The sequence below is a fragment of the Rhopilema esculentum genome, chromosome 15 (assembly GCF_057945365.1).
Source record: "Rhopilema esculentum isolate cy_ngs chromosome 15, ASM5794536v1, whole genome shotgun sequence".
NCBI lineage: Eukaryota > Metazoa > Cnidaria > Scyphozoa > Rhizostomeae > Rhizostomatidae > Rhopilema > Rhopilema esculentum.
The window spans coordinates 2,697,068-2,827,788 of NC_142829.1; the positions used below are offsets into that span (position 1 = coordinate 2,697,068).

At 33.8% G+C, this 130,721-nt stretch overlaps 8 protein-coding genes across 11 annotated transcripts; 3 read left to right on the forward strand and 5 right to left on the reverse strand.

Moving 5' to 3' along the window:
• Positions 1–7,538: 7,538 nt before the first annotated feature.
• On the forward strand, positions 7,539–10,206 carry LOC148958432 (uncharacterized). The gene is made up of 2 exons (XM_089112763.1): positions 7,539–8,560; positions 8,799–10,206. Exons 1-2 carry the CDS (start codon positions 8,247–8,249, stop codon positions 9,331–9,333), a joined length of 849 nt encoding a protein of 282 aa, XP_088968889.1. The 5' UTR covers positions 7,539–8,246; the 3' UTR covers positions 9,334–10,206.
• Positions 10,207–44,560: 34,354 nt separating this feature from the next.
• LOC148958433 (52 kDa repressor of the inhibitor of the protein kinase-like) lies at positions 44,561–45,700 on the forward strand. Its single transcript, XM_089112837.1, has one exon. The coding sequence runs from the start codon at positions 44,561–44,563 to the stop codon at positions 45,698–45,700; it is 1,140 nt and encodes a 379-aa protein (XP_088968963.1).
• Positions 45,701–58,100: 12,400 nt separating this feature from the next.
• On the reverse strand, positions 58,101–61,200 carry LOC135685488 (uncharacterized). Its single transcript, XM_065201451.2, has 2 exons — positions 61,059–61,200; positions 58,101–60,436 (listed from the first exon to the last, which is right to left on the reverse strand). The coding sequence occupies exon 2, from the start codon at positions 60,415–60,417 to the stop codon at positions 59,323–59,325; it is 1,095 nt and encodes a 364-aa protein (XP_065057523.2). The 5' UTR covers positions 60,418–60,436; positions 61,059–61,200; the 3' UTR covers positions 58,101–59,322.
• A 2,443-nt stretch (positions 61,201–63,643) lies between these two features.
• LOC135685462 (uncharacterized) lies at positions 63,644–67,067 on the reverse strand. Its single transcript, XM_065201411.2, has 2 exons — positions 66,747–67,067; positions 63,644–66,193 (listed from the first exon to the last, which is right to left on the reverse strand). Exon 2 carries the CDS (start codon positions 66,166–66,168, stop codon positions 65,047–65,049), a length of 1,122 nt encoding a protein of 373 aa, XP_065057483.2. The 5' UTR covers positions 66,169–66,193; positions 66,747–67,067; the 3' UTR covers positions 63,644–65,046.
• A 9,758-nt stretch (positions 67,068–76,825) lies between these two features.
• LOC148958434 (uncharacterized) lies at positions 76,826–82,630 on the reverse strand. Of its 3 annotated transcripts, none has more exons than XM_089112723.1 (2): positions 79,499–82,630; positions 76,826–78,846 (listed from the first exon to the last, which is right to left on the reverse strand). In XM_089112723.1, exon 1 carries the CDS (start codon positions 81,959–81,961, stop codon positions 80,885–80,887), a length of 1,077 nt encoding a protein of 358 aa, XP_088968849.1. In that variant the 5' UTR covers positions 81,962–82,630; the 3' UTR covers positions 76,826–78,846; positions 79,499–80,884. The 3 variants fall into 3 exon arrangements, with proteins under 3 accessions (XP_088968849.1, XP_088968848.1, XP_088968847.1); XM_089112722.1 differs by having other exon boundaries at positions 79,380–82,624; XM_089112721.1 differs by having other exon boundaries at positions 79,499–82,622.
• Positions 82,631–82,947: 317 nt separating this feature from the next.
• LOC148958435 (uncharacterized) lies at positions 82,948–105,588 on the reverse strand. Of its 2 annotated transcripts, none has more exons than XM_089112718.1 (2): positions 105,423–105,588; positions 82,948–87,042 (listed from the first exon to the last, which is right to left on the reverse strand). In XM_089112718.1, exon 2 carries the CDS (start codon positions 87,015–87,017, stop codon positions 85,923–85,925), a length of 1,095 nt encoding a protein of 364 aa, XP_088968844.1. In that variant the 5' UTR covers positions 87,018–87,042; positions 105,423–105,588; the 3' UTR covers positions 82,948–85,922. The 2 variants fall into 2 exon arrangements, with proteins under 2 accessions (XP_088968844.1, XP_088968845.1); XM_089112719.1 differs by lacking the exon at positions 105,423–105,588 and adding an exon at positions 87,637–87,841.
• On the forward strand, positions 89,568–110,347 carry LOC135685463 (uncharacterized). Its single transcript, XM_065201413.2, has 2 exons — positions 89,568–89,633; positions 107,677–110,347. The coding sequence occupies exon 2, from the start codon at positions 107,706–107,708 to the stop codon at positions 108,810–108,812; it is 1,107 nt and encodes a 368-aa protein (XP_065057485.2). The 5' UTR covers positions 89,568–89,633; positions 107,677–107,705; the 3' UTR covers positions 108,813–110,347.
• Positions 97,370–100,339, reverse strand: LOC148958436 (uncharacterized). Its single transcript, XM_089112724.1, has 2 exons — positions 99,803–100,339; positions 97,370–99,390 (listed from the first exon to the last, which is right to left on the reverse strand). The coding sequence occupies exon 2, from the start codon at positions 99,369–99,371 to the stop codon at positions 98,277–98,279; it is 1,095 nt and encodes a 364-aa protein (XP_088968850.1). The 5' UTR covers positions 99,372–99,390; positions 99,803–100,339; the 3' UTR covers positions 97,370–98,276.
• Positions 110,348–130,721: the final 20,374 nt, after the last annotated feature.

Here is a 130,721-nt window from a genome sequence, read left to right on the forward strand (position 1 = left end):
TACTAGAAGAAGAATTGATCTTCTTATCCATAATGATATAATGTTTGTAAAAACGCTAATTTGAACTAGAATCTCTTATACCTATACAATACTGAAAGTGATGTAAAGTCCATGTTTTACAAAGGTCTTTTGCTCACTTTACTATAAATCGGTCTTTTGATGCGCCGTCATGAATTACCCATGTTTTGGACAATCAAATAAAAAATAATTTATGGTAATTTAGCAATGGTAATTTATGGACAACGGTTGTCGCTGTCAGCTTTATAGGTGTGTTTAACGTCCTAGGCACCTTAGATCTCAAGGTAAACGACTCTTATATTCAATTGAGGCATGGAATAAAAAGAAATATATGCGTGAATTGTACGTGAAAGAGGATTGGCTGTAGAATCGCCTTGCGTCGCGGTATCTTAACTAGTTACAAAAATTGCAGTCTGAATTCCCAGTGATTCCGGACTTATGTTCAAAGCCTCAATTTATAAAAACATTAATTTCAATGTATACATAAATGTTTCTATGGTGAAAGATGATTAAAAGGTCAAATTGGTGTACTATGTCATGATGTTGATGAAGATTGGAGAATCGATATCATCCATATTGGTATAAATTAGATTAATACTTGCATGAAAACAAACACATAGCTTATCATTTTAGTATACAATGGGAAGCCACAATATTTTGTCTACTGATGACTGCATGTTGTTGATGCTAAAGAAGTATCAAACAAGAAATGTTGGAAAGATGATTGCGTTAAGCATAGATATACCCATTGCTATTTTCACGTTAGTTGGCAACGGCATTATGTTAGTTGTATTTGTCAGTCGTCGACAGCTTCACACAGAGGCAAACATGCTTCTTGTCGTGTTATGTCTATCTGATTTCTTGGTTGGTTTGCTAATTCACCCTTTGTTCTTTACTGTTCTCCTGAAAGCTGAATTTTTTGAGCCATATCTGATCTACAAGACGTTCTTGTATAAATTATCATTATTCGATGGATGTTCCATCGCATGTCTTATCTGCATTGCCATTGCCTTGAAGCGGTACGTATCCATCTCCTGTCCCTTTTGGTATGAGCAAAGTGTGACCTGCAAGCTTAATAAATATTGCGAAGGAGACAGAATACCTCAATTTGGGTCCAGGGCTCCGGGACACATGGTGAGAAGGTCTTACCGTATTTGGCAATTTCCGGGATCTCTTCTCATTACGCCCTCCCGTCGTCAGTATTGATTACAGTTAGGAGCACGAGGCATGGAGAGAGGTTCTCTCTCTTGAGCATAAATAATCACATATAATCATATATGTATATCTTCTTGTTAGAAAACATGTTTCTCTCTGTGTTACACACCTATGTCCCGCCCAAGTTACAACAATATATTCGCGGTGGTCTTATTAGATATGGTTTTGCTCATGCTATCAATGATATTTTTCCTTGATATTTTTTTTTATATTCTCATAACAATTTGCAACAACAACAATTACAATACAAAAGCCTAGGGAGCATGGAAATGCATAACAGCCCTAAGACTTACACTTAACATAGAGACACAAATATTACAATAATAAGCTACAAAAGTGATTGGAGTGGTGTCGCCCATCGTTCCAATAGCGTTGCAGATATGACAAATACTCACAAAAAGTTATTTTTAAAAGAAGATATCAAGTCTACCTATGTTCCTTGCTAATCAAACAAATTTGCGCCCAGACATGATGAGCGACACCACTCCAATCGTAAAAGGAATAAAATCTACACAAAAGAGAAAATATTTTACACGAGAGAGGTTTTCACGAGAAAGTTGATAACTTACTGGAACCGTTCTGAGGCCTGAATTTTTTTTAATGTTGCATCAAGAATGTTTGTATTTGAATCAAAAGGTAACTTTTCATGGCCAAAAAGGTATATTTGCAATAGTTTGGAGGGTTAGATAGGCCATGAGGACGCAATATTGTATTAACGCTGTCGAGAAGATTACGTCTGTGAATGTCATAGGCACTACAGAGCAGCAAAAAGTGCTCCGTATCCTCAATACCATCATTTATCAGGCACAAGGGATTAAAAGTATCCCTAAAATTATGTTTAAATATGTGGTAATTTAACTTACTTAGTCCAACGCGTAGCTGCGTTAAAACAGATAAAAGTTTTGGATCATGAATTCCGTAGACCGATTTAGAGGGTGGACGAATAAGTCCTAGAAGTTGTTTCTTGAAAACATTCACTGAGCGGAATTCACGAATTTCAGGGTCAAGTTTTTCCCATTTCCTTGATATGAACACCTTTCTCTATATTTCTGTCATTATGGAGGACATTAGCTTTCTAATAGTACTTCGTACTTTAGTACTTAGTAATAGTACTTTCTAATATATCGTACAATATCAAAACAAAAGAGAATTATAATAGTAGTTGGTGCGATACATAACAGAATAAGTCACTGGGACATTAGCAGCAAACTTTCCAATATGGAGGGACTTCCTAGATCTGCTAATAATCATAATGTAGCCGTCCTTTTCAATCAACATCAGCGAGGAAGCAACAGAATATGGACAATTGCCTTTATTCTTGTTTTCATCTACATGAGCTTTCTGCCGTCCAACATTTACCTCAGCTTCTTTCTTGCAAATCGAGAATGCCTCAACACATTTGTGGAGAAATACGGCCATGTCTGGCTAGTCGTGGTTGCTCTTATTTACAAAGCGGTAAATCCAATTCTTTATTACTTCAAACGATCAGATATAAGAAACGCTGCTAGATATACTCTAAAACGAAACAGAAGTAACCTAGTTGGTTCGAGATCCGAGGCAAAATAAACATGTAGATGTATTTGGAGTGGACGAGCTGTAAACCTTTCTGAAACGACAATTATTGGTGTAAATAGCAGAAAAAGACACACGACACAACTGTAGATAATTCAATTCCTTAACTTTACACTTTGATCTTTCTTTAGTGATTTGCAACTGCAGATCTTCATCATCTTGGGATCATACATTGTCGAACCTTATTATGGCAGAATCTCTGTCAAAAATCATAACAACACCATGAACTTGTCGTTTCTTTGTATTTTATTTCATTTGCTTTTGAAAGCATCTTCTAATCGTTTTTACCCCATATAATGCAGATAGTTTTTGTGAATCTACTACGCTAGTAATACGATATTTGAGAAAGGGAATGGAAATAATGACATTTAACGTTGATATTTGAAAGGGTGTTTTTTGGATTGATTTCCATGTACTGACAGCTCCAAAAAGTAAGCTGTGGAAAGTTGAACGTATAATCTGTTATGTAGACTGTATAAGCTGTAGTGAAGAGTAACTTATGATACGACCATGAATGGGGTTTCTTGGCGCAGCAACGAGCGTTTGAACCAACTCTTTGACGATCCGTGATAGTTAGTACTACCGTTCTCAGTTCAATCCTAGGAGCTAGCATTTGGTTTTTTGGCTTTATTGTAATCCTGCGACATTCTATGACGTAGATTAAGCCCAAGTAACCATTCATAATTAATTAAACTCTAGCAAATTTATATTTCGGAGCAGTTACTATGAAAGAAACGCAGCATTGCAGGAGAATAAATAATGTGTTGCTGTAGGTCATACAGTATCATACGACTAAAAAGTTTGACGCCTTCGTTGTATTTTTATCAAAGTATAGGTCAAATTTTCAATTTACCAATAATTTTTCCTAGATTCTGTAACAGTTAGTTTCTGTGTGTATGAGTTAGTAGCAAGTTGCGTAATTATAAAGCTACAAAAGAACATGACATCATTTCTTGTGTAAAGGTGTCTGATTAAATAGGTGTCGAAGTTTCGACTGCTTTACTAAACAAGAACTGTATTTATAATGCCAGCAAACTTTTCTTGCTTCTTTTCACTGACTTTTCATCTCAATTAACCATTTTAATTTTTCTATATTCTTGCGTATTTCAGAGACTAACAATACATATTTGGTTGCGAAAGCTTTAGCGAAAAAGATAGAACAAGCTGCTAGTCAAGACAATCTAATATATTTTATCAATAATGTAGACATTCGTTTTAATGTGCTCCGAAAATCATTTGAAGCTGCTATGGATAGTTGATTACATATAAAATAGCTGATATATTTGTTTTTTTCTTTATTTATATGTTGCTTCATAAGAATAGTATCCAAAACCAATGATACAGTATACTTTGATATGTCGATGACAAATTGACAATCGCTTTTAATCTTCTTCTTTTCTCCATAAGTTTCTTGCCAGTCAAACTTATGCCTAGTCCTCTTCTTTGCAAGTTAATTTTCGCATGTTGCTCTTTAGAACTCATGTCAAAAAAAGATTTTCTAATGTATAGCTAAAACATGATGGAGAATTGACTCTAAAGTTTTCTGCTTCACAATCGAATTCTGAATATTTCCTTTGATTGAATCTACGTACGTGTCATGTGTAGAAAAGGAACTAAGGTTAGATCAATTTCTTGTTAACACTGCTCTGTTGATTTGATGTAAGGAAAATGCATCTTATTACTTTAACCCAGGTCAAATAACATGGGCTGAAATTGTTAAAAATTCAACCAGAGTTTCTGTTTGTTTGTAAAGGATAGGGCAGAAGTAATATAGAGTGTAATCTAGTTATTGGACAACATTGATTTGAGAGTCAAGCTTTTAAAAAAAATAATGGGAACGTTGAATTCACTAAACACAAAAATGGTTTTCTTTAAATGTTTGGGATCTGTTTCTTTAAAAATTCTGTAAGGGCTGACAGATTTGAGTTTTGGGGAAAGTATGGCGAGAGTGACATTACAATTGAATGTTTATCGCAATGTTTACTTCTTAAATAATCTGTCATTTACAATGTGTGCTTCCTTTTCTTCCATTCATCTGTAATAAAATATTGAAACAAAATTAATAAGCTGCATAGCTTCTAGAAGAAGCTAACACGCGCTTCCTTCAATTTCTAGGACCAGCATCTGGTGCTACCAATTTAGAAATTTACAAAATCATCATATTTAGCGACAAAGGATCCATGTTAGTTTCTTATAGAGGGATACCTGTGGCTATCAATCAAAAAGACCTGTTCTCTTTCAAGTTAATGCATTTTTTAAAAGGTAAAATTCATCCAATGATCGCTTCCTTGAAAGAAATTAGAGTAATTTAGAAGAGAGAACACAACTCTCCAGAGAATTACTCCCGGCTGCTAATCTCCTTCTAAGGCAACAAATCCCCCAATATAGATTGCTTTCAAATTTTCCAACTCCAGGAAGAAGGTTCTCGAAAATTATATTATGAACTTTTGAAAACAAAGTCCAACATCGTTCAAAAATCTGCTTAAATAGTCTACTTTAAGAAACAGCTTAAAAAATCTACTCTCCAAATGTTGTGCCAAAAAAAGCTTTGCATGCAATTTAACCACCCTATGGCAGCAAGACCTGATTGAAATTTGCTAGCGGTTCTTTTATGCATGTAATTACTCTTTCGGTTTACCAAACTTTAATAAACATTTGTTAAGTAAGTTTACTACAATTCACCATAACCTGTAAAATGGCTAATTTGTAAAAGCTTCCATCCTTGTGTTTCTTTTGAGATTGAAAATCGCTGAATCAATATCATTCTTTTTACATTTAAAATGCCAGGTTTGAATTTAAAAGTGATCGCCTTTAAGATTAAGTAAAAATATGCAAATAATTCATGTTCTGAATCATTTCCTTTGAGCTTTAATGCCGATCTTGTGAGATAAAATTATGAAAAAGCAATTATTTCTTCTTCAATTTTTCTTTCCTATCAAAACAAAAAATCTTTGCCTTTTTGTTTTTACTGCAGGTTTAAGAAAAAACACATTCAGATCAGATTAATTTTAAAGTGCCAAAAAAAATAATTCATAGAAAAGGTTTGGGTATTGAATTCAATAATGAGACGTGTCACGATCTAGGGTCCTAGTTACCGAAAAAATGCAAGAATAGCGACAAGTTCCTCCAAACAGCAAGATGTAATTGTTAGACACTTTTGCAAGTAAACATTCAGTCAGAAAACCTTTCAAAAGTGCAATTACGGTGACTGTAGCCTTTTTTGCACATTGGATGATAAGATACCTTACAGAAAGTATCAAGTCCTTGATTTGTGTCCACGGTTAGGATTACGTGGAACCCAATCCCTATTCATCGGTAAAATTAATTACTTTTATTAGTGTCTTGCCATCACGTGACAAGAAAGGCACCACCTCGTCAAATACAGTAGGAAATCTCGTAGAAAACTTTCAATCTGAATCAAAAGCAAATGCGGTTTGACGAGAAATTCTTTTTGCTTTTTTGAAGTTTACAAAAGAAGAAACAATCTCTGTCAAAGCTTTTAATGGCAAGAGCCCAGTCACTTGGTTTTTGCCATTAAAAGGTTTTTGCCGTGTTTTGTCTAATACATATAATACATATCTAAATAGTATTTTACCTCGTATTTTGCTTACGATTTGATAGAAAGCTTTCCACATAAAGATTTTTGAGACAATTTTGGTGTTTTGTAGATCCAGATAGAATATAGTATGTAATCAACTGGGTATATGCAAACATTAAAGCATTTATGAAAGGCAAAAACTTGATGATCTAAATGTTTCCGTTTTTACCATGAAATTAACAAGGAATAGAGGTAATACAATTTATCTTATTTCTATCACGTGACTTGTCATCAGTCCTGTTGTATGTACGCAGTGAACTGTTGAAGATAACTATAATTAGAGCGATGAAACAAAGAAACTTGAATAAAGTATCAGTGATATTAAGCAGACTCCTAGGTAACATTGTACCAGCGAGTAACATATCCTTTGTAGGGCAACGATACTATATTATATGAAAAGAGGAAGGTTGTGAAAGGAAACCCATCGCTTACGTCACACATCAGAATTCCACCCGATAATTTCTCCTTTGTAGCGGAAATGCGCTCCCAGTAACCAACAATGACATAAATCTTTTAAAAAAGGTATTCATGGATTTGTTTTCTATGGAGAAGATTTAATTTACAGACGTTTTGTTGTCCAGTTTTGTCAAAAGTTGAACGAAAAGAGACAAAAACTAGCCGAATTCGCAAATTGAAAGAAAAGGATTCTTGTTGAAAAAAACGGATTCTTGCGTTCTCTCTTGCATCGTGGCCAGGCCTACTTGTATAAAAAAGGAATGTTAAGTCTTGGTAAAAAGGTCAGATTAACTTTCTCCAGTATTTTTGAAAAAAACCGTTAGAAAAGTGCAATTGCTTAGTTTGCAAGTTCCACCAAGTTTGTGTACTATAAACCAACCAATCTGCAATTCCAAACATCATTGAAACTTCTTAAGATATCTCCAATGTATAAGTAAAAAATTCTGAACAGTTCGAATGCAGTTTTTCTAAAAGCACAAATTGATTTAGCCATCTGGTCTCTTAACTCAAACTTCGAATATAAACCAGAGTGCATAACATCTTTATGAACCTTCTTTTGATGGTTCCAGCATGCTTGATACCATGTATTTACGATGATGAACGAAAGGCCCGGTCATGAGGATCGTTTTACTTCACGCTCTTTTAGGAATCGAAGGTAGACTATGATATTGTGGGGGGGATGGGGAGGGAAGACATTGCTTTGAACATGCATAGAATGAAATAGTTGGAATGACAAATCTTGCGTAAATGTTAAAATATATGGATGAAGTGAGGTATAATCGCGACCTAATGTTCATATGAATCAAACAAACGTCAATTCTATTGATTGTATGTTCATTTCTCGTCTAATCTTCTTTGCTGCGTCACTGTTAGTTATTATCCACAAAATTAATTCTAGTGTGCCTTATTTATGCTTTTTTCGGCATAACTTGAGATAGATGCACCTTCACATTGGCAATGGTCAAATTACTAACGGTATAAAGTTCAAACAGTCGGTGTGTTCTGTGCAATCAAATTAAAGCGGTTTCAGTAATTTTTCATTAATAATGAATGCACAAGATGGTTATTAAGGTTTGCTGCCAGCTCATAAGATTTGTTGCTTGATAATAAATCTGCTGATCTCTGTTAAATGAATGAATCAGATCACACATTTTCTCACACAAATTAAATGCTGTCTCTTTTTCTGAAAATTCGGTCTGATAAAACAAAGATGTCGCAAGAAGACCAAAAAGGCTTGGGAAGTAAACATTGAAAGATAGGGAGAAGATAAAAGTCGACTGCGTAACACCGTTTTAAGTGTGGAGAATTTTGGACGTCAATTTTGGTTCATACCGTAGCTTTGGTCTTTGCTTACCCAGAAGGAAAACATAAAGGTTTCAAAATAGACATGCAGGACACCTTGCTGTGGCCTCGAAGCATAATCAGTGCAGCCAATATGATATTAAATCTATTTCTTGTCTATGCTTTGCGGAAGGTCAACAAGTTCCACCTCAATTCGCATCGCTTTCTTCTTTTTCTAAGCTTGTCAGATGTATACATTGGAGTCTGTGGCCTAGCAATCACTGTGATGCAGCTCTGCAGCGCAACAAAAACAGCTATTCAGATACAATCTGCAATTCAGAGTGTATTCATTATAAGTTCTGCGTGCTACATAGTCGTTATTGGACTTGACAGGTTTATTAGGATGAAATACCTGAACAGGTGAGTTTCTAACGTAAATTTACTGCCATTTATAGGCATGAATTGTTTATTACCATTTTAAACATGTAACTTATCATTGAGTTCCTTAAAAACACATTGCATCCACGTATTCTCCTTAAACTAGAAGGATCGCATCTTTTAGTCTGCTCAGAAAGAGCGGAAATGCAAATGATGGAAATATCTCCAAATGTATTAGTCAGAAGCATAGTCTTACCTTCTTATGATTATCATATTTCAGGTACCAACTTATAATGACGCGGAGGAGGGCTACCATTCTTATTGTGCTTTCCCCGATTGTTGGCTTACAGGAAGCTGTCGTAAAGGTGTTTTCATGGAGGTTCGCAACCGTCTACGCTATACTAATGCTCTTCCTACACTTTCTTTATGCAGTCATGATCACTATAATGTTTCTGCTCTACATTTGTGCCTACATTTCAGTTAGAGCAAGGGTCGAGAGTCTAAATCTAAACAGTGGGCGTGACCCTGCTTCAAGGAAAAGATCGGATTCCGAATTCGCCAAAGGAATGATGCTTGTTCTCGCCTCTGTCTTTATTTGTTACGTTCCCCACATGACCTTAAGCATCGTGTACTTTATCAGTTACATCGCAAGATCTACGAAAGGGCCTGTTATTCTTAACTTGATAAAGTATTCTGGCATGGCAGTTCTTTTTAATTCGACGTCTAATGCAATTATTCTTACTTTTTTCAATAAGGATATAAGGGCATGCATTGCACGTTTCTGTAAACTAAAAGGCTGGCAAAATGTTGCATAGGTTATTTATATATATAAATTTATATGTATAAAGATAAATATATAAAAATGTGGCACCGTAGTATTATCATGTTTCTTACTCTTATGAATCATGAATATATGCCTGTTAATTTTAAAAAGTAATTATTCTTTCTGATATAAAATAAATTATTGAAGATTTGTACTTTCTATCGCAGAATGCTTTTACAGATAAACTATCACGTTTAGGCCTTAACAGGGCCGTGAATCCCGGGGGAGGGGACGGGGGGGACTGGACCACCCCAAAAATCTGGAGCTAAACGATTTTTTTGAAAATTATCGTCATTTGCTTTTAAAGAAAGGAGTCCCTGGGAGCTGGATTAGAACCTAACAAAGTTTTGCTGAGTTATTGCAACATACCTCAGCCACTATGTCATGGTGTCAAGCGCAAGTTGACTATTGTAGATAGCTGTTATTTATGTTTGCAGAGTGGTGGCGAGTTGGCAACGATGCCCATGGAAAAGATTAGCCACAAATATCCTATCCACCGGTCTCCCCTTGAATAAATTTCAAAAAGCATGTAAGAAAAGAATCGTTTAAGTCACCATAAATTTCGACAAACCCATATTACACATATTTTCATACACGCCTTTTTATAAAAATTCTAACTCAAAACTTAGGTCCCAAAGTTCCTAATTTCTGAACCACTATATTAGTCAAATTGCGGTACCAAGACCCCCATAATAGCTCTTTATTTTAAACTGCACAGGAACAAGGAACAAGGCCAAAAGACAAAGAGGGCAAGGAGTAAAATTAATTTGCGTAATTTACGCTAATTCTAAATCTGTGTACCAGTATCACGTCAACAAAGAAGTACTTTTGCATTTAATATAGAGAGAAGCAATGACTAAACTCTTTAATATTAGAATGCAATATATATGAAATATGTGAAAAATATGAAATATATGAAATATATAAAATGTATGAAATATATGAAATATATGGAATATATGAAATATATGAAAATATGAAAATATGAAATATATGAAATATATGAAATATATGATATATATGAAATATATAAAATGTATGAAATATATGAAATATATGAAATGTATGAAATGTATGAAATGTATGAAATATATGAAATATATGAAAAATATGATATATATAAAATATATAAAATGTATGAAATATATGGAATATATGAAATATATGAAATATATGAATTATTTGAAATATATGAAATATATGAAATATATAAAAAATATGATATATATGAAATATATAAAATGTATGAAATATATGGAATATATGAAATATATGAAATATATGAATTATTTGAAATATATGAAATATATGAAATATAAAAAATAGCACAACCCGTGTTTCAAACGCATTGAATTACAAAGAACTAGCGACTCCCCACACTCTGGGTGAAAGCTTGATCATGTTAGAGACTTGAACCCAACACCCATTGATGTGTTGTCCGCGACTACTGAACCACATCTGTTGAAAATGCAAAACTTTTTAATAATGTGTTTTCAAAATCTGAAGCTATATTACCAAAATTTCCAAATTAAAACCTATTTAAAATATTTGAGAAAAAATCATCATATCTACGGATAAAAAGTAAATATTTATGCTATAAACTGGATTTTTGAAAGATTTCTACATAAACAACATCGAACCTGAAGAATCTTCAAATCATTATTGAATGGTGCAAGCAAAGTTGACAAAAACCATTAAAACTTGGTTCTAGATGAAGCATGATATAAACATTTTAATTAATAGTCATCTTGCGATTCAAAAACAGCGAGTAATGTTCGTAACTATTCCAAGAGTATTCAGGAGATAAATTACAAAAAACGACAGCACGACTTCAGAGCTGTATAGAGGTACTGCCTCTCTTAGCAATCCCTTAACTCAATTAATCAACTTTAACAAAATTCAACTGAGGAGAAAACGATCACTGCAGTCCTCGATCCCGAGATGCTGGTGTACATCGGACTTGCCATTTCTATTGACATATCCAATTTGGTACTCAACTTCTTCGTCGCATATTCATTGAAGAAACTCAACAAGCTCAAAGTGATCTCTTATTGGTTTATCTTCTGGCTGAGTATATCAGATCTTTTTCTGGGTATATCAGGGCTTTTTTTACCACGTTGCAGTCGTATCGGACATGAAGTTCAGAATTCAAAGCATGGCACGCAAAATTCTGTTTTTCTTTATAGGCAGCTCTGGGTTTCTAACAACAACCATTGCAGTGGATCGGTGCTTCCATATGAAGTTGCTGAACAAATATTCGATATTGATGACAAAGCGAACATGTTACTGTGTATTGTTTTTCAACATGGTCCTCTCGTTTTCTTCTAGAGCTTTAGATTCTGTCCTTCCTATTTCATGTTTTTCAATTTACTTAGGTGCAACCCTGCTCTCTCTGGTGCTTTACATATGGACTTATGTCACAGTGAAAAACAGAGTTTTCAAAGTTGATGCCCGATCAGAACTTAAACTGAGTGACCGTGATCCACGTTCCTGTTCTGCGCAATCAAATCGTACAAATACAGTTTTGAAAGAAAATGCAAGGATTAACGAAAATGAGGCAACTAAAGCTTTTGTTATACCTTGCAAGGAGAAATTGAATCTTGCACCTCCGCATAAAAACATCAATAAAGAGAAAGAGATTTTTTGCAGGGAAGCCAAAAAGGAAGACGATAACGAAGCATGCAATGTCATTCGCTCTTTAGCCGATAAAGTGGTCAATAAAAACACCAATAGGAGAAAGAAGAGTGACGGCGAAAAAGAAGACCAGAAAACGAACTTGGAAAAGCCATTTTTTGCATCGTGTTTTCTTTCATTGCTTTCTACATACCAACAAGTATTTTATACTTGTGGAACAGTTTGTTGCCTACTGAACTATCATCATCAACAATGCAGTATGTAAGATTGTTGTTACACTGTAACTCTCCATGTAATGCTATCATCCTGCTGAGCTTTACCAGGGATTTGAGGTCGCTACTTCCTCGACTGTAGTATCGCAATATTTGCCACCTTTTCTTTCATTTGCTTCCACATAAATGAAATGTTTGATAGTTTAACCTTAGTAAGATGACGCAGTTAGTAGAGAAATGTTTAACTATATCTATAGCTAGAGAGAAGTGTAAACATGTCTTGTAAGTGGCATAATGTTTTTCACTTAGTAACTGGTTTCTATGGCTGGATGTGGCAAGACTCCTTTTTAATTAAGTCATACGATATCTTTAAAACAATATTACATTGGTTGATGTGCAAATAAACAACATATATGATCATTTAAAGCAATGTATATAAAACATAATTGCATATAAAGATATTACATTGCAATTCACATTTCAACTTAGTCGACACCTGATCTGCTGTGATGTTGTAAAAAAGGTTTTAAAGAATATGACATAAAGCGACACTAGATTGAGGATGATCGAAGTGGTCAATATATGAAAGATTTTTGCAGTTTATGTTGGCACTTTTAGTTTACCAAAATCTAGGAATCTCCAAGAATTTGTTACTTGAGTCCAAGATCTAGAGTTTTATATAGGTTGGGTTGAGCGACTTGTATCGATGCACCAACGGCCAATTGTCGATTCCTTGTCGCTTCCTATCATGAGAAAATGCAGCATTAAGATCTGACTTGATGATGGGTGTCTTTTGAGAGAGCTATTTTAATGAATTAATGGTCTTCATTTGTTGATGCTTCTTCCCGAGTAGGAAATCAAGTTGAATAAAAAATAGGGCAGTCATGGCACTGCTGAAATAAGCTTCAAGGTCAAAAAACAAGCATGGCATTAAAAAGGGATAAAGCGTGCGAAAGAAGTTAGTTTCAATAATAATCTCGCCAAATGCCGTTACTAAGCCAAAAAGAGGAGAAATTTTTCAACGACTATAATTATGATATAATCGCAATTTCAACTGCGATTAACAGGCAGCTGTTGCGTTTACAGCGTGCACAGCTCTTGATTTATGGCATTAAGCACTATATCGATATTCTAAGCTATTAAACAAGATTTATCGAACCGTGACGAATAATGCTCCCATACCGTATAGAAATTGGATTTTTGCAACCATGGGTTCTATAGGGGATAGTTTCACTATTCCCTACTTGATGCTATTAAAACCATGATAGATTACTGTAAGTTAGATTATGTAGTCTGCTTGCAGCCTCAATTTGTCTCAATTTGTTCAAGCCAACTGCTTTTAACATTTTGCAAGTTCTCGAAAATAGGGAAACCAGTCAAGTCAGAACGCAAACTACTGTTTTGTGGACACACAGTGGCTTTCTGTTTGGAGGAGGTTCACTAGAGGTTCATCATATTTCTTGAAATGTTTTATTGAAATCAACTGAACAAGCAATTGGCCTGTATTCGCAAGAACATGTAAAAATCCAAAGAGCAGTTGGTTTTTGGTAATTAATAGAATATATGAAAAAGGTGCATTTGCTGTTTCTTCCGTACGTTTTTTATCGATAAGTGTCATCAGGACAATTGCGGGCTATGCAAACGCTTTGAACAGCGGTAGCAAAGCCAAACACAAAGCAAATATGCGTTGTTTTTCAATACTAAAGCTAAAGCTTAATGCAAATATCTATATATTCAATTTCTATTTGTAGGGGAAAAGTTCCATTAGAAACATCATACTTATAGAATTCGGTAGTTTTTTAATTAAACATTCAAAAATCATTGCATACCTGCTTTTGGAGGAAGGAAAATACCACATCTTTAATATAAAAACAAATAAGAAAATTCGCTTCTCTTGTAAAAGAGACTACTCTTTTCGGCTTTCAATTAAACACAAGTATGCTAACTTCTTCATCAAATTGATTATATCAAAAAAGCGTCTTGTTAAACTCATGTCAAGAAAAAGCGAATTGGGTGTAGGAAAAATTGGATACAAGCATTAGTATTTACCTCTGTAGAATTGCTCTGAAAGTTCTGGAACTACCAAACAAGATTATGTCTTGCAGTTAACCGGTGAGTGGCTTTTTAGATACAACCAAGCAAAACAGATCAATCTCCAAACCAAAGATGGCGCTGTACACCGGTCTCGCAATTATGATTGACATCTCAAATGTGGTTGTCAACTTCTGTCTTGCATTTGTACTGAAGAAGCTCGACAAACTCAGAATCGCCTCTTATTGGTTTATTTTCTGGCTGAGTTTGTCAGATTTTTCTGTGGGCATGACAGGGTTATACTACGACATTAGAATTCCTGTAAAGACTGTACATGAAAGAAATTACTCAGAATATAAAGCTATGTTTTTCTTCCTTCAAATGTCTGGTTTTCTTACAACAACCATAGCGGTAGATAGATGCTTTCATATGAAGATGCTGAACAAGTATTCGATTTTTATGACAAGAAGAAAATGTTACAGTATACTGCTTTTCAACATCCTACTTTCTGCTAGCTTCAGTGCGATGTTTCTTCTCTATCCGCCATTTTTCGTCTCAATCTATCTAGGTGCAGTTCTTCTTTCTTTGATACTTTACATATGGACATATACTATTGTGAAAAACAGAGTTTTTAAAGCTGATGCAAAATCAGAACATAATTGGGAAAATGGTCAGAATTATCGGTCTTCGCGTTGCTGTATAGAGAAGTTTAATCCTAACAATGTAACTGCGAAGGAAAATTTTATTGGTTCCAATCAAGCAGCCAAACTTCAAGATACTCAAAGCAATGACGATGAGTGTAAAGTTACACCTTTGCAAAGTGACAACCTTGAAAGAAAATCTACTGCTAGCACGGAGGCGAAAAAGTCAGAAGATAACGAAACAGACATTGTAAATCATTCTACAGCAAATAAAGTTATGAGTAAAATCACCTGCCCTGGAGAAAGAAATAGAGACGAACGAAGAAGACCAGAAAATGAGCTTGGAAAAGCCATTATTTGCCTTCTCTGTGGTTACAGTGTCTTTTATATACCAATGTGTATTATAAATTTGTATAATTATTGGTCGCCTGGTGCATTTTCATTGTCAACATTGGTACATTTGAGACTGCTACTAAATTGCAACTGTTCGTTTAATGCTATCATATTGCTAAGCTTTAGTACAGAGTTGAGAAACTATTTGAAAACACAGCTCACTCAATCGATTACCTATGTTGATAATTTGATATTTCCTTAAACCCTTAAACCCTACTTAAAGACACTATATCCCGGCTCTTTTTTTCCCATTGGTTAGACTATACAATCTACCTATTGTTATGGAACCAATCGGCTAACCCTCCATGTTTTCTCGATTGTAAGCACGCTTATTACCAACTCTGAATGGTTGTCGGACGGGATATAGTGCCTCTGGAATTATTAGCCTGCATTTTGTATTTGTCTTTAATTTAAAGATGTTCAAAATAGTATGTTATTGAGCATATTTGGTTATCTTTAACTGAAAGATCAAAGCAAACTTTGGCAACATGTGCTGGGTTGACTTTTAAAAGTATTGCATCATAACTACACACAAAGTCAATGTTATTGCTTGCACATCGATTAATACCATGTGGTAGAAAACACTTGTGCCACTGATTGGGACAAACCAATCTCTAATAAAAAGACGAATAAAACTTCGAGAAAATGGAGTCAAGAGAAGATTGAGAACGAAACTCCAGTTTATTTGATGCAAATATGGAATATGATAGTTTTGATTAAGTGCTTCAAGCAGGCACAAGACAAAGATTTTGCCTCTGCCCTAAGGCGCATGCCCATTTAATGCACTTTCTCATTGGTTCAAACAAATGGATAGAACAATAGTCGAGAACAATAGTAACTAAGACTCGTCTCCCGAACAAGTATCTGAAAGCTTTTAACTGAGAAAATACTTTAACATTATATTTTCAAAGGGAGTACTTGAAAATAATTCGATATCGATCTTGTGTTATATTATTGGGTCTTAAAAATAATTAGCAAGTTTTGTGATTCAAGTCTTGCGTGATCGTGTCCTCTTTTGATTCAATTCCTTTTTGATTATCAGACGTGAAAAATTGAAATTTGTTTAATGAACGCACATAAGACCGAAAAAGAAAATCCAATACTACTATTTTTTAGGAAATCTGCTCATGAAACAAAAAACTTCTACTATTTACAATCTTACTTCATTTTCGAATTTTTCAAAAAAATTTTTTCCTGTTATTTCTTTGACCAATGATAACATGATGAGCCAAAATAATTTTGCTGAACGTCACTTGTCTCATTCCACTAGCAGTGGCGGATCCAGCCAAAAGTCTGACTACCGCCGAAATGAGATAGAGGATCGACTACACCCTTTATACCACACCCATTTCCTGGTCACACCCTGTTTTCTAAAATGATTATTATTTACTGTAATTTCGTATGTAGACCATTTTCAAGACATGAGCCGTGCTTTAGTGAAGGTGCAAGTATCCTAACAACAACCTTCAGAAGCAACAAATAATCTTATTCAATATTCTGAGGATGGATATTCTAAAAATATTTAACGCATTTAGCCGAGGAACACCATAGAATAAGAAAAAAAGATACATTTGGCAGAGTTTTGAAATGTCGCCTAAAACTCGCATTAAAGGCATTTGACATGCATAAGTACAGCGAATCCAAAAATAACTCGATCAGAGCACGCGCGTTTGAAAGGAATTTGAAACTACTCACGTGAAACCACCCTAGCGTCTCGCCGATTGGCAGAAAGGCGGAAATTGTTCACATGTTTTTCTCTGAGCGTAATTCAATTGGTCAACACATGAGGGTCAAGTGGCTGTAAGCGCTGTGTCGAATGCCTTTAAGTCGCACAATTACTTATGAAAATCAGACCTGTTGGAAATTATAAGTTTAAAGACTCATTGATAACAATGGGCCTTTGCGAGCGTGGCGACGATCCAAACAATGGCAGTAAACTTCTACGGATTAACCAAAATTGATTTCAGACTGTCTAAAAATGCATTATGGGATGCTTGCGAAGCGCAATGGCTCATTGTTAGCAATGACTCTTTAAAAAGCCAGATAAAATTTGCAATTTTTGAGAGCAACTTTTGTTAAACAAAGAATAATATTCTTGGCGAGCTTTGTGGGCCTGACTTTTAGTCCTGGTGTCTTTTTAAATTTTAGAATATTTGAGTCTTAATATTCTTATAAAATATATTCCTACCAATATTTATGTATTGTACGAAGTAATGGTTATTTCTGTCTCTGTGTCAAGATTAAAAAGGATTAAAAGTATTTCTGTCTCTGTGGCAATTCCAGGCATGTTTCTAGGAAGGAATGCTTGGTTTGCAGCGATATCAAATATTTTCAATTTTTAACTTTGGTTTATTTAATGTAGTAGGATAAACATGAAAATGATCCTTGTTTTTATAATTTTTTTAATAATCTGACTACCTCTCGCGCGGTAATGGCGGTAGTCTGTTTTCGCCACTGACTAGGAAGTTATGCTAACTTGACAAAATCAAACTCTTAAAATGGTCCCGTTCTTTTTACAATTGGCAAAAACAAAGAAATACAAATATATGAAAATGTTTAGTTAGAGAGAGATTTGATTGTCAGAGATAGCCTTACTTGTTGTATCTGCTGTTCAAATAAATTGGTGGAAAGTAATACGAAGCAGTGATTAGTGCTGTGTATATGTAGCCTGTGCTCCAGACCACAGGCTATGTATATGTGGTATGATTGTCGTGAATATCCACTGATTGTCGCAATTGTTGTTAGTGTTATAGTTTTGAATTCATAATACTCTTCTTGATTACTTCTTGGTTGGAAAACGGAAGAGCAACCACCTAGATTTACCAAAAGGCATTCCTTGCTACTGAATGATCTCTGATTTAACCCAACTATTGTATTTATTAAGATATTTTAAATTCATATAGTTCTATTTTTGCAAATGGAGTCTTCTTCGGTTCAAATTGTGTAAAGGTGGTTATTTTACGCAATATGTGTAAAGGTGGTTATTTATGAACTTTTAATAAGGCCTTTTAATGCTTAAGCACATGAAAAAATATATTTATCTTGTCCCTTTAAGCAGGAATTTTAATTAACCATACCTTTTAAAGTGCAAACCTGCCTTTGGTTACTGTTGACCATCATTCTAGTTTGTAGATAATTGACGTAGTAAGGCATGTTGCACGTCGGTAAATAATGAGCAAAAACTTATACAATTTTATAACGACGTTGTACACGAAATAAAGATAAGTACGACGTTTCAAGCTTAAACGTTTAAGAGTTGTGCTCTAAACGTCGAACTTATTTTTCATTTGTGTACGAAGTCGTTATTAAATTGTATCTATTTTTGCTCATTATTCTAGTTTTTAATTTATTCAATGCAAACGTTGATATAATGTTAATACAACGCCTATCAAAAATTGATATTATCTTTCTTTAATAGCAAAAATTGATATTATCACTCGTCATTTGATATTATTTATCATACGCAGAACCGTACGAAAAATTGTGAGGCCTTGGGTCCAGAATATAATAGTACCCCCGTGTGGATACCCATAACACCATCGTTAACATTTTTTGTAGAAAAAGAATAAAAACGAGTGGACTGTATTAACATTATATATTGAGACTAAATAAGTAAACTGTTTTCAACACGAAATTTCAACAACTATATTATATATTAATGCCCAGTTGTATGCTTCTTTTATTTCTTTGAAGAAGCAAGGAACCCTTCTCTAAGAGAATGCTCTTGGCGTCAGATCAACATTTTTAGCCACTAGACAACCCGAATAGGGTTGTTCTTCAGAAGTAATGTTTGTACCTTGCCTTTCTTTCAATTTCGCTTTTTTATCGTAACAACTAACTGGCCCTGTAATACTACAGCGATGTGTGCAAGCTGAGAAGAAGCTTACTTTCTCTACCTTTGTTAGTGAATAGAAGATGCCAACAAATTGCAGGCAGCATTCATTTGCTGGGATAGCAATCAAATTCAGAAAATGAGTGGCACGTTAGGGGTTAGGGTGCACCCCTAATAAATTTCCTGGAAAAATTAGACAAATAGAAATATGGTTGTCCTGAAGTAATAAAGTAATGTAATAATGCTTTCAGATGGGCCAGAAGTAAAATTGACATGTTCAAGATTGAATTTTGATCCTTTATCTTATAAATCTATCGCAATTTTACCACTCCAAAAAAGTTTGGGGTCGATTTAAATGCCAAGTGTGCATTGTGGTTAATGCGTCACAGTAAGTATGCGATCCCAAGCAAAGTTTAAACACGTCGCTTCTCACGAAATTTGCAAAATAATAGAAAGTTCCTTTATTGTAAAAAGAGCCTGCAAATTTCATTAAAAAGTGTTTGATATAATATAATCTGTTTGGATAAAAAGAAAATGGCAAATATTTAAAGGGCCATCTTTAATTTTGAGGATATTTGCTCATAAGATTTTAAAAAGTGACCACAAGTAATTCATTCGAATAAATTTCAAGATAAAACAACGATTTCGCCTTCTACTATGAAAGTTTTGTTTGAACAATTTCTCAAACAAAAAAAACAGAAAAGCAGGCATTCTTGGGTGGAAAAATAAACAAATTTTCAATAGAGAAAATTCATTTTAATCAATCAAATTAGGTCGAAGCTATTGCAAGTATGCTATAAATTACCACGTTTTAATATAAGCTGCGGCATGCACTTTAGCTGTTATTTGCAAGGGGGAAAGAATCATTCAAGACGTCTTTGGAAGTACCTTACTCTTCCTTGAAAAGCTTGATGGCAAATTACAAGACGGAACAACGGCTATTCCTTGTCCTTGCAATTTCAATTGACGTTTCTAATATGCTGCTCAACACATTGCTGGCATATTCGTTAAAAAAGCTTGGGAAACTGAGAATAGTCTCTTACTGGTTAATCTTTTGGCTGAGTGTTTCAGATTTCATTGTTGGTATGACAGGCCTGGTTTGTCGCATTGCAACGTTAGTTATCACCGCCCCTGAGATTTTATCAGCCGTATGTTTAACCCAATATGTTTTTATGCAATTCTCTGTTTCTCTCACAATGTTTGTTGCCATAGACCGATGCATCCATATGAAGTTACTGAACAAGTATACGATTTTCATGACTAGGCGAAAGAGTAACGTTGCATTGGTTTGTACTGCCGTTTTGTCAGTTTGCTTTTTGGTACTTTATTACAATATTCCACTGGTGGCAAGCATATCCTTTTACATAGCTGGAGTTCCAGCTTTCTTTATCGCCTATATTTTAGCATATTTTTCAGTACGAAAAGGAGCTTTTATAGATAGAACAGTTTCAGTATCGAGAGAAAGACGAGCTGAAGTTGCGCCAAGGATCTCGACTTGCATTAAAGATAGTAGTGGCAATATCGAACATGAAGGTGATGGAAAGCAAGTTAATGAATCGAATGTTATTCTTGTCAACAATTTCAGAATAGAACAAGATTGCAAAGATACTCTCCAGCAGTTGGATATAGCTCCAGCAACAGACAGCTCAGGCCACGCTGTACGCATTATAAAAAGTCAGGATTTCCGAAAATTTGCTTCTTTCGAGCATAGCAAACCAATAAGAAGACAGAGACCAGAAAAAGAATTTGGCAAAGCAGTGTTTTGCATTCTTGCCTCCTTCTCTATTTGCTACATCCCAATTAATGTGGCAAAGTTTGTTGACGGTCTGTCGAAAGGAAGTTCCTTATCTCCATCCATCATGCAATATATTACCTTGCTGCCATTCTGTAACTCCTTCTTCAACGCCATAATTTTGATGAGCTTCAGTAGAGAGATTAGAAAATTTGTAAAAGCACTGGCAAGTAGATGCATCAATAATGCTGTTACAGGCATGTCCTGCACTGTTTGCAGTATAAGCAAAACATGAAAATGTATTCGGCAATTAATACGTAATTTGATGACTTTGCTTGACAAAGAATTTGCATCGAATCTCGTATGCATCTTGGCAAGGTACTTTACATGCTCGTTTACAACAATCCAAACCGTTGTTTGGCTATTTCGGCTTACAAGAAGATTGGAATTCGACAAGATTTTGAATGATTGATTGTCCGTTCCTATACGTTTGAAAAAACTACTTTTTAATCTGTACACTGAGTTGTTGATATAAATCAACTTCTCTACTTACTATTCATTGAGTTTTCTTTAAAATGTTGTTCATTTTTTATTATTTTTGTTGAACACTAGTGGGGGAGGGGAGGGGGGGGGGGGACTTTGTTGATGTGTTATAAAATAGTGATATTTTTTCACCTATTAAAATTCTCCATACAAGTGGGTATTAAAAGGCCTTGTCATTATTCGCAATGTTTGTTTTCATGAAAATCAATGTAATTAAAAGGTGCTGGCTGTAAAATGTGATTGCTCATTATATACGATAATCACTGCAGGAGGCAAATGATAATTACAGTAAGCAAAAGCAAATCAAACAATTGTCTCTTTCAGTTTGTTTTATACATAAAGGCACAAAATAAAAGTAACATAAAAGATACTCGTTCTTGCTATGGACAAAAAAGTCAGTTTTGTATGAGACGCCATTGGTTTTTTTAAAGTTTATCATCGAATTCCGAAAAATAACTGTTTCTTGACATTCTTTCTTGCAAACTCCCCTGCAATTTTTTCGATTTCAATTCCATCAATTTTCTCTTTGTGCATCCTTGGTTCACGACACTGGCTGAACGTATCCAAGATTTGAGTCTTCTCATTGCACTGAATTTTCTTTCTGCAGAGGCTGAGGACAGAGGGATGGTCATGTACAGGCGAATCAGATTGGCAAGTGCTGGCATGCATTCTTTTCTCGCCGGTTGTGCATTCATATTTTCGGCAACTGTTCTCACTTAAGTTACCATCTGATCTTATTAGGGAATTGTCCACGAAATTGCAAGTTTTAACAATCTTTGCGTAGTACAAAAACTAAAACTGGCTTTGAAAAAAGCAAACGTTTTAAGTCATACTCAAGCATTTCGGCTGATGTAAAATTTTATTCTCAAAAGGGCCCGGTTTATCTAAAACTACCATTGATCGGTAATATTTCCTTGCGATTTGTAAGTCAGATCAAACAGGCCATTGCAAAATCTTGCTTTGGTGTCAATCCGCGTATTGTTTACAATACTTAAAAGGCCCTTCTATCCATTCAAAAGGATCGCGGTCCTACCACCCAAAAGTCATCAGTTATCTATAAGTTTGCGTGCCAGTGTGATTCTGGCTACGTGTGATGCAAAACCCAAAGATTAGGGGATAGAATATAACAGCATGTCTAGAAATCTAATCTCGGAGTCTAGAACCTAGCAGACAACTGCCGGTATATCCAGGGCCACCAAATATCCAACTAAAGTTTTGTGTTTGGTGATCCTGGAGGTACTGAAAGCCCCTGTGAGCAGAGTGGCCGAGAGGGGAGACAAGGGGGGCAAAGTGCCTCAAGGCCCTGAGGTCTAGGGGGCCTCATAAAGTAATGAATTCCATTTTTTCAGATTGAAAGTTATAAAACGTTGCAAAAGTATGCCTATAAGTAGTAAAAGATTCTATTCGATTGCAAGAAATGACTGCAAGAAATATTCTGAAATGGATTTGAAGATAATCTAAAGGGTGTGGTTGCAAAAAATTCTGCTTGCTCCGCTCGCAGGGGGCCTCGTCTTTCGGTTTTGCCTAAAGGTCTCCGAAACCTTTCGGCGGCCCTGCCTGTAAGATCTGCTCTTACAAACTAATATTCTATATATATATATACGTGCTAATCTGTTTGAATAAGTGAGGGCATCTCATTGTTCGAAAATTGACTTCTAGAGTAAAATCAAAGAGAGTAACCTCAGTTACTCAGGTAAAGAAAATAACAACGCGAAAATCGAAGAGATGATTGACTGACGAGAACATACTCTTTGATAAATAAAAACAACTGCGTCAAAATTGGTCAAAATGCCAAACCCAAAAATTTATTTATTTTAGTCCACGCCCTATTTTGTCGGAAAATTGGTGACTGGCACTCCGGTAAGTGAAAGTGTTTAGCAACGGCTCTGCTAAAAATACAACTAAAACATTCGATTGTGCTATCGGGCAGCATTTGCTGGAAAACCCAGATTGTGCAAAAAAACAATAATGGCGAGATGTTTCGGATTACTGGGAGAGTCCAATCTTCCTTCCACCTAGCAGTTTTGGAATCTATTGACATAAGCACGAAAAAACCGCTATTGTGTAGACAGAAGGAGATCGTTTTAACCCTAGGTCTCCTGATTGGGTAACCTCAACAGTCACGTGCTTGCGTTTCGGATTGGCCTATTTCGATCCACAACTTGGTTGATGTTCTGACTTTTTTTACTCTGAAGAGTGTCCGAAGAAAAGCTTATGACTCAAAATTTTCGCTTTTTTAAAAGTCATTATTATACATTCTCGAAAGAAGATAGGCTTTATCCAAATTTTTGCAAGAAATAATGCATCTAAACTAGCAAAGCGAGTGGTTTTTGCATTAATAATGAAGATCTACTCTCGATTAGTTTGTGTTTGCAAAGTAAAAAAGTAAGTGGGTTTATATTTTCTATCGTGTTCTTCCGGATCCTTATTCTGACGTATTATAATCTGAGGAGTGTAAGACGAAAAAGCTCTTAGTATTTTGTGAAATGTTTGCTTTTTTCAAAGAAATTTTCAAGTTCTGCACCGCCAGTAAATTGTTCACTCATTTTTCTCTGTAGCCCAGAGGAATTGGCATATGGATATGCTTAAGTAATCAAGTAATGTAATAATGGCTTCAGATTGGTCAGAAGTAAAATGAATATGTCCAAGATTGAATTTGTATTATCTTTTTTACAAATCTTTTACGATCCAAATATTGAAATAAGATTGGGGCCCCACTAAATGCCAACTGTTCATTGTCGTTAATGCGGTACAGTAAGAACGCGATTCCAAGCAAAGTTTTAAAATGTCACTTTCGTGAAATTTGCAAAAAAAAGGAGAGTTAATTAATTGTAAAAAAACCTGCATATACTTTGTGTTAATAAAGGGAACTTCAAACAAATAGCTAAAATGCTTCGCTTTTACAAGTCGAAAGCAAATATTTTAATTGCTATCCTTAAGTTTGTGGAAATTTGCTCAAAAAAGTCTAAAAGGTGATCACCAGTAATTGATGTGAATATATTTCAAAGCAAATCATCAATTTCGCTTTCTTCTGTGAAAGATCTGTTTGAATGATTTTTCAAGCAAAATACAGAAAAGTGGGTATTCTTGGATTGAAAAATAATCACATTCTTCAATAGAGAGAAATCGTTCAGACCAGTTAAAACAGATGAAAGCCATCGCCTGTACGCTTTCACCTAATACGTTTTGACCTAAGCTGCGGCATGCACTTAAGCTGTTATTTGCAAAGAGAAAAGGATCTTTGAAGACGCATTTGGAAGCATTTCACTCTACTTTGAAAGGCTTGATGGCAACTTTCAAGCCGCAGCTACTATTCCATACACTTGCAATTACAACTCATATTTCTAATATGCTGCTCAACACATTGCTGGCATATTCGTTAAAAAAGCTTGGGAAACTGAGAATAGTCTCTTACTGGTTAATCTTTTGGCTGAGTGTTTCAGATTTTCTTCTTGGTATGACAGGCCTGGTTTGTCGCATTGCAACGTTAGTTATCACCGCCCCTGAGATTTTATCAGCCGTATGTTTAACCCAATATGTTTTTATGCAATTCTCTGTTTCTCTCACAATGTTTGTTGCCATAGACCGATGCATCCATATGAAGTTACTGAACAAGTATACGATTTTCATGACTAGGCGAAAGAGTAACGTTGCATTGGTTTGTACTGCCGTTTTGTCAGTTTGCTTTTTAGTACTTTATTACAATATTCCACTGGTGGCAAGCATATCCTTTTACATAGCTGGAGTTCCAGTTATCTTTATCGCCTATATTTTAGCATATTTTTCAGTACGAAAAGGAGCTTTTAAAGATAGAACAGTTTCAGTATCGAGAGAAAGACGAGCTGAAGTTGCGACAAGGATGTCGACTTGCATTAAAGATAGTAGTGGCAATATTGAAAATGAAGGTGATGAAAAGCAGGCTGGTGAATCAAATGTTATTCTTGTCAACAATACCAGAATAGGACAAGATTGCAAAGATACTCTCCAGCAGTTGGATATAGCTCCAGCAACAGACAGCTCAGGCCACGCTGTAAGCATTGTAAAAAGTCAGGATTTCCGAAAAATTGCCTCTTTCGAGCATAGCAAACCAATTACAAGACAGAGGCCAGAAAAAGAATTTGGCAAAGCAATGTTTTGTATTCTTGCCTCCTTCTCTATTTGCTACTTCCCAATTAATTTGGCAAAGTTTGTTGACGGTCTGTCGAAAGGAAGTTCATTATCTCCATCCATCATGCAATATATTACCTTGCTGCCATTCTGTAACTCCTTCTTCAACGCCATAATTTTGATGAGCTTCTGTAAAGAGATTAGAACATTTGTGAAAGCACTGGCAAGTAGATGCATCAATAACACAGGCATGTTCTGCACTGTTTGCTGTTTAAGCAAAGCATAAATATGTATTTGGCCACTAATGTGTAGTTGGGTTGCTTCGCTCGTCACAAATTTTGTATGGAATCTCGTCTACATATGGTATTGGTACTTTAAATGCTTTTTCATAAAAATTGGAATTATAACTTAATAAGGAGATTGGAATTCGACAAGATTTTGGAATGAACAGTAGTGAATTCGAAATAATTAGTTTTAAATCTCTACACTAAGTTATTGATATAAATCTATTTATTTTCTTGCTCTTTGTTGAGCTCATCTTAAACTGTTGCACCTTTCTTATTATTTGGTCCTTAAAAGGCACATTAGCAGATGGTTATTAAGGCGATGAAAAAGCGACCTCAACAGTTATGTGCACGCGTTTCTGATTGCCCTATTCCACTATTGGGTATATATATTTCCTAGCTTGGTGTTTTGACCTATGTTCTGACGTTTTATACTCTGAAGAGTGTCTGACGAAAAGTTTAGGCATGACTCAAAATGTTCGCTTTATTAAAAGTCATTATTATACATTCTTGGAAAAGGATTGGCTTCATCCAAATTTTTGCAAGAAATAATGCATCTAAAATAGCAACGCGAGTGGTTTTTGCATTGATAATGAAGATCTACTCTCAATCACAGATCTGCTGCCCATTAATTGAATCAAGGATAAATTGAGGGGGCGGGGTGATTTATAATTAGGTTGATATGGAAAAAGTTCATGTTCATGGATGATCAATAAAATGGATACTTAGCAGTAAAAGCTTGGGGTGATGCAGCCCCTGCAGCTCACCCACCCACCCCATATTGTCTTTGCATATTAATATGCTTTTTTTCTTATGCGACCTAGAATGTGTAGCTGGTCAGCTGGAGTGGGTCATTGTCCAGGGGGGGGGGGGGGGGGGTGCCAAGATCGGACGGTTCTTAAGGCACCCACAAGATTCAATCCACCCCTGCTCATACATCAAAATAACACCATCGTAAATACTTTTTTAAATAACACAGCAAGCGAGCAGTTTACGATAGCAAAGTAACAAAGTAAATGGGTTTATATTTTCTATCGTGTTCTTCCGGATCCTTATTCTGACGTTTCATTCTGACGAGAAGTGTCAGACGAAAAAGCTTTTAGTATTTTGTGAAATGTTTGCTTTTTCAATGAAATTTTGAAGTTCGGTACCGCCAAAAACTTCTGTTCTCTGCTGCCCAGTGTATTAGAGGAACTGACATATTAGATAAGACGTTGCAATGCATTTTTGCAGTCCAAGCTTCTTTACAACTTGCGAGGGGAGGGGGAGGTGATTTACAATTTGACTGCTTTTCAAAATTTCTTGGATTATAAATAAATTGGATACTTTGTAAAAAGTTTGGGATGCTGGAATAGGTAATAGTGTATAGGGGGCACCAAGATTGGTGGGTGCTCAGAGGAGGTGCGGGGAATCCATCTGCTTAAAATATAAAATTAACTGTAAAATATGCATTTATCACGACTGCAATCTCGGTGTTCCAACTACTTTGGCGGCCATTGTTGGAAATAGATTTTCCCAGTTGTGGATCGAAATAGGCCAGTCAGAAACGCAAGCACATGGCTGTTGAGGCATGACAATTTTTTGTGTGATTCATGAAAAATTCTGGTGTCGGTTTTGCACTAAAATATTTGATTCTGCTATAGGGCAGCATGCATTTACTGGGAAACCCAGATTGTGCACAAAAATGGCGACATGTGTCGGATTATTGTTGTTCCATTGCTGCACGAAAAGCTTAAGTATGACTCAAAATGTTGGCTTTTAAGAAGCTTACAGTTTCTCTACTAGTGATAGCAAATAAAAGAATGCAGCAACTTGGAAGCAGCATTCAGTTTCTATGCTTGCGATCAAATTGAGCCATAAGCGGCCCATTAGGTGTCGGGGGCACATTTGATAATTTCTCTAATTCCCTAATATATGAGAAGAATTGACATATAATTATCCTGATGTGATAAAGTAATCAATGGTTGTGTCAATGGGGAAATATAGAGGGTGGTAATCAGGGACGAAAACAAGTTGCTAATTTTGGGGGGGCGTGGAAGGATGAAAATTCCAATCTAAGTAAGAAATTTTTCATTTGACCAGTAAATCTACTGTACCTACTAAATTGATATTTGTAAATAGCCCGAACACCATAGTTCTATTTTCTTTATAATTACCAAAACTTTACTCAATAATTAGCCTAAAGCATAAAAGCCTAAATCTCTAAATTTTGATCAACATGAAACAGACATTTTAACTTACAGTAAGAAGTAAAGCAACATTTAAGCAAAACCAGTATTAGATATACTTAATGATTAGAAGTATTCTTTTAGATCAATTAATCAATTGGCGCAGATCAATCTCATCTAAAATGCATTTTTTCACGATATAGAAGCACCAAGAACTTGAGCCTTTAATTTTTGTTCTTGATCGAAGAAAACTACTAACAATTTTCAGAGGGCCAAATGCCTTTTCATTCATTACAATTGAAATGATGATTTGAGAACAAACTTGTACATATGCCTGATCCGAAAGATGAAACACTCTTCTTTGATCAAATACTTCTACTGCAATTTTGCAATGTGTTCTTGCTTCACAGCAGTTTTGTCATAGGAATTTATGATAAGGAGTTAAGGGCGTTAACAAATAACAGGGGGAGTTTAGCATAAACTCGTTCTTATAAGAAGCGTTGAGAATTTTTAGTACTGAAAGATTATTAATCTTTTATTGAATTAACTACTCGTAGTTTCTTAAAAAACTCCCACTCTAATACTTTCTGATCAATACGAGAATTATTATTCCAAACTGTAAAGTTTCAAGTTTCTTATCCGGAAATTCACCTTGCCTGTTCGTAATTTGATTCAACTCCCGTCAGAAAGAAAGCAAACAGGGCAATTGTGCAATTTGGATCCAGTGGAGACGGGTCAGCTTCAGCCTATGAATTTTAATGTTTAGAATTTTTACATTTAAAATAAAAAACTTCTTAAAATATAAAATTCACAAGTTTGGTCCTAAGAAAAAATTCCAAGTCAACCGTTATGTTTTCCAACTGTAACTGGATTTTCCAAACTTTGGGGGGGCGTCACGCCCCCCACGCCCCCCTATTATTTACGTGTCTGGTGGTAATTCCCTCTCCTCCAAACTTTTTCAAAGCGTAGTCTACATATTGCTTCAAGAAATGGATTAGAAACCGCTAGGTTTTAAAAGAACATATTTATAAAGGAAAATCAACCTGGAACAATGCACTGAAACGAGGAAAAATTGGTGTGGTATAATTGGCCACGCCCATTACCCTCTGAAAGTGATGTCAAAGTGACTTGAAAGGGCGTAGAAGTAAAGTATTTACATTGACTACAAATATTTTTGTCGTAAAAAAATTTTGGACAAATATTTTGACGAAATTTTCTTCGACTAAATTCAAGAGGAAACGAAATTTTGTCACGATGAAATTTTTTATAGTTAATGTAAATATTTTACTTCTTCCCCATCTGAAGATGAAATTTGTGAGAATTCGCATAGAAAAACTATTACTTGAGGTCAAGAATCAAACATCTGTAATTTTTTTGATCCATTAAATGTAAATTACCTCATTTTCCTGGTTCACATCATCTTCATAATTGTCTTTATCGTAGGCATCATCATGATCATCATCATTATCGGTTCTTGAACTAACTTTGTTTTCCAAGGCATATTTTAAGATGTTTTAAGTAGTGGGGCAAAACATGAAAAGGCCCACATTTTCCATAGCAGAATCAAAATTAGTAAAATATTGTCTGCCACTCTGGAATAAGCATCAAACTCTAAACAAAAAAGTGTTTGCAATGAGAACCCAAACATTTGCAGGTTGATGCTGTGATAGATTTTGAAATAAATGTTCCTTTCAATAAATTGATAATGTAATGAATGACTTGTGAAGTATGGCTAAGTTCCCATCGCTTATGTTACCACATAAAAGACCAAAGGGTTTTGAAGCATAAATACAGTTCTAGTTAACTAAAGTTAAACATATCATATTGCCTCTGTCTTTCAGTGATAAGATGTCCTAAGAAACTTTTTCATGTAGTCACAATTGTGAATAGTTCAACGTCTGCCTGCGAGTTTCTGCACTCTTTTCGTTTCAAAAATGTCACTACAGCTTTCCTTTAGTCAAAGGATGTGGTGCCTTTCCCATTCAAAGGGATCTGTAGGATGCTATTTATCGTGGCTTGGTTGCGATTGTAGTGAAAGACAACATGCTCAGTGGCCAGGCTGTGAGGAGTAGCTGCTAGGAACGAAGCTAGGAGTGTCTTTAAAAGGCTATCACTAGCTCGAACCCTTTTCCAAAGTCTACTAGAGCATCATCAACCTTGTTCAAATGGTGTTCTACGTCATATGCTACTCTGCGCTGCGATGTGTCGCTGATCATTTTCTCAAAAGAGAGACCACAGACAGTGCTCAAGTGAAGCAATGGTTTTTGCTTCGTGTATCAAGTGATTTTCTGGGTTCTTGATAAAAAGTCATAAAATCTTTCAAATTGGCCCAATGACTGGTGGGGAAATTTTTCCTCAGTGGTAGGGTAAGAAGAGGGCCTCAGTGGTAGGGTAAATGCCCCACCAGTACATATGTTAAAATATGCCCTGTCGTTGTCACCATCGTTTAATAAAGATAGTTTCAACGGCGTAGTGAGGAGGCGGACACCACCCCTAATGGCCAAAAATCTTTTTGGTTTGGATGAGAAAGGGCGATATCCTACGTCTATAAAAGCCCCAATTCTCCCTGCTCAACTCACCTTTGCCCAATCCACTCCGCCTCCCCCCGCCCCGAATCTTACCACCCTGGCTACGCTACTGTTCTAACTGTGTTCTCTCACCGCTTTCAAAGGATTCCACCTCTACCATTCATACTCAACTGTACTATTTCTTTTATTTGTTTAAGGTATTTGCACTTTTCAACCCGAATTTGAACTTTACAGGAAGCACCATTTCTAGCCAACTTTTCCTGTTGGAACGGCCATATGCTTTTCAAATCTTACATTATACATTTACACTTATACTCCTAATTACACTCTTTGAATGCTAAAAACATCTCTTTTGACCCCACCCTCGCATAAACTGAGGAAATATATCGCTTTAAGTTGGTGCTCCTGACATGCGGTTCTGTATGAAAAGCTGCCTAAAAAGCTGAACCAAATTCCGAACGGGTACCCAAGCCCCCAAGTCTTTCCAAAGCCGGTACCTATGAGATGGGATTGAATACAAAGCAACCTGTATGATTTTGCCTCTTAAAATTTTTCTAATATGTTGCTATCTCTGTGGCAAATATCCACGACAAAATTTTCCAACGACAAAAGTCTGAAAAGTTGTCCGACTTGTTTTTCCGACGAATGTTTTTCCGGCGAAGGTTCATCTGACGAAATTTCTTATTGTAAATGTATGTCCTAAATTGGATTCGTCCGAAATTGATTATCTTTTAATAACTCTATCACGATATAACCATTCAAGAAAGATTAGGACCCCTCTAAATGGAAAGTGTACATTGTCGTTAGTGCGGCACAGTTAATACGCGATTCCAAACAAAGTTTCAACATGTTGCTTCTGACGAAGTTTACAAAATAATGGAGAGTTCCTTAATTGTGAAAAGCGCTTGAAAATTTTATTAAAACGTGTTGAAAATAATTTACTCTGTTTTGATAAAGAGAGCTTCGAAAAATGGCTAAAATGCTTTAATTTTACGAGATTTATACAAATATTTATAGTGCTATCCACAATTTTGTGATGTAATTTTAAAAGTAATCAAAATGTAATTGATTCGAATATGATCTAAGACAAAACATCAGCGTCGCTTTCTACCGACAGAGATTTGTTTGACTGATTTCTTAACAAAACTACAGAAGAGTGGGCATTTTTAGTTTGAAAAATAAACACATTCTTCAATAGAAAGAAATCATTTTGATCAGTTAAAACAGGTTGAAGCTCCCTTAAGCTTTCGCATGTGTGCTTTCACTGAATTGGTTTGAGATTAGCTGTTGCATGCACTTTAGCTGTTATTTGCAAAGAGAAAAGGATCATTGAAGACGTCTTTGGAAGTACCTTACTCTTTCTTGAAAAGCTTGATGGAAAATTACAAGACGGAACAACGGCTATACCTTGTCCTTGCAATTGCAATTGACATTTCTAATATTCTACTCAACACGTTGCTGATATATTCGTTAAAAAAGCTTGGGAAACTGAGAATAGTCTCTTACTGGTTAATCTTTTGGCTGAGTGTTTCAGATTTTCTTGTTGGTTTGACAGGACTGGTTTGGCGAATTTCAACGTTATTAATCACAAACCCTGAGATTTTATCAAACATACATTTGCCCACATACATATTTGTGACATTTTCTGCTTTTCTAACAATTGTTGTTGCTATAGACCGATGCATCCATATGAAGTTAATGAACAGGTATACGATTTTCATGACTAGGCTAAAATGTAACATTGCATTGGTCTGTACTGCTGTTTTGTCAGCTTGCTTTACGGTGCTATATATTCTTTTTCCATTAGCAAGCCTATCATTTTACATAGCTGGATTTCCATTTGTCTTTATCGTCTATATTTTGGCATATTTTTCTGTACGAAAAGGGTCTTTTAAAGATAGAACAGATTCAGTGTCGAGAAAGAACCAAGCTGAAGCAAATATCTCAACTTCATTGGAAGATAGTAGAGGCAATATTGAAAATGAAGTTGATCAAAAGCAGGCTGCTGAATCGAATGTTATTCTTGTCAACAATACCAGAATAGGACAAGATTGCAAAGATACTCTCCAGCAGTTGGATATAGCTCCAGCAACAAACAGCTCAGGCCACGCTGTAAGCATTGTAACAAGTCAGGATTTCCGAAAAATTGCTTCTTTCGAGCATAGCAAACCAATAAGAAGACAGAGACCAGAAAAAGAATTTGGCAAAGCAGTGTTTTGCATTCTTGCCTCCTACTCTGTTTTCTACATCCCAGTTAATGTGGTAGATTTTGTGGCCGTTCTGTCGAAAGAAGGTTCATTATCTCCATACATCATGAAATATATTGGCATGCTGCCATTATGCAACTCCTTCTTCAACGCCATAATTTTGATAAGCTTCAGTAAAGAGATTAGAACATTTGTAAAAGCACTGGCAAGTAGATGCATCAATAACACAGGCATGTTCTGCACTGTTTGCAGTTTAAGCAAAGCATAAAGATGTACTTGGCCACTAATAGGTGGTTTGATTTCTTTGCTCGACAGGACATTTGCATTGAATCTCATACTCATCTAGTATCAGTAATTTGAATGCTCCTTCATGAAAATCTGAGCCTTTGTCGCGTTGATTCGGATAATAAGAAGATCGAAACTCGACAAGATTTGGAACGAACAATTGTATATTTGGCATGAGTATTGTTTAATCTGTACACTAAGTTGTTAATATAAATCTACTTCTTTACTTACTTATGTTGGTTCTCCTTTCTTGTTATTTTCTCCTTACAAACGGAAATTAGTTGATCTTCATTAAGGCTATGAAAAATACAACAAAGTATTATCTTCTCTTTGGCTTTGTTGCCTTTAAAATAAAACTTTAAATCCCTAAAACAATCTGTGTGTTGAAACACGAGATCAGATAAATACTAGAAAATCACGATCCACCTAGCTACTTTTTCTGCGCAGCATCACGTTCAAGTTTTGATGGCTTTCTTTATGTTGCAAATTTTCGAAAAACTGTGAATATACTGAGAGCCAGTTTTTAGTTCCGCAAAAATTTGAACACATAAAAAACTGGAAATATAGCTTACAATACCACTTTTTGTCTGACACTCTTCAGAGTATAAACTTCGGATAATAACCGAAAGTAAGCTGATTATATATATCTAATGATGCCACGTGAGAAAAAGAGAGACGCTTTGGTTTGGGCATCTAAACATGGAAAATCACATGAAGAAATCTAGTTGACAATAAAAAGCCCTTCAACTGATTAAGTTTTAATAAAACATCAGGAAGCATTCAGTGAAGAGCTCTCTCTTCTATCAAACTACGCAAAAATGAAATAAAGTATACATTTGAAAAAACCTTTTTATTGTTTGATTTGAGAATAGCCAGTGTTTTGGTTGGGTATAATCTAAAACGTTGGAAAATATATTCCTTATTTATAAAAGCAAATTTATTTTATCTAGAATTACAGATCATTAATTCAAAGTCTGTTCCTTAGTCAGGACCAAAAAGTAGAGGTGATCAGACCGCAGAAAATTTTACTGAAACGCTGAACATATTGCTTCATCGACATCTCTCCCAAGTTTCCTTTGATGGCATTAAACAAATTCAATTCGGGATTATAAAAGTTGCCTTGAGTGCGGACACTCATTGCGAAAGGGTCATTTAGTAATAACAGGTACATCTAACTGTGCTTTATTTTACTTTCATTTTGTTAAAAATTATGAATAAACTACTAATGTTCAAAAATTTATTATACGAACAAATGGTGGTTATGATAATCAAAGCAAAAATGAAAGCCAATATAGAGAAATACATTGCAATAATTTATACGAGATAGCCGTTTTAGTACATGGATTTTGCTATCAATAATTTACCTCTGTTTTATAAAACCGCTCTTGATAATTATAATTTTGTTTACTTTTATAAGAACTTTTCTATATGACGAGACAAATTCGCTCTAAAAAGACTCCCATGAAGTTACTTCCAGAAGTGCATTCGATTCCTAAATCGCTTAAATATCATTTTCGAAAATGCAGTTCATAGTTTCCTTTCACCCTTTCATTAAAGCACAGTGTATCACTTTAGAAACCAGCGTAATCACTCATCCACAAAAAGCCAGAGTTTAATTTCTTGTGAAATAATCATCGCTCATCATCCCTCATCATCAATGATAACTGCTCACCATTGATCATTATTAATAATCACCACTCCTCATCGCTCTGCATCGCTTATCATTGCTCATTATCGTACATCATCGTTCACCATTGATCAAAATCATTCATCATCCCTCATCATCAATGATAACTGCTCACCATTGATCATTATTAATCATCACCACTCCTCATCGCTCCGCATGGCTTATCATTGCTCATTATCGTACATCATCGTTCACAATTGATCAAAATCATTCATCATCCCTCATCATCACCCGTCATCACCCATTATCAATGATAAATGCTTATCATCACCCATCATCAATTATGATCGATCATCAGTTATCATAATTAATCACGATTAATCATCATTCTAATCCCTCATCATCGCCTATCATCGCTCATCATCGATTACCATCGATCATCATTGTTCATAATCAATCATCATCGAGATCATTCCCTTGTACCATACAGTCATTCAGTCCTAAAAGCACAACAGTTTGCGTGAAATCAAATTTCGAATTCTTCTGGAAATGTAAACTGTGTTAATGAAATTGCACCTTCAAAAGCAAGGCCTTTTTAAAAATAATGGGAGAAATTACAAAAATACTTAATTGTTCTAGAGTTAATGCCAATATTTATAACGGAGACCACTTTTTTGAAGAAATTTGATCAAAAGATAAATAGAAATCACAGTTCAAAAGAGTGAAACAGTCTCATCGCAAGCTACCGAAAGAAAGATCCATTCAACTGATTTATTTAAAAGCAATAATAATGAGACATGTTAAACAAATAAAAAGTTAATTAGCTAAAGCTTTTCTATTCAGTTAGAAAATCATGCAGTTCCTGAATGTAAGATTCTTTATGTTTCTTAATCTAAGAGTTTATTGATTACGTATTTTAAAACAATTTCTTCCTGTGATTAGATGATCTCTGATCACTGTGTAAACAAATTCACTAATTACTGACTTCGTGAAGCATGTGAGCTGTGATTGCAAAACAGACTTTCGAATTCTAAACGCTTGTGAACTGGCTTCATTGAGTTTCGCAATGGAAGAATTGAGAGCTTGCAGCACGCTGTGCATTGTGATAGCAATCATGCTTGATACTTCAAATATAGTACTTAATTTCTTCCTCGTGTATGCATTGAAGAAACTCAAGAAGCTTAAAGTCGTCTCATATTTGTTAATATTCTGGCTGAGTGTGTCGGATCTTCTTGTTGGTACAACAGGTTTATTATTTCACACAGCAATGATATTCAAAACAGCATATAGTACTCAAGAGGTAATCGATTATGTCATGGGACTCTTTCTAACATTTTCTGGCTGCCTTACGGTAACCATTGCTGTTGATCGATGCATTCATATGAAGTTGCTCAACAGGTATTCGCTGTTTATGACTAGACGGAAAGGCATTGCCGTATTAGTCGTTAATGCTGTCCTTGCGGTTTTCATTCTATGTTTGTATCGGTTCTATCCATTGATTAGTATCTCGATTTATATATCAGGGTTTCCTGTTATCTTTATTGCCTATATATGGACGTATATCACTGTAAGTAAAGGTGCAATGAAAGAAACTTCCGAATTAATATCAAAGAAGAAGGGTGTTGAATTGGGTCTAAACATTTCAGCTCGCTGCACCACTGCACACTTGGAAAGAAGTGATAGTAAAACAAAGAACGATTTTGATTCACGGCCTTTTGTTATTTCCGTTAAAATCCCAAGAACTGTACAAGATGACGTAACAGCTTTACAGCAGCAGGAAACTCAAAACAAAAGTTCAGCAAACGCTTCTGGCTCTGTGCAAAGTGAAGATAACTGCAAAATAATCTCTTCTCAAAACAGCAAACCTACGAAAAGAAAGAGACCAGAAAAGGGATTTGGGAAGGCAATCTTTTGCATTCTTGTCTCCTTCTCTTTTTTCTACATTCCATCTAACATTGCAACTTTAATTAACATTAAATCTCAAGGGAATTCATTTGACATATCATTACTGTACTATCTCGGGTTGTTCCCGTTATGTTACTCGTCATTAAACGTGATAATTTTCCTTAGCTTTAGCAGTGAGTTGAAAGCATATGTAAAAGCACTAGCATGTAGAGAAACACGTAACCTGGTGTCGATTTTGCCGTAGCTAAAGTTTCTGCCAATTGCAGTGACTTACCTAATCACAGGTTCAATTTTGTTTTAAGAGAATGTCTTGATAGATTATGTAAAGCACATTACATGTTGTCTCCGAGATCACATAGGTAGTAATATACAACAACTCAAGCCTCGTTCGATTGATACTGCTAACAAGATTAATCAAACAGGACATTTTTTATTGGGTCATCTCTGAAAATTCATTATATTTCATAACGATTCAATTATGGACTTGAACATCCAGTGTAAAGTGGGAATTAAATAACTTTTGAGTGTAGGAAGGCATCGTTAGACCAAATGCTACAAATTATTTGCCACCGAAAAGAAGGTGGGAAAAAAGGAATAATTGACCCCTTCAAATTTGATTGCCACGGCGCCCGTGTTCTTTTTGCCTCTTTTTGATTTTATCCCCAGCTTGATTTCATAACTTTATATGCAAATTATCTTATACCAAGATAAAATAATAGAACTATCAGAATTAATAGAATTAGAGTTCCATTATTTTATCGTGTTTTTACAAATAAAAGTTAAATTTAAAAGAGCGAAATTTTTAATGGCATAATTTATTGTTTATGCTTTACTGTAATTACAGATATATCTTGTCACAAAAATTCTAACTTAGTCTAATAGATGCTACACTTTGATATTTTATGATTTTCATGATTTTCAGCATACTTCTTTAATCGTCTGCATCTACGATAGATTTAAAGGAAAGTTAATGCGATTTATAGTAACCTGTTCTATACTACTACATTGTGAGCAAGAAAGATAAATTCTTGATTCTAACTTGTTTTCGTTTGCTGCATTTTGCTACCTTAGCTGGCCTATCCAAAGCATTTTGACCTTACAATTAGTTCGATTACTTCAAAATAAAGCATCTTTAATACAAATTGTGTATAGTAGAATATAACATGCACTTGCTTAAGCAATTAAGCTACGATGTTCAAAAGAGAAAGAGTATGAAATAAAAATTTCCTGGTCACGATTCAATGTGAGAAGGTCAAGAGGAGGTTTTTTGCCAAATTCATGTTAGCTGGTTACTTCAATGTCACATTTGAGCTGTTAGATTTCCCTATAGAGGAAAATTGATCAAGTTAAACCTATCACTATAACAATTGTAAATTACTCCTTTAAGGTATAAGGGATATTGTGGAAATGTCCGTTTAACGCTATTTATTTAGCCAAAGATTAAATTCATCAACTTTATTCTCTTGTAGAATAAGATTCTTTCGGGTTTTGCATTTTCATCAACAATTTTAAAAAAACTTATATTGTTGTCTTTGATCAACTGTCCGGCAACTGTTCGGCACTCACATTAAACAGATTTTCTTCACTTTCTTTTGGCTGGTATTCAAAACATATGATTACAGTAAAGAGCTGAATCTTGATGATGTGAATCTAAATCTAGAAAATTCCACAAAAGTCTATAACAAACATCATTGTTTGCTCTCAAAAAAATTTCATTTTTACAAGTGTAAAAATTCACCATTCACAGCACTTTTGAGAAAATTTTGGCTGATGCAATATTTTAGCAATTCCATGTTCTTTGAAGCATGAACGAACAATGTATGGGCCAACAGATTGGTTTGAATTCAGCAAAGGAGTGAGACAAGACTGTATTCTCCATACCTTTTTAATTTATATGGTGAAATTATTATGAGAAACGCAGGGCTATATGAAAACAACATCGGAAAAAAGTTTATGGTAGACTCATTAATAAGTTAAGGTATGCAGATGACACGACCCTGATTGCCGAAACCAAAGAAGATCTGGAAGAACTTATCAGAAATGTTAAGAAAGCTAGCAAGGAAAAAGGGCTACTACTAAATTGAAAAAAAACAAAAGTAATGACGACGGCAGAAATAACCAACTTTGAAGTAGATGGGGAATCCATCGAGGTAGTACAGGAATTCAATGTTCTTGGCTGTACATTAACCAGAACCTCTGATCACACAAACGAAATTAGAAGGAGGCTAATGCTGGGTAGGAAGGCTGTGACCAATTTGACAGCGATAATGAAAGACAAAAACATCACACAAAATACCAAGATAAGAATAATCGAAGCATTGGTATTTCCTGTTGTTACATATGGAAGTGAGACATGGGTAATGAGAAAAGCAGAAATGAAAAAGATTGAAGCCTTCGAACTTTGGGTATAGAGAAGACTCCTAAGGGTGCCGTGGACATCTAGAAGAACGAATGAATGGGTATAAGGCCAAATAAAAACAGAAAGATCATTATTCAACACCATCAGAAAGAGGCAATTAACCTATTATGGCCACATAAATAGAGCAGACAGCAGTTTAGAAAAACTGATAATGCAAGGAAAAATTAAAGGGAAAAGAGGTAGAGGAAGACCTGCAACAAAGTGGTTTGACAACATTAAGACGATGACAACAAGAAATTTTTATCAGCTCAACAAAGACACCAAAAATAGAGCTGAATGGAGACGTCAGGTTCATAACATCACCAGGGGTCGAACGACCTGCAGGACAACTATATACATACATACATCTTCTTTGAAATTTTGGCAATGCTCCTTAAAAAAATCATCTTAGCTGAAAAGTTTTGAAAACCTTGAAATGGTAGGGATGCTTTGTAGCTTCATTTCAAGGATTACAGTCACGACGAGGTCTTATCTCAACATTTAGGATCTTTGAATTGAAAATGTTTCAACTAAAATGGCACCACTAAGATGGAATTAAGATGTCGTCATAAAAAACTGAAAACGTGCTACCTTCACTAAAATAAAGGCCAATACTGATTATATTTTATTTGTAACATTGTAGCGTTTTTTTTAAATGATTCTTAAACAAATCGTTTCCTGTTTTACAAAACCTACCGCAACATTTTTGATTAAATGCTAGATAGGCTTCAGAGTATCGAGAAGTTTTATAAAAGGATTTGACCAGAATCTTTTAGTGTTGGCAATGTTTTCAAGTCTTGTCTATTTACGTTTTTAAGAAATTTTGACGCCCAATGGCTTCAGAGGGTGTTCAAGTCTTGTCTTTTTAGATTTTTAAAATAGTTTGATGTCTAATGGCTTCAGGGGGTGATCAAATTTCGATGACTGCGTTGTTTACAACACGCCGTCGCCATTAGTTCATTGAATAGATTGATTATTTTTCGAACCTTAAATAACTTGATAGCCAAATGATGAAATGACTTTGATTAACAATGATAACCGGAAATGACTTTTTGTCATTTAAGTAAGAGACACATCGCCGGGGTTAAAAACCTCTAGAAACGTTCGTGCTTACCATCTTTGCTTTAAGTTATTAAAATTGTATATAAAATCAAAAGAAAGAATAGAATATACGCCACATAAAATTATGAAATAGTAACTAGAAAACTTGATTGGACTCCAAAATGCCCAATTTGTTATTTTCTAATGGCAAATGCTGTCCTTGATTTGTATTTTGAACAATAATAAACTTGGTCTAACTCCTAATCTAATGGTTTTCTGTAATTATTTTCCGTGAAATTTATTATTTGTGTTGTAGCTTAATGAAATCGTAAAATGAAAGCATATAATTGATAAAAATCCCAAAGTTCCAGAAAGGTGGAAGCAATCTATTTCTAACAATTTGACGATTTTCAGATTTTTATTTGTAAAGTAACGTGCATTTATAGCTATAATGAATCTTATATTCGGTTTGGTAAGCAGGAGACTGCCCAGTCTTTAAAGACAAATTAAGAGAGAACATGGCTATGCAATCTAGAACCGCCATTTTAAAGACCAAGAAAGACACAGCTCTACATTAAATATTTCATAAAGCACAGTAAAACCGGAGGGGTACAACATTAAACTTTAATTGATGATGTTTAAAAATTCATAGAAAAGTCATGTTGGGATATAATCTGAAATTCAGTGCAAATATTTGCTGCATTCGCTATAAAAATTGACTGATATATGATCAAATATCGGAGAAATTTCTTTGCAAAGATTTAGAAATATTTATACTTTTAATTCCTATTCTGGATAAAAACACTGTTGAAAAACATATAATTAAATGTTTTTCCGCTTTGCTTGTAATCAGGCTGCTGGAAAAGCTGTTTTTTGTTGTAAAATGGCCTAATGAAATGCTTGTATAAAATCGCAAAATCCTTGCTCTATGTTACGATATAATTTATTGTTTTTTTAAGATTAAGCAATGTCAGAAGCATATAAATTTCCACAACTGTGAAAAATCTAAAAAGCTGAGCTTTTTGAGCAATTTTCCAATTATAAAAGCAAATGATTTTTGTTAAAGAAATTCAACGCATTTCAAAATCAATCTTTAAGAAAGGTTGTAATGATTTGGTTTCCTTCAAATCATATCAGCCAATTGCAAGCGAGGATAATTCAAAATGGTGTGGTAGTAGCCGATGAATATAAGAAACAAAGTCTTAGTAGTTTATCATTAACTAAAACTCACCCACTTGACTAGATATTCAATGATACTTCCTCTTTTTAGACCATTCTTTTTAGATTTCAAGGTGTTCATACAATACCATTGCAAAAGATTAACTCATTAAATTCACACTGTTTTTATAACAAGGTAAAAATTTGTGTTCTACGACAGGCATCTTTCTATTTGTTTTTGAAGCATTCTTTCAAAAAAAAATTTCTTCAACCGAATCAATTAATCAAGAAAATAAAAAAGATTGCAAAGTTAACAATAAATCTCAAACTTTTCTATGCTGTTTTTTTACTCTTTTTATCATAAGCAAATAAGCAAATGATACTTGGTTCTAAGTTGCAATCAGTCAAGTCGTCATTGGCGAAGAAACCATCGAAGGCTTAATATGCATTTCAAGACACGAAAACTTCTTTTACCAATTAAAGGCAAGAATTATCTCTGAACCTGCAGGAATAATATAATAAAGAAAACTTCGGTTTAAATAATTTGGGTAGATAAAAAAAGACAGCTGCAAAAATCAGGCAGCTATTGATGAATGCATTAAGTAAAAAACGTAGAGCCATTCACAGCGAAATAAGAATGCAGATTCTGTGGTAAAATATTCTGAGAACCATCTCACTCTTATTTGCTAACGGTTATTGTTTGGCAACCTGGAACAAGTATGAAATAAGTTCAAGTTCGAATTGAAGTTCAAGTTTGTTGAAGTTCTTAAAATGCTTTATCAAATGTCATATGACACTTGCCGAATTCCCATGGAGTGGCAGGAGCTGAAGTGGCATAAGTATTTAAAAATGGAGCAAAACTGCAGCCTATTATTATCTCTCCTGATCCTTTGCATGCATTAGAAGCAAAATCATTAAATATCTCTTGACATTATGGAACATGCATCTAAAAACAATATATTTTATGACAGAGTATATTACGTCAGAAGTAGGGACGAAAAGATCAAGAAAGAAAATAAACAGCCAGTTGCGGAAACATATTTCATCAAACTTTCATCAAAAACAAAAGTTTCGAATCATTTCTTGTATTTCGGCAGATTTTATTCGTTGCGATTTGAAAGGAGGATTTCCTAATTATCAACGTAGTGATATTATATTCTCGCTAGTCCTTGAGGATGCAGTCGAACAGAAGACACTGATAAGAAATATTTGAGTTTACAATAAGCTGTTTTTGTTAAGCTTTCGCAGAGCCTACATTGAACTACGTATTTGCGATATTTAATGGGAATCTTGAAGAATATTTTTATAAATAGCAAACAATTGAAAAATGTAATGATGTCACTATGACGTCACTATTGATTTGATTGTCATGAAAATTTCAAGTTATCATTGTAGTACAAGGAAATAACTATGTCTTAGTCTTAGGCCCCAACTATTGAGTGAACAGGCGATTTTATGGGGGCCAATTGGCTCCACAATATTGACTTCACGATGCTTAAAAGAGCTTTGCCCAGATAAGGCGAAAAATAATGTTAGCAAAAGGAAAATATTCTCGTTAGGTATCAAAGCCCTTGCTTTCCCTGAGCTGACAGATTGATGGCAAGATAGAAGATCCAATCGAAATACTACCTTTGATTGAAGATATAAATGAAAATAATGTTTGCAAAAGAAAAGTGGCAATAGTATTAAACAAAAGAAGCAGCTGATATAATTGTTTACACATCTTTACAATAAAATTTGAAGAAGTCTCAACTGCATTTACGTGAAAGCAATTATCAGAAAGCAATAGCAGCACGTTTTCCTGGAGAGAAAAGGTATCCGTTGGTAGCATTTGCAAGAAAAATTCAAAGTAAGTAAATAATGCTTGGAAAAGAAATTGGGTTGGACACGAACTTGTGAAATTTTGTCATTTTCGATTGCAGAACCATAGAAACACTTTTCTACACTTGTTCCTTTCGTTTTGTTAAGGTAAATTTACTCAAACCATTCCAATTTTCATGTTTCCTTTTAAGATTCAATTTTTCATTGATACATTTAGTCAATGGGATTTTGTTGCACCTAAAACTTGTTGCTTGCAATGCATTTCGCTCTAATATATTGCTTGCAATTCATGAATAACATTACAGACTGTATTCAATGCTATGTTTTCTCGGGCAACATTTGCTTCAATCTGGAAAATTTTGAACTATAATTTGTGTCATACAGTGGAAGCGCTAGCTATTATAGAATGGGAGGGTAATGGGCGCGCCCAGTGGGACCACGCCCCTTTTGCCTCCTTTCCGTAATTTATACCAAATTAACTTTCCTTAGAAAATTTGATCTACCCCTCCCTACCCAGCGATTTTAATTCATTTTTAGAAGAAATGTGTAGACCATATTTTCAGAAAAGTAAGGGGGGGGGGGTAATCACTCCCATACAACCCCTTGGCGCCGTCACTGGTGTAATATAACGACTTCTAATTTGAATCAGGTTATTCTAACCCGTTCAAACTTCGTTTATAGGAAAAGTGAAAGAATTCAAATGGCAGGCGAAAAGCAAGAAATACTTCAAGATGTTCTTGGCATTGCAATAGATATTTCAAACTTGGTGCTCAACTTTTCCCTTGCATATGCTTTGAAGAAGTTCAACAAACTAAGAATCGTATCTTATTTGTTCATTTTCTGGTTGAGTGTATCAGATTTCCTTGTTGGTGCGACTGGATTACTTTATCATATTGGATGCCTTTTACAGATTAACAGCAAGATTGTTTTTCTTCTTCATGTACCAGTGGTGCTCTTTTTGCATTGTTCTAGTTGTCTCACATTCACAATCGCAATAGACCGATGCATTCATATGAAGTTACTTAACAGATATGGCAGTTTCATGACAATTCGAAAGAGCCACGTGATTCTTGTTTTGAAAGCAATTAATGCAGCTGCCTCGCTTGTTTTCAAACACTTTTTTAAAGAAATATTTTTATCAATTTTCTTAATTTTTTTTCTCTTTTTATGCATCATATACATCTTGACGTATTTTTCTATAAAAGAAAATGTCAAAAATATCAGAGTTCGTTCTGGCCCTAAGAACACCAGTGGTGGCGCCAGAGGGGGGGCAGGGGGGGCTACAGCCCCCCCGTCGGAGGAGGCTAGCCCCTCCGTCGGAAGATAAATTATGCTTGAATTTTTTTTGTCGGAGCGAATTTTTTAAGTTTTGGCGGAAATAGAAATTTCTAAAAGGACTGTTATCAGAATTCAGGAAGCTCATCCCAAAACAACTCATCGACACATCAATTTCATGGTAAATAATAATCTGTTATAAGAAGTTTGAATTGGTTGTTTAGATGTTCAGTACCAGGTGTTTTCCGCATGCTGTTAAATTTGATCTTATGTTATGGATAGTGCAGTTCGTCCAAATCTTGCTTGCTATAACCAACCTACAACATCGGAATATTTTTGTGCGATAGCGATATGGCAACAAATGTTACCCGTTTCAGTGTTAGATGTAGTATATGTAATGACGTATTTAACAATGATTACGCTGCCCGCCAGAAGAAGCAGAAGCCTGCATTCTTTTCTGAGCAGCAGCACCGTTCATGTACGATGGGTAAAGGTCCAAGAGGATCACAAGGTTCATGTGATGGAAATTGGAAAAGTTTCTGACACGAGATGGTCTTGCCAGGCGAAGCAATTCAATGTTTTCTGGGAGCGGTTGGATATCTTGGTGGAAGTCCTGCAGGATGTGATTGACACAGATACGAACCCCGGTCGCAGAACAGAAGCTACTGGTTATCTTCTGCAGATTGACAGGAAATTTGTGAGATACCTGTTTGCCATCCGACACGTCTTGAACAAAGCCAAATTTGCGTCTGACATGTTGCAGAAACCCTCCAATGATTTGAGTCAAGCCATTGATCTCATTGCAACATTGAAAGATGAACTGGATGACTGTCAAAGCAGGGATAAGATTCAAGAGTTCTGGGATACTGCCGAAGAAGCAGCGGATCGCTTGGAATTGCCGGAAGAAAAAAGACCACCAAGAAAGAGGGCAACGCCTGCTTCTCTTCGAGAGTTTGTTGTGGAAGCATCTTCAGAGCCTCAAGTAGCAAGCGGGTTTGATGGCTACGTACAAAATGTCAAAGAAATACTAAACAGAACAACTGCAGAACTTTGCAAGCGGTTTGACGAAAAAAACATAAAGATCATGAAAGGCATAACTGCATTGGCCCCCAAGTCGAAAAGCTACTTGGACCCAACAACTCTTGTCAATTTTGCTGAGCTTTTTCAGTCTGAAATTGGTGCACTACGCAGTGAAATTGCCACATTTAAATATATGCTCTCAAGAAAAGAAGAAAAACACCGCCCAAGCACACTTCTGCAACTAGAGGCACACTTGGAAAAGCTAAATGAAGCTTTCTTTGAGCTGCACCGGCTTGTATCCATCGCATGCACTTTGCCAGTCTCTTCAGCCGAATGTGAACGCAGCTTCAGCTCTATGCGCCTCATCAAGAGTGATCTGCGCTCACTTATGAAGGACGAGCGTCTAGACAGTCTGATGATGCTAGGTATTCATCGTGCCCGTGGAAGTGCTCTTGACTTGGACTCAGTAGTAGACAGATTTAAGGCTAAGTTCCCGAAGAGTAGAATTGCTCTGTGAAACAATTTTGATTCTTGGACTTGAATTTTCGATATGTAGAAGTGCGTATTCCACCGCTTAGGTCTGTTCCTATAAAGTTACGTTGTGTTCCAGTTTTCCTTAAGTTCAGTTGGTTGCTTTTTATTTAAATTCATACTTTCCAAAGATAGGCCCTACTTGAATTGGCAACGTTTGATGAGTTGTAAAGATTTAGAGTAGTTTTAAGCTTATCTAGAGGCAGCTTTCAAAAAAAATTTCCAGGGACGCCGGAGAAGGGGGGCGCGGGGGGGCAAGCGCCCCTCCTGCCCTTTGCTAGGAGGGGCAAGGGAGGGGGCAAACGTGCCCTTAGTAATATGTCAAAAAACGTAGTAAAAAACACGATTACACCATTTTGATAGCATTTTTAGCCAATCTAATGGGTGTAGCCACCAAAATTTTCCCGGGGGAGTACCCCCGGACCCCCCGAATTTTCGGCTCGCAACGCTCGCCTTCGGTCTCCAGTACCCTTACAATTCCTTGTCGCCCCCTAGCCCTATCGTTCTCTAAAAAAATTAGCCCCTCCGTCGGAAGTGCTAGCCCCTTTGTCGGAGGAAACCTAGCGCCACCACTGAAGAACACCGTTACTGACTTCTCTTCACAAAATGAACATCGCTGTGCCGATCATGTAAATGATCAAAATAATCGAATCAACATTGGAAATATCACGTGCACCAACAACGTCAATCAGGTGAATACAACAGGCATCAGAGAAGCATGTTTTGGAGGGCAAGAAGAGAAGCAGCATAGAACTGTAGAAAGGAGAGAAATGTCACCAAACAACTGCCATAGGTTTGTAGCGAAAGAAAGTGGTGCAGATGAAGATTACCATTTAAGCAAAAATGGTGATGCTCAAAAAGTCGCTTCTACTAGAAAAAGAGGTAAAAGACCGGAAAATGAATTTGGAAAAGCAATGATCTTTATTCTAACTGGATTCGCTGTTTCCTTTGTGCCAGTTAACATAATTCTTTTGATTTATATCTTGTCTCCAAACCTGGTAGCCTTTTCATACCTAAAATACATTGGTTTGCTTCCAAACTGTAACTCATCTTTCAATGCTGTGATTTTCATATACTTTAGCAGCGAGTTAAAATGTTATTTTCAAACTCTTTTATTACAAAGACGATGAACCACTATTAGGCTCTCTACTGGCATTTTGGTCAAGAGATGACATATCATTCTACCTGTCCTTCCTGTCCACAATTGTCCTAACTTTCCGTTGCCTCTCATAAACTATCCTGAACATTATATTCATCACCTAAGTCACTCACCAAATTATTAAGCAAAGGAGAGGGAGATAAAGGTAACTGAACCAGATGGCCAACCAATGTACTTGAACTATTAGGCTCCAAAGCTTCTAAAAAGTTAACGAGAGGAAAGGAAAACATCAGATTATTTACATGTTAGATGAATGGGCTGGTGTTGATGAATATTTATTTTACCGTTGTATTTTTTATGTCTTGCTACACGGAATCAGTTAAGAAATTGCTACCATGTGAAGTAATGTATAATTCTATATATTATTGATTGTTTGATTGTTAAATGATTAAGACTATGATAATTAATGAAATTTAAGTAATAATTACCTGTTTTAGATCATATTACAAGGCATGTTTTAAAGATGCAAAAGATTGTAAACTGACTATATGGTCCTTTTACCACTAAAGTTGCGTTCACAATCGACGTTGAGAAATGTTGATAGGATTTTCGCAGATGGGAAAATTGGTATCATTAAAAGCCGTCATTCATTCCTGTGTAAAATTCTCAAAACTAATATTTATTTCTGCACTTTACTATATCAGAAAACAAAATTATTGAGGATAAATGATATTGATAATAAAATGAATTCAACTCAATGTACTCCGATGTATATCTTTTTTGTGATTAAAAAGGTACAGCTTTGGATCCGCTGAAATCTGATCATGGGCCCTTTCTTGTCTACGAAATAGACATTACCACTGCATTGCATTGTCTCGCTCGTTTCTTATATTACTACCATGGGCTTCAAGATAATTGTGGTCAAAGTTTTCTTTATGCAATTTTTTTAAACGGCTTACTTTTATGGAGTTTTGGTGTAACGATTCAAGAATATCTAAGCCCCCTTTCGGAATTTGACTAGAAGAATTAGCAGTGATAGAAATACTCCTTGATTTCTCACAGCACAAGAAATGTTTTCATACATGTGTTGTTTTGTTATGCTCATACAAAAATTTTTCCCAAAAAAGGCAAATAGGTATGGACCACCCATGCTTTGTCCTCTTTATTCCTTTTGCAAACAGTCTCTGTATAAAACCCAAGTCTATGGTTTTCAATTTGTATCTTATGTTTTTCAATTGAAGGGAACTGCTTTGCATAACATCTTGCTTGATATCACAATGACACTACAAGTAGGATCAGGTTTAGAAACATTGATCTCTGTAAAGGAAGCATGAAATTTTAAAAACATTTCTACTGGGCCTTGTCAAAAAAGCCTCACACTTAAAATTTTTGATTTTTTTTTAGTGCAGGAGAACTATACCTTAAAAAAGAAAATGAAAAATTACTGTTTACTATGAGGGTGGATGGGACCTATTCGAGGGGGAGAGACATCTATGATGACATCTGTTGTCAACGCTCAATTTGTCAACGTATACGGCAGGGCTTTACTTTGGTAATTGAAGTGTACAAATCTGTCTTGATATTTTAAGTTTTTTTCTGTTATATTTCGTAAGTTTACAAAAAGGATGGAACCAGCTAGCAACAAGTGTGACTTTAAAGAACCAGCAAGAGACCAGTGTCTAGAAAGTCGGCTTATGTCAAAATTTTGTTGTAGACATTCTTTGGATTGAAACATTTGAGACGATCAGGCAAGTAGAAAAAGTAGAAAAGATTGCGTCTATCACAGAAACTGTTCAATGTAAGGTTGACAAGTATTGGGATTTCTGTAAGGTCTGTTCAATATTCTGCTGCACTTGTGATGACAAGAGCATGGAAATAACATCACGTGCAAAGTTGTAGGCGGAGTTAGGCTGAGAATCGCTAAATCTTTAGAGATGGAGTTGACGCCTCACCTTGTTTTATAAATTTCTAAATAATTCTGCACCTTTTTTTACTAGTGAACCAATTCCATCAGTTCATCAGTTTCTAAATTCTCTTTTTAGGCAGGACGCAATTGTGCAAATGGGCGCAAGGACTACATGATTTCAGTCTACTTTCTATCCTCATTGCTTAACAGAATGGAATAAGCTTGATCCACAAAATCATACTAGAACCACCTGTTACTGTTTTTAAATTAAAACTGCTATTCATAATACATCCTCCTATTGCGATCTGTTTTTGGCATCTACGAACCATTAGGAATATCTTATATTACACAACTTAGGGTTGGCCTTAGCAAATTGAACCCTCAAAAATACAGACACAATTATAGGGATACAATTAACCCAATGTGCTCAACAAGTGATGGTATCGAGGATACTGAGCACTGTTTGTTGCACTGGCCCTCTTTTGACGAAGAACAAAGTGATCTTCTGACATCAATTGATCGTTTGTATGGATAGGAATGAGTTTTTCTGGTTGTCTGACAGGAAAGAAAGGCTTCCATATTACTGCCTAAATTGAAACCAGAAAACGAGACTACTTGGCGGATCCCTTGATAAAATATTATCAGAGTGGAAGATTTTTCTATCTCAGTTCAAAAATGTTTCCAACTATGAAGATAAGTTTAAAGCCAAAAAGTCAATTATGATGCGATGTTTTAAGCGCTTACACGACCATAGACAATGATCAAACTTCTTATTGACCAACATTATGATGGAAATATGATGCGAATATGATGCGAATATGATCGTGTATCCTGACCTTAAAAATATGACGAAATCTGAAATTTGATTGTTCAAGCACCTTTGAAATATCAATTAGGCTTTCTCTCAAAATACAGACTTAGAGTGACATGCATATAATTATCGAAAAACCTTTTGATATAAAATAGATTAATTTGTAACCTCATTTACTTTTAAAATTTAATTCGTGCTTTCGTACATAATCTTACTTTCGAAGGAATAATTTGAGAATCACAATTGTAGTCAATAAAGTATTGTCTCTTGCCAGCTGTCTGCTTTCAAGCAGCTGAAAACTAGTATTTTGACATGTTATTTGAAATTCATTAAATTTTATACTTACATTTTTCCACTGAAATCTTTCGTATCTGCCATCTTCCTATATTAGCATAGTAAAAAGCTCCTAACTGAAATGGGCTTTTTAGGAGTTTTTTACTTTACGTTCAAATCATAATTCCTAAACATAATTCTAATTCACCGAAACATCAACTTGATATTCCTGAACATAAAAGCAATTGCTGAAGACTCCTAAAAAGCTGGAAGGGAAAGTTCAAAGAGAAAATGAATGCGAAAATTTGTCTGATTATGTATGGAATGAGATTATTGTGCAAATTAAGGGAATCCAGAAAGAGGTAAGTTTTACTACAGTTGAACAGTAGAGATGTCGTCTACTTGACTTTAAAAGATTAAGCTTGGAGGAATCTTGTGTTCTGTGTTTTCGATTTGGTCCTCAAGGAATTTCGAAGAGAGTGAAAAATAAGACCAGATGGTCGTTGAAAGGCATTTAGGTTAGTCTCAATAACTCTTTTTGTAAATATTTATTTCAAATGCACGTTTCAAGCCAAGCTTAGGTATCGTATCTTGAGCACAGTAAACTGCTGAGGTTTTTTGCGATACAAATCACACACTTCTGTCAAGCCAACTAAATTTTGAAGCTGCATGATCTGTCATAACTAGATCATAATTTAGTGCATTGCATATTTTTTGCGTTCATTTTGATTATGGTTTCGTGTTGCTTGTTGTTATGGGCTCTTTTCGCGCGTCGACAGTCGCTGCTGATATCTACTGAAACTACGTGATGAAATAAAATAATCCACTTGTTGCCAGTTCCTGCAGCCGAGATGCCTAGCAATCACATCGAAATCATTTACTTCATATTTGGAATTACTATTGACATCTTGAATATGGTACTAAATGTTTTTCTTGCATATGCACTGAAGAAGCTCAACAAACTCAAAATCGTTTCCAATTGGTTTATTTTCTGCTTATGTGTCTCAGATTTTTGTGTCGGTCTAGCAGGGTTTTCCTACCATATACAACTTCTATTGAAAGTGGATATTGGCTTTGTGGCAGCAGTAATTGCCATGAACTTCTTATTACAATACTCTTGGTCTATTATAATAACTATTGCAGTCGATCGGTGCATTCACATGAAATTGCTCATGAGGTATTCAGAATTGATGACAATGAAAAGAAGTTATATTGTACTGATATCTGATTTTGTACTTGTCATGACTGTTCTATTTATCGGCTGATCCTTTCCATATATCCTTTTATTATTTTACCTTGCATTTTTCATATTTTTCTTGGCTATCTACCTCTGGACATATTTTTCGATAAGGAACAGAGTAACAGGTAGTAGCCTTCACTCTGAAGCCAAGGAAGCGGAATTTCCATCAGAGCAGGAGCCTTCTTTGGGTTGTGCGTCCTACGTAGCTACATCTTTTAGACAACCCAGATTGTGCAAAACTCTATAATGACGACATGTTTCGGATAATTGGCAGAGCCCGGTCGTCCTTCCATCTAGCAGTTTTGGAGTCAATCTACATAAAAACGAAAAAGCCGCCATTTTGTAGACAAAAGGAGTTCGTTTTCTCTCTTGGACTTTATTGGTAATTTTTCTTTAGGCTCGCGGCACTGATTGGTCAACTATACCGGTCTTGTGCTTGCGTTTTTCTGATTTGCCTATTTCGATCCACAACTGGGTATATATTTTCCATCGTGTTCTTTCGGAACCCTATTCTGACGTTTTATGCTCTGAGGAGTGTCAGACGAAAAAGCTTCTAGTATATCGTAAAATGTTTGCTTTATTCAAAGCCATTTTCAAATTCTGTACCTTTCAAATTCAAATTCTGTAAAAAATTGTTCATAATTTGGAACATTTATCTTTAATTTTCAATACTTTGGTTGATGGGAGGGTGACATTCATTGTTTCTGAATTGATAATAAATTCTAGATAGGTAACACACTTAGAAGGAACAAAATTAGATTTTTTAGGATGAATAACAAAACCTAAGAAATCCAATAATTTGATTGTTTCAACAGTAGCTTTAGTACAAGCATCATATGATTCATCAATTATTATGATATCATCAATATATGCTGAGACAATGAACCCTTGCTTTCTCAAGAACGCTAAAGCAGGTTCTAATAATTTTGTAAACTTCCTTGGACCAGAACATAATCCATTTGGTAACGCTAAGAACTTAAACAGTTTGTCTTGATACTTGAACTTCAGATACTTTTGATAGGATTCAGATATGGCTACTGAATAATAAGCATCCTTTATATCTACAGTACACATAAAACAATTTTGTCTAACTAATTTGATAAACTTGTCAAAGGTGTCCATTTTAAAGTGCATATATGGCATAGACTCTTTCAATTTCCGCAAATTAAGAATAAGTCTAAAAGAATCACCATCTTTTGGGACAAGGAAAATTGGGGAGAAAAAATCATCTCCTTCATGATCACATTCTGTTATAACATGTTTATCCTGTAATGTTTTAATCTCTGCTAGAATAAACTCATTTTCTTCAGCTGAAAATGGCACAGCATAATTTTTTCTCAAAATTGAGAGGCAATTAGAACTCAAGCTGTAAACCAGCTACAGTTTATAAAGTTTCAAAATCACTAGTGACAGTATACCAACGTTCCAGATAATTTTTAAGTGCACCTGCTCTAAATGTGTCAATCTTGTACAAAAGATATTTTGTCAGTTTAGGGAGAAATGAAATAAAATTATTTACATTTATCCCTTGTAGGGCTTCTGCTTCCGCCGATATGGATGAGACTTCTGGCCTTTCTCTAAAAAAGACTGCTGAGTAGGGCCATTATAAAAAGAGTGCTGTGTTCGCCTATTAAAAACTGGTATCTGCCTATCATGTTGTCTTTACCTAGTAGACTAAGGCACCGGTTGAGTAGCAGCAGAGGCAAGACGCTTAGACTCCCTTTCTTGCTTCAGTCGTTTTTCAATGTCGTCTCCAAACAAATGGTTTGAGACTTCACGAGTAGGGTCACATAGTCCCTGTACATCCTCGTTAAGAATAGGTCTTATATTAAGCCTTCGTGAATTTGAGATATTGACACTGGCATTAGAGAGAACAGATAGTGCATCAAAGGCTTTCAAAACAATAGCCTTTGTGTCAATAAGGCTATGATTCTTTTCTGCAAGAAGTAAATCATCAACCAAAATTGAAATGATGTGGGAGGATTTAGCAACAGAATGGTGAACATCATATAATTTCCTCTCCCTAGCCAAAACAGAATCCTTAAATGAAGGCATTTTCATTATCAACTTTGGCATAGCTGGAACAGAAATACTCTCAAGGTTAAGAGGGTGCTTGTGTCTCTTAAAAACCTGAGCAACTGCTTTTCTGCTGGGATTTTTCCATTGTTCCTCAATTTTTGAGGCCAGTTTATCAGAGGAAAGACCCTTGCCTTTCTTGTCTAAAACTGCTTCGGATAACTCATTATCAACAAAGTCCAAGACTTCTTCTTCCATATTAAGATCTGGGACAGATGCCTCAGAATTTACTGTGGAAGGCACATAAAACAACGAGTCAATATCCACTCGCTTTGAACGTTTGGATGATATAGCATCCTGATTTTCAACGGAAGAAAAACCTTCCGGATAACATTTGGTGTGAGACACAGAATCGTGCTCAAATGAATTATGGGTCTGACATACAGACATTTCATCATAAGACCTCTTGCGACGAGTTCGTGAATGCTGGTCAGGTCTTACAGCTGTGCCGGAAGAACTCCGCCCTTTATCCCTGCTTATATAATAATTAACGAACTCTTTAAAAAGTCCAGTCAATTCGTTCAAATCTCTTCGTACATTCAATAAATCTAACGACGAATGCGTATGAAGAAAACCTGGTTGTGTTTCGGAAGAAGACCCAGGATCGACTTCGACTCCTGAACCTTGCACGTGTGGGGTCAGAGGTCGAAGGTCACTAGTAAACTCAAACTCAAACTCAAAATATTTTTTCAACATTAAATTGATTAATTACAATATACCGGTTAACATAATTGTACTAAATATACAATATCCAAGTTAATTTGGCTAAATAACAATGAATGGTCAACCGCAATATTTTATAGAACAGCAATGAGAATTAAACACTAGTAGCATTTTGGTTATCCATAACTAAAAAACAAATTGTAACTAGTGTAAATATCAACGCTAGATTAGCTTGAAAATAAGAATAGGAATACGATAAATTCAAAAAGAGAAAAGTAAAATACCGACTTGTTCAAACACGTTGCTCCACTGGCTTCTTATCAGCTCGAAACACCAACAGGTTGAAGGTCGAACGCCGCGCGTAGCTCGTATAAATACCGAAAAGAGTTTGGGTTCTAGTTATGGAAAATAATTATGAAAGTTTTCATACAAACATGATGAGGATTGTTGTTTGTTATATCTCCCAATCCTCGTATATATTTTCAGCTTCCAATATTTGAAAATGTCGATCAATAATTTAAAGCAGTTAGAAGCAATTTTCGTGCTTATAATTATTAGTTATCCTTCATAAATAACTGAGTATAATCCAAAAGAGAGAGAAATATGCCGTGCTAAAAAAATAATATGTTGAATAAGCTTTGACGATGTTGAAAAGACTTGGCGATGACGCAGAACTGGGGACGTATAACTTAAGAAGTACTTTGGTGGCAGCAGTGAATAGGCATTCAAATTTAGCTGGGGATCAGAAAAAAGGGCTTATGAAATCTGTGTATGTCGGAAAAAAATCCAGATGTATTTGGGAAGAAACTGTTTGTGTTCTCACTTTGTAAAAGTAAAACATAATACTTTATTTCAAAGCGGTCATAAAAATTATCCATTTATGCATTATTGAGATGGTCTTTATGGCTCAAAGAACCTCAGTATTTTGCATTTGAGATCCTCATGAGTCACCTCCTTTTGTGGCGCTTTTTAACTTAAATCAAATTGAGTTTAGCTTGAAAAGTGTTTTCAAATAACGTCTTAACTCAGTGCTGAATCTGATAAAAATGACTGCATTGAAAAAGGAGTTGCAATAAGCTAGTAAACGAACATACTGCAACACTGTTCCATGATACATTTTTCCAGAAAACTGTCTATAGACCAATAAGCCGACCGCAGGTATATAGGAAACAGTGTATACGGTAAGGATAAAAACCATAGCTTTTCCAAATTCTGTCTCTGGCCTTCTCCTTCTGCCTCCCCTAGCATCCAAAGATTGGCCATTTTTCACTATGCAGCGAATTTTGTCGGAGCTCTTTTGACTGCTATCTCTTCGATCTTCCTTCCTGTCTCTATCTTTTTTCTTCGCCAATCTCGCTTTATCTACTTCGTCTTGAATTACTTCCGCCTTGCCAACAGTACTTTGACAGTTTTCTTTGCTGTTGACTTCCATACATGAGTTAACCATAATGTTACAATTATCATTGTTATCAGCTTGAGAAGGCTGTAGATCCTGCTCTGGTGGAAATCCCGCTTCTTTGACTTCAGAGTGAACTCCACTACCTGTTACTCTGTTCCTTATCGAAAAATATGTCCAGAGGTAGATAGCAAAGAAAAATACGAAAAATGCAAGGTAAAATAATAAAAGTATATATGGAAAGGACCAGCCGATAAATAAAACAATCGTGACAAGTACCAAATCAGATATCAGTACAATATAACTTCTTTTCATTGTCATCAATTCTGAATACCTCATGAGCAATTTCATGTGAATGCACCGATCGACTGCAATGGTTATTATAATAGACCAAGAGTATTGTAATAAGAAGTTCCTGGCAATTTCTGCTGCTACAAAGCCAATATCCACTTTCAATAGAAGTTGTATATGGTAGGAAAACCCTGCTAGACCGACAAAAAAATCTGAGACACATAAGCAGAAAATAAACCAATTGGAAACGATTTTGAGTTTGTTGAGCTTCTTCAGTGAATATGCAAGAAGAAAATTTAGTACCATATTCAAGATGTCAATAGTAATTCCAAATATGAAGTAAATGATTTCGATGTGATTGCTAGGCATCTCGGCTGCAGGAACTGGCAACAAGTGGATTATTTTATTTCATCACGTAGTTTCAGTAGATATCAGCAGCGACTGTCGACGCGCGAAAAGAGCCCATAACAACAAGCAACACGAAACCATAATCAAAATGAACGCAAAAAATATGCAATGCACTAAATTATGATCTAGTTATAACAGATCATGCAGCTTCAAAATTTAGTTGGCTTGACAGAAGTGTGTGATTTGTATCGCAAAAAACCTCAGCAGTTTACTGTACTCAAGATACGATACCTAAGCTTGGCTTGAAACGGCTCTCAATCGTACGGCAACGCCTTTTCTCTTTATTGAATTTCTCTATTTGTCTTGCAATTTGGAACTCCTAAATTTTCTTAATTTCTCAAATGCAGTTTTATTGTAAGTTTTTATTGATCGTTAATTGCCAATATTTTTCGAAGGATAAAATTAAAAAACGACCGTCAATTTTTCAATTTCCGTGCATTTGAAATAAATATTTACAAATTGAGTTATTGAGACTAACCTAAATACCTTTCAACGACCATCTGGCCTTATTTTTTACTCTCTTCGCAATTCCTTGAGGACCAAATCGAAAACACAGAACACAAGATTCCTCCAAGCTTAATCTTTTAAAGTCAAATAGAAGACGTCTCTACTGTTCAAATGTAGTAAAACTTTCCTCTTTCTGTTTAATATTCCTCTTTAATATTCAGAGGAATTTTAAAATATTCCTCTTTCTGGATTCCTTTTATTTGCACAATAATCTCATTCCATACATAATCAGTGAAATTTTCGCATTCATTTTCTCTTGAATTTTCCCTTCAAGCTTTTTAGGAGTCTTCAGCGATTGCTTTTATGTTCAGGAATATCAAGTTGATGTTTCGGTGAATTAGAATTATATTTAGGAATTATAATTTGAGCGTAAAGTAAAAAGCTCCTAAAAACCCATTTAATTTAGGAGCTTTTTACTATGCTAATATAGGAAGATGGCAGATACGAAAGATTTCAGTGGAAAAATTTGGAAAAATTTTTGAACTGAGATAGAAAATTTCCACTCTGGTCATAATTTATCAAGGGATCCGCCAAGTAGTCTTGTTTTTTCAGTTTTCAATTTAGGCAGTACTATGGAAGCCTTTCTTTCCTGTCAGACAACCAGAAAACCTCATTCCAATCTATACAAACGATCAATTGATGCCAGAAGATCACTTCGTTCCTCGTCAAAAGAGGGGCAGTGCAACAAACAGTGCTCAGTATCCTCAATGCCATCACTTGTTGAGCACATTGGGTTAATTGTATCCCTATAATTGTGTCTGTATTTGTGAGGGTTCAATTTGCTAATGCCAACCCTAAGTTATGTAATATAAGATATTCCTAATGGTTCGTAGATGCCAAAAACAGATCGCAATAGGAGGATGTATTATGAATAGCAGTTTTAATTTAAAAACAGTAACAGGTGGTTCTAGTATGATTTTGTGGATCAAGCTTATTCCATCCTGATAAGCAATTTTGATAGAAAGTAGACTGAAATCATGTAGTTCCTGCGCCCATTTGCACGATTGCGTCCTGCCTACAAAGAGAATATAGAAACTGGTAAACTGATGGGATTGGTTCACTAGTATCAAAAGGTGCGGAATTATTTAGAAAATTTATTTAGAAAGGTGAGGCGTCAACTCCATCTCTAAAGATTTAGCGATTCTCAGCCTAACTCCGCGTATAACTTTTCACGTGATGTTATTTCCATGCTCTTGTCATCACAAGTGCAGCAGAATATTGAACAGACCTTACAGAAATTCCAATACTTGTCAACCTTACATTAAACAGTTTCTATGATAGATGCAATCTTTTCTCCTTTTTTTTTACTTTCCTGATCGTCTCAACATGTTTCAATCCAAAGAATGTCTACAACAAAAAGCTTTGACATAAGCCGACTTTCTAGACACTGGTCTCTTGCCGGTTCTTTAAAGTCACACTTGTTGCTAGCTGGTTCCATGCTTTTTGTAAACTTACGAAATATAACAGAAAAAAACTTAAAATATCAAGACAGATTTGTACACTTCCATTACCAAAGTAAAGCCCTTCCGTATACGTTGAGAATTTGAGCGTTGACAATAGATCATCATTATTTTACATTTCATGAGTCTCCCCCTCGAATAGTTTCCACCCCCCCCCCTCATAGTAAACAGTAATTTTTCATTTTCTTTTTTAAGGTATAGTTTTCCTAAAGTCAAGAAAAACACAAAATCAAAAAATTTTAAGTATGAGGCTTTTTTGACAAGGCCCAGTGCCCAGTGTTTTTGAAATTTCATGCTTCCTCTACAGAATTCAATGTTTCTAAACCTGATCCTACTTGTAGTGTCATTGTGATATCAAGCAAGATGTAATGTAAAGCAGTTCCCTTCAAGTGAAAAACATAAGATATAAATTGAAAACCATAGACTTTGGCTTTATACAGAGACTGTTTGCAAAAGGAATAAAGAGGACAAAGCATGGGCGGTCCATACCTATATGCCTTTTTTGGGAAAAATTTTTGTATGAGCATAACAAAACAACACATGTATGAAAACATTTCTTGTGCTGTGAGAAATCAAGGAGTATTTCTGTCACTGCTAATTCTTCTAGTCAAATTCCGAAAGGGGGTTTAGATATTCTTGAATCGTTAAACCAAAACTTCATAAAAGTAAGCCGTTTAAAAAATCATTGCATAAAAAAAACTTTGACCACAATAATCTTGAAGCCCATGGAAGTAATATAAGAAACGAGCGGGTAATGCAATGCAATGGTAATGTCTATTTCGTATGTCATTTATCCTCAATAATTTTGTTTTCTGATATAGTAAAGTGCAGAAATAAATTTTAGCTTTTAAAATTTCACACAGGAATGAATGACTGTTTTTAATGATACCAATGTTCCCATCTCCGAAAATCCTATCAACTTTTCTCAACGTTGATTGTGAACGCAACTTTAGTGGTAAAAGGACCATATAGTCAGTTTACAATATTTTTCATCTTTAAAACATGGCTTGTAATATGATCTTAAACAAATAATTATTACTTAAATTTCATTACTTATCATAGTCTTAATCATCTAACAATCAATAATATTAAAATAGAATTATACATTACTTCACATGGTAGCAATTTCTTAACTGACTCCGTGAAGTGAGACATAAAGGACAGAACAGTAAAATAAATATTCATCAACTCCAGCCCATTCATCTTACACGTAAATAATCTGATGTTTTCCTTTTCTCTCGTTAACTTTAGAGAAACTTTGGAGACTAATAGTTCAAGTATACTGGTCATCTGGTTCATTTACCTTTATCTCCCTCTCCTTTGCTTAATAATTTGGTGAGTGACTTGGGTGATGAATGAAAATGTTCAGGATAGTTAATGAGAGGTAACGGAAGGTTAGGACAATTGTGGACAGGAAGGTTAGGTAGAATGATATGTCATCTCTTGACCAAAATGCCAGTAGAGAGCCTAATAGTGGTTCATCGTCTTTGTAATAAAAGAGTTTGAAAATAACGTTTTAACTCGCTGCTAAAGTATATGAAAATCACAGCATTAAAAGATGAGTTACAGTTTGGAAGCAAACCAATGTATTTTAGGTATGAAAAGGCTACCAGGTTCGGAGACAAGATATTAATCAAAAAAATTATGTTAACTGACACAATGGAAACAGCGAATCCAGTTAGAATAAAGATCATTGCTTTTCCAAATTCATTTTCCGGTCTTTTACCTCTTTTTCTAGTAGAAGCGACTTTTTGAGCATCACGATTTTTGCTTAAATGGTCATCTTCACCTGCACCACTTTCTTTCGCTACAAACCTATGGCAGTTGTTTGGTGACATTTCTCTCCTTTCTACAGTTCTATGCTGCTTCTCTTCTTGCCCTCCAAAACATGCTTCTCTGATGCCTGTTGTATTCACCTGATTGACGTTGTTGGTGCACGTGATATTTCCAATGTTGATTTGATTATTTTGATCATTTACAAGGTCGGCACAGCGATGTTCATTTTGTGAAGAGAAGTCAGCAACGGTGTTCTTAGGGCCAGAATGAACTCTGATATTTTTGACATTTTCTTTTATAGAAAAATACGTCAAGATGTATATGATGCATAAAAAGAGAAAAAAAATTAAGAAGATTGAAAAATATATTTTTTTGAAGAAGTATCTGAAAACAAGCGAGGCAGCTGCATTAATTGGATTCAAAACAAGAATCACTCGGCTCTTTCGAATTGTCATGAAACTGCCGTATCTGTTAAGTAACTTCATATGAATGCATCGGTCTATTGCGATTGTGATTGTGAGAAAACCAGAACAATGCAAAAAAAGCACCACTGGTACATTAAGGGGAAAAACAATCTTGCTGTTAATCTGTAAAAGGCATCCAATATGATAAAGTAATCCAGTTGCACCAACAAGGAAATCTGATACACTCAACCAGAAAATGAACAAATAAGATACGATTCCTAGTTTGTTGAGCTTCTTCAAAGCATATGCAAGGGAAAAGTTGAGCACCAAGTTTGAAATATCTATTGCAATGCCAAGAACATCTCGAAGTATTTCTTGCTTTTCGCTTGCCATTTGAATTCTTTTACTATTCCTATAAACGGAGTTTGAACGGGTTAGAATAACCTGATTCACGTTAGAACTCGTTATATTACACCAGTGACGGCGCCAAGGGTTGTATGGGGGTGATTACCCCCCCTTACTTTTCTGAAAATATGGTCTACACATTTCTTCTAAAAATTAATTAAAATTGCTGGGTAGGGAGGGGTAGATCAAATTTCCTAAGGAAAGTTAATTTGGTATAAATTACGGAAAGGAGGCCAAAGGGGCATGGTCCCACTGGGCGCGGTCATTACCCTCCCATTCTATAATAGCTAGCGCTTCAATTGTATGACACAAATTATAATTCAAAATTTTCCAGATTGAAGCAAACGATGCCCGAGAAAACATAGCATTAAATACAGTCGGTGATGTTACTGATGAAAAACCTGAATAATGTATATTAGAGAGAAAGGCATTGCAAGCAACAAGTCTTTCAAGCATCAATGAAAATCTTAGAAGGAAAAATGAAAATTGGAATGGTTTGAGTAAATTTACCTTAACAAAAGGAAAGGAACAAGTGTAGAAAAGTGTCTCTATGGTTCTGCAATCGAAAATGACAAAAGTTTACAAGTTTGTGTCCAACCCAATTTCTTTTCCTATCATAATATACTTACTTTGAATTTTTCCTTGCAAATGCTACCAACGGATACCTTTTCTCTCCAGGAAAACGTGCTGCTATTGCTTTATGATAATTGTTTTCACTTAAATGCAGTTGAAACCTCTTCAAATTTTATTGTAAAGATATGTAAACAATTATATCAGCTGCTTCTTTTGTTTAATACTATTGCCACTTTTCTTTAGCAAACATTGTTTTTATTTAAATTCTAAATCAAAGGTAGTATTTCGATTGGATCTTCTATCTTGCCATCAATCTGTCAGCTCAAAGAAAGCAAGGGCTTTGATACCTAGCGAGAATATTTTCCTTTTGCTAACATCTTTTTTCGCCTTATCTGGGCAAAGCTCTTTTAAGCATCGTAAAGTCAAGATTGTGGAGCTAATTAGCCCCCATAAAATCGCCTGTTCACTCAATAGTTGAGGCCTAAGACTAAGACATTGTTATTTCCTTGTACTACATTGATAACTTGAAATTTTCATGACAATCAAATCAATATTGACGTCATAGTGACATCATTACATTTTTCAATTGTTTGCTATTTATAAAAATTTTCTTCAAGATTACCATTAAATATCGCAAATACGTAGTTCAATGTAGGCTCTGCGAAAGCTTAACAAAAACAGCTCATTGTAAACTCAAATATTTCTTATCTGTGTCTTCTGTTCGACTGCATCCTCAAGGACTAGCGAGAATATAATATCACTACGTTGATAATTAGGAAACCCTCCTTTGAAATCGCAACGAGTAAAATCTGCCGAAATACAAGAAATGATTCGAAACTTTCGTTTTTGATGAAAGTTTGATGAAATATGTTTCCGCAACTGGTTGTTTATTTTCTTTCTTGATCTTTTCGTCCCTACTTCTGACGTAATATACTCTGTCATAAAATATATTGTTTTTAGATGCATGTTCCATAATGTCAAGAGATATTTAATGATTTTGCTTCTAATGCATGCAAAGGATCAGGAGAGATAATAATAGGCTGCAGGTTTGCTCCATTTTTCAATACTTATGCCACTTCGGCTCCTGCCACTTCATGAGAATTCGGCAAGTGTCATATGACATTTGATAAAGCATTTTAAGAATTGATGTATTTACTACTGCAACGTGTAGAAAGCAAAGGCTGCATAAACTGAGTTATAGACATGCAGACATTTGATAATCATTGGCAGTTAAAAACTCTTTCTGTTGATACTTTTTCAATGTCCTCAACTTATAACTTTCTTTTTAATCAATATATTGGACATACTTTGTTACTGGTAAATCATTCTATCAAATTTGGTTTTTTAGAATTAGATTTAACCTATCCTTAAACTATCAGATAATCAGAATCAGAATCATGCTGAATACTTGGTTAAAAATCTTATGTCACAGTCATTTTTAGCACGTAGTAGAAAGATAATGAAATTAGATCTAGCACCTAAATTTAATTGTAAATTACTTATCTGCTTTTTGCAATAAAGGTCTGGTTGGTAAACTATGGTAAAACTCTTAGAAAAATTGTAGGCTATAGGCTTAGTAAAAGTGTCGTTTTAGATTATTCTTTTTACAAACGTTCTTGAGCCAAAATAAATAAAATCGCATAATACCGACAAAAACAATTCAAAATGTCATTTGTTAATTAAAAATGTTTCTGAACAGTTCTCGTAAGGCATTTATAAAAAACTTGATTCTATAAAATGGACATTTGTCTAAACCTACAACCTTACTTTTACAAGAAGTTTCTCGTGTTCGAAAAAGAGGCAAATTTAGCATAAACAACAAATTCAAAAAATGTTTTACTAACAAAAATACAGCTTTTCACCTACTTTTGCAATGGCTTTAGCAAACACAATTTCATCTAAAAAGACGTTTCTCTTAGCCTATACCCCTATTTTTTCACCAGGTTTCTTAAGGGATAAAAACAAGGTTTAAAACTGATCGAATCATTTCAAAATAGCATTTTATTGATATAAATAAGGCTCCATAGCAGTTTTTACAATGTTACTTGCAGAAAATGCTTCATCCAAATCCAACAATGAACATTTTTCATAATCTTAGGGCCTCTTTACGGACAAATAAAAAACCCGAAGATAAAACGTTAAAAGGTTAGTTTGAGTTTGAAATTAATTAAACAAGGCTTGGCCAAGGTATGGCACAGATTTTATTTTTAGATACAGCATGGTAACATTGAGCATTTAATTATTTGTATATCTGACCCCACTTCTGTTTTCTTTGTGATTATAAACAAAATGTCATGTTATTGCATTCCCTTAAACTGAAAATGTCATCAGATGGCATTTGCTGCAAGAATATTAAAATATGCATGTTATAAAATAAGAATAGTGATTGTCAGCAAAATGCAAAGATAGTTTTTTGAAAAGACTTCGGTAAAAAATAAGTAAATAGATAATTAATAAATAAGTGAAAAAACAAATAATTGATAAAAACAAATAATATATAAATAAATAAATAAACAAATAAATAAAAAATATAAAAATTAATAAATAAATACATAAAAGAATAAATAAATAAACAAATTAATAAATAAATACATAAAAGAATAAATAAATAAACAAATAAATAAATGAGTAAAAAGTAACTTTGGTATTCAAACCTTAGCTTTTTGCTATTTTAGGACAGATTTAATGTATAAGCAAAATACAATTACAACTGTTTGGAATGCCGCTTTATTCAAGGCATTGCTTCAAATGCGCATGCGCAATTAATGTCAATGTCGTTATTTTTAAACCACATAATATACTCTGTGGGAGGAACATTCTTGGCACTAATGGAAATTAGCCAGTCTGAAATAAAAAGTCTAAGAAAATTTAGAGAAAAGGTTGCCATGAGAAAAGTGATAACTAAGTTGTGGTTTATAAATGCAACTGCTACATATAACAGTTTGGATTAAATGTTGTGGAGCGCCTTTGATTGTTAATTTTGCCTTCGCACTAATGCGCATGCTTACATAATGCATCTTTCATTGGTTCAGACGAATGGATAGAATGATTGCCATAACCAGTAGGAATTTAGACTTGCCCCCTCAACAAGATAATTTCTATCTAGTAGACAAGACAGAACGCGGGATTAGGCTCGAACAAAATTAAACGGTCATTTTTGAGCCATAAGTACAAACTGGTGTTCATAATCTTCCATTACGTCATTTTGTTGTCTGAAGTAGTGATTTGCAGAAATGAATGTAATTTTTGGAATTTTCAGCAGGACTTAATGTCAACGTTTCGATGATACACATTCTTCTTCTCTCCCCTCCCTCCCCCCTCTCCCTTCTCCGAAGAAAATGCTACCAACCCCATTGTGACAGCTACCTTCCAAATAAGTTTTTACGTCAGTTGTGAACGCCAGAAAAATGGTAAGCGAACCATGATGTCAGTTTAATAATTTTAAATCTAATAAATATTATTTCGCGTAATACTACTTTGAATTTCATGAATATTCTGTCTTCATATTGAAAAAGTAATAAACAATACTTCGTGAAGGCAATTTTTCATAGGACTCCATCACTCTATGACCGAACCCGTCACTAATAAGCCACCAATGAGTCAATAAGTAAATAGCCATTAATTCCAATCTTTTATTCCAAAAATCATCAATATCAATATCATCAATATCAAATGCAATATGAACAGATGCATTTGTTTCCTCACTTTGACTCTTAAAGAACTTTGGCGAGTAATAGTCTTTGTAAGTCAAAATAAGTGACAATTGTAGCACATTGCTTTTCTCATCAATTATCTAGGGACGCTATCCGTTCTTCATAACTTGAGAAGTGGCTTGGGAGTTAAATAAATCCACTCTTGCGTGAAATTCTCCAAATTAAGCAACTATGTGAGATGCTAGTGAATGTTAAGTATGGTAATAAAACATACAAAGCCATCAAACGTTTTATTGTTTTGAGTCTTATGGAGGTTAAGGAAATTAAGAAACGGGACGTGAGCTGAGATTTTAAAAGAGGTACATATGCCCGTATAACCCACAATAAAGATTTATTGCCTTTTAATTATACGAGACTGGAAAAAACGCTTCAAATCACTGCTGAAGCTTACAAATATCACAGCGTTTAAGGATGCGTAACAATTTGGCAGCAGATTAATGTATCTAATCGACGAAAAGTCTACCAAATTTGGATACAGCATTTGAAGCAAACGAATGACATTAACTGGCAAAAAGGCAACAGTGAAGCCTGCTAAAACAAAGATCATCGCTTTTCCAAATTCGTTTTCAGGCCTTTTCATTCTGTTCCTAGTAATAGTGACTTTTTGAGTGTCACGATTGCTGTTCAAATGCGATTTTTCAACTGCATCTCTTTTCTTAATTCCAGCCTTGTGGCAATTATTTTCTGCTTTTTCTCTACTTTCCTTGTTTGATACTGTACAAATTTCAAAATCTTGTTTTCTTGCAGAGCATTTCTTCTCTTTCTCTTCCTGCTTTGCAAGACGTGTTTCTTGGATAGGTAAAACATTCAATTGATTGACGTTATTTGTGCACGTGACATTTGCAATGTTGTCGTGATCGTTTACAAGATCAGCACAGCGATGTTCATTTTGTGGAGACAAGTCAGTGCTCTTCAGTCCAGAATGAAGCTCAATCTTTTTGACATTCTTTCTGATTGAGAGGTACGTCGAAATGTATACAATGCACAAAAAGAAAAACAAAACTAAGAAAATTGATAAAAATATTTCTTTAAAAAAGTGTTTGAAAACAAGCGAGGCAGCTGCATTAATTGCATTCAAAACAAGAATCACGTGGCTCTTTCGAATTGTCATGAAACTGCCGTATCTGTTAAGTAACTTCATATGAATGCATCGGTCTATTGCGATTGTGATTGTGAGAAAACCAGAACAATGCAAAAAAAGCACCACTGGTACATGAAGAAGAAAAACAATCTTGCTGTTAATCTGTAAAAGGCATCCAATATGATAAAGTAATCCAGTCGCACCAACAAGGAAATCTGAAACACTCAACCAGAAAATGAACAAATAAGATACGATTCTTAGTTTGTTGAGCTTCTTCAAAGCATATGCAAGGGAAAAGTTGAGCACCAAGTTTGAAATATCTATTCCAACTCCGAGAATATTGTACAGAATTTCTTGCTTTCCTCCTGCCATTTCCGTGCAAACTTCTTTGTGCAAACTGCTAGGAACGAACGGGTAGATAAAAGCTTGTTTCTCATTTTATTTCACTACACTGCCTACAATTGCAGTCAAAACCTTCCAAATTCAATCACTTTCCTCTCAGAAAACATATTATGGAATAAAAAGTGTAAAATTGTTTATGAATTACTGATTCTATAAGGAACAAAGAATAGCGTGCACCTCATGTATATGAATTTTGCCTGTCCTAATTTATTCTTTATGTATGTCCTAATTCTTGCAAACCTGACACTAAAAGGCTTCTTTGTGCTCATTAAGTAAAACACAATATATATAAATAAAAGTATAAAAGAGTCCTTTAACGTTTCCGAATAGAGGAATAATAAACATGTTCTGTTTTTAAGTTCTAATACTTATCAATGGTTTACTGTCTGATTTTAAATGCATAAAGCATTAGCTTTTGATGGTGTGTATTAGACTGCAAGTGAAACGTCTTAGGCACATCCCATCTAAAACAAACATATCGTTCAAACAGAAAATCTTGAAAGAAAAATTATATACTACGATAATTTGTACTTTCTACGTAACTTTACCTCAATAAATCGTAACAAACATGCGTAGATCAGTGTCTCTGTGATTCTGCATTCGGAAATGATAAAAGTTTACAAGTTAGGATCTTTGCCCATTTCTTTTCAAGCACTGTTTACTTTCTTGAATGTTTTTTGCAAATGCTGCCAACGGATACCTTTTCTGTCCAGGAAAACGTGCTGCTATTGCTTTCTGGTATTTGTTTTCACGGAAATGCAGTTGAAACCTCTTCAAACTTTATTGTAAAGATGTGTAAACATTCATACCAGCTGTCTTGTTATGTTGTTTTGCGTTTGCCACTTTTCGCTTGCAAACATTATTTTCATTGATATTTTTAATCAACGGTTCTGTTGTGATTGGATCTTTTACGTTTCCATCAATCTGACAGCTCAGAAAATCATTTATCTTGCACTGCATGTTTTCAAATCCTTTTTTATGTCTCTAAGCAAAAAATTGCCCTGATTTGAAAGAGCCTAAATAAAAGCATAGATTCTTTTTTAACTTCAATTGCTTGACCTAGTTATTCACTTTGAAGTTTTTTCTTTGCCTAGCATCCCTTTGTGATTCTTCATTACGGTTATAGTATATCCAATTGGCTGTAGCAAAGGAATGATACTTGCACACTTCCAAGCAAGTACCTATCGAAAAACCTTGATTAAGGGACTTGTGACCAACAATTTTCTAAAAAAATCGTTACTCGTGATAAAATTATCAAAAAAACGTGTATGAGAACTGAAAGCGACAATTCACTTAAATTTTTATTTTAGGATAATTAACACATTTTTCTTGAAATATGATTACTCAGTACTATAATACTAATATTAAGTGTAAATTGGATATGCTATTAACGTATTTTCAAATATTTTGCTTGCAAAAACGTCTTTGCAACTTCCGGTTTCACAAGAAGCTAAGCTATTTTCTTGATAATAAGAGACTTTTCAAGATTTTTTAAAGTTTTTGATCGTTAATAGAGAACTTTTTGAATCTGGATTGGCATTTTAACAAACATGGCCTAGACGTATAACGTTCTAATCATTGATGCTGTATCGTTGCAGAAACGAGTAAGGTCGACGTCTTGAAATGTAGCAATGTGACATGGCTCATGGGCTGGCTCATTCGAAAAAAAATACCCGCATGTTCATTTCTCTAATTATTTGATCTCACTGCTATCAGGGCATCAAACGTTATTATACATACTTAAATAGAGCTAACTCCTACTTGTACCTATCAAGTCAAATTAGCAGGTATCATATTCAAGCAACATTTATTTCTCGAGAAATCCAGCACACGATCTCATTTTAATGCCTGCACAGACATGGACCTGTACTTTAATTAAAACCAAAAGGAAGAAATCCACAAATAAGTAAATTCTACGCTTATATGTGCTCAAATCCAGTCATCACGTTGCTCTACATTGCTTTGTTTCTTCTGTTCACGGCTATATATTTCTGCATGTGATTAACTTTAAAGCATCTTGATATTTACGCAAAGACTCCCTTCCATCAGCTTATCTATCGAACATAGAAGAATCTCTAAAAACGAGTTTGACGCAATAATGAGGTCTAGAAATTATTGTAAATCGTATTTTATGTCAATATGAAGATGTAATTAAACTCCTAAAGAAAAATTTACTTTGACAGAATCTTAGCTTAGAAAAAAGATTGAGATTTCAAATTGATAACGTGATTATTTTGTAAATATTTGACGTTTCTTGTTCGGAGTTTTGCTTTTCGGAAAAAAATCTCTTTGCAGAAATTGAACAAATGCAAAACATCGCAGTTTATAAGCAATACTGTATTTGGAAATCAAAGCTACAGGTTAAAATTTAAATATACTGATAAATAATCGGGCCTTTCTTTAATTAAGAGGCAAACATAAAAACTTATAAATTCAAAATATGACAGAGCTTGCCCATTCAAGATTTGCATTTAAAGAGGTATTACTGGTCAGCTGTTAATATTGAAAACACATCGAGAAAGAAAAGACAGAGAGTCAAGAGGAATAGAAAGTCGTTCAAAAAAGATCCTCCTCTTGTTATTCGGTAAACGTAAGTCCTGTGAAATATATAAATCTTACAAACCGAATCACGGAGAGCAAAACTTGTATAGTGCGTGTCAAAGGAGTTAGATAATAAAATTTAAATATACTGATTCACGAATCGAGAAATCGTGACAACTCTGCAATAAACATAAATCACCTACAGCCTGCTTGCTATATATGAGTAAAATATACTTTGATATAAAAGAGATAGGTTGACAACATTTCCAACAAACTTTCCAATTCAAATAAAATTTAAGTTGCATTTGAGCCTGATCCTTTTGAAAACTGCCATGCAACTAAATCCACAAGCAGTGACATCTTGGATGTCTCAGACCTAAACACTTCAAAAAGATATTCACAAATTGTCTTCAAAAATTATGAAAGTTTTCATACAAATATGATGAGGATTGTTGTTTCTTATATCTCCCAATCCACGTATATATTTTCAGCTTCCAATATTTGAAAATGTCGATCAATAATTTAAAGCAGTTAGAAGCAATTTTCTTGCTTATAATTATTAGTTATCCTTCATAAATAACTGAGTATAATCCAAAAGAGAGAGAAATATGCTGTGCTAAAGAAATAATATGTTGAATAAGCTTTGACGATGTTACAAAGACTTGACGATGACGCAGAACTGGGGACGTATAACTTAAGAAGTACTTTGGTGGTAGCAGTGAATAGGAATTCAAATTTAGCTGGGGATCAGAAAAAAGGGCTTATGAAATCTGTGTATGTCGGAAAAAAATCCAGATGTATTTGGGAAGAAACTGTTTGTGTTCTCACTTTGTAAAAGTAAAACATAATACTTTATTTCAAAGCGGTCATAAACATTATCCATAAATGCATTATTGAGATGGTCTTTATGGCCCAAAGAACCTCAGTATTTTGCATTTCAGATCCTCATAAGAGTCACCTCCTTTTGTGGCGCTTTTTAACTTAAATCAAATTGAGTTTAGCTTGAAAAGTGTTTTTAAATAACGTCTTAACTCAGTGCTGAAGCTGATGAAAATGACTGCATTGAAAAAGGAGTTGCAATAAGCTAGTAAACGAACATACTGCAGCACTGTTTCATGATACATTTTTCCAGAAAACTGTCTATAGGCCAATAAGCCGACCGCAGGTATATAGGAAACAGTGTATGCGGTAAGGATAAAAACCATAGCTTTTCCAAATTCTGTCTCTGGCCTTCTCCTTCTGCCTCCCCTAGCATCCAAAGATTGGCCATTTTTCACTATGCAGCGAATTTTGTCGGAGCTCTTTTCACTGTTATCTCTTCGATCTTCCTTTTTGTCTCCATCTTTTTTCTTCGCCAATCTCGCTTTATCTACTTCGTCTTGAATTACTTCCGCGTTGCCAGCAGTGTTTTGACAGTTTTCTTTGCTGTTGACTTCCATACATGAATTAACCATAATGTTACAATTACCATTGTTATCAGCTTGAGAAGGCTTTGGCTCCTGCTCTGGTGGAAATTCCGCTTCCTTGACTTCAGAGTGAACTCCACTACCCGTTACTCTGTTCTTTATCGAAAAATATGTCCAGAGGTAGATAGCAAAGAAAAATACGAAAAATGCAAGGTAAAATAATAAAAGGATATATGGAAAGGACCAGCCGATAAATAAAACAATCGTGACAAGTACAAAATCAGATATCAGTACAATATAACTTCTTTTCATTGTCATCAATTCTGAATACCTCATGAGCAATTTCATGTGAATGCACCGATCGACTGCAATAGTTATTATAATAGACCAAGAGTATTGTAATAAGAAGTTCATGGCAATTTTTGCTGCTACAAAGCCAATATCCACTTTCAATAGAAGTTGTATATGGTAGGAAAACCCTGCTAGACCGACAAAAAAATCTGAGACACATAAGCAGAAAATAAACCAATAGGAAACGATTTTGAGTTTGTCGAGCTTCTTCAGTGAATATGCAAGAAGAAAATTTAGTACCATATTCAAGATGTCAATAGTAATTCCAAATATGAAGTAAATGATTTCGATGTGATTGCTAGGCATCTCGGCTGCAGGAACTGGCAACAAGTGGATTATTTTATGTCATCACGTAGTTTCAGTAGATATCAGCAGCGACTGTAGACCCGCTCATAACAACAATCAACGCGAACAAAACTCAAAATGAACGCAAAAAATATGCAATGTACTAAATCATGACCAAGTTCTGACAGATCATGCAGCTTCAACATTTAGTTGGCTTGACAGAAGTGTGTAATTTGTATCGCAAAAAACCTCAGCAGTTTACTGTACTCAAGATACGATACCTAAGCTTGGCTTGAAACGGCTCTCAAACGTACGTCATCGCCTTTTCTCTTTATTGAATTTCTGTATTTGTCTTGCAATCTGGAACTCCTAAATTTTCTTAATTTCTCGAATGCAGTTTTATTGTATGCTTTTATTGATCACAAATTACTCGCTAATTGCCAATATTTTTCAAAGGATTAAAGTAAAAAATGACCCTCGATTTTTCAATTTCCGTGCATTTGAAATAAATATTTACAAATGGAGGTATAGAGTTCTAATGTGATGACGTCACAAAAATCTATTTTTAGAATTTTTGAATTTTGACTCCATAACCTGAAAGATCATCATGAAATACCTCTAAATGTGGAAAATCAGGCAAGTGTATTACGAAATGGCAGAGATATGGCCACATGTTTACTGGTTCTCTCCCCATCAAACCTCTGTATTTTGGTCTCTGTTCATAACTTTATGAACAGAGCGAAAATAACAGTGATTCGTTAGCAAACTTCAAATCTTTCATTAGCCATATCTCAACCGATTTTAGACATATCTGGCCAATTTTGCATATTTGGAAGTATTTAATGGTGATCTTTTACGCTATGTGGTTAAAATTCAAAAATTCTAAAAATAGGTTTTTGATGACGTCACACTTTAGAACTCTATTGAGACTAACCTAAATACCTTTCAACGACCATCTGGCCTTATTTTTTACTCTCTTCACAATTCCTTGAGGACCAAATCGAAAACACAGAACACAAGATTCCTCCAAGCTTAATCTTTTAAAGTCAAATAGAAGACGTCTCTACTGTTCAAGTGTAGTAAAATATTCCTCTTTCTGGCTTTCCTTAATTTTCACAATAATCTCATTCCATACATAATCAGATAGATTTTCGCATTCATTTTCTCTTTGAATTTTCCCTTCGAGCTTTTTAGGAGTCTTCAGCGATTGCTTTTATGTTTAGGAATATCAAGTTGATGTTTCGGTGAATTAGAATTATATTTAGGAAATATGATTTGAACGTAAAGTAAAAAAACTCCTAAAAAGCCCATTTAATTTAGGAGCTTTTTACTATGCTGATATAGGAAGATGGCAGATACGAAAGATTTCAATGGAAAAATATAAGGTTAAAATTTCATTTATTTCAAAAAACATGTCAAAATACTAGTTTTCAGCTGCTTGAAAGCAGACAGCTGGCAAGAGACAATACTCTATTGACTACAATTGTGATTCTCAAATTATTCCTTCGAAAGTAAGATTATGTACGAAAGCACGAATTAAATTTTAAAAGTAAATGAGGTTACAAATTAATCTATTTTATATCAAAATGTTTTTCGATAATTATATGCATGTCACTCTAAATCTGTATTTTGAGAGAAAGCCTAATTGATATTTCAAAGGTGCTTGAACAATCAAATTTCAGATTTCGTCATATTTTTAAGGTCAGGATGCACGATCATATTCGCATCATATTTCCATCATATTTTTGGTCAATAAGAAGTTTTATCATTGTCTATGGTCGTGTAAGCGCTTAAAACTTCGCATCATAATTGACTTTCTGGCTTTAAACTTATCTTCATAGTTGGAAAAATTTTTGAACTGAGATAGAAAAATCTTCCACTCTGATAATATTTTATCAAGGGATCCGCCAAGTAGTCTCGTTTTCTGGTTTCAATTTAGGCAGTAATATGGAAGCCTTTCTTTCCTGTCAGACAACCAGAAAAACTCATTCCAATCTATACAAAGGATCAATTGATGTCAGAAGATCACTTCGTTCCTCGTCAAAAGAGGGGCAGTGCAACAAACAGTGCTCAGTATCCTCAATACCATCACTTGTTTAGCACATTGGGTTAATTGTATCCCTATAATTGTTTCTGTATTTTTGAGGGTTCAATTTGCTAATGCCAACCCTAAGTTGTGTAATATAAGATATTCCTAATGGTTCGTAGATGCCAAAAACAGATCTCGCTGGAGGATGTATTATGGAAGGCAGTTTTGATTTAAAAACAGTAACAGATGGTGCAAGTATGATTTCTGGATCAAGCTTATTCCATTCTGTTAAGCAATGAGGATAGAAAGTAGACTGAAATCATGTAGTCCTTGCGCCCATTTGCACAATTGCGTCCTGCCTAAAAAGAGAATTTAGAAACTGATGAACTGATGGAATTGGTTCACTAGTAAAAAAAGGTGCAGAATTATTTGCTAAGGCCAACCCTAAGTTGTGTAATATAAGATATTCCTAATGGTTCGTAGATGCCAAAAACAGATCGCAATAGGAGGATGTATTATGAATAGCAGTTTTAATTTAAAAACAGTAACAGGTGGTTCTAGTATGATTTTGTGGATCAAGCTTATTCCATCCTGAAAAGCAATTTTGATAGAAAGTAGACTGAAATCATGTAGTTCTTGTATCCATTTGCACAATTGCATCCTGCCTACGAAGAGAGTATAGAAACTGGTAAACTGATGGGATTGGTTCACTAGTTTAAAAAGTTGCAGAATTATTTAGAAATTTATAAAACAAGGTGAGGCGTCAACTCCATCTCTAAAGATTTAGCGATTCTCAGCCTAACTCCGCCTACAACTTTGCACGTGATGTTATTTCCATGCTCTTGTCATCACAAGTGCAGCAGAATATTGAACAGACCTTACAGAAATCCCAATACTAGTCAACCTTACATTAAACAGTTTCTGTTATAGACGCAATCTTTTCTACTTTTTCTACTTGCCTGATGGTCTCAAATGTTTCAATCCAAAGAGGGTCTACAACAAAAAGCTTTGACATAAGCCGACTTTCTAGACACTGGTCTCATGCTGGTTCTTTAAAGTCACACTTGTTGCTAGCTGGTTCCATGCTTTTTGTAAACTTACGAAATATAACAGAAAAAAACTTGAAATATTAAGACAGATTTGTACACTTCAATTACCAAAGTAAAGCCCTGCCGTATACGTTGACAAATTGAGCGTTGACAACAGATGTCATCATAGATGTCTCTCCCCCTCGAATAGGTCCCATCCACCCTCATAGTAAACAGTAATTTTTCATTTTCTTTTTTAAGGTATAGTTCTCCTGCATTCAAAAAAATCAAAAATTTTAAGTGTGAGGCTTTTTTGACAAGGCCCAGTAGAAATGTTTTTAAAATTTCATGCTTCCTCTACAGAGCTCAATGTTTCTAAACCTGATCCTACTTATAGTGTCATTGTGATATCAAGCAAGATGTTATGTAAAGCAGTTCCCTTCAAGTGAAAAACATAAGATACAAATTGAAAACCATAGACTTTGGCTTTATACAGAGACTGTTTGCCAAAGGAATAATGAGGACCAAGCATGGGTGGTCCATACCTATATGCCTTTTTTGGGAAGATTTGTTGTTGTATGAGCATAACAATACAATACATGTATGAAAAAATTTCTTGTGCTGTGAGAAATCAAGGAGTATTTCTGTCACTGCTAATTCTTCTAGTCAAATTCCGAAAGGGGGTTTAGATATTCTTGAATCGTTACACCAAAACTTCATAAAAGTAAGCCATTTAAAAAATTTGCATAAAGAAAACTTTGACCACAATTATCTTGAAGCCCATGGTAGTAATATAAGAAACTAGCGGGACAATGCAATGCAATGGTAATGTCTATTTCGTAGACAAGAAAGGGCCCATTATCAGATTTCAGCGGATCCAAAGCTGTCCGTTTTCAACCAGAAATAGATATACATCGGAGTACATTGAGTTGAATTCATTATTATCATCAATTTCATTTATCCTATCCTCCATAATTTTGTTTTTTGATATAGTAAAGTGCAGAAATAAATATTAGTTTTGAGAAATTTACACAGGAATGAATGCAGTGGCGGACTGGCTACCCTTTGACCCACAGGGAAAAGCAAGCAAAAGGGCGCCAATATGTGTTAAAGTTGCTTATCTTTGGGGCTTGTAAAACGGGCCCGGAAAAATGTTGTCATACTTCATCCTTAATATTCTTTGCAATTGAAAATACCCTATTTAGAATGTCGGAACAATTGGCATTGGCATGAAGAAGACTCTCTGTCAAATTGACTGTATTTGAAACGTGTACACGGCTGGTCAAATTTGTAGGTATCAAGTGACGTATTGTCTCTCAATTTCATGTATCAAATGAAGATATCAAATGATAGATTTTGAAAGTTGGACTAATACTCAAAGCCCGTTTTCAGTTAGCGAGACACTCCCTTACAAGATTTTATAAAGAAAGCAGCTTCTCTGGCCTAGGAGACGAGATTATTTTCAATTAAACTCGATCTCAAAATCTTTAAAAATTTGACGAGATATATGACTTTGTTCTCATCAAACGGTAACCTAAAAATTTTTGAAAGTTTTGGAGCATATCATTGAGAAATGTAAAGGGGTGCCACATCACATGCTAGCCTAATGACTATGTTGCTCCATGCTCCTGCCTCCACGCTACAGTTACATATCATTTACAAAAGATATGATTCCAGTTCATCAGCGTGCGGAATAATGATTAGGTATTGAACATGTGCTCAAAACCGTAGAATTGTCTGAAAGATTTCTGATAACATATCTTGGACAAACAGGCACCGCGGAGCGTTGAGAATAGTGGGGGGCTTCTAAAAAAGTGGGGAGGGGGATAAAACCGGATAAAAAGAGGCTTTTGTGGGACGGCTAAAGCCCCCTCAGCCCCCACCCCCCCCCTGCTCCGCGGTGCCTGACAAATGGAATTTTAGAGATCTTGCTGCCATTATTTTTGTGCCAATTGACGATTTTGCAGATTGATAGGCTCCCTCTCTATGAGAAACTGTGCCTAGAAATGGTAAAAGGAAAACAATTCTTTAGGAAAAGGCACAGTTCCTTTCCGGGACAAAAATTGAAAGAAAAAATGGAAAACCTTTAATAGCTAGTTGTAAATTTCAAAACAGCAGGTTTAACTTTCCATTAATTTTCCTAGAAGGTTCTTACATGAGGGTATCAATCCTCAACAAATTCTATACAAATCTTTTTGAAAAATGGTCAAGATTTTTGACTTCAGTTAGTGATAATTTCTTTTGATGCAAAACTCCTGGTTTTAACGTACAAAAAACAGGATGCCTCTGAGTTATTAGTTGAATTGCAAAACATAATAGCTTGTCACGGACAGGAAGGATTGTCCTCTTTCATTCATAGAGTAGTTTTCACAGTCAAGGAATAGTTGATGGCCCAAAGAAAAAAGGACTATTATTTAAGAGAGACAACACAATGAAAATGCACATATTACGGCAATATTTGAAAAATCCCCTTCTCCCTAAACAACTATTTCAACAAACTTTAACAAATAGCCATAATAAGCGTAATTGCCATAACGTTTGTGTAAATCCCCCCTCCCCATCTCTGATTACATGATATGTGAACGTTCCCATACCCAATAGCCAACACATCCAGTAACAGCCATTCTGATTAGAAAGAACACAGGGAAGTGCTCAGCTATTTTTTTTTCCAAAGTGCGAGCCCTCAGTTATTGAATATCAGGCACTAGGATTAATTTGCATCAGCCATAAGTATAGCCATAAGTCAAAAAACTAATATGGTTAGTCAGATATCATTGGTTTCAAAAAATTATTAGTCATCAGTCAATTGGCAAATAGTCTGCTAGTTAGCTAGTGAAAATCCCTACTACCCCCTCAACAGAAATCAAATTAATTCAAATATTGTGCCTTTGCTTGAAAAAATTGCTAGCTAACCAAAATTACAAGACGTTTTATACTCTGAGGAGTTTCAGACAAAAAAGCTTCTAGAATGTTTGAAATATTTTCTGTTTTCAAAGTCATTTCCAAAGCAAAATATGTTCTTTACAAGGTTTTCAGAAAACCTGGCAGAATTTGCAGATTGGGAAACTTTGCAATCAATCTTAATATTGCTCAACTTAAAGGTGAAGCTAAACTTTTTATGCAAACGTACTTTGGACAATTGATGATTGTAATCAATTTTAGTTCTCTGCGAAGATTAGTTGCCTTTCGAAAGTTTTCTTGTTTTTGCAAAAAATAACTTGGTGCAGAGGGCGCACCGGGAAACTTCCCGGTGTCCCGGTGGGCCAGTCCGCTTCTGAATGACTTACTGCTTTTAATGATACCAATTTTCCCATCTCCGAAAATCCTATCAACATTTCTCAACGTCGATTGTGAACGCAACTTTAGTGGTAAAAGGACCATATAGTCAGTTTACAATCTTTTGCATCTTTAAAACATGCCTTGTAATATGATCTTAAACAAATAATTATTACTTAAATTTCATTAATTATCATAGTCTTAATCATTTAACAATCAAACAATCAATAATATATAGAATTATACATTACTTCACATGGTAGCAATTTCTTAACTGACTCCGTGAAGTGAGACATAAAGGACAAAACAGTAAAATAAATATTCATCAACACCAGCCCATTCATCTAACATGTAAATAATCTGATGTTTTCCTTTCCTCTCATTAACTTTTTAGAAACTTTGGAGACTAATAGTTAAAGTACACTGGTCATCTGGTTCATTTACCTTTATCTCCCTCTCCTTTGCTTAATAATTTGGTGAGTGACTTAGGTGATGAATATAATGTTCAGGATAGTTTATGAGAGGCAACGGAAAGTTAGGACAATTGTGGACAGGAAGGACAGGTAGAATGATATGTCATCTCTTGACCAAAATGCCAGTAGAGAGCCTAATAGTGGTTCATCGTCTTTGTAATAAAAGAGTTTGAAAATAACATTTTAACTCGCTGCTAAAGTATATGAAAATCACAGCATTAAAAGATGAGTTACAGTTTGGAAGCAAACCAATATAACTTATGTATGAAAAGGCTACCAGGTTTGGAGACAAGATATAAATCAAAAGAATTATATTAACTGGCACAAAGGAAACAGCGAATCCAGTTAGAATAAAGATCATTGCTTTTCCAAATTCATTTTCCGGTCTTTTACCTCTTTTTCTAGAAGAAGCGACTTTTTGAGCATCACCATTTTTGCTTAAATGGTCATCTTCATCTGCACCACTTTTCTTCACTACAAACCTATGGCAGTTGGTTGGTGACATTTCTCTCCTTTCTACAGTTCTATGCTGCTTCTCTTCTTGCCCTCGAAAACAAGCTTCTCTGATGCCTGTTGTATTCACCTGATTGACGTTGTTGGTGCACGTGATATTTCCAGTGTTGATTTGATTATTTTGATCATTTACAAGGTCGGCACAGCGATGTTCATTTTGTGAAGAGAAGTCAGCAACGGTGTTCTTAGGGCCAGAATGAATTCTGATATTTTTGACATTTTCTTTTATAGAAAAATACGTCAAGATGTATATAATGCATAAAAAGAGAAAACAAATTAAGAAAATTGATAAATATATTTTTTGGAAAAAGTATCCGAAAAAAAGCGAGGCAGCTGCATTAATTGCATTCAAAACAAGAATCACATGGCTCTTTCGAATTGTCATGAAACTGCCGTATCTGTTAAGTAGCCTCATATGAATGCATCGGTCTATTGCGATTGTGATTGTGAGGTAACCAGAACAATGCAAAAAGAGCACCACTGGTACATGAAGATAATAAGCAATCTTGCTATTAATCGGTAAAAGGCATCCAATATGATAAAGTAATCCAGTTGCACCAACAAGGAAATCTGATACACTCAACCAGAAAATGAACAAATAAGATACGATTCTTAGTTTGTTGAGCTTCCTCAAAGCATATGCAAGGGAAAAGTTGAGCACCAAGTTTGAAATATCTATTGCAATGCCAAGAACATCTCGAAGTATTTCTTGCTTTTCGCTTGCCATTTGAATTCTTTTACTATTCCTATGAACGGAGTTTGAACGGGTTAGAATATCCTGATTCACATTAGAACTCGTTATATTACACCAGTGACGGCGCCAAGGGTTGTATGGGGGTGATTACCCCCCCTTACTTTTCTGAAAATATGGTCTACACATTTCTTCTAAAAATTAATTAAAATCACTGGGTAGGGAGGGGTAGATCAAATTTCCTTAGGAAAGTTAATTTGGTATAAATTACGGAAAGGAGGCCAAAGGGGCATGGTCCCACTGGGCGCGCCCATTACCCTCCCATTCTATAATAGCTAGCGCTTCCATTGTATGACACAAATTAAGATTCAAAATTTTCCAGATAGAAGCAAACGATGCCCGAGAAAACATATCATTAAATACAGTCGGTGATGTTACTCGTGAAAAACCTTAATAATGTATATTAGAGCGAAATGCACTGCAAGCAACAAGTCTTAGGCGCAACAAAATCCCATTGACTAAATGTATCAATGAAAAATTGAATCTTAAAAGGAAACATGAAAATTGGAATGGTTTGAGTAAATCTACCTTAACAAAACGAAAGGAACAAGTGTAGAAAAGTGTCTCTATGGTTCTGCAATCGAAAATGACAAAAGTTTACAAGGTTGTGTCCAACCCAACTTCTTTTCCTATCAAAATATACTTACTTTGAATTTTTCTTGCAAATGCTACCAACGGATACCTTTTCTCTCCAGGAAAACGTGCTGCTATTGCTTTTTGGTATTTGTTTTCACGGAAATGCAGTTGAAACCTCTTCAAACTTTATTGTAAAGATGTGTAAACATTAATACCAGCTGTCTTGTTATGTTGTTTTGCGTTTGCCAGTTTTCGCTTGCAAACATTATTTTCATTGATATTTTAATCAACGGTTCTGTTGTGATTGGATCTTTTACGTTTCCATCAATCTGACAGCTCAGAAATTAATTTATCTTGCACTGCATGTTTTCAAATCCTTTTTTATGTCTCTAAGCAAAAAACTGCCCTGATTTGAAAGAGCCTAAATAAAAGCATAGATTCTTTTTTAACTTCAATTGCTTGACCTAGTTATTCACTTTGAAGTTTTTTCTTTGCCTAGCATCCCTTTGTGATTCTTCATTACGGTTAAAGCATATTCAATTGGCTGTAGCAAAGGAATATTACTTGAAAACTTCCAAGCAAGCTCTGCAATAAACATAAATCTCCTACAGCCTGCTTGCTATATATGAGTAAAATTTACTTTGATATAATAGATTTTGGTTAAACAAATTGCCTACAAATTTTTCAATTCAAATGAATTTTCAGATGCATTTGAGCCTGATCCTTTTGAAAACTGCATGCAACTAGAATCACAAGCAGTGACGTCTTGGATGTCTCAGACCTAAACACTTCAAAAAATATCCAAAACGGGTTTTATGAAATTTTTTATAAAACCATGATAAGGATCGTTGTTTGTTATTCCACGTATTTATTTTCAGTTTCCAATATGTTGAAAATGTCAATCAATAATTTGAAGCAGTTAGAAGCAATTTTCGTATCTATAATTATCAGTTATCCTTCATGAATAACAAAGTATAGTTCCAAACAAAGAGAATTATGCCGTGCTAATGAAATATTACGTTTAATAACCTCCACCTATTACAAAAATTTGACGATGACACATAAATGGTGATGTATAACTTAAGAAGTATTTTTCTGACAGCAGTGAATGAAAATTCAATTTTTGCTGCGGATTTTAATCTTATGAAATCTGTGTATGTCGCAAAAGAAATCCCGATGTAATTAGAAAGAATCTGTTTGGGTTCTCACTATTGAATTTTTCAACCATTGGAGGTCTCGAGGTCTCCGATAAGTTAAAAACAATTAATCGATCAAAATATCTAAACCAATTTGTAAAATGTTGTTCAGCTGATGCTATATCAAAACATAATGATTTATTTTAAAGCGGTCATAAACACTAACCCTTTTATGCCTTATTGAGATAGTCCTTTAGGCCAAAAGAACCTCAACATCTGAGACCCTAAGAGTCACCTACTTTTGTGGGTTTTTTATTTAAATCAAATAGAACATAGCGTGAAAAGTATTTTGAAATAACGTTTTAACTCGGTGCTGAAGCTGATGAAAATGACTGCATTGAAGGAGGAGTTGCAATAGGCTAGTAGTTCAAGAAACGGCGACACTGCTAAAGGAGAAATTCTTCCAGAGAGCTGTTCATAGGCCAATAAGCCGACTACAGGTATATACGAAACAGTGTATGCGGCAAGGATAAAAACCATAGCTTTTCCAAATTCTGTCTCTGGCCTTCTCCTTCTGCCTCCCCTAGCATCCAAAGATTGGCCATTTTTCACTATGCAGCGAATTTTGTCGGAGCTCTTTTCACTGCTATCTCTTCGATATTCCTTCCTGTCTCCATCTTTTTTCTTCGCCAATCTCGCTTTATCTACTTCGTCTTGAATTACTTCCGCGTTGCCAGCAGTGTTTTGACAGTTTTCTTTGCTGTTGACTTCAATACATGTATTAACCATAATGTTACAATTATCAATATTATCAGCTTGAGAAGGCTTTGGCTCCTGCTCTGGTGGAAATTCCGCTCCCTTGACTTCAGAGTGAATTCCACTACCAGTTACTCTGTTCTTTATCGAAAAATATGTCCAAAGGTAGATAGCAATGAAAAATACGAAAAATGCAAAATAAAACAATAAAAGGATATATGGAAAGGACCAGCCGATAAATAAAACAGTCGTGACAAGTACAAAATCAGATATCAGTACAACATAACTTCTTTTCATTGTCATCAATTCTGAATACCTCATGAGCAATTTCATGTGAATGCACCGATCGACTGCAATAGTTATTATAATAGACCAAGAGAATTGTAATAAGAAGTTCCTGGCAATTTCTGCTGCTACAAAGCCAATATCAACTTTCAATAGAAGTTGTATATGGTAGGAAAACCCTGCTAGACCGACACAAAAATCTGAGACACATAAGCAGAAAATAAACCAATAGGAAACGATTTTGAGTTTGTTGAGCTTCTTCAGTGCATATGCAAGAAAAACATTTAGTACCATATTCAAGATGTCAATAGTAATTCCAAATATGAAGTAAATGATTTCGATGTGATTGCTAGGCATCTCGGCTGCAGGAACTGGCAACAAGTGGATTATTTTATGTCATCACGTAGTTTCAGTAGATATCAGCAGCGACTGTAGACCCGCTCATAACAACAAGCAACACGAAACCATAATCAAAATGAACGCAAAAAATATGCAATGCACTAAATTATGATCTAGTTATGACAGATCATGCAGCTTCAAAATTTAGTTGGCTTGACAGAAGTGTGTGATTTGTATCGCAAAAAACCTCAGCAGTTTACTGTACTCAAGATACGATACCTAAGCTTGGCTTGAAACGGCTCTCAAACGTACGGCATCGCCTTTTCTCTTTATTGAATTTCTCTATTTGTCTTGCAATCTGGAACTCCTAAATTTTCTTAATTTCTCGAATGCAATTTTATTGTATGCTTTTATTGATCACAAATTACTCGCTAATTGCCAATATTTTTCGAAGGATAAAATTAAAAAACGACCTTCAATTTCCGTGCATTTGAAATAAATATTTACAAATGGAGGTATTGAGACTAACCTAAATACCTTTCAACGACCATCTGGCCTTATTTTTTATTCTCTTTGCAATTCCTTGAGGACACAGAACACAAGATTCCTCCAAGCTTAATCTTTTAAAGTCAAATAGAAGACGTCTCTACTGTTCAAGTGTAGTAAAATATTCCTCTTTCTGGGATTCCTTAATTTTCACAATAATCTCATTCCATACATAATCAGATAGATTTTCGCATTCATTTTCTCTTTGAATTTTCCCTTCGAGCTTTTTAGGAGTCTTCAGCGATTGCTTTTATGTTTAGGAATATCAAGTTGATGTTTCGGTGAATTAGAATTATATTTAGGAATTATGATTTGAACGTAAAGTAAAAAACTCCTAAAAAGCCCATTTAATTTAGGAGCTTTTTACTATGCTAATATAGGAAGATGGCAGATACGAAAGATTTCAGTGGAAAAATATAAGGTTAAAATTTCATTACTTTCAAATAACATGTCAAAATACTAGTTTACAGCTGCTTGAAAGCAGACAGCTGGCAAGAGACAATACTTTATTGACTACAATTGTGATTCTCAAATTATTCCTTCGAAAGTAAGATTATGTACGAGAGCACGAATTAAATTTTAAAAGTAATTGAGGTTACAAATTAATCTATTTTATATCAAAATGTTTTTCGATAATTATATGCATGTCACTCTAAGTCTGTATTTTGAGAGAAAGTCTAATTGATATTTCAAAGGTGCTTGAACAATCAAATTTCAGATTTCGTCATATTTTTAAGGTCAGGATACACGATCATATTCGCATTATATTTCCATCATATTTTTGGTCAATAAGAAGTTTTATCATTGTCTATGGTCGTGTAAGCGCTTAAAACTTCGCATCATAATTGACTTTTTGGCTTTAAACTTATCTTCATAGTTGGAAAAATTTTTGAACTGAGATAGAAAAATCTTCCACTCTGATAATTATTTATCAAGGGATCCGCCAAGTAGTCTCGTTTTCTGTTTTCAATTTAGGCAGTACTATGGAAGCCTTTTATTCCTATCAGACAATGTTACACCCAGAAAACCTCATTCCAATCTATACAAACGATCGATTTATGTCAGAAGATCACTTCGTTCCTCGTCAAAAGAGGGGCAGTGCAGCAAACAGTGCTCAGTATCCTTAATACCATCACTTGTTTAGCACATTGGGTTAATTGTATCCCTATAATTGTGTCTGTATTTTTGAGGGTTCAATTTGCTAAGGCCAACCCTAAGTTGTGTAATATAAGATATTCCTAATCGTTCGCAGATGCCAAAAACAGATCTCGCAGGAGGATGTATTATGGAAGGCAGTTTTGATTTAAAAACAGTAACAGATGGTGCAAGTATGATTTTGTGGATCAAGCTTATCCCATTCTGTTAAGCAATGAGGATAGAAAGTAGACTGAAATCATGTAGTCCTTGCGCCCATTCGCACAATTGCGTCCTGCCTACAAAGAGAAGATAGAAACTGGTAAACTGATGGGATTGGTTCACTAATATAAAAAGGTGCAGAATTATTTAGAAAATTTATAAAACAAGGTGAGGGGTCAACTCTATCTCTAAAGATTTAGCGATTCTCAGCCTAACTCCGCGTATAACTTTTCACGTGATGTTATTTCCATGCTCTTGTCATCACAAGTGCAGCAGAATATTGAACAGACCTTACAGAAAATTCTAAAACTTGTCAACCTTACATTAAACAGTTTCTGTTATAGACGCAATCTTTTCTACTTTTTCTACTTGCCTGATCGTCTCAACATGTTTACAACAAAATTTGTTACATAAGCCGACTTTCTAGACACTGGTCTCATGCTGGTTCTTTAAAGTCACACTTGTTGCTAGCTGGTTCCATGCTTTTTGTAAACTTACGAAATTTAACCAAAAAAACTTAAAATATCAAGACAGATTTGTACACTTCAATTACCAAAGTAAAACCCTGCCGTATACGTTGACAAATTGAGCGTTGACAACAGATGTCATCATAGATGTCTCTCCCCCTCGAATAGGTCCCATCCACCCTCATAGTAAACAGTAATTTTTCATTTTCTTTTTTAAGGTATAATTCTCCTGCACTAAAAAAAAAATCAAAAATTTTAAGTGTGAGGCTTTTTTGACAAGGCCCAGTAGAAATGTTTTTAAAATTTCATGCTTCCTTTACAGAGATCAATGTTTCTAAACCTGATCCTACTTGTAGTGTCATTGTGATATCAAGCAAGATGTTATGCAAAGCAGTTCCCTTCAATTGAAAAACATAAGATATAAATTGAAAACCATAGACTAGGGTTTTATACAGAGACTGTTTGCAAATTGAATGAAGAGGACAAAGCATGGGTCGTCCATACCTATATGCCTTTTTTGGGAAAAAATTTGTATGAGCATAACAAAACAACACATGTATGAAAACATTTCTTGTGCTGTGAGAAATCAAGGAGTATTTCTGTCACTGCTAATTCTTTTAGTCAAATTCCGAAAGGGGGTTTAGATATTCTTGAATCGTTACACCAAAACTTCATAAAAGTAAGCCGTTTAAAAAAATTGCATAAAGAAAACTTTGACCACAATTATCTTGAAGCCCATGGTAGTAATTTAAGAAACGAGCGAGACAATGCAATGCAATGGTAATGTCTATTTCGTAGACAAGAAAGGGCCCATGATCAGATTTCAGCGGATCCAAAGCTGTAACTTTTTAATCACAAAAAAGATATACATCGGAGTACATTGAGTTGAATTCATTTTATTATCAATATCATTTATCCTCAATAATTTTGTTTTCTGATATAGTAAAGTGCAGAAATAAATATTAGTTTTGAGAATTTTACACAGGAATGAATGACGGCTTTTAATGATACCAATTTTCCCATCTGCGAAAATCCTATCAACATTTCTCAACGTCGATTGTGAACGCAACTTTAGTGGTAAAAGGACCATATAGTCAGTTTACAATCTTTTGCATCTTTAAAACATGGCTTGTAATATGATCTAAAACAGGTAATTATTACTTAAATTTCATTAATTATCATAGTCTTAATCATTTAACAATCAAACAATCAATAATATATAGAATTATACATTATTTCACATGGTAGCAATTTCTTAACTGAAGTGAGAGTGAAGTGAGACATAAAGGACAGAACAGTAAAATAAATATTCATCAACTCCAGCCCATTCATCTAACATGTAAAGAATCTGATGTTTTCCTTTCCTCTCGTTAACTTTTTAGAAACTTTGGAGCCTAATAGTTCAAGTACATTGGTTGGCCATCTGGTTCATTTACCTTTATCTCCCTCTCCTTTGCTTAATAATTTGGTGAGTGACTTAGGTGATGAATATAATGTTCAGGATAGTTTATGAGAGGCAACGGAAAGTTAGGACAATTGTGGACAGGAAGGACAGGTAGAATGATATGTCATCTCTTGACCAAAATGCCAGTAGAGAGCCTATTAGTGGTTCATCGTCTTTGTAATAAAAGAGTTTGAAAATAACATTTTAACTCGCTGCTAAAGTATATGAAAATCACAGCATTAAAAGATGAGTTACAGTTTGGAAGCAAACCAATATAACTTATGTATGAAAAGGCTACCAGGTTTGGAGACAAGATATAAATCAAAAGAATTATGTTAACTGGCACAAAGGAAACAGCGAATCCAGTTAGAATAAAGATCATTGCTTTTCCAAATTCATTTTCCGGTCTTTTACCTCTTTTTCTAGAAGAAGCGACCTTTTGAGCATCACCATTTTTGCTTAAATGGTCATCTTCATCTGCACCACTTTTCTTCACTACAAACCTATGGCAGTTGGTTGGTGACATTTCTCTCCTTTCCACAGATCTATGCTGCTTCTCTTCTTGCCCTCGAAAACAAGCTTCTCTGATGCCTGTTGTATTCACCTGATTGACGTTGTTGGTGCACGTGATATTTCCAGTGTTGATTTGATTATTTTGATCATTTACAAGGTCGGCACAGCGATGTTCATTTTGTGAAGAGAAGTCAGCAACGGTGTTCTTAGGGCCAGAATGAACTCTGATATTTTTGACATTTTCTTTTATAGAAAAATACGTCAAGATGTATATAATGCATAAAAAGAGAAAACAAATTAAGAAAATTGATAAATATATTTTTTGGAAAAAGTATCCGAAAAAAAGCGAGGCAGCTGCATTAATTGCATTCAAAACAAGAATCACGTGGCTCTTTCGAATTGTCATGAAACTGCCGTATCTGTTAAGTAACTTCATATGAATGCATCGGTCTATTGCGATTGTGATTGTGAGGTAACCAGAACAATGCAAAAAGAGCGCCACTGGTACATGAAGAAGATAAGCAATCTTGCTATTAATCGGTAAAATGCATCCAATATGATAAAGTAATCCAGTTGCACCAACAAGGAAATCTGATACACTTAACCAGAAAATGAACAAATAAGATACGATTCTTAGTTTGTTGAGCTTCTTCAAAGCATATACAAGGGAAAAGTTGAGCACCAAGTTTGAAATATCTATTCCAACTCCGAGAATATTGTACAGAATTTCTTGCTTTCCTCCTGCCATTTCCGTGCAAACTTTTTTGTGCAAACTGCTAGGAACGAACGGGTAGATAAAAGCTTGTTTCTCATTTTATCTCACTACACTGACTACATTTGCAGTCAAAACCTTCCAAATTCAATCACTTTACTCTCAGAAAACATATTGTGGAATAAAAAGTGTAAAGTTTATGAATTACCTTCAATATCTTATTCTAGAAGAAACAAAGAATTGTGTATGTACAAGAAAAAAATCAAACTAATTTACTAAAATGCCTAACGTGCACCTTATTGACATGAATTTTACCATGCCTGTCCTAATTTATTCTTCATAAATGTCCTAATTCTTGTAAACCTGACACTAAAAGGCTTCATTGTGTTTATCAAGTAAATACAAGTATAAAAGAGTGCTTACATACTTTCGAATAGAGGAATAATAAACATGTTCTGTTTTTAAGTTCTAATACTTATCAATGGTTTACTATCTGATTTTAAATGCATAAAGCATTAGCTTTCGATGGTGTATATCAGACTGCAAGTGAAACATTTCAGGCACATCCCATCTAAAACAAACATATCGTTTAAACAGAAAATTTTAAAAGAAAAATTTTATACTACGATAATTTGCACTGTTTAAGTTACTTTACCTCAACAAATCGCAACAAACATGTGTAGATCAGTGTCTCTGTGATTCTGCACTCGGAATGACAAAAGTTTACAAGTTAGGATCTTTGCCCATTTCTTTTCAAGCACTGTTTACTTTCTTGAATGTTTCTTGCAAACGCTGCCAACGGATACCTTTTCTCTCCAGGAAAACGTGCTGCTATTGCTTTCTGGTATTTGTTGTCACGGAAATGCAGTTGAAACCTCTTCAAACTTTATTATAAAGATGTGTAAACATTAATACCAGCTGTCTTGTTATGTTGTTTCGCGTTTGCCACTTTTCGCTTGCAAACATTATTTTCATTGATATTTTTAATCAACGGTTCTGTTGTGATTGGATCTTTTACGTTTCCATCAATCTGACAGCTCAGAAATTAATTTATCTTGCACTGCATGTTTTCAAATCCTTTTTTATGTCTCTAAGCAAAAAACTGCCCTGATTTGAAAGAGCCTAAATAAAAGCATAGATTCTTTTTTAACTTCAATTGCTTGACCTAGTTATTCACTTTGAAGTTTTTTCTTTGCCTAGCATCCCTTTGTGATTCTTCATTACGGTTATAGTATATTCAATTGGCTGTAGCAAAGGAAGGACACTTGCACACTTCCAAGCAATTACCTATAGAATAAAACTTGATTGAGGCACTTGTGACCAACAATTTTCTAAAAAAATCGATACTCGTGATAAAATTATCAAAAAAACGTTTATGTGAACTGAAAGCGACAATTCACTTAAATTTTTATTTTAGGATAATTAACACATTTTTCTTGAAATATGATTACTCAGTACCATAATACTAATATTAAGTGTAAATTGGATATGCTATTAACGTATTTCCGAATATTTTGTTTGCAAAAAAGTCTTTGCAACTTCCGGTTTCACAAGAAGCTAAGCTATTTTCTTGATAATAAGAGACTTTTCAAGATTTTTTAAAGTTTTTGATCGTTAATAGAGAACTTTTTGAATCTGGATTGGCATTTTAACAAACATGGCCTAGACGTATAACGTTCTAATCATTGATGCTGTATCGTTGCAGAAACGAGTATGGTCGACGTCTTGAAATGTAGCAATGTGACATGGCTCATGAGCTGGCTCATTCGAAAAAAAATACCCGCATGTTCATTTCTCTAATTATTTGATCTCACTGCTATCAGGGCATCAAACGTTATTATACATACTTAAATAGAGCTAACTCCTACTTGTACCTATCAAGTCAAATTAGCAGGTATCATATTCAAGCAACATTTATTTCTCGAGAAATCCAGCACACGATCTCGTTTTAATGCCTGCACAGACATGGACCTGTACTTTAATTAAAACCAAAAGAAACAAAATCCACAAATAAGTAAATTCTACGCTTATATGGGCTCAAATCCAGTCATCACGTTGCTCTACATTGCTTTGTTTCTTCTGTTCACGGCTATATAATTCTGCATGTGATTAACTTTAAAGCATCTTGATATTTACGCAAAGACTCCCTTCCATCAGCTTATCTATCGAACATAGAAGAATCTCTAAAAACGAGTTTGACGCAATAATGAGGTCTAGAAATTATTGTAAATCGTATTTTATGTCAATATGAAGATGTAATTAAACTCCTAAAGAAAAATTTACTTTGACAGAATCTTAGCTTAGAAAAAAGATTGAGATTTCAAATTGATAACGTGATTATTTTGTAAATATTTGACGTTTCTTGTTCGGAGTTTTGCTTTTCGGAAAAAAATCTCTTTGCAGAAATTGAACAAATGCAAAACATCGCAGTTTATAAGCAATACTGTATTTGGAAATCAAAGCTACAGGTTAAAATTTAAATATACTGATAAATAATCGGGCCTTTCTTTAATTAAGAGGCAAACATAAAAACGTATAAATTCAAAATATGACAGAGCTTGCCTCGAGCATCGCATCGAGAAAGAAAAGACAAAGAGTCAAGAGGAATAGAAAGTCGTTCAAAAAAGATCCTCCTCTTGTTATTCGGTAAACGTAAGTCCTGTGAAATATATAAATCTTACAAACCGAATCACGGAGAGCAAAACTTGTATAGTGCGTGTCAAAGGAGTTAGATAATAAAATTTAAATATACTGATTCACGAATCGAGAAATCGTGACAACTCTGCAATAAACATAAATCACCTACAGCCTGCTTGCTATATATGAGTAAAATATACTTTGATATAAAAGAGATAGGTTGACAACATTTCCAACAAACTTTCCAATTCAAATAAAATTTAAGTTGCATTTGAGCCTGATCCTTTTGAAAACTGCCATGCAACTAAATCCACAAGCAGTGACATCTTGGATGTCTCAGACCTAAACACTTCAAAAAGATATTCACAAATTGTTTTCAAAAATTATAAAAGTTTTCATACAAATATGATGAGGATTGTTGTTTCTTATATCTCCCAATCCACGTATATATTTTCAGCTTCCAATATTTGAAAATGTCGATCAATAATTTAAAGCAGTTAGAAGCAATTTTCTTGCTTATAATTATTAGTTATCCTTCATAAATAACTGAGTATAATCCAAAAGAGAGAGAAATATGCTGTGCTAAAGAAATAATATGTTGAATAAGCTTTGACGATGTTACAAAGACTTGACGATGACGCAGAACTGGGGACGTATAACTTAAGAAGTACTTTGGTGGTAGCAGTGAATAGGAATTCAAATTTAGCTGGGGATCAGAAAAAAGGGCTTATGAAATCTGTGTATGTCGGAAAAAAGTCCAGATGTATTTGGGAAGAAACTGTTTGTGTTGTCACTTTGTAAAAGTAAAACATAATACTTTATTTCAAAGCGGTCATAAACATTATCCATAAATGCATTATTGAGATGGTCTTTATGGCCCAAAGAACCTCAGTATTTTGCATTTCAGATCCTCATAAGAGTCACCTCCTTTTGTGGCGCTTTTTAACTTAAATCAAATTGAGTTTAGCTTGAAAAGTGTTTTTAAATAACGTCTTAACTCAGTGCTGAAGCTGATGAAAATGACTGCATTGAAAAAGGAGTTGCAATAAGCTAGTAAACGAACATACTGCAGCACTGTTTCATGATACATTTTTCCAGAAAACTGTCTATAGGCCAATAAGCCGACCGCAGGTATATAGGAAACAGTGTATGCGGTAAGGATAAAAACCATAGCTTTTCCAAATTCTGTCTCTGGCCTTCTCCTTCTGCCTCCCCTAGCATCCAAAGATTGGCCATTTTTCACTATGCAGCGAATTTTGTCGGAGCTCTTTTCACTGTTATCTCTTCGATCTTCCTTTTTGTCTCCATCTTTTTTCTTCGCCAATCTCGCTTTATCTACTTCGTCTTGAATTACTTCCGCGTTGCCAGCAGTGTTTTGACAGTTTTCTTTGCTGTTGACTTCCATACATGAATTAACCATAATGTTACAATTACCATTGTTATCAGCTTGAGAAGGCTTTGGCTCCTGCTCTGGTGGAAATTCCGCTTCCTTGACTTCAGAGTGAACTCCACTACCCGTTACTCTGTTCTTTATCGAAAAATATGTCCAGAGGTAGATAGCAAAGAAAAATACGAAAAATGCAAGGTAAAATAATAAAAGGATATATGGAAAGGACCAGCCGATAAATAAAACAATCGTGACAAGTACAAAATCAGATATCAGTACAATATAACTTCTTTTCATTGTCATCAATTCTGAATACCTCATGAGCAATTTCATGTGAATGCACCGATCGACTGCAATAGTTATTATAATAGACCAAGAGTATTGTAATAAGAAGTTCATGGCAATTTTTGCTGCTACAAAGCCAATATCCACTTTCAATAGAAGTTGTATATGGTAGGAAAACCCTGCTAGACCGACAAAAAAATCTGAGACACATAAGCAGAAAATAAACCAATAGGAAACGATTTTGAGTTTGTCGAGCTTCTTCAGTGAATATGCAAGAAGAAAATTTAGTACCATATTCAAGATGTCAATAGTAATTCCAAATATGAAGTAAATGATTTCGATGTGATTGCTAGGCATCTCGGCTGCAGGAACTGGCAACAAGTGGATTATTTTATTTCATCACGTAGTTTCAGTAGATATCAGCAGCGACTGTAGACCCGCTTATAACAACAATCAACGCGAACAAAACTCAAAATGAACGCAAAAAATATGCAATGTACTAAATCATGACCAAGTTCTGACAGATCATGCAGCTTCAACATTTAGTTGGTTTGACAGAAGTGTGTAATTTGTATCGCAAAAAACCTCAGCAGTTTACTGTACTCAAGATACGGTACCTAAGCTTGGCTTGAAACGGCTCTCAAACGTACGTCATCGCCTTTTCTCTTTATTGAATTTCTGTATTTGTCTTGCAATCTGGAACTCCTAAATTTTCTTAATTTCTCGAATGCAGTTTTATTGTATGCTTTTATTGATCACAAATTACTCGCTAATTGCCAATATTTTTCAAAGGATTAAAGTAAAAAATGACCCTCGATTTTTCAATTTCCGTGCATTTGAAATAAATATTTACAAATGGAGGTATAGAGTTCTAATGTGATGACGTCACAAAAATCTATTTTTAGAATTTTTGAATTTTGACTCCATAACCTGAAGGATCATCATGAAATACCTCTAAATGTGCAAAATCAGGCAATTGTATTACGAAATGGCAGAGATATGGCCACATGTTTACTGGTTCTCTCCCCATCAAACCTCTGTATTTTGGTCTCTGTTCATAACTTTATGAACAGAGCGAAAATAACAGTGATTCGTTAGCAAACTTCAAATCTTTCATTAGCCATATCTCAACCGATTTTAGACATATCTGGCAATTTTGCATATTTGGAAGTATTTAATGGTGATCTTTTACGCTATGTGGTTAAAATTCAAAAATTCTAAAAATAGGTTTTTGATGACGTCACACTTTAGAACTCTATTGAGACTAACCTAAATACCTTTCAACGACCATCTGGCCTTATTTTTTACTCTCTTCACAATTCCTTGAGGACCAAATCGAAAACACAGAACACAAGATTCCTCCAAGCTTAATCTTTTAAAGTCAAATAGAAGACGTCTCTACTGTTCAAGTGTAGTAAAATATTCCTCTTTCTGGGTTTCCTTAATTTTCACAATAATCTCATTCCATACATAATCAGATAGATTTTCGCATTCATTTTCTCTTTGAATTTTCCCTTCGAGCTTTTTAGGAGTCTTCAGCGATTGCTTTTATGTTTAGGAATATCAAGTTGATGTTTCGGTGAATTAGAATTATATTTAGGAAATATGATTTGAACGTAAAGTAAAAAAACTCCTAAAAAGCCCATTTAATTTAGGAGCTTTTTACTATGCTGATATAGGAAGATGGCAGATACGAAAGATTTCAATGGAAAAATATAAGGTTAAAATTTCATTTATTTCAAAAAACATGTCAAAATACTAGTTTTCAGCTGCTTGAAAGCAGACAGCTGGCAAGAGACAATACTCTATTGACTACAATTGTGATTCTCAAATTATTCCTTCGAAAGTAAGATTATGTACGAAAGCACGAATTAAATTTTAAAAGTAAATGAGGTTACAAATTAATCTATTTTATATCAAAATGTTTTTCGATAATTATATGCATGTCACTCTAAATCTGTATTTTGAGAGAAAGCCTAATTGATATTTCAAAGGTGCTTGAACAATCAAATTTCAGATTTCGTCATATTTTTAAGGTCAGGATGCACGATCATATTCGCATCATATTTCCATCATATTTTTGGTCAATAAGAAGTTTTATCATTGTCTATGGTCGTGTAAGCGCTTAAAACTTCGCATCATAATTGACTTTCTGGCTTTAAACTTATCTTCATAGTTGGAAAAATTTCTGAACTGAGATAGAAAAATCTTCCACTCTGATAATATTTTATCAAGGGATCCGCCAAGTAGTCTCGTTTTCTGGTTTCAATTTAGGCAGTAATATGGAAGCCTTTCTTTCCTGTCAGACAACCAGAAAAACTCATTCCAATCTATACAAAGGATCAATTGATGTCAGAAGATCACTTTGTTCCTCGTCAAAAGAGGGGCAGTGCAACAAACAGTGCTCAGTATCCTCAATACCATCACTTGTTTAGCACATTGGGTTAATTGTATCCCTATAATTGTTTCTGTATTTTTGAGGGTTCAATTTGCTAATGCCAACCCTAAGTTGTGTAATATAAGATATTCCTAATGGTTCGTAGATGCCAAAAACAGATCGCAATAGGAGGATGTATTATGAATAGCAGTTTTAATTTAAAAACAGTAACAGGTGGTTCTAGTATGATTTTGTGGATCAAGCTTATTCCATCCTGAAAAGCAATTTTGATAGAAAGTAGACTGAAATCATGTAGTCCTTGCGCCCATTTGCACAATTGCGTCCTGCCTAAAAAGAGAACTTAGAAACTGATGAACTGATGGAATTGGTTCACTAGTAAAAAAAGGTGCAGAATTATTTAGAAATTTATAAAACAAGGTGAGGCGTCAACTCCATCTCTAGAGATTTAGCGATTCTCAGCCTAACTCCGCCTACAACTTTGCACGTGATGTTATTTCCATGCTCTTGTCATCACAAGTGCAGCAGAATATTGAACAGACCTTACAGAAATCCCAATACTAGTCAACCTTACATTAACCATTTACTGTGATAGACGCAATCTTTTCTACTTTTTTTTTACTTTCCTGATCGTCTCAACATGTTTCAATCCAAAGAATGTCTACAACAAGAAGCTTTGACATAAGCCGACTTTCTAGACACTGGTCTCTTGCTGGTTCTTTAAAGTCACACTTGTTGCTAGCTGGTTCCATGCTTTTTGTAAACAAACGAAATTTAACCAAAAAAAACTTAAAATATCAAGACAGATTTGTACACTTCAATTACCAAAGTAAAGCCCTGCCGTATACGTTGACAAATTGAGCGTTGACAACAGATGTCATCATAGATGTCTCTCCCCCTCGAATAGGTCCCATCCACCCTCATAGTAAACAGTAATTTTTCATTTTCTTTTTTAAGGTAAAGTTCTCCTGCATTCAAAAAAAAATCAAAAATTTTAAGTGTGAGGCTTTTTTGACAAGGCCCAGTAGAAATGTTTTTAAAATTTCATGCTTCCTCTACAGAGCTCAATGTTTCTAAACCTGATCCTACTTGTAGTGTCATTGTGATATCAAGCAAGATGTAATGTAAAGCAGTTCCCTTCAAGTGAAAAACATAAGATACAAATTGAAAACCATAGACTTTGGCTTTATACAGAGACTGTTTGCCAAAGGAATAATGAGGACCAAGCATGGGTGGTCCATACCTATATGCCTTTTTTGGGAAGATTTGTTGTTGTATGAGCATAACAATACAATACATGTATGAAAAAATTTCTTGTGCTGTGAGAAATCAAGGAGTATTTCTGTCACTGCTAGTTCTTCTAATCAAATTCCGAAAGGGGGTTTAGATATTCTTGAATCGTTACACCAAAACTTCATAAAAGTAAGCCATTTAAAAAATTTGCATAAAGAAAACTTTGACCACAATTATCTTGAAGCCCATGGTAGTAATATAAGAAACTAGCGGGACAATGCAATGCAATGGTAATGTCTATTTCGTAGACAAGAAAGGGCCCATGATCAGATTTCAGCGGATCCAAAGCTGTCCGTTTTCAACCAGAAATAGATATGCATCGGAGTACATTGAGTTGAATTCATTATTATCATCAATTTCATTTATCCTATCCTCCATAATTTTGTTTTCTGATATAATAAAGTGCAGAAATAAATATTAGTTTTGAGAAATTTACACAGGAATGAATGCAGTGGCGGACTGGCTACCCTTTGACCCATCGGGAAAAGCAAGCAAAAGGGCGCCAATATGTGTTAAAGTTGCTTATCTTTGGGGCTTGTAAAACGGGCCCGGAAAAATGTTGTCATACTTCATCCTTAAAATTCTTTGCAATTGAAAACACCCTATTTAGAATGTCGGAACAATTGGCATTGGCATGAAGAAGACTCTCTGTCAAATTGACTGTATTTGAAACGTGTACACGGCTGGTCAAATTTGTAGGTATCAAGTGACGTATTGTCCCTCAATTTCATGTATCAAATGAAGATATCAAATGATAGATTTTGAAAGTTGGACTAATACTCAAAGCCCGTTTTCAGTTAGCGAGACACTCTCTTACAAGATTTTATAAAGAAAGCAGCTTCTCTGGCCTAGGAGACGAGATTATTTTCAATTAAACTCGATCTCAAAATCTTTAAAAATTTGACGAGATATATGACTTCGTTCTCATCAAACGGTAACCTAAAAATTTTTGAAAGTTTTGGAGGATATCATTGAGAAATGTAAAGGGGTGCCACATCACATGCTAGCCTAATGACTATGTTGCTCCATGCTCCTGCCTCCACGCTACAGTTACATATCATTTACAAAAGATATGATTCCAGTTCATCAGCGTGCGGAATAATGATTAGGTATTGAACATGTGCTCAAAACCGTAGAATTGTCTGAAAGATATCTGATAACATATCTTGGACAAACAGGCACCGCGGAGCGTTGAGAAAAGTGGGGGGTCTAAAAAAGTGGGGAGGGGGATAAAACCGGATAAAAAGAGGCTTTTGTGGGACGGCTAAAGCCCCCTCAGCCCCCACTCCCCCCCCTGCTCCGCGGTGCCTGACAAATGGAATTTTAGAGATCTTGCTGCCATTATTTTTGTGCAAATTGACGATTTTGCAGATTGATAGGCTCCCTCTCTATGAGAAATTGTGCCTAGAAATGGTAAAAGGAAAACAATTCTTTAGGAAAAGGCACAGTTCCTTTCCGGGACAAAAATTGAAAGAAAAAATGGAAAACCTTTAATAGCTAGTTGTAAATTTCAAAACAGCAGGTTTAACTTTCCATTAATTTTCCTAGAAGGTTCTTACATGAGGGTATCAATCCTCAACAAATTCTATACAAATCTTTTTGAAAAATGGTCAAGATTTTTGACTTCAGTTAGTGATAATTTCTTTTGATGCAAAACTCCTGATTTTAACGTACAAAAAACAGGATGCCTCTGAGTTATTAGTTGAATTGCAAAACATAATAGCTTGTCACGGACAGGAAGGATTGTCCTCTTTCATTCATAGAGTAGTTTTCACAGTCAAGGAATAGTTGATGGCCCAAAGAAAAAAGGACTATTATTTAAGAGAGACAACACAATGAAAATGCACATATTACGGCAATATTTGAAAAATCCCCTTCTCCCTAAACAACTATTTCAACAAACTTTAACAAATAGCCATAATAAGCGTAATTGCCATAACGTTTGTGTAAATCCCCCCTCCCCATCTCTGATTACATGATATGTGAACGTTCCCATACCCAATAGCCAACACATCCAGTAACAGCCATTCTGATTAGAAAGAACACAGGGAAGTGCTCAGCTATTTTTTTTTCCAAAGTGCGAGCCCTCAGTTATTGAATATCAGGCACTAGGATTAATTTGCATCAGCCATAAGTATAGCCATAAGTCAAAAAACTAATATGGCTAGTCAGAAGTCATTGGTTTCACAAAATTATTAGTCATCAGTCAATTGGCAAATAGTCTGCTAGTTAGCTAGTGAAAATCCCTACTACCCCCTCAACAGAAATCAAATTAATTCAAATATTGTGCCTTTGCTTGAAAAAATTGCTAGCTAACCAAAATTACAAGACGTTTTATACTCTGAGGAGTTTCAGACAAAAAAGCTTCTAGAATGTTTAAAATATTTTCTGTTTTCAAAGTCATTTCCAAAGCAAAATATGTTCTTTACAAGGTTTTCAGAAAACCTGGCAGAATTTGCAGATTGGGAAACTTTGCAATCAATCTTAATATTGCTCAACTTAAAGGTGAAGCTAAACTTTTTATGCAAACGTACTTTGGACAATTGATGATTGTAATCAATTTTAGTTCTCTGCGAAGATTAGTTGCCTTTCGAAAGTTTTCTTGTTTTTGCAAAAAATAACTTGGTGCAGAGGGCGCACCGGGAAACTTCCCGGTGTCCCGGTGGGCCAGTCCGCTTCTGAATGACTTACTGCTTTTAATGATACCAATTTTCCCATCTCCGAAAATCCTATCAACATTTCTCAACGTCGATTGTGAACGCAACTTTAGTGGTAAAAGGACCATATAGTCAGTTTACAATCTTTTGCATCTTTAAAACATGCCTTGTAATATGATCTTAAACAAATAATTATTACTTAAATTTCATTAATTATCATAGTCTTAATCATTTAACAATCAAACAATCAATAATATATAGAATTATACATTACTTCACATGGTAGCAATTTCTTAACTGACTCCGTGAAGTGAGACATAAAGGACAAAACAGTAAAATAAATATTCATCAACACCAGCCCATTCATCTAACATGTAAATAATCTGATGTTTTCCTTTCCTCTCATTAACTTTTTAGAAACTTTGGAGACTAATAGTTAAAGTACACTGGTCATCTGGTTCATTTACCTTTATCTCCCTCTCCTTTGCTTAATAATTTGGTGAGTGACTTAGGTGATGAATATAATGTTCAGGATAGTTTATGAGAGGCAACGGAAAGTTAGGACAATTGTGGACAGGAAGGACAGGTAGAATGATATGTCATCTCTTGACCAAAATGCCAGTAGAGAGCCTAATAGTGGTTCATCGTCTTTGTAATAAAAGAGTTTGAAAATAACATTTTAACTCGCTGCTAAAGTATATGAAAATCACAGCATTAAAAGATGAGTTACAGTTTGGAAGCAAACCAATATAACTTATGTATGAAAAGGCTACCAGGTTTGGAGACAAGATATAAATCAAAAGAATTATATTAACTGGCACAAAGGAAACAGCGAATCCAGTTAGAATAAAGATCATTGCTTTTCCAAATTCATTTTCCGGTCTTTTACCTCTTTTTCTAGAAGAAGCGACTTTTTGAGCATCACCATTTTTGCTTAAATGGTCATCTTCATCTGCACCACTTTTCTTCACTACAAACCTATGGCAGTTGGTTGGTGACATTTCTCTCCTTTCTACAGTTCTATGCTGCTTCTCTTCTTGCCCTCGAAAACAAGCTTCTCTGATGCCTGTTGTATTCACCTGATTGACGTTGTTGGTGCACGTGATATTTCCAGTGTTGATTTGATTATTTTGATCATTTACAAGGTCGGCACAGCGATGTTCATTTTGTGAAGAGAAGTCAGCAACGGTGTTCTTAGGGCCAGAATGAACTCTGATATTTTTGACATTTTCTTTTATAGAAAAATACGTCAAGATGTATATAATGCATAAAAAGAGAAAAAAAATTAAGAAAATTGATAAATATATTTTTTGGAAAAAGTATCCGAAAAAAAGCGAGGCAGCTGCACTAATTGCATTCAAAACAAGAATCACATGGCTCTTTCGAATTGTCATGAAACTGCCGTATCTGTTAAGTAGCCTCATATGAATGCATCGGTCTATTGCGATTGTGATTGTGAGGAAACCAGAACAATGCAAAAAGAGCGCCACTGGTACATGAAGAAGATAAGCAATCTTGCTATTAATCTGTAAAAGGCATCCAATATGAAAAAGTAATCCAGTTGCACCAACAAGGAAATCTGATACACTCAACCAGAAAATGAACAAATAAGATACGATTCTTAGTTTGTTGAGCTTCTTCAAAGCATATGCAAGGGAAAAGTTGAGCACCAAGTTTGAAATATCTATTCCAATGCCAAGAACATCTTGAAGTATTTCTTGCTTTTCCCTTGCCATTTGAATTCTTTTACTATTCCTATAAATGGAGTTTGAACGGGTTAGAATAACCTGATTCACGTTAGAACTCGTTATATTACACAAATTATGATTCAAAATTTTCCAGATTGAAGCAAACGTTGCCCGAGAAAACATAGCATTAAATACAGTCGGTGATGTTACTCGTGAAAAACCTTAATAATGTATATTAGAGCGAAATGCACTGCAAGCAACAAGTCTTAGGCGCAACAAAATCCCATTGACTAAATGTATCAATGAAAAATTGAATCTTAGAAGGAAACATGAAAATTGGAATGGTTTGAGTAAATCTACCTTAACAAAACGAAAGGAACAAGTGTAGAAAAGTGTCTCTATGGTTCTGCAATCGAAAATGACAAAAGTTTACAAGATTGTGTCCAACCCAATTTCTTTTCCTATCAAAATATACTTACTTTGAATTTTTCTTGCAAATGCTACCAACGGATACCTTTCCTCTTTAGGAAAACGTGCTGCTATTGCTTTCTGATAATAGCTTTCACGTCAATGCAGTTGAGACCTCTTCAAATTTTATTGTGAAAATATGCAAACATTTATATCAGCTGCTCCTTTTATTGATTGCTATTGCCACATTTCTTTTGCAAACATTGTTTTAATTTATATCTTCAATCAAAGGTAGTATTTCGATTGCATCTTCTATCTTGCCATCAATCTGTCAGCTCAAAGAAAGCAAGGGCTTTGATACCTAGCGAGAATATTTTCCTTTTGCTAACATCTTTTTTTGCCTTATCTGGGCAAAGCTCTTTTAAGCATCGTAAAGTCAAGATTGTGGAGCCAATTGGCCCCCATAAAATCGCATGTTCACTTAATAGTTGGGGCCTAAGACTTAGACATAGTTATTTTCTTGTACTACAATGATAACTTGAAATTTTCATGACAATCAAATCAATATTGACGTCATAGTGACATCATTACATTTTTCAATTGTTTGCTGTTTATAAAATTTTTCTTCAAGATTCCCATTAAATATCGCAAATACGTAGTTCAATGTAGGCTCTGCGAAAGCTTAACAAAAACATCTTATTGTAAACTACGAATATTTCTTATCTGTTTCTTCTGTTCGACTGCATCCTCAAGGACTAGCGAGAATATAATATCACTACGTTGATAATTAGGAAACCCTCCTTTCAAATCGCAACGAATAAAATCTGCCGAAATACAAGAAATGATTCGAAACTTTCGTTTTTGATGAAAGTTTGATGAAATATGTTTCCGCAACTGGGTGTTTATTTTCTTTCTTGATCTTTTCGTCCCTACTTCTGACGTAATATACTCTGTCATAAAATATATTGTTTTTAGATGCATGTTCCATAATGTCAAGAGATATTCAATGATTTTGCTTCTAATGCATGCAAAGGATCAGGAGCGATAATAATTGGCTGCAGTTTTGCTCCATTTTTCAATACTTATGCCATTTCGGCTCCTGCCACTTCATGAGAATTCGGCAAGTGTCATATGACATTTGATAAAGCATTTTAAGAAGTGGTGTATTTACTACTGCAACGTGTAGAAGGCAGAGGCTGCATAAACTGAGTTATAGACATGCAGACATTTGATAATCATTGGCAGTTAAAAACTCTTTCTGTTGATACTTTTTCAATGTCCTCAACTTATAACTTTCTTTTTAATCAATATATTGGACATACTTTGTTACTGGTAAATCATTCTATCAAATTTGGTTTTTTAGAATTAGATTTAACCTATCCTTAAACTATCAGATAATCAGAATCAGAATCATGCTGAATACTTGGTTAAAAATCTTATGTCACAGTCATTTTTAGCACGTAGTAGAAAGATAATGAAATTGGATGTAGCACCTAAATTTAATTGTAAATTTCTTATCTGCTTTTTGCAATAAAGGTCTGGTTGGTAAACAATGGTAAAACTCTTAGAAAAATTGTAAGCTATAGGCTTAGTAAAAGTGTCGTTTTAGATTATTCTTTTTACAAACGTTCTTGAGCCAAAATAAACAAAATCGCATAATACCGACAAAAACAATTCAAAGTGTCATTTGTTAATTAAAGATGTTTCTGAACAGTTCTCGTAAGGCATTTATAAAAAACTTGCTTCTATAAAATTGATATTTGTCTAAACCTAAAACCTTACTTTTACAAGAAGTTTCTCATGTTCGAAAAAGAGGCAAATTTAGCATAAAAAACAAATGCAAACAATGTTTTACTAACAAAAATACAGCTTTTCAGCTACTTTTGCAATGGCTTTAGCAAACACAATTTCATCTAAAAAGACGTTTTTCTTAGCCTATACCCCTATTTTTTCACCAGGTTTCTTAAGGGATAAAAACAAGGTTTAAAACTGATCGAATCATTTCAAAATAGCATTTTATTGATATAAATAAGGCTCCAAAGCAGTTTTTACAATGTTACTTGCAGAAAATGCTTCATCCAAATCCAACAATGAACATTTTTCATAATCTTAGGATAAAACGTTAAAAGGTTAGTTTGAGTTTGAAATTAATTAAACAAGGCTTGGCCAAGGTATGGCACAGATTTTGTTTTTAGATACAGCATGGTAACATTGAGCATTTAATTATTTGTATATCTGACCCCACTTCTGTTTTCTTTGTGATTATAAAGAAAATGTCATGTTATTGCATTCCCTTAAACTGAAAATGACATCAGATGACATTTGCTGCAAGAATATTTAAATATGCATGTTATAAAATAAAAATAGTGATTGTGAGCAAAGTGCAAAGATAATTTTTTGAAAAGACTTTGGTAAAAAATAGTTAAATAAATAATTAATAAATAAGTGAAAAAACAGATAATTGATAAAAAACAAATAATATATAAATAAATAAATGAAAAAATAAATAAAAAATAAAAAAATTTATAAATAAATACATAAAAGAATAAATAAATAAACAAATAAATAAATGAGTAAAAAGTAACTTTGGTATTCAAACCTTAGCTTTTTGCTATTTTAGGACAGATTTAATGTATAAGCAAAATACAATTACAACTGTTTGGAATGCCGCTTTATTCAAGGCATTGCTTCAAATGCGCATGCGCAATTAATGTCAATGTCGTTATTTTTAAACCACATAATATACTCTGTGGGAGGAACATTTCTGTGGGAGGAACATTCGTGGCACTAATGGAAGTTAGCCAGTCTGAAATAAAAAGTCTAAGAAAATTTAGAGAAAAGGTTGCCATGAGAAAAGTGATAACTAAGTTGTGGTTTATAAATGCAACTGCTACATATAACAGTTTGGATTAAATGTTGTGGAGCGCCTTTGATTGTTAATTTTGCCTTCGCACTAATGCGCATGCTTACATAATGCATCTTTCATTGGTTCAGACGAATGGATAGAATGATTGCCATAACCAGTAGGAATTTAGACTTGCCCCCTTCAACAAGATAATTTCTATCTAGTAGACAAGATAGAACGCGGGATTAGGCTCGAACAAAATTAAACGGTCATTTTTGGGCCATAAGTACAAACTGGTGTTCATAATCTTCCATTACGTCATTTTGTTGTCTGAAGTAGTGATTTGCAGAAATGAATGTAATTTTTGGAATTTTCAGCAGGACTTAATGTCAACGTTTCGATGATACACATTCTTCTTCGCTCCCCTCCCTCCCCCCTCTCCCTTCTCATAAGAAAATGCTACCAACCCCATTGTGACAGCTACCTTCCAAATAAGTTTTTACGTCAGTTGTGAACGCCAGAAAAATGGTAAGCGAACCATGATGTCAGTTTAATATTTTTAAATCTAATAAATATTATTTCGCGTAATACTACTTTGAATTTCATGAATATTCTGTCTTCATATTGAAAACGTAATAAACAATACTTCGTGAAGGCAATTTTTCATAGGACTCCATCACTCTATGACCGAACCCGTCACTAATAAGCCACCAATGAGTCAGCAAGTAAATAGCCATTAATTCCAATCTTTTATTCCAAAAATCATCAATATCAAATGCAATATGAACAGATGCATTTGTTTCCTCACTTTGACTCTTAAAGAACTTTGGCGACTAATAGTCTTTGTTAGTCACAATAAATGACGATTGTAGCACATTGCTTTTCTTAAAAATTTTCTAAGGACGCTATCCGTTCTTCATAATTTGAGAAGTGGCTTGGGAGTTAAATAAATCCACTCTTGCGTGAAATTCTCCAAATTAAGCAACTATTTGAGATGCTAGTGAATGTTAAGTTTGGTAATAAAACATACAAAGCCATCAAACGTTTTATTGTTTTGAGTCTTATGGAGGTTAAGGAAATTAAGAAACGGGACGTGAGCTGAGATTTTAAAAGAGGTACATATGCCCGTATAACCCACAATAAAGATTTATTGCCTTTTAATTATACGAGACTGGAAAAAACGCTTCAAATCACTGCTAAAGCTTACAAATATCACAGCGTTTAAGGATGCGTAACAATTTGGCAGCAGATTAATGTATCTAATCGACGAAAAGTCTACCAAATTTGGATACAGCATTTGAAGCAAACGAATGACATTAACTGGCAAAAAGGCAACAGTGAAGCCTGCTAAAACAAAGATCATCGCTTTTCCAAATTCGTTTTCAGGCCTTTTCATTCTGTTCCTAGTAATAGTGACTTTTTGAGTGTCACGATTGCTGTTCAAATGCGATTTTTCAACTGCATCTCTTTTCTTAATTCCAGCCTTGTGGCAATTATTTTCTGCTTTTTCTCTACTTTCCTTGTTTGATACTGTACAAATTTCAAAATCTTGTTTTCTTGCAGAGCATTTCTTCTCTTTCTCTTCCTGCTTTGCAAGACGTGTTTCTTGGATAGGTAAAACATTCAATTGATTGACGTTATTTGTGCACGTGACATTTGCAATGTTGTCGTGATCGTTTACAAGATCAGCACAGCGATGTTCATTTTGTGGAGACAAGTCAGTGCTCTTCAGTCCAGAATGAAGCTCAATCTTTTTGACATTCTTTCTGATTGAGAGGTACGTCGAAATGTATACAATGCACAAAAAGAAAAACAAAATTAAGAAAATTGATAAAAATATTTATTTAAAAAGTGTTTGAAAACAAGCGAGGCAGCTGCATTAATTGCATTCAAAACAAGAATCACGTGGCTCTTTCGAATTGTCATGAAACTGCCGTATCTGTTAAGTAACTTCATATGAATGCATCGGTCTATTGCGATTGTGATTGTGAGGTAACCAGAACAATGCAAAAAGAGCGCCACTGGTACATGAAGATGATAAGCAATCTTGCTATTAATCGGTAAAAGGCATCCAATATGATAAAGTAATCCAGTTGCACCAACAAGGGAATCTGATACACTCAACCAGAAAATGAACAAATAAGATACGATTCTTAGTTTGTTGAGCTTCTTTAAAGCATATGCAAGGGAAAGGTTGAGCACCAAGTTTGAAATATCTATTCCAACTCCGAGAATATTGTACAGAATTTCTTGCTTTCCTCCTGCCATTTCCGTGCAAACTTCTTTGTGCAAACTGCTAGGAACGAACGGGTAGATAAAAGCTTGTTTCTCATTTTATTTCACTACACTGCCTACATTTGCAGTCAAAACCTTCCAAATTCAATCACTTTCCTCTCAGAAAACATATTATGGAATAAAAAGTGTAAAATTGTTTATGAATTACTGATTCTATAAGGAACAAAGAATAGCGTGCACCTCATGTATATGAATTTTGCCTGTCCTATTTTATTCTTTATGTATGTCCTAATTCTTGCAAACCTGACACTAAAAGGCTTCTTTGTGCTCATTAAGTTAAACACAATATATATAAATAAAAGTATAAAAGAGTGCTTACACGTTTTCGAAAAGAGGAATTATAAACATGTTCTGTTTTTAAGTTCTGATACTTATCAATGGTTTACTTTCTGATTTTAAATGCATAAAGCATTAGCTTTCGATGGTGTATATCAGACTGCAAGTGAAACGTCTTAGGCACATCCCATCTTAAACAAACATATCGTTGAAACAGAAAATCTTGAAAGAAACATTATACACTACGATAATTTGCACTGTTTAAGTTACTTTACCTCAATAAATCGTAACAAACATGCGTAGATCAGTGTCTCTGTGATTCTGCATTCGGAATTGACAAAAGTTTACAAGTTAGGATCTTTGCCCATTTCTTTTCAAGCACTGTTTACTTTCTTGAATGTTTTTTGCAAATGCTGCCAACGGATACCTTTTCTCTCCAGGAAAACGTGCTGCTATTGCTTTTTGGTATTTGTTTTCACGGAAATGCAGTTGAAACCTCTTCAAACTTTATTGTAAAGATGTGTAAACATTAATACCAGCTGTCTTGTTATGTTGTTTTGCGTTTGCCAGTTTTCGCTTGCAAACATTATTTTCATTGATATTTTTAATCAACGGTTCTGTTGTGATTGGATCTTTTACGTTTCCATCAATCTGACAGCTCAGAAATTAATTTATCTTGCACTGCATGTTTTCAAATCCTTTTTTATGTCTCTAAGCAAAAAACTGCCCTGATTTGAAAGAGCCTAAATAAAAGCATAGATTCTTTTTTAACTTCAATTGCTTGACCTAGTTATTCACTTTGAAGTTTTTTCTTTGCCTAGCATCCCTTTGTGATTCTTCATTACGGTTATAGTATATTCAATTGGCTGTAGCAAAGGAAGGACACTTGCACACTTCCAAGCAATTACCTATAGAATAAAACTTGATTGAGGCACTTTTTTAGGATAATTAACAAATTTTTCTTGAAATATGATTACTCAGTACCATAATACTAGTATTAAGTGTAAATTGGATATGCTATTAACGTCTTTTCAAATATTTTGCTTGCAAAAACGTCTTTGCAACTTCCGGTTTCACAAGAAGCTAAGCTATTTTCTTGATAATAAGAGACTTTTCAAGATTTTATAAAGTTTTTGATCGTTAATAGTGACCTTTTAGAATCTGGATTGGCATTTTAAGAAACATGGCCTAGACGTATAACGTTCTAATCATTGATGCTGTATCGTTGCAGAAACGAGTAAGGTCGACGTCTTGAAATGTAGCAATGTGACATGGCTCATGGGCTGGCTCATTCGAAAAAAAATACCCGCATGTTCATTTCTCTAATCATTTGATCTCACTGCTATCAGGGCATCAAACGTTATTATACATACTTAAATAGAGCTAACTCCTACTTGTACCTATCAAGTCAAATTAGCAGGTATCATATTCAAGCAACATTTATTTCTCGAGAAATCCAGCACACGATCTCATTTTAATGCTTGCACAGACATGGACCTGTACTTTAATTAAAACCAAAAGGAAGAAATCCACAAATAAGTAAATTCTACGCGTTTGACGCAATAATGAGGTCTAGAAATTATTGTAAATCGTATTTTATGTCAATATGAAGATGTAATTAAACTCCTAAAGAAAAATTGACTTTGACAGAATCTTAGCTTAGAAAAAAGATTGAGATTTCAAATTGATAACGTGATTATTTTGTAAATATTTGACGTTTCTTGTTCGGAATTTTGCTTTTCGGAAAAAAATCTCTTTGCAGAAATTGAACAAATGCAAAACATCGCAGTTTATAAGCAATACTGTATTTGGAAATCAAAGCTACAGGTTAAAATTTAAATATACTGATAAATAATCGGGCCTATCTTTAATTAAGAGGCAAACATAAAAACGTATAAATTCAAAATATGACAGAGCTTGCCCATTCAAGATTTGCAATTAAAGAGGTATTACTGGTCAGCTGTTAATATTGAAAACGCATCGAGAAAGAAAAGACAGAGAGTCAAGAGGAATAGAAAGTCGTTCAAAAAAGATCCTCCTCTTGTTACTCGGTAAACGTAAGTCCTGTGAAATATATAAATCTTACAAACCGAATCACGGAGAGCAAAACTTGTATAGTGCGTGTCAAAGGAGTTAGATAATGTTTGTTAAATAGCATTGGTCACAATATCAATTGCACACATACATACATACATACACACATACACACATACATACATACATACATACATACATACATACATACATACATACATACATACATACATACATACATACATACATACATACATACATACATACATACATACATACATACATACATACATACATACATACATACATACATACATACATACATACATAGTTATTCTGTTGAATTGGAAGCCAGTGTACTGCTCGATATTCATAGATATTCAGTATCCTCAAACTACCTTTGGAAGATAGGTAGCAAACAATACAATAAAGTTAATGAAAATACTTGGTTATTTAAGCAAGTTAACAGACATAAAATTTTCCGTTTGCTTTCAGGAGTTTGCATTGATAGCAAAGCAGTTGCGATGGCAGGAGAAAAGCAGAATGAATTGTACGATGCTATTGGAATCGCAATAAGCATTTCAAACTTGGTGCTAAACTTTTCTTTAGCATATGCGTTGAAGAGACTAAAAAAACTGAAAATCGTCTCTTACCGGTTCATTTTCTGGTTGAGTTTATCAGACTTTTTCGTTGGTGCAACTGGAACACTTCATCATGCTGGACGACTTTTGCAGGTTGACAAAAAACTAATACTGGCTACTTTTTTTCTTTTGGCGTTCTTTTTTCATTTTTCTGTTTACCTCACAATAACAATCGCAATAGACCGATTCATTCATATGAAGTTACTTAAGGGATATGGCAGTTTTATGACAATCCGTAAATGCAACGTAATGCTCCTTGTCAGTACAATCCTTGCTGCTGCAACTTACCTTTTTAAGAAATTTATCCCAGAAATTTTCTTGATAGTATTCATCTTCGTGTTTTTTCTTCTGTGTATTGTTTATATTTCGACGTATTTGTCAATCAAGAACAGCGTCAAAAAGATCGAACTTCATTCTGGACTTAAGGAGACTGATTTGTCTCCACAAAATGAGCCACGCTGTGCCAATCTTGTCAATGATCACGATAATCAAAACAACATTGGAAATAATGTCAATCAAGTGAATTTTACACCCAACCCAGAAGCATGTCTAGCAAAGCAGGGAGAGGAACAACAAAGAATCTCTGCAGGAAACCACATTTTTGCAATACCAAATAGAGAAAGAAGGGAAAAGACAGCAAAAAAGTGCAACAAGCTTGGAGTTGAGAAAAGAGATGCAGCCGAAGATGTGCATTTAAGCAAGGATCTTAAATCTCAAATAGTCGCTACTTCTAAGGCCAGAAGCAAAAGACCTGAAACTGAATTTGGAAAGGCCATGATCTTTATCTTAGCTGGTTTCACCATAACTTTCCTGCCAGTTTACATAATACTTCTGTTTCAAACTATGTCACCAAGTATTGTTGAATCATTTCCAAATGGTTATTTCTTTTTGCTGCCAAGTTTGAACTCATCCTTCAATGCTTTGATTTTCATAGCCTTCAGCAGTGAGTTAAAACGTTATTTCAAAACTCGTATTATTCAAAAGTATTAACTACTTCATTAGCTATCCATAAGATCAAGTTTATCTTTCATAGCTGTACCTTGAAGATATCTATAAATAAAAAAGGAACTGATCTTTGTAAAGTGGTATCAATTTACCTTCATAATATAGGCCTCTATATTTTTATCTTGCAGCAGCATTACATTGTGGGATACATGTTTCTTAATACCTTTGTAAGTGCGGTCAGGTCATATAAACAAGGCTATAAAAGTTTATCAGATTGCAAATGGATACTGTTGGAATAGGTTTTTATATCAATCTTTCATTTGAGATTTTAAGAAAGAATAAAAACTTACTTTGGGACTCTTTGTCAACGGCGTTGAATATGATTTGAAGAGTCTTGCGAACTAAATTTTCTTAATTTTATTTGCCTTGTGCTCTGTGACTTTTGTTCAGATAAAACGAAAAATCTTTTGTGTATATAAGTTGTAACTACAAGTAGTATAAGCGTCCTGATGTTGTTAGGACATTAATTATTCTTCTTGTATTTTCTTTTCGTATATTTTCTCAGGGTAAAAATTATTTCTAAAGCTATCTTATTTCGCTGTGATTTTGGGCACGTAGCAGAAATATAATGAATTTGATGGTGCGGTACCTAAATAAAATTTGAATTTCTGTTGCTCTTCCTGTCGATATAAAAACTTGACGTCTGGCTGGCAAAAAATAACAAGATGGCAAAAAATTGCAATAAAAACAAGATGACAAAAAATTGCAATAAAAAGGGAAGGCTATAGGTTTTATCAAATGTCCATTTAGCCTTAATCTACTTGTATACCGAATTCTTACGGAAAAAGTAAAGGCACATTTGAATTCAAAATAGAAAAAATTACAAAGTACCATTAGATTGATAGGCACAAAATTTCTCAGCAGTTTCTTCAAGGCTTAAAATTTTCCATTAACACTTACATCTAAAGTTTCAAATCTTTTGATCACCTTTAGCTTTACTTTTTTAAGCAAATTTGGTAAGGGTAAACAATGAATATTTTACATTAAAGCAGACAAAAACAATTCAAAATGCCATTTTATTTTTATAGATAATGCTTTCAAACAGCTTCTGTAAGGACTTTAACAAAAAAATTATCAACAATTGGATGTTTTCTCTAAGCGTTAATGTAGTGTTGCTTTTGTACGAAATTATCCAGAGAGTATGTTTTATTGATAGAGATAAGGGTTTTAAGTAATTTTTTCAAGTTTTTTAGCAAAGCACGTTTTATCTAAAGATGGATAATTTTCCTGAGCCTATAGCTTACTTTTTTACAAAAAGTTGTCGAAAAATTAATAAGCAAATTTAACATTTAAAGCGAAAGAGACAAATCAAAAGACCGTTCAATTTTGACACAAGAACGCACGCGGCTTCTTGTGCCTTGAAAGCGTAAGAAAGTTTTCAAGGATAAAATTGTCGTTGGCTTGAGTCTTAAATCGCTTTTTTAAGATCACAATAAATATAAATGAAAATTATATCAAGAATGAACGTCGTTTTTGAAAAAGGGACTTTTTAGAGAGGTCCATGTTTGATAAAAACAATGCTATAGACTTAAAAAATTGTTGAATGTTCTAGAAAAATCATTTTCTCTAAAAACTCTTAAATTGCGAGTTGAAGGGTCAACTATTGATGAAAAATTAAGACTATAGGCTTTGAAAAACCGTCTAAATTTTTTCTAAAATTTTTTTTCTTGAATTGAATTTAGTTCTGGAATGAACGTTGTTTTTTTGAAAAAAATGACTTTATTTAATGGGAACCATTTTCATAAAAACCTAACGCTAAAGGCTGTGGAAAATTTTCGAATTTTTTCAAAAAACTTCTATAAAAACCCATAGACCGCTTCTTTATTTTTATAATTAACAATAATTTTTTTGATTCAGGAATTTAAGTTGTTTTTTCAAACAAATCGCGTATCAAGAGAGCAGAGGGGTCGCTTTTCATGAAAAAGTAAGGCATTGAAAAATCGAATTTTTGTCGAACTTGTTTTTTTCTATAAAAACCCTTGAAGGCTTCTTTATTATCAGAGCGAGCAAGAATTTAATTTTCTTCTGGAATGTAAGTTGTTTTTTCGTTAAGATAGCGACTTCGATTTTGATGAAAAATCGCAGATTTTTTGAATGATCTTTCTTTTTTCATTACAGCACTTTTAATGCTTAACTGACGATTTGCTTCAAAATTCACTGACTCTTATGCATAATAACCAACTATATTCTGTAGATATATTCACCACAGGGCCTAAGGATAAAAATTGCATCATAAATTAATATATAAGAAAGTCCAAGAACAGAACAATATGCCCTGAGTTTGTCAGAAGCTAATGTTAGGCGAAATTTGCTAGAGAAACGTCTGCATTCCACAGGCTAGGAGCAATTATTGTGCTGTGCTTTATATTCAGTATACAAGCAGAAATGCGGTACTTTGTGAGTGCAGATTTCAGCATTTGTTGTAATCAGTTCAGCAAAGAGGCCAAACACCAGAATATAACCAATTGCTTGTTTCCCATACTTAGTCATATGCAAGTGTAGTGGAAAACTGTATTCGTTAAGGGTTTTCGTTAAGTTTTGCAACACCTGGCGACTGAATGGTAAAATCAGAGACATTAATCACAAGATATGTTTCAACGCACAATGAAATTTGAAAAACTGAAATTGACCTGATTGCAATTTTTAGGAATGTTATATTAAACAGGAATTTAATTCGTCTTATGATTTTTAAAGAAGGTCAACATTAACGTAAATTTCATGGTATCTTTGGGGGTGTAGGAGATTTTTGCCCTTCCACATTTTGGGGGATGTAGGAGTATCGCCCTGCAAAAAAACTATTGTACAAAATAATTACAACAAAAATAATAATTCTTAAATTTAGTATTACTATTTCTTATTATTATTTACATTAGTAATTCTTTATGATGTTAGATCTAAAGAACAATTATAGTGGACAACAGGGGACTGAGGTTGAAGATGGATAAAACCAGAAATACACCTGTTAGGAAAAGATAAGGCAGGGAGCTTGATTAAAGAAGGGACCTGGGAGATTCCTCCCGATAAAATTATTAAAAACCAGAATTATTAAGAACCAGGCCCGTTCAAGCTTTTCTTTCGCACACTTGCTTAAAAACTGTTGTTATTCAGCAGTGAAATGAAAAGAAATGAAAAAAAGTGAAATGAAATATTTCTTCAGCAGTGAAATGAAAAAAAATGAAAAGTTGTCTTGCAAAAGTCGTTTTAACAAGTGAGAAATCATGAAAGCGACATCAATTGACAACACTAGTTTGAAGTTCTCCGAAACAAAATGGGGTTTGTCGACGAATGAGGCGGTTACAACAACATCTAAATTATTACCCGTCTGGTAAGCAAACCAGCAGTTTATGATGTAATTTTGGTGGTCAATTTTTGAGTACTCTTCTGTACTTTAGTCGCAAATAGTGTACTGTGAATGCTTCATTGTTAAACAAACAGTTTCTGTCGGAAGGGGCAATGTATAATCTTTATACAATACTTACACTACTTCTTTAACAGAATGGTATAAAACAAAGGCTACGAAATGTATTTGGTGAAGTCGCGTGAGTAAGAAGCAAACAAAATACGGGGATACCCTACATCAACTATGCCCGCTGGCCTACCAGGAAGATTCTTGAGATAGAGAAATATTTTCTACCGACGTACCTAACTGACTTTTCAAGTTTTCTATCTGAACAAAACGTATTCAGATATAGAATTAGGTAACCGTTTCCAAAATCTGTTGTGACACTAATCCCTCCTTGTTTTGTGTACAACAAAAACTGTTTACTTGCTGCTTTCGCTCACTTTATTATTTACACTCATTCTCTAGTTATCGAGCCTAGCTCTGCCATTACACACTATAATGTTTTTGTCTGCAAACCAAATAATGATTTTAATAAGAGAAGAGTGTGTTTGGTGAGATTTCAGTTTGTAATAGGAGCCCCATGCCAATGGCTGCCCAAATTAAAATGAATGGAACAAAAGCATTATTCATTGGCTGCGACAGAGCCATGGTCCTAAGTTGGGGACCCTTGAGAATCGAAAGAGAATGTTCAACAATGTAAAATTGAACAATGCAAAGTGCGTGCCAGAAATACAACATCGACGTATTGAAATACACAATATATGTTTGGAACTAACTTGATTCAGCCGAAACTACAAGAAATAGGCCTAAAAACAATATATCCCGAGACTGAACCACGTTGCGATAGCCATTTTGCACCAGCGATATTGGAAATGCGATTTAACTTCTGCCAAAAGCCACCCTACTTGACAAGTAGCAGGGAAAATGGAGATGAGTTGTGTCGAAGCTTTTCAATTGATAAAGAAGAAAGACCAACTGGTAGAAGACAGCAAAGGAGTCGGGAATGACGTTAGCAGAATTCACAGTAAGTACCTTTTTCTTTCAAATATATTTTGGTATTTAACAACAGGTTAAAGTTGAACGAAACAAATAAAACGAAAAGTCCGGTGCAAAAATGCATATAAAGCGAGAACCAAATTTTGGTGAGGCCCTCTGAATACTTGGTGAGGCTATTTTTTCCTCATCCATTAATGGTGAAATTGATTCAATTTGCTAGTATCGCGTATTTTCTAAATTGTCCAAAGATATTTATTTTATGACTAGTTGGACAGAAATTAGGCCCGTTTCACAGAAAAAGCGCGTGTTTCTTGCGCGCAAGACAAGCAGGTATCGTAATATACGCACAACACACTTAGCCTATCTGATCGAATGCCTGAAACTAAAGACAATTTTATCCTAAAAACGTTTTCTTACGCTTTCAAGGCACAGATAGGGAATCTCGATGTATTTTCAACGACTTTCGAGATGTGTCCTTAACATTTTTCCAGAGGATTCTTTCTGGTATCCAAAAAAAACAAGATTTAATTTTTATCTAGAATGAAAGTTGTAAATATAACGTCTTTATAGAGGAGTCAAATTTTTATAGAGGAGGCTTTGAAAAAGCGTCAAAATATTTTTTCTCTAAAAACCCATAAATCCTTCTTATCGTAATGAAAAATATTTCAATCTAGCTTTGGAATGAAAGTTGTTTTTCTCAAAAATAGGTTTTGGCTTTTAAAAGGCGTCCACGATTTTTAGGTACTTTTTCTTTAAAGACCCATAAATTTCACTTTCATTTAGTTCTGGAACAAAAGTTCTTTTTCTCAGAAAATGGCAATCTTATACAGGGGTCGATTTTTAATAAAAAGGTAAGTTAAAAAATCCAAAACTCGTCGAAATTATCGGAAGTACATTTTTTGTAATAAACCCATAAATTACTGCTTCATGGCTAGAAGAAACGACATGTGAATTTAGTTCTGGAAAAAAATACATTTTTCAAAAAAAAGCAATTTTATAGAGGGGCACTATTTTTGATGAAAAATTATAGCTAGAGTCTTGAAGAAATCGTCAAAATCGTCAAAAGTACATTTTATTTAAAAACCATTAATCACCTCTTTATGATCAGAATAAAAAGGAATTTTGTTTGGTATGTAAATTAAAGTTGTTTCCTTGAGAATTTAGCGCCTTTGTAAAAAGGTCGAATTTTGATGAAAAAGTAAGGATAAAGGCTTTAAAAAATTGTTCAAATTTTTGGGAATTTTTTTCCTTAAAACCAATAAATTAATCTTTTACTATAAGTGTCAACAACATTTTAATAGGATGGTGAAATGAAAGATGCTTTTTTGTTAAAGTAGCGAAATTACTTTGGGGTTGACATTTGATACAAATTAAGACTAGAGGGCTTCAAAAGTCATCAAAATTTTAAGAAATATTTGTTCATTATAAGCCTATAAATAACTTCCTCTTGATCAAAATGAGTAAGATTTAAATTGATTCTGGAATAAAAGCTCTTTTTTTCTCAGAAAAAAGCGTTTTCAAGAAAGGCTCGATTTTTAATGAAAAAATAAGGCTATGGGCTTAGAACAATCCTCAAAATTTTTTGAATTTTTTTTCATTTAAAAGCCCATAAGTTTTTTTATCTCCGCCAAAATAACTAAGAATTTAATTGAGTTCTTGAGTAGAAGCTGTTTTCTTCATATGTAAAACGTTCTTGAAGAGGGTCCTAATTTTTAGAAAAAAGTAAAGCTATATGTTTTGAAAAATCGTCGAATTTTCTTGAGTTTTGTTTTCCGAAATCCATAAATTTTCATTTCGTTCTGGAAAAAGGATACTTTTTTTCAGAAAAAAACGTTTATATAGGGGGGTCGATCTTTAATAAAAAAGTAAGACTAATGGCTTTGAAAAATCATCGAAACTTTTTGAATTTTTATTTCCTTTCAAAGCCCATAAATAATCTCTTTTTGATCAAGACTGACTAGATTTTAATTTGATTTTGGAATTATAGCTGTATTTTTCAGAAAAAAAAGTTTATATAGAGGGATCGATCTTTAATGAAAACGTAAGACTGTTGGCTTTGAAAAATTTTGGAAATTTTTTGAAATTTTTTTTCCTTTTCAAAGCCAATAAATAATCTCTTTTTGATCAAGACTGACTAGATTTCAATTTGATTTTGGAATTATAGCTGTATTTTTCAGAAAAGACAATTTTTATAGAGGGGTCGATCTTAAATGAAAAAGTAAGGCTATAGACTTTGAAAAATAATCGAAATTTTTTGAATTTTTATTTCCTTTCAAAGCCAATAAATAATCTCTTTTTGATCAAGACTGACTAGATTTCAATTTGATTTTGGAATTATAGCTGTATTTTTCAGAAAAGACGATTTTTATAGAGGGGTCGATCTTAAATGAAAAAGTAAGGCTATAGGATTTGAAAAATAATCGAAATTTTTTGAATTTTTATTTCCTTTCAAAGCCAATAAATAATCTCTTTTTGATCAAGACTGACTAGATTTCAATTTGATTTTGGAATTATAGCTCTATTTTTCAGAAAAGACGATTTTTATAGAGGGGTCGATCTTAAATGAAAAAGTAAGGCTATAGGATTTGAAAAATCATCGAAATATTTTGAATTTTTATTTCCTTTCAAAGCCAATAAATAATCTCTTTTTGATCAAGACTGACTAGATTTTATTTTGATTTTGGAATTATAGCTGTATTTTCCAGAAAAGACGATTTTTATCGAGGGGTCGATCTTAAATGAAAAAGTAAGGCTATAGGATTTGAAAAATCATCGAAATATTTTGAATTTTTATTTCCTTTCAAAGCCAATAAATAATCTCTTTTTGATCAAGACTGACTAGATTTTATTTTGATTTTGGAATTATAGCTGTATTTTCCAGAAAAGACGATTTTTATAGAGGGGTCGATCTTAAATGAAAAAGTAAGGCTATAGGATTTGAAAAATCATCGAAATATTTTGAATTTGTTTTTCTTTTCAAAGCCAATAAATAATCTCTTTTTGATCAAGACTGACTAGATTTTATTTTGATTTTGGAATTATAGCTGTATTTTTCAGAAAAGACGATTTTTATGGAGGGGTCGATCTTAAATGAAAAAGTAAGGCTATAGGATTTGAAAAATCATCGAAATATTTTGAATTTGTTTTTCTTTTCAAAGCCCATAAATAATCTCTTTTTGATCAAGATCGACTAGATTTCAATTTGATTTTGGAATTATAGCTGTATTTTTCAGAAAAGACAATTTTTATAGAGGGGTCGATCTTAAATGAAAAAGTAAGGCTATAGACTTTGAAAAATAATCGAAATTTTTTGAATTTTTATTTCCTTTCAAAGCCAATAAATAATCTCTTTTTGATCAAGACTGACTAGATTTCAATTTGATTTTGGAATTATAGCTGTATTTTTCAGAAAAGACGATTTTTATGGAGGGGTCGATCTTCAATGAAAAAGTAAGGCTATAGGATTTGAAAAATAATCGAAATTTTTTGAATTTTTATTTCCTTTCAAAGCCAATAAATAATCTCTTTTTGATCAAGACTGACTAGATTTTATTTTGATTTTGGAATTATAGCTGTATTTTTCAGAAAAGACGATTTTTATAGAGGGGTCGATCTTCAATGAAAAAGTAAGGCTATAGGATTTGAAAAATAATCGAAATTTTTTGAATTTTTATTTCCTTTCAAAGCCAATAAATAATCTCTTTTTGATCAAGACTGACTAGATTTCAATTTGATTTTGGAATTATAGCTGTATTTTTCAGAAAAGACGATTTTTATGGAGGGGTCGATCTTCAATGAAAAAGTAAGGCTATAGGATTTGAAAAATAATCGAAATTTTTTGAATTTTTATTTCCTTTAAAAGGTCATGAATAACCTTTTTTTGATCAAGATCGACTAGATTTTTATTTGATTTTCGAATTCTAGCTGTTCTTTTTCAGAAAAAAATGATTATATAGAGGGGTCGATCTTTAGTGAAAAAGTAAGGCTGAAGGCTTTGAAAAATCATCGAAATGTTTTGAAATTTTTTTTCCTTTAAAAGGTCATGAGTAATCTCTTTTTGATCAAGATCGACCTATTTTTATTTGAGTTTCGAGTTCTAGCTGTTCTTTTTCAGAAAAAAATGAGTATATAGAGGGGTCGATCTTTAGTGAAAAAGTAAGGCTGAAGGCTTTGAAAAATCATCGAAATGTTTTGAAATTTTTTTTCCTTTAAAAGGTCATGAATAACCTTTTTTTGATCAAGATCGACTAGATTTTTATTTGATTTTCGAATTCTAGCTGTTCTTTTTCAGAAAAAAATGATTATATAGAGGGGTCGATCTTTAGTGAAAAAGTAAGGCTGAAGGCTTTGAAAAATCATCGAAATGTTTTGAAATTTTTTTTCCTTTAAAAGGTCATGAATAACCTTTTTTTGATCAAGATCGACTAGATTTTTATTTGATTTTCGAATTCTAGCTGTTTTTTTTAGAAAAAAATGATTATATAGAGGGGTCGATCTTTAGTGAAAAAGTAAGGCTGAAGGCTTTGAAAAATCATCGAAATGTTTTGAAATTTTTTTCCTTTAAAAGGTCATGAATAATCTCTTTTTGATCAAGATCGACTAGATTTTTATTTGATTTTCGAATTCTAGCTGTTCTTTTTCAGAAAAAAATGAGTATATAGAGGGGTCGATCTTTAGTGAAAAAGTAAGGCTGAAGGCTTTGAAAAATCATCGAAATGTTTTGAAATTTTTTTCCTTTAAAAGGTCATGAATAATCTCTTTTTGATCAAGATCGACTAGATTTTTATTTGATTTTCGAATTCTAGCTGTTTTTTTTAGAAAAAAATGATTATATAGAGGGGTCGATCTTTAGTGAAAAAGTAAGGCTGAAGGCTTTGAAAAATCATCGAAATGTTTTGAAATTTTTTTTCCTTTAAAAGGTCATGAATAACCTTTTTTTGATCAAGATCGACTAGATTTTTTTATTTGATTTTCGAATTCTAGCTGTTCTTTTTCAGAAAAAAATGATTATATAGAGGGGTCGATCTTTAGTGAAAAAGTAAGGCTGAAGGCTTTGAAAAATCATCGAAATGTTTTGAAATTTTTTTTCCTTTAAAAGGTCATGAATAACCTTTTTTTGATCAAGATCGACTAGATTTTTATTTGATTTTCGAATTCTAGCTGTTCTTTTTCAGAAAAAAATGAGTATATAGAGGGGTTGATCTTTAGTGAAAAAGTAAGGCTGAAGGCTTTGAAAAATCATCGAAATGTTTTGAAATTTTTTTTCCTTTAAAAGGTCATGAATAACCTTTTTTTGATCAAGATCGACTAGATTTTTATTTGATTTTCGAATTCTAGCTGTTCTTTTTCAGAAAAAAATGATTATATAGAGGGGTCGATCTTTAGTGAAAAAGTAAGGCTGAAGGCTTTGAAAAATCATCGAAATGTTTTGAAATTTTTTTTCCTTTAAAAGGTCATGAATAACCTTTTTTTGATCAAGATCGACTAGATTTTTATTTGATTTTCGAATTCTAGCTGTTCTTTTTCAGAAAAAAATGAGTATATAGAGGGGTCGATCTTTAGTGAAAAAGTAAGGCTGAAGGCTTTGAAAAATCATTGAAATGTTTTGAAATTTTTTTTCCTTTAAAAGGTCATGAATAACCTTTTTTTGATCAAGATCGACTAGATTTTTATTTGATTTTCGAATTCTAGCTGTTTTTTTTAGAAAAAAATGATTATATAGAGGGGTCGATCTTTAGTGAAAAAGTAAGGCTGAAGGCTTTGAAAAATCATCGAAATGTTTTGAAATTTTTTTCCTTTAAAAGGTCATGAATAATCTCTTTTTGATCAAGATCGACTAGATTTTTATTTGATTTTCGAATTCTAGCTGTTTTTTTTAGAAAAAAATGATTATATAGAGGGGTCGATCTTTAGTGAAAAAGTAAGGCTGAAGGCTTTGAAAAATCATCGAAATGTTTTGAAATTTTTTTTCCTTTAAAAGGTCATGAATAACCTTTTTTTGATCAAGATCGACTAGATTTTTATTTGATTTTCGAATTCTAGCTGTTTTTTTCAGAAAAAAACGGTTATAAGGATGTGTCGATCTTTAGTGAAAAAGTAAGGCTGAAGGCCTTGAAAAATCATCGAAATGTTTTTAAATTTTTTTTCCTTTAAAAGGTCATGAATAACCTTTTTTTGATCAAGATCGACTAGATTTTTATTTGATTTTCGAATTCTAGCTGTTCTTTTTCAGAAAAAAATGATTATATAGAGGGGTCGATCTTTAGTGAAAAAGTAAGGCTGAAGGCTTTGAAAAATCATCGAAATGTTTTGAAATTTTTTTTCCTTTAAAAGGTCATGAATAACCTTTTTTTGATCAAGATCGACTAGATTTTTATTTGATTTTCGAATTCTAGCTGTTTTTTTCAGAAAAAAACGGTTATAAGGAGGTGTCGATCTTTAGTGAAAAAGTAAGGCTGAAGGCCTTGAAAAATCATCGAAATGTTTTTAAATTTTTTTTCCTTTAAAAGGTCATTAATAATCTTTTTTTGATCAAGATCGACTAGATTTTTATTTGATTTTCGAATTCTAGCTGTTCTTTTTCAGAAAAATATGATTATATAGAGGGTTCGATCTTTAGTGAAAAAGTAAGGCTGAAGGCTTTGAAAAATCATCGAAATGTTTTGAAATTTTTTTTCCTTTAAAAGGTCATGAATAACCTTTTTTTGATCAAGATCGACTAGATTTTTATTTGATTTTCGAATTCTAGCTGTTTTTTTCAGAAAAAAACGGTTATAAGGATGTGTCGATCTTTAGTGAAAAAGTAAGGCTGAAGGCCTTGAAAAATCATCGAAATGTTTTTAAATTTTTTTTCCTTTAAAAGGTCATGAATAACCTTTTTTTGATCAAGATCGACTAGATTTTTATTTGATTTTCGAATTCTAGCTGTTCTTTTTCAGAAAAAAATGATTATATAGAGGGGTCGATCTTTAGTGAAAAAGTAAGGCTGAAGGCTTTGAAAAATCATCGAAATGTTTTGAAATTTTTTTTCCTTTAAAAGGTCATGAATAACCTTTTTTTGATCAAGATCGACTAGATTTTTATTTGATTTTCGAATTCTAGCTGTTTTTTTCAGAAAAAAACGGTTATAAGGAGGTGTCGATCTTTAGTGAAAAAGTAAGGCTGAAGGCCTTGAAAAATCATCGAAATGTTTTTAAATTTTTTTTCCTTTAAAAGGTCATTAATAATCTTTTTTTGATCAAGATCGACTAGATTTTTATTTGATTTTCGAATTCTAGCTGTTCTTTTTCAGAAAAATATGATTATATAGAGGGTCGATCTTTAGTGAATAAGTAAGGCTGAAGGCCTTAAAAAATCATCGAAATGTTTTTAAATTTTTTTTCCTTTAAAAGGTCATGAATAATCTTTTTTTGATCAAGATCGACTAGATTTTTATTTGATTTTCGAATTCTAGCTGTTCTTTTTCAGAAAAAAATGATTATATAGAGGGTTCGATCTTTAGTGAAAAAGTAAGGCTGAAGGCTTTGAAAAATCATCGAAATGTTTTTAAATTTTTTTTCCTTTAAAAGGTCATGAATAATCTCTTTTTGATCAAGATCGACTAGATTTTTATTTGATTTTCGAAATCTAGCTGTTCTTTTTCAGAAAAAAATGATTATATAGAGGGTCGATCTTTAGTGAATAAGTAAGGCTGAAGGCCTTAAAAAATCATCGAAATGTTTTTAAATTTTTTTTCCTTTAAAAGGTCATGAATAATCTTTTTTTGATCAAGATCGACTAGATTTTTATTTGATTTTCGAATTCTAGCTGTTCTTTTTCAGAAAAAAATGATTATATAGAGGGGTCGATCTTTAGTGAAAAAGTAAGGCAGAAGGCTTTGAAAAATCATCGAAATGTTTTGAAATTTTTTTTCCTTTAAAAGGTCATGAATAACCTTTTTTTGATCAAGATCGACTAGATTTTTATTTGATTTTCGAATTCTAGCTGTTCTTTTTCAGAAAAAAATGGTTATATAGAGGGTCGATCTTTAGTGAAAAAGTAAGGCTGAAGGCCTTAAAAAATCATCGAAATGTTTTTAAATTTTTTTTCCTTTAAAAGGTCATGAATAATCTTTTTTTGATCAAGATCGACTAGATTTTTATTTGATTTTCGAATTCTAGCTGTTCTTTTTCAGAAAAAAATGAGTATATAGAGGGGTCGATCTTTAGTGAAAAAGTAAGGCTGAAGGCCTTAAAAAATCATCGAAATGTTTTTAAATTTTTTTTCCTTTAAAAGGTCATGAATAATCTCTTTTTGATCAAGATCGACTAGATTTTAATTTGATTTTCGAATTATAGCTGGTTTTTTTCAGAAAAAAACGGTTATAAGGAGGTGTCGATCTTTAGTGAAAAAGTAAGGCTGAAGGCCTTGAAATTTCATCGAAATGTTTTTAAATTTTTTTCCCTTTAAAAGGTCATGAATAATCTTTTTTTGATCAAGATCGACTAGATTTTTATTTGATTTTCGAATTCTAGCTGTTTTTTTTTAGAAAAAAATGATTATATAGAGGGGTCGATCTTTAGTGAAAAAGTAAGGCTGAAGGCTTTGAAAAATCATCGAAATGTTTTTAAATTTTTTTCCTTTAAAAGGTCATGAATAATCTCTTTTTGATCAAGATCGACTGGATTTTTATTTGATTTTCGAATTCTAGCTGTTTTTTTTAGAAAAAAATGATTATATAGAGGGGTCGATCTTTAGTGAAAAAGTAAGGCTGAAGGCCTTAAAAAATCATCGAAATGTTTTGAAATTTTTTTTCCTTTAAAAGGTCATGAATAATCTTTTTTTGATCAAGATCGACTAGATTTTTATTTGATTTTCGAATTCTAGCTGTTTTTTTCAGAAAAAAATGAGTATATAGAGGGGTCGATCTTTAGTGAAAAAGTAAGGCTGAAGGCCTTGAAAAATCATCGAAATGTTTTTAAATTTGTTTTCCTTTAAAAGGTCATGAATAATCTTTTTTTGATCAAGATCGACTAGATTTTTATTTGATTTTCGAATTCTAGCTGTTCTTTTTCAGAAAAAAATGAGTATATAGAGGGGTCGATCTTTAGTGAAAAAGTAAGGCTGAAGGCCTTGAAAAATCATCGAAATGTTTTTAAATTTGTTTTCCTTTAAAAGGTCATGAATAATCTTTTTTTGATCAAGATCGACTGGATTTTTATTTGATTTTCGAATTCTAGCTGTTTTTTTCAGAAAAAAATGAGTATATAGAGGGGTCGATCTTTAGTGAAAAAGTAAGGCTGAAGGCCTTGAAAAATCATCGAAATGTTTTTAAATTTGTTTTCCTTTAAAAGGTCATGAATAATCTTTTTTTGATCAAGATCGACTAGATTTTTATTTGATTTTCGAATTCTAGCTGTTCTTTTTCAGAAAAAAATGAGTATATAGAGGGGTCGATCTTTAGTGAAAAAGTAAGGCTGAAGGCCTTGAAAAATCATCGAAATGTTTTTAAATTTGTTTTCCTTTAAAAGGTCATGAATAATCTTTTTTTGATCAAGATCGACTGGATTTTTATTTGATTTTCGAATTCTAGCTGTTTTTTTCAGAAAAAAATGAGTATATAGAGGGGTCGATCTTTAGTGAAAAAGTAAGGCTGAAGGCCTTGAAAAATCATCGAAATGTTTTTAAATTTGTTTTCCTTTAAAAGGTCATGAATAATCTTTTTTTGATCAAGATCGACTAGATTTTTATTTGATTTTCGAATTCTAGCTGTTCTTTTTCAGAAAAAAATGAGTATATAGAGGGGTCGATCTTTAGTGAAAAAGTAAGGCTGAAGGCCTTGAAAAATCATCGAAATGTTTTGAAATTTTTTTCCTTTAAAAGGTCATGAATAATCTTTTTTTGATCAAGATCGACTAGATTTTTATTTGATTTTCGAATTCTAGCTGTTCTTTTTCAGAAAAAAACGATTATATAGAGGGGTCGATCTTTAGTGAAAAAGTAAGGCTGAAGGCTTTGAAAAATCATCGAAATGTTTTGAAATTTTTTTCCTTTAAAAGGTCATGAATAATCTTTTTTCGATCAAGATCGACTAGATTTTTATTTGATTTTCGAATTCTAGCTGTTCTTTTTCAGAAAAAAACGATTATATAGAGGGGTCGATCTTTAGTGAAAAAGTAAGGCTGAAGGCTTTGAAAAATCATCGAAATGTTTTGAAATTTTTTTCCTTTAAAAAGTCATGAATAATCTTTTTTCGATCAAGATCGACTAGATTTTTATTTGATTTTCGAATTCTAGCTGTTCTTTTTCAGAAAAAAACGATTATATAGAGGGGTCGATCTTTAGTGAAAAAGTAAGGCTGAAGGCTTTGAAAAATCATCGAAATGTTTTGAAATTTTTTTCCTTTAAAAGGTCATGAATAATCTTTTTTTGATCAAGATCGACTAGATTTTTATTTGATTTTCGAATTCTAGCTGTTCTTTTTCAGAAAAAAACGATTATATAGAGGGGTCGATCTTTAGTGAAAAAGTAAGGCTGAAGGCTTTGAAAAATCATCGAAATGTTTTGAAATTTTTTTCCTTTAAAAGGTCATGAATAATCTTTTTTTGATCAAGATCGACTAGATTTTTATTTGATTTTCGAATTCTAGCTGTTCTTTTTCAGAAAAAAACGATTATATAGAGGGGTCGATCTTTAGTGAAAAAGTAAGGCTGAAGGCTTTGAAAAATCATCGAAATGTTTTGAAATTTTTTTCCTTTAAAAGGTCATGAATAATCTTTTTTTGATCAAGATCGACTAGATTTTTATTTGATTTTCGAATTCTAGCTGTTCTTTTTCAGAAAAAAACGATTATATAGAGGGGTCGATCTTTAGTGAAAAAGTAAGGCTGAAGGCTTTGAAAAATCATCGAAATTTTTTGAAATTTTTTTCCTTTAAAAGGTCATGAATAATCTTTTTTTGATCAAGATCGACTAGATTTTTATTTGATTTTCGAATTCTAGCTGTTCTTTTTCAGAAAAAAACGATTATATAGAGGGGTCGATCTTTAGTGAAAAAGTAAGGCTGAAGGCTTTGAAAAATCATCGAAATGTTTTGAAATTTTTTTCCTTTAAAAGGTCATGAATAATCTCTTTTTGATCAAGATCGACTAGATTTTTATTTGATTTTCGAATTCTAGCTGTTTTTTTTAGAAAAAAATGATTATATAGAGGGGTCGATCTTTAGTGAAAAAGTAAGGCTGAAGGCTTTGAAAAATCATCGAAATGTTTTGAAATTTTTTTCCTTTAAAAGGTCATGAATAATCTCTTTTTGATCAAGATCGACTAGATTTTTATTTGATTTTCGAATTCTAGCTGTTCTTTTTCAGAAAAAAACGATTATATAGAGGGGTCGATCTTTAGTGAAAAAGTAAGGCTGAAGGCTTTGAAAAATCATCGAAATTTTTTGAAATTTTTTTCCTTTAAAAGGTCATGAATAATCTTTTTTTGATCAAGATCGACTAGATTTTTATTTGATTTTCGAATTCTAGCTGTTCTTTTTCAGAAAAAAACGATTATATAGAGGGGTCGATCTTTAGTGAAAAAGTAAGGCTGAAGGCTTTGAAAAATCATCGAAATGTTTTGAAATTTTTTTCCTTTAAAAGGTCATGAATAATCTCTTTTTGATCAAGATCGACTAGATTTTTATTTGATTTTCGAATTCTAGCTGTTTTTTTTAGAAAAAAATGATTATATAGAGGGGTCGATCTTTAGTGAAAAAGTAAGGCTGAAGGCTTTGAAAAATCATCGAAATGTTTTGAAATTTTTTTCCTTTAAAAGGTCATGAATAATCTCTTTTTGATCAAGATCGACTAGATTTTTATTTGATTTTCGAATTCTAGCTGTTTTTTTTAGAAAAAAATGATTATATAGAGGGGTCGATCTTTAGTGAAAAAGTAAGGCTGAAGGCTTTGAAAAATCATCGAAATGTTTTGAAATTTTTTTCCTTTAAAAGGTCATGAATAATCTCTTTTTGATCAAGATCGACTAGATTTTTATTTGATTTTCGAATTCTAGCTGTTTTTTTTAGAAAAAAATGATTATATAGAGGGGTCGATCTTTAGTGAAAAAGTAAGGCTGAAGGCTTTGAAAAATCATCGAAATGTTTTGAAATTTTTTTCCTTTAAAAGGTCATGAATAATCTCTTTTTGATCAAGATCGACTAGATTTTTATTTGATTTTCGAATTCTAGCTGTTTTTTTTAGAAAAAAATGATTATATAGAGGGGTCGATCTTTAGTGAAAAAGTAAGGCTGAAGGCTTTGAAAAATCATCGAAATGTTTTGAAATTTTTTTCCTTTAAAAGGTCATGAATAATCTCTTTTTGATCAAGATCGACTAGATTTTTATTTGATTTTCGAATTCTAGCTGTTTTTTTCAGAAAAAAACGATTATATAGAGGGGTCGATCTTTAGTGAAAAAGTAAGGCTGAAGGCTTTGAAAAATCATCGAAATGTTTTGAAATTTTTTTCATTTAAAAGGTCATGAATAATCTTTTTTTGATCAAGATCGACTAGATTTTTATTTGATTTTCGAATTCTAGCTGTTCTTTTTCAGAAAAAAACGATTATATAGAGGGGTCGATCTTTAGTGAAAAAGTAAGGCTGAAGGCTTTGAAAAATCATCAAAATGTTTTGAAATTTTTTTCCTTTAAAAGGTCATGAATAATCTCTTTTTGATCAAGATCGACTAGATTTTTATTTGATTTTCGAATTCTAGCTGTTTTTTTTAGAAAAAAATGATTATATAGAGGGGTTGATCTTTAGTGAAAAAGTAAGGCTGAAGGCTTTGAAAAATCATCGAAATGTTTTGAAATTTTTTTTCCTTTAAAAGGTCATGAATAATCTTTTTTTGATCAAGATTGACTAGATTTTTATTTGATTTTCGAATTCTAGCTGTTCTTTTTCAGAAAAAAACGATTATATAGAGGGGTCGATCTTTAGTGAAAAAGTAAGGCTGAAGGCTTTGAAAAATCATCGAAATGTTTTGAAATTTTTTTCCTTTAAAAGGTCATGAATAATCACTTTTTGATCAAGATCGACTAGATTTTTATTTGATTTTCGAATTCTAGCTGTTTTTTTTAGAAAAAAATGATTATATAGAGGGGTTGATCTTTAGTGAAAAAGTAAGGCTGAAGGCTTTGAAAAATCATCGAAATGTTTTTAAATTTTTTTTCCTTTAAAAGGTCATGAATAATCTTTTTTTGATCAAGATTGACTAGATTTTTATTTGATTTTCGAATTCTAGCTGTTCTTTTTCAGAAAAAAATGAGTATATAGAGGGGTCGATCTTTAGTGAAAAAGTAAGGCTGAAGGCTTTGAAAAATCATCGAAATGTTTTGAAATTTTTTTCCTTTAAAAGGTCATGAATAATCACTTTTTGATCAAGATCGACTAGATTTTTATTTGATTTTCGAATTCTAGCTGTTTTTTTTAGAAAAAAATGATTATATAGAGGGGTTGATCTTTAGTGAAAAAGTAAGGCTGAAGGCTTTGAAAAATCATCGAAATGTTTTTAAATTTTTTTCCTTTAAAAAGTCATGAATAATCTTTTTTTGATCAAGATCGACTAGATTTTTATTTGATTTTCGAATTCTAGCTGTTCTTTTTCAGAAAAAAATGAGTATATAGAGGGGTCGATCTTTAGTGAAAAAGTAAGGCTGAAGGCTTTGAAAAATCATCGAAATGTTTTTAAATTTTTTTTCCTTTAAAAGGTCATGAATAACCTTTTTTTGATCAAGATCGACTAGATTTTTATTTGATTTTCGAATTCTAGCTGTTTTTTTTAGAAAAAAACGATTATATAGAGGGGTCGATCTTTAGTGAAAAAGTAAGGCTGAAGGCCTTAAAAAATCATCGAAATGTTTTGAAATTTTTTTTCCTTTAAAAGGTCATGAATAATCTCTTTTTGATCAAGATCGACTAGATTTTTATTTGATTTTCGAATTCTAGCTGTTCTTTTTCAGAAAAAAACGATTATATAGAGGGGTCGATCTTTAGTGAAAAAGTAAGGCTATAGGCTTTGAAAAATCATCGAAATTTTTTGAAATTTCTTTTCCTTTAAAAGCCCATAAATAATCTCTTTTTGATCAAGACTGACTAGATTTTAATTTGATTTTCGAATTATAGCTGGTTTTTTTTCAGAAAAAAACGATTATATAGAGGGGTCGATCTTTAGTGAAAAAGTAAGGCTATAGGCTTTGAAAAATCATCGAAATTTTTTGAAATTTCTTTTCCTTTAAAAGCCCATAAATAATCTCTTTTTGATCAAGACTGACTAGATTTTAATTTGATTTTCGAATTATAGCTGGTTTTTTTTCAGAAAAAAACGATTATATAGAGGGGTCGATCTTTAGTGAAAAAGTAAGGCTATAGGCTTTGAAAAATCATCGAAATTTTTTGAAATTTCTTTTCCTTTAAAAGCCCATAAATAATCTCTTTTTGATCAAGATCGACTAGATTTTTAATTGATTTTCCAATTCTAGCTGTTTTTTTTTAGAAAAAAACAATTATATAAAGGGGTCGATCTTTAGTGAAAAAGTAAGGCTATAGGCTTTGAAAAATCATCGAAATTTTTTGAAATTTCTTTTCCTTTAAAAGCCAATAAATAATCTCTTTTTGATCAAAACCGACTAGATTTTAATTTGATTTTGGAATTATAGCTGGTTTTTTTTCAGAAAAAAACGATTATATAGAGGGGTCGATCTTTAGTGAAAAAGTAAGGCTATAGGCTTTGAAAAATCATCGAAATTTTTTGAAATTTCTTTTCCTTTAAAAGCCAATAAATAATCTCTTTTTGATCAAAACCGACTAGATTTTAATTTGATTTTCGAATTATAGCTGGTTTTTTTTCAGAAAAAAACGATTATATAGAGGGGTCGATCTTTAGTGAAAAAGTAAGGCTATAGGCTTTGAAAAATCATCGAAATTTTTTGAAATTTCTTTTCCTTTAAAAGCCAATAAATAATCTCTTTTTGATCAAAACAAACTAGATTTTAATTTGATTTTGGAATTATAGCTGGTTTTTTTCAGAAAAAAACGATTATATAGAGGGGTCGATCTTTAGTGAAAAAGTAAGGCTATAGGCTTTGAAAAGTCATCGAAATTTTTTGAAATTTCTTTTCCTTTAAAAGCCAATAAATAATCTCTTTTTGATCAAAACAAACTAGATTTTAATTTGATTTTGGAATTATAGCTGGTTTTTTTTCAGAAAAAAACGATTATATAGAGGGGTCGATCTTTAGTGAAAAAGTAAGGCTATAGGCTTTGAAAAATCATCGAAATTTTTTGAAATTTCTTTTCCTTTAAAAGCCCATAAATAATCTCTTTTTGATCAAAACCGACTAGATTTTAATTTGATTTTGGAATTATAGCTGGTTTTTTTTCAGAAAAAAACGATTATATAGAGGGGTCGATCTTTAGTGAAAAAGTAAGGCTAAAGGCTTTGAAAAATCATCGAAATTTTTTGAAATTTCTTTTCCTTTAAAAGCCAATAAATAATCTCTTTTTGATCAAAACAAACTAGATTTTAATTTGATTTTGGAATTATAGCTGGTTTTTTTCAGAAAAAAACGATTATATAGAGGGGTCGATCTTTAGTGAAAAAGTAAGGCTATAGGCTTTGAAAAATCATCGAAATTTTTTGAAATTTCTTTTCCTTTAAAAGCCCATAAATAATCTCTTTTTGATCAAAACCGACTAGATTTTAATTTGATTTTGGAATTATAGCTGGTTTTTTTTCAGAAAAAAACGATTATATAGAGGGGTCGATCTTTAGTGAAAAAGTAAGGCTAAAGGCTTTGAAAAATCATCGAAATTTTTTGAAATTTCTTTTCCTTTAAAAGCCAATAAATAATCTCTTTTTGATCAAAACAAACTAGATTTTAATTTGATTTTGGAATTATAGCTGGTTTTTTTTTCAGAAAAAAACGATTATATAGAGGGGTCGATCTTTAGTGAAAAAGTAAGGCTATAGGCTTTGAAAAATCATCGAAATTTTTTGAAATTTCTTTTCCTTTAAAAGCCCATAAATAATCTCTTTTTGATCAAAACAAACTAGATTTTAATTTGATTTTGGAATTATAGCTGGTTTTTTTTCAGAAAAAAACGATTATATAGAGGGGTCGATCTTTAGTGAAAAAGTAAGGCTAAAGGCTTTGAAAAATCATCGAAATTTTTTGAAATTTCTTTTCCTTTAAAAGCCAATAAATAATCTCTTTTTGATCAAAACAAACTAGATTTTAATTTGATTTTGGAATAATAGCTGGTTTTTTTTCAGAAAAAAACGATTATATAGAGGGGTCGATCTTTAGTGAAAAAGTAAGGCTATAGGCTTTGAAAAATCATCGAAATTTTTTGAAATTTCTTTTCCTTTAAAAGCCCATAAATAATCTCTTTTTGATCAAAACCGACTAGATTTTAATTTGATTTTGGAATTATAGCTGGTTTTTTTTAAGAAAAAAACGATTATATAGAGGGGTCGATCTTTAGTGAAAAAGTAAGGCTAAAGGCTTTGAAAAATCATCGAAATTTTTTGAAATTTCTTTTCCTTTGAAAGCCCATAAATAATCTCTTTTTGATCAAAACCGACTAGATTTTAATTTGATTTTGGAATTATAGCTGTATTTTTCAGAAGAAAACGATTATATAGAGGGGTCGATCTTTAGTGAAAAAGTAAGGCTATAGGCTTTGAAATATCATCGAAATTTTTTATTAAAAACCTATGAATCTTTTTTATGATCATGAATAAACATGAGTTTTGTTCTGTGTTAGAATGTTTGGTTTGGTTGTATTCTCGAGATTATAGCGTCTTTGTGGAGAGATCATATTTTTATTTATAGTTATGTTTTTGGTCTTGAAAAATTGTCGAAACTTTTATTGATTTTTATTGTTAAAATAGACGAGAATTTAATTTAGATCTGGAAGAAATTTTTTTTTTATTAATCTGGAATTATTTTTTTTTTAAATAATTACTACAGTATAGAGGTTACTTTTTGATGAAAAAATAAGGCTATAAGCTTTAAAAAATTGTCTGAACTTTTTCATAAATTTTTTCTGTAAAAACACTTGAATCTCTTCCTTTTTAGAATGAATCGTAATCAATTTGTGTTCTGGAACGAAAGTTGTTTTTTGTGGAACGACAGACTTCGCCAACCAACTTCGCAAAATATTCTTTCGAGTAAAGCAAGTTATGTTCAAACAGGATTTGCAAGGTTTAGCCTGAATTTGGCAACGGCATTTATAGTAAGATTGATTGATATTTCAAGCACATTAGAAGGATGTTTGCTATTCTTACCTAACATAATAAGTTAAGATCATTTCTATCATTTAAATACCTTATAGACACTATAAATGAAGTAATCAAGCAGTGTTTAAATTCTTTTTACAGTAAGACTTCGATCGCACATCAATTTTTGTAAAGTTATTCAACTTACACCCTTTTCTCCAGCTTTTTTTATGCAAGAAATCTTGTCAAACTATTTCGTTCTAGGAATGTAAGATCACAGAAAATAGCTAGAAATAAGACATAATTTGTTCAGTAT

What these genes read in the sequence shown, in the direction of transcription:
- LOC148958435 (XM_089112718.1), bottom strand. Translation starts at nt 87,017, where the DNA reads ATGGCAGGAGGAAAGCAAGAAATTCTGTACAATATTCTCGGAGTTGGA.
- LOC135685462 (XM_065201411.2), bottom strand. Translation starts at nt 66,168, where the DNA reads ATGGCAGGAGGAAAGCAAGAAATTCTGTACAATATTCTCGGAGTTGGA.
- LOC135685463 (XM_065201413.2), top strand. Translation starts at nt 107,706, where the DNA reads ATGGCAGGAGAAAAGCAGAATGAATTGTACGATGCTATTGGAATCGCA.
- LOC135685488 (XM_065201451.2), bottom strand. Translation starts at nt 60,417, where the DNA reads ATGGCAAGCGAAAAGCAAGAAATACTTCGAGATGTTCTTGGCATTGCA.
- LOC148958433 (XM_089112837.1), top strand. Translation starts at nt 44,561, where the DNA reads ATGACGTATTTAACAATGATTACGCTGCCCGCCAGAAGAAGCAGAAGC.
- LOC148958436 (XM_089112724.1), bottom strand. Translation starts at nt 99,371, where the DNA reads ATGGCAAGGGAAAAGCAAGAAATACTTCAAGATGTTCTTGGCATTGGA.
- LOC148958432 (XM_089112763.1), top strand. Translation starts at nt 8,247, where the DNA reads ATGCAGGACACCTTGCTGTGGCCTCGAAGCATAATCAGTGCAGCCAAT. An exon ending in AGGATGAAATACCTGAACAG is followed by an intron (nt 8,561 to 8,798) that starts GTGAGTTTCTAA and finishes ATCATATTTCAG; the next exon opens with GTACCAACTTATAATGACGC.
- LOC148958434 (XM_089112722.1), bottom strand. Translation starts at nt 78,827, where the DNA reads ATGGCAAGCGAAAAGCAAGAAATACTTCGAGATGTTCTTGGCATTGCA.